The 142139-nt window shown below is 39.4% G+C and overlaps 10 protein-coding genes across 21 annotated transcripts in view; 4 read left to right on the top strand and 6 right to left on the bottom strand.

Moving 5' to 3' along the window:
* Positions 1-2978, bottom strand: part of LOC145489544 (uncharacterized) — an 8985-nt gene extending 6007 nt beyond the window's left edge. The window contains exon 1 of one of the 3 annotated variants that reach the window (XM_081468528.1): positions 2775-2978. The gene's annotated coding sequence lies outside the window, so the exon portion shown is untranslated. The other 2 variants (XM_081468541.1, XM_081468534.1) reach the window with 2 other exon arrangements.
* A 3418-nt stretch (positions 2979-6396) lies between these two features.
* On the bottom strand, positions 6397-23474 carry LOC145489532 (cdc42-interacting protein 4 homolog). The gene is made up of 13 exons (XM_081468518.1): positions 23309-23474; positions 23048-23163; positions 19942-19989; positions 18573-18720; positions 17309-17371; positions 16638-16742; positions 15736-15864; positions 15031-15177; positions 12234-12404; positions 11076-11194; positions 10070-10202; positions 9458-9725; positions 6397-8849 (listed from the first exon to the last, which is right to left on the bottom strand). The coding sequence occupies exons 1-13, from the start codon at positions 23330-23332 to the stop codon at positions 8704-8706; spliced, it is 1617 nt and encodes a 538-aa protein (XP_081324644.1). The 5' UTR covers positions 23333-23474; the 3' UTR covers positions 6397-8703.
* Positions 23475-28421: 4947 nt separating this feature from the next.
* On the bottom strand, positions 28422-31185 carry LOC145489485 (aspartate aminotransferase-like). Its single transcript, XM_081468470.1, has one exon. It carries the CDS (start codon positions 30928-30930, stop codon positions 29608-29610), a length of 1323 nt encoding a protein of 440 aa, XP_081324596.1. The 5' UTR covers positions 30931-31185; the 3' UTR covers positions 28422-29607.
* A 4-nt stretch (positions 31186-31189) lies between these two features.
* On the top strand, positions 31190-41092 carry LOC145489516 (uncharacterized). Of its 2 annotated transcripts, none has more exons than XM_081468501.1 (5): positions 31190-31324; positions 33955-34021; positions 36354-36428; positions 37687-37788; positions 40221-41092. In XM_081468501.1, exons 1-5 carry the CDS (start codon positions 31286-31288, stop codon positions 40292-40294), a joined length of 357 nt encoding a protein of 118 aa, XP_081324627.1. In that variant the 5' UTR covers positions 31190-31285; the 3' UTR covers positions 40295-41092. The 2 variants fall into 2 exon arrangements, with proteins under 2 accessions (XP_081324627.1, XP_081324635.1); XM_081468509.1 differs by lacking the exon at positions 40221-41092 and adding an exon at positions 38762-40209.
* A 65-nt stretch (positions 41093-41157) lies between these two features.
* LOC145489449 (discoidin domain-containing receptor 2-like) lies at positions 41158-56821 on the top strand. 3 transcript variants are annotated; one of them, XM_081468425.1, is made up of 9 exons: positions 41158-41808; positions 46997-47109; positions 48263-48615; positions 49000-49147; positions 50835-51335; positions 51826-51963; positions 52653-53081; positions 54172-55221; positions 55635-56821. In XM_081468425.1, exons 2-9 carry the CDS (start codon positions 47013-47015, stop codon positions 55934-55936), a joined length of 3018 nt encoding a protein of 1005 aa, XP_081324551.1. In that variant the 5' UTR covers positions 41158-41808; positions 46997-47012; the 3' UTR covers positions 55937-56821. The 3 variants fall into 3 exon arrangements, with proteins under 3 accessions (XP_081324551.1, XP_081324568.1, XP_081324559.1); XM_081468442.1 differs by lacking the exon at positions 41158-41808 and adding an exon at positions 45272-46820; XM_081468433.1 differs by lacking the exon at positions 41158-41808 and having other exon boundaries at positions 46829-47109.
* Positions 56822-57373: 552 nt separating this feature from the next.
* LOC145489439 (DNA (cytosine-5)-methyltransferase 1.S-like) lies at positions 57374-80379 on the bottom strand. Its single transcript, XM_081468415.1, has 46 exons — positions 80301-80379; positions 80101-80149; positions 78961-79022; positions 78575-78620; positions 78097-78454; positions 77439-77485; positions 77211-77275; positions 76288-76390; positions 75765-75844; positions 75260-75314; positions 74851-74931; positions 74488-74597; positions 74034-74152; positions 73499-73591; positions 72888-72973; positions 72727-72792; positions 72296-72373; positions 71841-71944; positions 71029-71092; positions 70695-70900; positions 70118-70193; positions 69571-69642; positions 69074-69160; positions 68842-68966; positions 68491-68596; positions 67968-68080; positions 67109-67226; positions 66825-66892; positions 66532-66606; positions 65789-65834; positions 65168-65258; positions 64512-64599; positions 64102-64175; positions 63718-63836; positions 63567-63638; positions 63031-63172; positions 62739-62890; positions 62138-62269; positions 61911-62057; positions 61293-61348; positions 60747-60858; positions 60476-60625; positions 60118-60284; positions 59227-59467; positions 58570-58686; positions 57374-57818 (listed from the first exon to the last, which is right to left on the bottom strand). Exons 1-46 carry the CDS (start codon positions 80345-80347, stop codon positions 57720-57722), a joined length of 4764 nt encoding a protein of 1587 aa, XP_081324541.1. The 5' UTR covers positions 80348-80379; the 3' UTR covers positions 57374-57719.
* A 187-nt stretch (positions 80380-80566) lies between these two features.
* Positions 80567-100212, top strand: LOC145489470 (FIGNL1-interacting regulator of recombination and mitosis-like). Of its 2 annotated transcripts, XM_081468453.1 has the most exons (33): positions 80567-80654; positions 81154-81193; positions 82260-82348; positions 82517-82633; positions 83101-83247; positions 83559-83645; positions 84092-84167; positions 84578-84662; positions 85309-85351; positions 85782-85886; positions 86790-86879; positions 87487-87551; positions 87799-87877; positions 88914-88983; positions 89364-89438; positions 89577-89620; positions 89969-90020; positions 90467-90530; positions 90851-90932; positions 91337-91419; positions 91655-91706; positions 92162-92251; positions 92575-92673; positions 93163-93252; positions 93844-93984; positions 94382-94465; positions 95042-95155; positions 95583-95687; positions 96144-96221; positions 96888-96926; positions 97182-97334; positions 98211-98261; positions 98809-100212. In XM_081468453.1, exons 1-33 carry the CDS (start codon positions 80607-80609, stop codon positions 98965-98967), a joined length of 2796 nt encoding a protein of 931 aa, XP_081324579.1. In that variant the 5' UTR covers positions 80567-80606; the 3' UTR covers positions 98968-100212. The 2 variants fall into 2 exon arrangements, with proteins under 2 accessions (XP_081324579.1, XP_081324588.1); XM_081468462.1 differs by lacking the exons at positions 96888-96926; positions 97182-97334; positions 98211-98261; positions 98809-100212 and adding an exon at positions 96587-96880.
* Positions 100213-101164: 952 nt separating this feature from the next.
* Positions 101165-123693, top strand: LOC145489392 (uncharacterized). Of its 5 annotated transcripts, XM_081468368.1 has the most exons (12): positions 101165-102717; positions 103149-103640; positions 106942-107240; positions 107526-107715; positions 108128-108342; positions 108738-109062; positions 109559-109604; positions 110092-110226; positions 113114-113373; positions 113640-121742; positions 121822-122343; positions 123247-123693. In XM_081468368.1, the coding sequence occupies exons 1-12, from the start codon at positions 102705-102707 to the stop codon at positions 123690-123692; spliced, it is 11046 nt and encodes a 3681-aa protein (XP_081324494.1). In that variant the 5' UTR covers positions 101165-102704; the 3' UTR covers position 123693. The 5 variants fall into 5 exon arrangements, with proteins under 5 accessions (XP_081324494.1, XP_081324501.1, XP_081324485.1 ...); XM_081468375.1 differs by having other exon boundaries at positions 101165-103640; positions 113156-113373; XM_081468359.1 differs by having other exon boundaries at positions 101165-103640.
* A 2217-nt stretch (positions 123694-125910) lies between these two features.
* On the bottom strand, positions 125911-140721 carry LOC145489426 (polycystin-1-like protein 2). 2 transcript variants are annotated; one of them, XM_081468400.1, is made up of 14 exons: positions 140258-140721; positions 140003-140143; positions 137330-137770; positions 136544-136772; positions 134560-135160; positions 133607-133813; positions 132874-132999; positions 132329-132670; positions 131892-132131; positions 130743-131435; positions 130228-130464; positions 128317-129660; positions 127825-127990; positions 125911-127373 (listed from the first exon to the last, which is right to left on the bottom strand). In XM_081468400.1, the coding sequence occupies exons 1-14, from the start codon at positions 140382-140384 to the stop codon at positions 125911-125913; spliced, it is 6357 nt and encodes a 2118-aa protein (XP_081324526.1). In that variant the 5' UTR covers positions 140385-140721. The 2 variants fall into 2 exon arrangements, with proteins under 2 accessions (XP_081324526.1, XP_081324534.1); XM_081468408.1 differs by having other exon boundaries at positions 132329-132667.
* A 1191-nt stretch (positions 140722-141912) lies between these two features.
* Positions 141913-142139, bottom strand: part of LOC145489382 (uncharacterized) — a 32629-nt gene continuing 32402 nt past the window's right edge. Inside the window, exon 31 of the mRNA XM_081468347.1 lies at positions 141913-142139. This exon is cut by the window's right edge and continues 3624 nt beyond it. The gene's annotated coding sequence lies outside the window, so the exon portion shown is untranslated.

The raw sequence follows: 142139 nt of genomic DNA, 5'->3' as shown, positions 1-142139 counted from the left end.
GACACTGCCAAAAATATTAGATCTTGTGACAAGGTCTATCAACATAAATAACTGTGCTTTCAAGACGTGGAATGGAAAGTAAAACAAACCGCAAGATACTCTTGTCTTCTAGAATCACCTAAGGCATCTACTTTTCGCTCCAATCAGCCTTCCCTTCTATTTTGTTTCTAAATCTCTTGAATGATTTTACTGAACAAAACATGATAATCTCCATGGTTTCTTTCGCCATATCATCGCGTGCACTTGCTAAACGTTAAGTGCACAACGGCAGAAAACTGCACTTGCTAATGCAAATCAGAAAATTTTTAAGCACTAACAAACTTCTCCGCGCATCATCGCAACACAGGTGATGATAATATTCATCGACTTACATCAGGAGAATATCGATACTTTATACTCTACTTTTTATACTGATAAGACTGGTTAAGTCTCGCAATTTCAATCGCTCACATTTTAAAGTATTAAAGCAGCTTAATATTGAATCTTGCCAATCTCCTGTGATATTTTTGCCATCAAATCTTTAAGACGAAAATCGCCGACAAGACGGCTTCGTTGTCAACGGGAGTGTTTAAATCCTGGAACTACAATGGGTTCGTTCCAAACAAAAAGAAAACAAAATAGAAGAAGTGTTGCATTCAACCCAATTCGTCGGCGATAGACAATGCTTTTAATTAATTTCTTTCTGTCCCAAGATTTACGTCCGTTTAGTAAAATAGAACGAAACACTTGTGTGAACAGCTTGCTTCCGTTGAAACTATTTCGTAGACCAAACCTTCCTTCGCTTTTTTCTCTATATTTTATCATTTTACATACATAAAACATAAATTACAGGACAGTGAAAATCGACCTTGAATTAGCACTGATTTCATGAAAACCAATACAGTCATCGCCGGTGGTTTCTGAATACGATATTTTCTGACGTAAGTATATATTCTGGTCGGTTCGTCAGTTTTTCCGCTATACAAACAATCTACAAGCCCTGGCCGGAATATAGTTGAGATATGAAACCACCCTGTCTCCTAAATGAGTCTCAATTAACCTATATGAAAGACAAGTGAAAAATACCTGTTTGAAATCACGACAGTACAGTACGAGATGCACGAGGTACAGCTGTGCTGACTACCAGAAAATAATTGATCACCCACACATTTTACATGTAAAAGCAAGGCGCGAAAGCATTTCACACCCTTCCGAATCCTCTCCTGCAGTCATGGATCACCAGTTGCGCGAAAAGCGAACGTGACATAAGGCTTTTTCCTCGTAATTCAGTCATCGTTAATCTCTTCACAAGCTAGGAAGTTAACACTTCAAATTACTAAGGTCGGATACCAACCAAAGTAAGAACTTTTTATTGCTCAGAAATCTCTGAAGATATTTTTATGCTCACTCGGCTGTTTCGATTCCGCTAAAGAGCGGTTCTCTTTCAAATCTCATGATTCTGAAAATCTTTGATTTTCGCTAATGAGCCGGCGTTTGTATGAAGCACTCGGAAGTTTGAACTCCACAGATATTTGAAGAACTTGCCCCGAGGTTATACTAAGAAACTTATTCAAACATTCCTGTCTAGACATCGCTTACAAAATCATAAACCTCTGCATCTGAATATTTTAGAACTTTTCATTTACTGCTACCGGAAGTGACGTACTTGAGCGGTTTTTCTGTTCTTTTGACTTGGTAGTAAACAGTAATGGCGAGAAGTCTTGACCGAATTGTTCATCAGCAAGGTCCGACGGCTAATACTCGTTCGCATACTTATTAAAGAATTCTGCAACTGTAAAAAAGCCAAGGATTCTGCCCTGCCCTTGTATCCTATTACTGGCTATTAGTCCTTATCACACAAAGAATTTCAACAGAGTCAAAACCAGTCAGTCAACTAATCATATATCAAGCGCTGACCAAAGTCGTCAGCGAATACACGACCTTGGTTTGTTTCTATTCAATGTAGTTTTTGACCCGAATCGGCCATGATTTATATGACTTCAATCTGACTATTATTGATGTTCTACGAGTAATTTGCATCTAAATTCTTCTTAATGAACCACACTAGTGCTAATTCAACATTATTTATAACCTGAAGTTAATAGCCTTACCAAGCCGAAGCTTCCCGTCTTTCCCGAACTCAAACACAAATCTGGTTTATAAAATTTCTTCCACGGTACAATTATAAGTTATTTAACCACTAAATGACGTACATTAGTTAATACCTTGAAAACAATGATTGCATACAGAATACGAAATGAAATCAATTAAAACAAAGCATATGGCAGCCTAAGTACACAATCGAAGGAGAGAGAACCCAGCTCATAACGGCTTCTGTGTAAACATATGAAGTATTTCAAACGATTGTAATCAAACCTGTGCTTCCAAATTCGACGGTTTAAGAGCGAATATAATTTTTTCGTCGTCAAACACGGAACGCCATTTTAAGTAGAATTTGGCAAACCACTCTTTGTTACAAAGATTTCACACGGGAGATTACAAAACGTTCGTTGTACCGCTGTGTTTCACATTAAACTTCCATGGACGAACATGCGTGTTCTTTACGAGTTCGAATTGTTGACAGATGATATGGAACATTCTGAAGCGATTAAAACGAACACTACAATGCGTATATGAACACAAGAAACGATCATTCAGTTCATGATCGACCACTCTTGAATTCCATCACACCACAGTGTCACGACAACACAGGCTAAATGTGAACTTCAAACCTTGCAAGAGATGCCATGGAGTCTTCCATCTCGAATATACAAAGGCTGTAGAACAGTTCTTACCTTGAATATCCGACATAATCATTCCTTTGCTAGCCGCAATACTAGTAACTAAGATTCAAGGCAACGCACGATTGATCACATAAAGAAGGCTCAACTCGGTTAATTATAGAACAATAGTGATTGGTGCAATTCAAGTCGGCTTTGTCACTCGTCACTGATTGGTGAAATACAATACCGCTTTGTCAGCGCTATGTCTGCCCACACGGCTACCGAGGTGCCGAAAGTTCTAGAGATGTCGTCATCCCGGTAGCAAGAGGGGAGATTCTCAGAAGACGTAAAAAGTTTCAAATTACTTTCCGAGTTGTAACTTCTCGAATTCACCTCTATCAACCGTGAGCGTGCTGTTGAATATAAACAATGCGCACAGACTGTTACCGCCTTAGGCTGTAATTTGAACTTTAAAAATAGTTACTCCACCTAAACACGTTTTCCGGCGTTTTCTTGCTCCGTTTATCCCACGTTGGCACAGTGATGAAGTACTTTTCCGAGTACTTTTCCCATTACATATGTGAAAATGTTTATGCGTGGACATTCAAGGCAGCTAGAAGGCAATAACGGTGATAAATATCGAGAAATGCTAAGTGACAGGTTCACTGCCCAAAGACCGAGACTCTTTCATCCAATAACCTCATTGTTGCACAGGAGGTCTTACATATAAAAGCCGGTGCAAATGAGCTACAGAATATTTTATTGTGGTCATTTTACGCTGTTGGGCTGATTCCTTGCAGTACAATGGTGAAGAGCTACAAACGCAAGCTTTCTCGAAGCCCGATTTAGGTAACCCAGGATTAGCGAGAATTTTGATTTGAGTTTTTGTGCTAGTAACTGCGATTAGGTTTACTATTTATATTGTTTGCTTTGGCCTTTGGTTTTGAGTTGAATAATCTCAAATTACACAAAAACATAAGCAGTGAAAAACACTTTTATACAAGTTTTATACTTCGGTTAACTTTTAATCCTGGCTTAGTGTTGACCAGCTATCGAACAACACGGCCCTTCTACGACAGGTGTGGATTGCTCAGCTTTCCCGGGAAGGGTGAAATTGACGCCTATGGACCTACGTAACTCACATCCCTCGATGGCTTGTGGTTTACAAACATGGATTAGTTGTCTCCAAAGTATGGACTGACTTGATAGTGCGGAAGACCACTGTTTGTGGTTTTTTATCGAATGCATGCAAAAGCAATAAACAAACAAAACAAACAAACAAAGCATAAAATAAACAAACAAAACAAACAAGCAAAGCATAAAATAAATAAACAAACCAAAGTAGGACCGGCTCCTGACAAAAGCCATGTGAACACACCTGTAATGATTGATGGGATTCGTCCGTCATTGGGCTTCCTGGTTCAACCAGTTTTCAATATGAAAGACAAAAATAAATCTTGGGTGCTAAACATCCGGCATGGCGAATAGAAATACGCTTTAATCGAAGCACATTATTTTGGAAAAGAGGGCGAGGTGGTCAAGAGGGTGTGTGGTTAGAAACCTGCTTTGAAATGGTCTAGACACACCACACCGCAACACTTAACCTCGTTTAATTCCCAGGGCCTATCTTGTTTCGAAGATTAATTAATTTCGATACTCCTCGATTTTTTGCTTTTAAAAGCATTATTTTTCTTTTGGGTACAACATTGCTTCTTCTTATTCAGCTGGTACTGAAATATGGCACTAAAATAAAATGAGTACAACATGATCCTGCCCTGCATAATGACTCTTTCATTTCCTTTGGAATATTTGGAATAAAACGAATTGTTGTAGCGCAATGTAATTTGTGTACGTGAGAGCGGGCTTGCCTCAAGAGATAGGATCACGAACTGCTTCAAACCTTTATCAACGAAAGAAATAGTTAAAACTGAGTGGCGCCTCATTGTGTGAAACTGAAGAGGCATAAAACTCAAACGGTTTAAGATTAACTCGGGCTACTTATTAAAAAAAGTAAAGTTTTTTGCGATTAAAAAAAGATTGCATTTCCTGATTTGCCACGCAATATTTGCTCTGGTTTCAAAAGGTCAATTGCCTTCTTTTGAAACCAAAGCGTGTTTTGCCATTCCATTGTTGTTGAAGACTTCAGGTGTTGTAGAAAACGTGGAGAAATAAACAATGATAAGTTTTCACTTTCGTTTATGTTTTGTTTTAGACCTTCCTTGCTATGCAGGTGGTGTTTATTTTTTGATTTCCTTCAAGCGTGAAGATATATAAAATACGTGCTGTGAAATTCCCCCACCTACCAAACCGCCCTTTTCCTTTTTTACAGTAACACCCTGCCCCAGTTTGGCCGAGTGGGGTACTGGTTTCCATTCTCACTCGATCAAACGGCACCGTATGTGCGTGCTGTTTGTTATGTCTGTGTTAAGCCGTCTCCATTCTTCCTTTTGTAAGTACGGTCAAACCTCTTAACAAGAGCCACCTTGGGACAGAGGAAAGTGGCCGTTGTAGAGAGGTGGCCGTCATGGGGAGGTAGGGGTGAAATACGACCCCACTTTTTCTCCGGGGGTGCAACATTTTTTGGCAAAAATGCTAACAAAATGGGGTTTTGCATACACCGTTCGTCAGACGTTGATTAACTGGCCGTTCTCGAGAGATTATTTTGGCAGTTAGGACGAGTTTTAATGGCCGTTGCAGTTGTGGAGAGGTGGCTGTTGTAGAGAGGTTAAATTAAGGGGGTATGGTACCCTAAAATATGGCGATGTTCATGAAGAATTCAATTTCTTGGAAATACAAGACTTAAGACCCTTGAGGACTTGTCAAAAACATTTTGAAACGATCTTGCCGAATTTCCTTCCAGATGAGTGTGAAATTTAAGGAAAGTGCACAGTGGTATAAGTTTTTTCACGTAGCAACGGCCATAGCAACGACTGTTTACTATAAGAATGTGACCAAAAATATAGATTATTTTTAACTTATATGAACGAAACTATTTAGATTAAAACTTTTAAGACATGCACAACTCGATTGGTATAATTATTTGTGAAAAGCTTAGCCTCAAATTGCCATCACAGGCTCATTCATTTCCCTTATGAAAAGGAATATTTCCCACAACTGCGGTAACTTTTTACAAAATAGAACAACCATTGCACCCCCTCCCCCGAGATCCAATCTGCACCCCCTTCTCCGCTATTTGTGGCTCGTTAAATGCTTAATACTTCGTGTAAGAAACTTAAAGTGCATTTTTCTCAAAAGTTTACTTTTGTACCGACTGACTTCGCGCCAACATTTCTACTTTGCAAGGTTTTTAAGTAGAATTCCCGAAACTTGGGCTGATCAAAGACCAATAGTGTCGCGATGATATAGACCCAAAAAATCGTAACATTTTAAGATCTGTCACGTGACATGAGATGATTTGTCCACTGGGTGTGGTAAAAAATAGGGTTATTTCCAAATAAAGCTGTAAAAAGCATTGAAAATAAGAGTTAACTGTCAAAACTTAGGTTCATTGCACAGAACAAAACAGAAACTTACATGATATGCTTATTTGACAGTCAATTCTTGTTTTGTAAAAGAGCAGAAGTGTTGGCGTCAATACTATAAAACACTACTTCAAAAGGCTATGGTTGGTTTCCATAGCAACCATTTTGAGTAAAACTCTAGAAATTTAATTTCTCTTCTTGAGTGCAATAGCACACAATTGATCTTTCTTCACCATATTCAAACAAACTTTTGGGTCCATTTGAGGTTACCATACCACCTTAAGAGTGAATGCAAGGAGTATCCGCCGGGACCAGAAAAAGTGGCCGTCGTAGAGAGGTGGTCGTTAGTGGAATTTTAACTGAATTATACGAGGCCGCCTCCACCAGCTAGCTCCATCCTCCGATTTCGCAGATTGAGGCTTTGTAATCGTACACCTACAATCACCTTCAAGCCGGTCCTCTCGTTCTTGAATGCAATGCATACAATCATTAGCCACTACGAGTCAAAGAAAGGGAAAAGCGGAATTTAATATTCTGGTCGATAACAACACACATCACATACTTTCTGTGTGAATTTTAATTACTTTTGCAATTAGATGGTCATCCTTCGACCATTACGCCTAGCTAACACTATATTCTCTAGTGTATTTCTATTCTCGCAGTGAAATATGCCGCCGTTCTTCGTTCTTCCTTGAAAGTCTTCTTTAAAAAAAATTCTCCTTTTTTCTCGGTAAAACAAATTTACCAAACAAAATCAAACACAAGAACCAAACTACAAAATAATTTGCTGTAACATAATTTCACTTATACTCAGGTTATCTGGTTACAAAACTGATATTTTTCAACTTTATTTTCATATTGACGCATACCTGGTGATAACCCGAGCGAGTAGGTTTCACCAGTGCGGAAAATAGCCTTGAATTTCGTGGTATTTTTTTCAAAACATGCGAAGTAGCCTTGGTGGGGATTCAGGCAATGAAATAAAATCTCTAGAAGTAATAGACTGTTTTCGATACATTAAAATTCAGCTTGGCAGTGAAACTTAGAGAACACAAACAAAGGGAACTGAATGACAAGTTTATTCATTTCTTTTGTTTGTGTCCTCTAGGCCTCACTAACAAGCTGAATTTTAATATGTCGAAAGTAACCTATTCCCTGAATACTAAACTAAGCGGTGGCCTGAAATGTCCTCTTCAACCCTACGGCCGGGGTCAGGATTTATTCCGGGCTATCCGGCTAACTGGGCAGACAAGACTAATACTGAACGTAAGATTAAACACAATGCCAATACTAGATTACTACACCAACTAAATTTAACAATATATCTAAAACTACTCATTGGTGACATGGAAATAAAATATTCTTGTTAATTATAGCCGCCGTCAAAGTCGTTTTTGAGGATCGTCATATAACAGAGGCTCGATTTCCGCCGCACACTCGAGTCTGGTCGACGTTCCTCCCCGGGAGGAGAGGAGCGAGGGCTCCTTTCCCGAACAGCGGTTGGTAATCGAGCCTATGCGTAAACCCTTCACAGAACGGGCGTCATCACACGACATGATAAAACTCTGCAACGTCGTTCTCTTTCGGAGTCACAGGGCGCGTGCGTGCGGCTCAAAATCACCGAAAAAAAAAACACTAGATTTTGTTCCTTTTCAATTGTCTTTTTTCAAGAAATTTAAATGTGAAATCCAACCAAGGGTTTTTCTTATTACTCCTGCAATTCAACATCATTCTCTCACACTCCCCGCCCCTAAATAGAGGATTTCAGTGAATAATTATATTGCACGCGTAACATTCCATTCAGGCCATTCCTTGAGTTAACAGCCTCTCTTTGAGCGCTCAAAAGTGACGACTCAGTGTTATTCCAAACTGAGGACACAGATATATATTTTCGCGAAAAAATTCAAACCAGGCAACAACCAATCATAGACTCCGTAAGGATCTCTGCAGAACACGTCATCATCAGTGCGGGATTTTTTCCGGTGGAATCTGATCTTGGATGGAAATATTCAGGGCGAAGCAAGAGTGAGCGCGCAAAGAGACACGTCTATATACAGTACGTCAAGAAACTCTCCAACACATCCTCAAATTAAACAGCCCAAAGTACTGTCTGTTAAAGCGGGTTCAACCGTCGCGCTATCGCCGTGTACAACTCGATTGTCATACTTTTATCTTTCTTCTAGAAAGCAATACATTCTGATCGTCAAAAATCCAAATTAGCAGGCAAATTAGCATTAGTGTGCCTTGACATTTGAATCTACATCACGCCGAAGTCGGCTGACTCCGCTCGAAGTTGATTGAAACCTTGACCTATAGTTGGGCTCAAGTAGAACTTAAATCCATTATTTCAATTTAAGTTGGACACGACAGTAGCAGCTAATAGCGCGACGGTTGAACCGAGCCTAATCAAGTAACGAGAGTACGGCCTCGTTCAACTTGGCTTTCTTCTGAACATACAGGAATTCCTTGATTGGACAGCATAGTTCAATTACATTTGATATTCGCGATACATAGGGTCTCTACATTATCAATTCAATATAAGCTGAAGGAACATAGCCTTCGTCATCGTCCTTTAAAACTTTCGTCCAGCCACTGTTATCGTAATCTTGCTCCAGAACTACAAGCTCTTCTCCTTCACTCACTGACAGTTCACCGTCGTTGGTTGCTGGGAAAATAACAGTGATACATGTTCAGCTTAGTTGCTGAATGTCACGCGTGCTCACATTGGTCATTTTCTTCGTCAATTAGCATTGCTATATCCCCGACTCAAATACGTTTTCCGATTGGAGGAGAACCTGTCACGTGTCATGGGTAAAACCTCACCAACTCCCTAGGGCGAACAAAACTCACTAACCCCCTAGGAAAACAACTACTTGAACTTTTGACTCGCACGTGATCAGGTCGTGCTCCTTGAAACCGCGGCAAATTGTGTGCCAGCCACGTCAAGCAAATTATTTTTCGCAGTTATTTCTGTTTTTTTAGTAAGAAAGTATAATAAAACACTAAATGATTGCTCGAACGGGAAACAGTGAGATTTGTTTCCTCTCGACCCTTCATGATCAAGGTCTCGGGAAACAAAACTCTCTGCTTCCCTTGGGACCAGACATTACGTGCTTAATGATCACATTTTAACGTAGCCTGTACAAGGAACACCACCCCGAATTAATTCTAGTGAGGGGAAATGCAAAATTCCACGAATTCCAAGAGATAAGGTCGTTACACAGTCCTTAAACAGAAAAAGTAAAAACAGAGAAAAATGAAGAAGGGTATTACCTTGGAAATCATAAATTACTTTACATTGAAGCTCTTCTTCTTCAAACTCCTCGTCATCAGGCTCCTCAGCAGGTGGCACTAGCAAAGCCGGCGGAGGGGCAGGTGCTGGTGGGACTGAACCTACAGCAGGGGCTGGGGCAGGAGCTGCGGCAGGGGTCTCATCAGAAAAGTCTCCAGTCGGCGCTGGGGGTGGTTGGACCTTGCTTGCCTTTGAGTACACTTCAGGAGCTGGAGGGGTGTCCCTGTTCTCCAAGGCTGCTAGGTAGCACTGTAAAGAAGACATGCAAAAGAGGTAAAAGGAATATCTTGTTACTAAGTGAATTTCACAAAAGTTGATTCTTATATCCTTAAGGAAAGTAGTGGTAAGAGCGTTCGCCTCCCACCAATGTGGCCCGGGTTCAATTCCGGCCCGGTGCCATATGTGGGTAGAGTTTGTTGTTGATTCTCGCCTTGCTCCGAGGGTTTTTCTGTGGGTTCTCTGGTTTTCCTCCCTCTGAAAAACCAACATTTCCAAATTCCAATTGGACCAGGATAGAGGACCTGCACGAAAACCACCTAGGGCTGGTGTGGCTTCCTCTCTAAAATGTATTAAGTCTATTCGCAGTATCTTACCTGGTATTTGTATAAGTCTACATTAAGAGTATCCAGTTCTTTAGCATTTTCACTCAGCTGTTGTTCAATGGTGTTTGGGTCACCAAGGGACGGGTTCTGCCTGTACACGTCCACCATTTTCTCCATACCTTCCCTGCAACACAATATGAACGTGAATACTGTGATAATGTGAATAATGATAATGTGAATGAATACGTAATATAATTATTATTATTACTACACATACAGTGAAACCCCGTTAATCCGGTCACCAAGGGGCCACAAAAATCTGGCGGTATTAACGGGGTGGCCGTATTAAAGGGGTTCTGTAAATAAGAAAATGACAGACTAAGTATTTTTTCGGGCCAGAATAAAGTGGTCGTAATAACAAGGTGGCCGTATTAACGGGGTGGCCGTAAGGCGGGATTCCACTGTACTTATGTTTTCTTAAAGTTTTAGCTAGATACACGATCCCACAAACAAACCTGCTGTTTTAAACAGAATCGTGTCTAAATAAAGGATTGTTGTTGTTGTTGTGACTTTGTCTCGTAATTAAAGCTCGTACCACGCAGATTTTTACCATGTGTTCTCAGCCTCGTTTTGAGCGGTTTTAACCGCTCAGTTCACAGAAATTCAACAACAGTGACAAGAGTTCACAGACAAGACGGACAACTCGACAAATAAGAGGAACACATTAAAAGGTGTAGACTGCAAAACAGTCGTTTTTTCTTCCCTATTCGGACGGCGCAAAGCGCCGTAAGCGTGATCCTCGCCCGTGAAGCGCGCGAGCCTCACACCCGGTGTGTCTCTCCCCAGCCTCCCGCGCCGTTTCTACACTCTCTCCAGACCTTTCGTTCGAATACCGCCCGCGTCGCTCACGTTCGCAAAAAGTAAGACTGTTTTGCAGTCTATAAAAGGTGGCGAAGATGAAGGAAACGAATTACAATATCGACAACCTTAATTGGCTTGGCTTCCTCTCAGCTATGAAAAAAAAATGACATTCTACAGAGTTTGCTCAACAAATTACCTGGAGTTCTTTAGCTGCGCCACTTGTGACTCTAACTGTTGTACTTTCTTTTTAGACGTTCGAATCTTCTGTCCTGGTGTTAACGTTTGATCATTGCCGTCTAACCCAGCTTCACCATGCTGAAGTGATAACGTGTTAAAATCAGCCGTATGTACGCAGTTAACCTTATATTTCCCACCACCACTCGAGTGATTAGTCAAGCAACGGTTCGTATTTTGATGAGAAGTAGTCGAGCCGAAATACCCATGGAAAGACCAAACGAGACTGGTATGCCACTGAGGCATGCCAAGGTATTTACTGTACCCAAAAATAGGCCAAATTTGGCCAAGTGACCTTGATACCCATCGTAACCATATCAGGTCAGTGACTTGGCTTCTGGTTTGCTAATTCTGAATTTGGGTACCATAATGAGTAAGAACAAACACGAAAGACCGTGTTTGATCACATTTCCAAACACCGAGAAGAGAGTTGAAAATACGGCGTGCAGCGCAGTATTTTTGACGAACTTCGAGACAAATTTTCTGAAACTTTCAGACCCTCTCTGGCTCTCATGTTCACATATAAAACAAATAAAGTAAATCATGTCGTACACAGGACTCTTCTGAGGTTAAATGTTTTTAAAACGCGATGTCTCGGGCAGTTTTACTGCTCTTCTTCAGTCACCGTAGTTCCAGCTCAATACATGCATGGAGGAATTTGGCGTTTGGCGTTTGGCGATCTCATCTGAACATTTCGGAGCGAAGAAGAAGGACTTGAGCTTTTTAAGGACTTGGGGACTGCATTGCCTCACCTTTATAACATTTATCACGCGCGCCAATTGCATCCCTTGAATAGCAACGCGGAGGCGAAGGCGGAGGCGGAGGCGGTGTAACCGAATGGTTTAGGGCGCTGGATTTGAAATCTGGAGGTCCCTGGTTCAAATCCTCCTCCCTACCGCTATTTCGATTTGTTCTCGGTAGTCCCGAGTTCAACTCCTCGACCGCGTCGTGAAAATATCCAATAGGTCAGCCTCCCACCAGTTGGGATTCTTAATAGTTTATGTTCTATTTGCAATATTTGTTCATTTATTTACAGTGTCCCTAATTAGCACAACAGTGCTAAGTACATTTGACACCTAATAGAACTTATTTATTTATTTTCACTTTATTTCATACTTACTTTTTTCGCTTTTTTACTGAAAAACCCACCACCACCTTTCTTCTTCTTGACTTTTTCCACGCTCACAGGTTGTCTTGTCAGTGTCTGCGCCTTACTGCCATACTCCTCAAATTGAATATCACTGGGCGGCTGGTAAGCTGTTTTATTCTGTTCACACAGAAGTTTACTGTCCTGTAATAGCAAATTTTGAGATTAAACTTCAGTTTCTGAGCATGGGACTGAATAACTTTTCTGGCCTTCATGTACAGAGGAAAGTAGAGCGCACTTATGTGGCACTACAGACTATAACTCATTCGTTTTTTTACCATTGGCGTTTTAAGAATCAAGTTTCTACAGCATGACGTGACATCAAATATTGTCAATTAAAAACCCCCTGTACTTTGTCAGGGTGCCACGACAACCTGCTGCTAGATATGTAGCTATCTAGATTTACTGGTTATTGATATTGGCTAAGATCTGTTCTTTTTCGCGCAAACTTATGGACCTCATTTGCATCTCACGCAAAAAAAAAAAAGAATATTGATGCCAATATCCAGTTTTCATAACCGAACAAGCTTGATCAAAAAAGGATTTCTCACTATGGCCTACAGTATGTCAAATTCTTGGGTGATGCAGATGGCCATGCCAGGCGGACAAGGTAGCCCCACCTTGCCTGCCTGAGTAGCCAATCACAGCACAGGATTTGGTCCGTCTTGCCCACTCGTGGAGCTGTAATAAACCTGGGTATCACTGGTCTCCTTCGCAGTCACTCAGGGCAGTCACACAATGCCCCCCATCCCTTTGCGCGACCTCGGCCTGAGTGGCTGCGAACGAGACTAGTTTATCACAGGCTGCATACTGTTTTCTTCCATTTTACCTTTTTGTGTCAAAATGAGTCTGTGAAGAACCATTCAAACGAAAACGTTTTTCTCCTTCACATTCATTTTCAACACATATCAACCGAACGTTAAATCAAAAGTTTTGCAAGGAGCCATAATCGGGGACGGAGACCGTAAGTCTTGGGATCCGCGCGCACCTATGATATGGGACAATTTTTCTATTTTTAGAACAAATTGCGCCATCCTGACGTCTTATATCCGCGCGGATCCACGCACATGTCGGGGGCTCTCGCGTGGATGTTGTCACGTTGCGTGATCAAATAGTGAGAGTTGAGAGACCTTGAGAGATTATCTTGCGTATTTTTCACAGCGATGGCAGGGAATAAGGCAGGGAATACGAACCAGGGCGCTTATATGTAGTTTTATGCTCTGAGCTAACGGAAAAGGTGGGTTTTCCAGGGTCGAAAACAAGACTTCAATCTCGCGCTGGAAATGAATAATAAGATCTGGTCGCGCTAGTTGTAAGCTTACGCGTATGTTTTAGCGTTTGTTCTGACTTAAGAATATAGCAAGAAAACTCTCTACTCTGGTATCGAGTTAATTTGTGAGTATCTCAGACAAGGTTAATCATAACCAAAAACCTGTTTTGATGGTTTCTTATTGTTTCTGCTTGTTTGGTGAGTTTGCAAAAGTTTTTGAAAGGAAAGTCTGACGCGTACAATTAATTAGCTCATCTGCATAGTGCAGCTCGTGCACTTTCAAGTCCGAGTCGGTGTTTTCAATTGTCAACAAATCTTGACAAAGATTTCTTTCGTTATCTTTTGTGCTGAGATGCTGCAACAAAATTCACGAACGCAAAAAATGCTACTAACATCATGTGTGTTTCTTCAACATAAGCATAGTGAAGTTTTACACTGCGGAAATGAAAATAAACAAGGAGTTTTGATAACTCGATCAACAAAATCGAAATCGTTTTTCGAAGTTGATTAAAGAAAGCGTCAACGTAACTTTGCTGATTATTTCTGCTTTATTCACATATTTTCAGCTAAGCTTTTAATATGTTCTCAAACATTTATCAATCTTAAACATATTTAAAACTATAGGGTTATTGTTTGAGTTCGATGTACGTTTTCACACGAAAGTGCGGCGCAAGTACAATTTGTCATGTTTACTGACTGTACAATACAAGCATCGGCGGGCGCTCTCATTCATCGACAACAGAGAATTTACTGGATTTTTACACGAATAAAACTGAGCAGTATCTACGGACATAAAGTTATTGGGCCTTGATGAAACAGCAAGCGTTGCTTACAATTCAGGCGAAACTCAAACTGACCAAACTAGCAATTATTTTGTTTTACTTTTCAGTCGCGATAGACTGGCAAATTGCTCGCAAGCGTGTGGCAAGAGGAGCTAGGAAACTATGAAGTCCTAAAGCTCCGCTATATCTAAATATATCCAGTTGGTTTTTTGCTGTGTAATGGAAAAGCTGTTAATCTTCAGCATATGTGAAATTTAAAGTGGAGTGATGTACAGCTCATGTAAAAGAAGCATCCGTCGGAACACAACTTGGTCAGCGATATATATAAGCTTGAAGTGGAACATACCTAAATTCGACACTGTCTTACTTCACTCAAACTGGAGCAGCTTACGACGAAAATACTTAAGAAAAATTCCAACAGACGTAAACGCATTGAGTTGTGGGCCAAAAACATGAAAAATTTCGGGAATTTCCGACGCCATTTCCCCCGCGCGACATCCGCAAAAATTCTCGCAGCATGTACGCGCGTGTGCCTTAGGCGATGGCGCAATTTGTTCTAAAAATAGGATTATTGTCCCATATCATGGGGACAACCCCAATACTAGAAATGGCGCGCGCTTACGGTCTCCGTCCCCGATTATGGCTCCTGGTTTTGCATGTGGTCTTGTTTTGAGACAGAGGCAAAAGGCAACTGGAAATTATGGCCTTTTCACAATACCTGTGGTGGATTGACGGACTTTCCATTGTCCTTAATGTTATCCAGGCATTTTTGTATTATAGGCATAACTTTGGTCTCTACGTTAGAATACTCCTCTAGAAGTTCGCCTGTTTTCTGTATTCTCCGTTCATCCATTTTCTGTAGTTCCTGGAGGTTTAGGAATTTAAACAAACAGAAAAATAAGCTAGGTAATAAAAGTAAGGCAGCAGGTGGATGAATGTTACAGAATTGAGAAGCCATCGTATTGCTTTTAAAAGTAGCTCACTTCTTGTGCCACCTTGGCACACTAGTAAAACTCTCAACTATTTATAAGCATATAAGCTGATAAAGGTATAGTAAGTCAACTACCGTCAGTAGTGAGTTAATGGAGCATACGTTTTCAGCGTTACTGTAGCTTGATGAAGGGCTGATGTCGACATTTTGCCTTCAAACTTACTACATGGCAGTTAACTTACCCTAATCACCCTCAAGTGTGTACCTACCATAGTTAGGTGTACTGCCAGCCCTTGGCAGAGATGCCATCCCATTACTAGTTACTCCAAAGCATTCTATCAGGCTAACCTATAAATTCTCTGGTACCCAGTTATCCTCCTGGGTAGAGAGAGAGGCACTGAGAAAGCAACTATGTTGCCCCACAACCCTATGCGACAACCCTAGTTAGATGTCTCTGTAGCTGACAAAAAAAAGTACTGGTTTGATACATACATTAAACACTGCTGGCATCTCATTGCTGTAATGCAAGGTTTGCTTGCTGTTTGTCTGCTCCAGTTGATTCCTGTATTCTTCCCTAGCTCTCTCCAATGCCTGGCCTTTCTCTACTGATATATTTTTGTACTAAAAGAACAACAGGTCGTTAGTTAAATTGGGATGGATATTCAGAGCTTTCCTTGCCAGTGAATTTTATTGCCTACATGGGAGCAACTGTTTACTGTGATTTTCAGGCACAAAAACAGACACCCAAACTATTCTGCCACATCATTACCCCATGATTACAATCAATTTCTCAAGTCAATGGGCATAAGAGCCAATGTATGAACAGTTTGGTAACTTTGCTAAAAACAAATTTTGGAGATTGAATATCACACTACAGCAAAGTCAGTGTTGTGGATTAAGCCAGTCTTAATACCTAATTTTATACCATGCCACAGAAAACACAGCCAATCAGAATACGGGAAAGTCATTGCATATTTGACAGTATTAAATCCAGCCTTCCTGTCATGTGCCGTGCATATGTTGCATCGACTGCGTTGGCACTGTTTTTCCTATGGCATGGTATAAAATATTTATGCAATGCTCTCTCTCATATTATACCATGGAATATCCCACTTGTCGCTTGTATTTTCTTGGTAAACACACTCAGCTTAAGGCTCATGTGTATACCAATAAAATACAAGTGACTTGTGGGGTATTCCATGGTACACCACTAAAAAGCATTGCATCTAAACTACTATTTACTTGAAATGGATTCATATTTAATTTTTTTGCCCAAACTAATTTTTGTGGTATCTTTTATCAAGTCATCAAACTTTTGAAGTTTTACAGATAACATGAAAATAATGATTGTTATGTTAACCCTAATATAGCATTGCCTTTATACAGCAGGTTACCTTTTCAATCTGTAATCTAGAGTTAGCCATGTCTTGATCTGCTTTCTGGAATGCTTGCAATGCTTGCTCAGCTTCTTCACTTGCCTTCATAAAAGATCTCTTACTCTAAGAGAAACAAAAGCACAATGTTTAGTGAATCTTTACTATATTAGTTCAAGTTAATTCAAAATATTTGGTGATGAGAATGTAATTTCCTGGTGCACTGTTCATCATTCATCAGTCTCTAGCAGAAACTAAATTGTGGATCTAGCTAAATAAACTCAGTAGTGCATAAGGGATAATAACATTTGACCTTTAATAAATACAAACAAAATCCTTGATAAAATGTTACCACTACTCCATCAATATACTTGTGAGAGTGGATGAATGCAAGTCAATTGGACCTGTTATGGATCTTGAACCACAGTTTTTGTTCAATAAAAGAGAACACAATGGTTAAAAAATCCAGACAATTTTTGTAGTCCTGGAAATATCCTCTTAAAAGAGTTCTGTATTTCTAAATTAACCAGACATTGGTTCAGTAAAAAATAACACTAGAAGACCAACAGACCTTATCATTTACAAGTGATACCACTAACTTCTAACTAACTTAATGTTTCTGTAATGTTTTGAGTTCATCATACTGCAACTTTAAATCTGTTGTGCTTAACCTAGTTTATCAATGTACTTACATTTTCTAAAGCTTTCATTGATTGTTCTAAGAGTTCTTGAACTCTCTTACCCTCAGACAGATGCTGAAATAATCATGAGAAGCAAATCATTATGCTTACATCTTATGTTTTATTACAGAGGGCCAAAATTCACAGTAAGACAGTCAGACTTTTCTACTGTCCTGATATCCTGCAATATCAAGTACTCATATGGCCAGATTTATGGCCACACTTGGATATGGTAAGTACCTAATCACCCCTTTCATGGTTCACTTCAGAGCTACATATCAGGTTTATTTGACTTTGCCATGTTTGGTCCAAGTTTGGCTCGACCAAACTCACCAAAATACAAACCATAATTCAACCAATTCCACTGATATGTCGCTAAAGTGTACTGAAAAGGTATGATCAGGTACATATGCTGGTGTTGCCAGTTATCTAATCAAAACTGTAAAGTCTGTACGTACTTTCAGCAAATGGTCTGCCATGAGAGTATGGCCTTAGGTAGTGTAAAACTACAGCAATGTGCAGATTATGATGTCTAACACTATCACAGATAATGGATCATATGTTTCTCACATGTAAACTATGCATCACAAAAACTAACTAGTTCAGACTGTCCGTAATCAAAGAAAAAGCGGAAAGCGGAAATTTAGGAAAGGCATCATTTGGTAACATCACAGGAACTAACAGATTCTACTGACAAAATCTCCTGTCATAACCATTATCCCATGGTCAATTTAAAATTAGCTTTAGGTGCTCACAGGATTGGTGACTATTTAACTAGCATAATAAAACTTTCTCTGGTGTTTCAAGTCTACAGAAGGGGTTCAGAGCTACCTTTACTTTTTCACAAATATGTATTATATAGAGGATATTACATGGCTGCACAGAGATATCAAATTTTTCTTCAAGTGTTGAAAAAAATTTCACAAGTTTGCTGCACTTACTTGTGAAATATTTTTCAACATAAGAAGAGAAATTTCCTATCTCCAAGCGACCATGTAATGTTCTATTTATTATATAAACACCAATAATAAAACCACTTCACAACAAAAGGCATGATTTATGACTAGCCATAACAAGGGTGATCTTTTCACTTGCAAAGACAACATGTCATTTTCAATTGTGGACTAGAATAACTATTGTCTTTTTGTGAGAAAGCTCACCTGGTATCTCACTGGTGTTTATATGATAAAGTGCAATGTCTTTAAGTATTATTACTACCTGGAGAGTTGTCGAATACTTTGGAAAGTTTTGCCATCCATATAAAACATACATGTACCTTTCGTCTGTCAGTCTTAAGTTCAGTGTGTAGTAAATGCAAATCCTTCCATATTTTTTCCATTAAACTCTCTGATATCAGCTCATGTTGACCAGCTAAATCATCTGTCTCTTTCACTACACCAATGAAAGCTTTTTGGAATGAAAATCTGGAAATTATAACATACATATATAATCATTCAGTAAATACCATCATTTTGCATTTATAAGACCTGCTACACTCTTTTGCATGCTTGACTTGAGTTTTTGGACCGTCCAATGGTCCAATCTTCAAAGTTGGCTTCAGTGAAGAAAATCCTCTTCATATGTCTTGCGACAACTGTGATGGTCATAGCACAGGTATTAATCAAGAAATGAGAAAACTGCAAATTATCTAGGGTGGCACATGCTACTGAACTGTACAATTCCTATACATGTAGGTTAAACAACTTTCAATATCAGTCAAAGTGCTTTATGTATTAGCACATTGTTGTGATAGAGGCCCTTTAGGCAAACACTACTCTTGAGGATAAATTGAGTTCTCTTATTGGCTATTTGCAATTATTGTGACTTTTCAGTACGGGCTATTACAACATTGTAAGCCACAGTTTTTGGTTTCTCTGGTGAGATTTTTCTAGCCTGTGAAGAGTCTCCTGATTGGGTTATGGGTGAAGAAAAAAAAGGTGGGCAAAGGTAACTGAGAGTGATCTGGGGAGGTAGAATTGGTGTGGGAGCATGTAGACATTCTTGTGATGCTGCCAATCCAATTTGATACCAGAATCTGGTATTGTGATATGATTGTTATATCACTGACTGTTGACAGCCTAGAGATGAACATTGAGAGATCTTGACGATGGCTTGCAAATTTTTTATAATAATTATTTTTGCCAAGACCCCACATGTAATGCTCTGTTTACATGTGTTGCACGGGGAATTCACTACAAGATTTATCTCATGTCCCTGGTTTGAAACATTGCAGAAGCTATACGTGGAAATTGTGGCTAGGAAGCAGTGTGTTTTTGGCATTCTCCCAACTGGTTTTGGAAGAGTTTGCGAATCAAATGAAAAACATACAGGCTTCAACCATGTGCAGCTTGCTTTGCTCACCTAAGTTTGTTCACACTTGTCGGCTTGCTTTGCTTGCCAAATTCTTTTTGCCTTGTGAGGAAACTTTTCATAGTCTATAATTTTCAGTATGGATCATTACTAATCATTTTTACACTTACAGGAAATGAAAGAGAAGTATGTTCTTGATAATTCAGAACTAAGAAACTCTTATCAAGAAAGCCTGTTCACAATCCATGATAAAAATGTTTGCAAATTTATTGATCAAAAGCCTTTGGATGATTATTTGAGAGTCTTCACTCTGGAATCATGAACAATTAACTTACACATGTTCTTCCTCCTTTCTCTTTGGGTTATATGTCTTGGCTAATTTTCTATGAAGTAACAAGAGAAAATTGATTTTAACAAGTGAACGCAAGCACAAGGTACAATATATCAATTGTTTTTGTGTGTACTCACCCAGTTCAAATGCTTATTAGGGGTGGACCATTTAACTTTTAAGGAGGGGAGGGGGATTTGAAAAAATATCCTGCAAGCATACTTGTACCAAAAAAAATTAATGCACACTACCACTGCCAAAAAATTTCATGCACCTCAGTGAACCAAAAATAAGCATGCTACACAGGAGTGAAGTGAAGTGAAGTGAAAGACTTTATTTAATGAGGGTGACCCGTGACAGTAACTTAAGCTACTGATAAACTTGGGGCCCTCAGCTTGAAATAATTAGAATGCTAAAAATATATTATTTACAATAAAATGCTAAAATACGATATTATTTACAATAAAATACTTAATTAAGTTACTATTAAAAATGGTTACAAATAATAAACTGGACTTACAATTTCAAACATACTACGAATAATAAGAGTTAAAAAATTCCATTAGTTTTCTGAGAGTTAAGAATAGGAATATAGATATCATGCACAAGCATGTCTCAAGTAAACAAAATACCAAATCCTCATAACCCCACCCTCAAAAGTCAATTGGTCCAGTCCTTATGTACAATGTACAAAACACAGTGGGTATCAATCACCAATAATTAAAATACTTGCTAAATCTGAGGTGTATGGTTGACCCAAGGTACATGTATGTCACATTGTTAGTTGGACAACAGATTTAGAAAATCAATAAACTTCAGTATTAGTCTTTCTCTCCTTTTCCTTAGTCATCAATGAGTTCATGAGAACAAGCACAGAGCACAGAATTGACTGCCAAACAGATGAAAAAAAAGGTGAACTTTTGTGGAAAAAGTGACACTCTCCTTCCTCCAAAAAGCAATTCTAGCAGTTACCATAAAGTGTCATGCAAGTATATGCTGTCTTATAATTACTTCAGCATCAAAAAAGAAAAAAAAATAGAAAAGAGGGAAAACAACTGACACCATTTGATTTTTGTTAGTTTAAGTCATAGATAAACATACACTATACATGTAGACGCTGGCAGGGCAAATACTCTTAGCGCAACCTGTGCTCAGCCCTGACTGAGAACCTGTCAGTGGAAATTAAATTAGCTATTGCATAATCAATTGTGCTTAAAAAATCATTTGTGCTAAAGAAGGATCTTATAGGGACATGAATTAATAAATAAACATATAAAATTAAAATCTTAATTGACCACTCCCCTAATGGAGCTTTTCAGGGCCAATGGAAACAAATAATGCAAATGAACATAACATGGCTAACTGGCACGAGGCAGACCAGTAGGCTATTTACAAGCATGGCCAAGAATTTGAACTCACAACTGCTGAGAACAACACCAGCTAGTGGTCAGAACAGCACCTGAACCCACTACTGATTGGTGCCTCAAAAAGAGTGAAAACTAATTAAAAATGAATTGCAATAGTTGAATGTGAAACATACAGTCTTTCAATTTCAAATGTTAATGATAATATTTTGTTTTCAAAATTGCACTGACTTTCTATTCAGTATAGTTAACTCAGGAAAAAACAGTCATTGTTGAGAGCTAACTATTCATTCGTAAAGGTTAAATATATGTCAACAGATACCTGCTAAGAGACCAAAACAAAGGATCTTTTGGTGTCCATTCTAATGCTGGAAAACCATCAGTCTTAAGAAAATTACTCGCAAGCCCTAGCTCTTTACAATGACTGCAACTGACTGTGCAATAGATCATTTCCAAGTTGGCTTTTGCCTCCGTGTGAAAACGAGTCTTCGTGTGAAACCATCCACATGAAAATATGTTCTGCCTAGAGGTTCATTTTCATGTAAATCAAACTCATTTTCATATGAAAGATTTTGCATGAGGGCCCGTTTTGAATCAGAGGCACAAAGTAACTCAGAAATGCCCTATTATAGCCAATAATTAGTCAGAGTGGTTTAGTAAAAGAGCACCAGACTTAGCAGAAACTCAATGTTTTTTTTTAATAATTTACCAGAAGTAATAACATTTCATTTTCTGATGCCTCAGATTACATTTCCAAGAGTTTGTTTGTTTGTTTGGCTTTAAAAAATGTTTCTGGAGGGATACACTGGAGGGAACATGTCCCTGGACCCTCCTTCACCAATCTTAAGCCTACTGATCTACCTTTTGGGGAAAAAATTGAATTTTATATGTAAGTAAGTGATGCAACAATCAAACAACAAGTGCTACATGAGGAAATAAACTTAACTTAAACTGGTAACTTACATGTATAAAATAATGAGGTTCACTGAGTCGACTGAATGACCATTCTTTTACAAAGTAGGAAAGAAAGACATGAGCTTATATTTGGAGTCTTTCTGGCATAGTTGTTTGTAATTACAAAATTCATATTCCAAACAATTTCACTTTACACTATGTTGTAAATTACGATTCACTTAAATCTGTCATGACAGTCTGTTTATTCACAAAAGTTTAGTTTTGTCAGATTGTAACATGATTTTCAAAGCAAGTCGATTTTGAATCACACCAGGCCAAGCTGAAGTCGAAAAGTGAAATCTGATGACTTTTAAACATTAATTTGTCATGCTAAACTATTAAAAAATACGCTCATGTCATGCTTTAAAATTAGTCTGTGTTTCAATCCGTTCTACTGACCACACATGGCTCCCTTGAGACTGCAGAGTAGTAAACATAACATAAAACCAAGCTAAACACTGAGGATAATATTTCTAAAGGGTAGTTACGTTAATTATTAGAGAAAAACTACGCATGTACGGAACGTAAACTAAGATTATAAATAGCACCAATCAGCTGTCTGGTGTAAAACATGCTCACCATCGAACAATAGTTGCAGTTCGAAAACCAGAATTCGAAAACCAGAATTCGAAAACACAGAACACGAAGTTGCCCTAAAAACTTCCACACTACATTAATGCTTCGCAAACATCACGAACAAATGGAATACTCCATAGACAATATACCAGCTGTTCGTATTACGGCATGGTTGATTTCGATTTCGCTATCTAAAATTCCACCAAAATCCTGCCTTACCGTAGCTCCTTCGCATATCGCGATTCGATCTCGCATCTTTCCTTCACGAACTTTGCTACCTTATCCACGAATTCGATTCCAGCATTCGTGTGGTTGGCTATGAGATCAAACTGGTCCTAAAAGCCAAAAGAAAACGTGAGAGAGATATTAAACTCTTCACTTCCAATAAGGAATATCGTGCACTTCCAGTGGTGTCGGATTAGAGTCAGGAAGGCAAGCTGCGACAGAGTCAAGCGAGCAGTCAAGCTTTTGACCGCTTACCCAAAGTTCTGTTCCCCAAGACATTTTAACAATCACAACAGCACCAATTCAGGAGGTGTACGAAAATAACAGGTCTAGAGATATGGCCAGATTCCCTCGCTCATCATTGAAAACGTAATTCTTCCAGAATGTCAGGCTGCAATGGCACTTCATTTGCATATGAAGAACCGGAGGTGCAAGAATGTGCGGGCTCATACAGCTAGACGTGGGTGGAGCTATCTTGTAAACGCACCCCGGAAAGAGGGCCAACTTGTGTGTGGAACGATCTTTTATGCCATGATTTGTTTATCTTTTTGCAAAATTCACACCAAAAACTGGGAGTTGCATTTATGTCAGGCTTATAACTTTAGCATGTAGAGCTGTTTTTTAATATCGCAGTTTCATAAACAGACATCGCACCTACTTCCTATTATTGTCTCCAGTCTTGACTCGGTGCCTGAGCCAGTGCACAAAGCTCCGCCATCTATTCGATTCGCACACTCCCGCAAATCAAATAGATAGCTGAAATTCAGGCTACCGCCTACCCGGACACTAGAGAAATCGAAGTAAACTTTACGTCCCCTGAATAAGGATCGTAGAGGGATGAAATGGGGTGCTGTTTGGTGTCTGATGCTAATACAAAATATTTGTTTTGAACGCAGCACAATGTATTCTCTCCAGCTGACCACTTTGCTACAATTTTCAAAAATTGACCTTCACCTTGGAAAAAGATACATGTAAAACCTTGATCTTTCTCGGCCCGACGGACAGGAAGACTTCTCACATCCGTTCTATATCTGCCCATCCAGAACTTGTGAACATCGCTCGGCAGAGTAGCCTTTGTCGGCGTCTAGAAGTAGAAAAATCTTCGGGCAATGATCGTCAAAATTTGTAACCTGTTCTGAGCTAGACGAAGAAACAATACAGTTTAACATCGCTATCTCGAAATCTCGGGGGAGAAAAATAGCTAACAATTATTCCACGGCCACGAGCGCGCGTTGAATATGAGTTGGCTATAATCATCTCATATCCAACAAGCGCGAGTGGAATAATTGTTTTATTAAAAACGCCCCCCAAAATATAGAAAACTTAACCAAAATATAAATGAAAACGCCCTAAAAAAATCGCACGTACGCTTACCATATTCGTAGAGCATGGTATAATGGCTCATAACCCATGATGGCCAAGCCAATGAAAACTTTCGAAAAGCATTATCCAATGATCCAGTTTGTAATAATTCGAAATAGCCGATAGTAATTGACTGAGGGGCAAACTGCCGTGGAAAATGGTTTTGAGTTCTGTTTGTTGTTGTTGTTGTTGTTGTTGTTGTTGTTGTTGTAAATACTATGAAGATGCTGATGATGATGGTTATGGCTATGGCGAAGGTCGCTGTGATAAAAATGGTGATGATGATGATGATGATGATGACGACGATTATGACGACAGCGAGGTCACCGTTAATGGAAGTTAACTCATGCTCGTCGTGCCCCGCAGGACAGCTAAGGCCAATCAGAACAGCCCTCCATCCATCTCGGTTCCTCGCAGGCACTGTTGCAGCTCCCCTGATTACTGCCATCCGGTCGCCTTCCACTCTCTCTCTACGCTCTTCCTCCAGGTCGTTCGTGGTCTGCCCGGTCTTCTTTTGCCTTCTGGTGCCCAGGAACATCCTGTTGTTCCGGCAGCCAACTCTGAGAGTTGACGTCGGAGTTTTCTGATATGTAGTTCGAGGCTTTAATTTTCAAATATCTTTTCAATCTTTGCTTCCAATGTTCTTATTCGATTTTGACCAAGAGTACCTTTTCGCCGGTTATTTTACTTCTCTAAAAACCAGCAACGACGTTATTTTTATTCATCGCAGAGTCCAATTAATTTTCCTTAGCCCATGTCAGAGTTCTACTAACAGGCGTCACTCTAGAGCGCCACCTCCCCATGGTACATTTTTGTCCCAAACCTACACCGATCCATGTTTTACTCTTATTGAAATCTCATTACAAAGGCTTACTCTGTACAACGACCAGTTAATTCTCTCCCATTATGATTCTTGTCAGATAGGTTCTGGTTGTTCTAAGCTGGCTGAGCTATGCATTCAGGTTTGAGTCAGGGGGGGGGGGTAACCCCTTGTATGGGCCATATAGGTATGTACGGCCCCAAAGGGCAGGGTTTTTCAGCCGTTTTGGTCATAAATAGGGTGTCGATTTTGGCCATTTTGGTCTTAAATAGGGTATGGGTTTTGTGCTCTAGTCTTGAATTGGGTATGTTGTTTAGAAGAAGCTACTTTTACATCATTATCGATAAGATCACAAGCAAAAGCCGTTCAAAACTTATGTTTAGGGGAACTGTGTGAGCGGCAACTGTAGCTAACTGTCATAAACAGGGTATCGAATTTTTAGTCAGGTCATAAATAGGGTAGGGAAAATTGCAGATTTTGGTCATAAATAGGGTAAGGATTTTGGGAAGCGGGCCGCACAACCCACAACCGGGGTTTGAGAGTAACTTTTCTACTGGAATGCTCTTTTTCGTCACATACACCATTCCATATTGTTTTGTCATAAATATTCTCTCCAATGAACGATGACTTTCGCTAAGTGAAAGCCTTGGCAGGTCCTCAGATACTGAAATTTTATTCAGAAATATCAGTTATTACTAATAGGGTAGGAAAGAAGTGACAGAACTGTGTCACGAGAGTTCACTAAAGCGTTGGGATGCTTGTACACAAAATAATATTTAATTAAAAGAGATCAGGGTCCGGTTTGTTCAAAAACCGATTAACACTAATCCAGGATGAATAGTTTTATTTTTTAAGTAACTTACGGTTAGCCAAACCTTCATGAACGAAAGCCAACAAATGAAATATATCATTTTTGACAACTTCAAAACTGAACTTTCGTAAGAGCTAAAACAAGATGCACGATAACTGATATGGAATCCCCTAGCTTGCTCTCTTGTTCAAGGCTGACGCTGCTGCATTTTGTCTCTCACCATGTCCATGTGCATGTGGTGCTTGATTTGCCAGAGGTGGCACACAACCAGCCCACAACTCCGTGCTCCTCGCGGTACTATAAACGCGCGACAGGGACGGTACATGCGGAATATCTCTTGGACCATATCCTCATCATGATGTCGGGCATTTCCTTTAATTAAGAAAAAAATACGGACATGGAAACTTTACGGTGACAGTTAATTAATTTGTTTGTTTTAATTTCTCGTATAGGTCGATCAACACGTTCTTTTCGATCAGCATTTTCTTTACAACATTTGATTAACCTGTGACATCAATCAGGGCGATTTTTCCGTGCTCGCGAAAAATTGTCTAGATCGCAGATGACATTAGGATAGGTCGCAATACCACCCTTTGCTTCTCACTGGTTGGGGTGGGGTGAGCAACTGACACTCTTCCTCTACCAGTGGCAAACTTGACGTTACGTAAGCTTCAAATCAAATCAAAAACTTTATTTAGGTGCAAGTCTATAACCCCTCTACAAATTGAAACACCTCTCTACAAATTAAATTGGACACACTTGACGATATTATTGAATGCCTACTATTACAGTGTAACTAATGAGAACCTGTTAAACCTAATAACCTAAATGATCTTTATTGATTACCTTCTCAGTCAAAAACCTAATAACCTAAACTATCTATGCAGAAGCCTTCATGTGTAACCATTCAAATCAGGGGTATTGAACAGCACTTTCAAATGGTGGAACTTGTTTGAACAGCAAGCAGTAATTTTTGAGATTTTTTTTTAACATGACCTACCATTTCTTCAGACTGAAAGGCTTGAGTTACAAATCACAAAGAACATAAAATACTGGCAAACCACAACTATTTAGCCTAATAATCTACTTTTATGAAGGGTTAGACCATTTGACTTTTGAGGGGCAAGGGTGATTGGTATAGACATGATTTTTTTAACCCTTTCAATGCACTAGGAATCCTTTTCTTAGGACTTGTTGGTGTGCATGCATGATATTTTTTTCTCAATTTAACATGCTTCTTTTTAGCTCACTGAAACATGTGGGTGATTTTTTTTTCCCGCCATAGTCATCATGCATAAATTCTTTTGGTCCAAGGATGTTTGCGAGATATATTTTTTTCAAAATCACCCACCCCTCCCCCTCAAAAGTCACATGGTCCATGCCTTAAAATATTTCAGCCTTGTCCCTACACTAAGTCAATTTCTTCACACCTTGAACAGACTATGTGTATGTAAGTGAAGATATCAGTTCTGGAAATCAGATGCTAGCAGAAATATTAATTAATTATTTTGTTAGACTACTATAGGCTCTACAGATAGACATAATATCAACATTATTTGACAATAATTACTACCAGTATTGATGAAGTATTATTTCAGCATAATGAGAGGAAAAAACTAAAAAATAATAAATACATTTCAATCTCTTTGGTGAATAAATACTCAATAGTTAAAAAAATTTCCAATCATTTCATACAGAGATCAATAAAAGACAAATCTCTTACTGATTATTTTTGAATATTTCATACTTTTTTGTGGCATGCCTGTAAATTAGAACTTTGTCTCAAAAGACAATCTGAAGAGGATGTTATTAATTCTGTTATGATGCAGAGCAGAGAGACCTGTGTACATGTATAATGTAGCCTATCTAATTAGCTTACAACCATCCAAGATAAATTGCAGCTGATTATGGTAGAAGATTGCATGCAAGAAAACACTTAGTGCAGAGTCAACCAAGTTTACTGAAGTATGTGACAAAAGAAACTGGAAATAGCCCACAAGGATGGAGGGAAAGAGATAAACCTAGCAGTGTTTGATTACTACATCACAAAAATTTGCCTCCAAGAGATGTTTAAAGGGACACAGTCAGCTGGAGCACATGCGCATTAGATGCCATTTCATAGCCAATTTGCATATCACAGAGACGCGATCCATACTGTTTTTAACCAAATATGATAAAAATAGTATCATAGAACGAGCAAAAGTACACTCAAAAACAGGCTATTCAGTAAACGATTGATAATCAAGCAAAACACTGTGAAGATTAAAGCGGATTTCTAGATGAACTTTGATTTCAGGTTGAGGTGAACTTTTTTCAAAATGAGAAAACTAGTGTCCAGGTCAGTGCGGTCCCAAAGCTGACTGTGTCCCTTTAATACACAGCCAAGAGCAACCCTAACTTTTTGAGTGCTCTCTGAACTCTGTAGTGCATCCATAACTAGATAAGAACACAGCTAAAAGCACATTCAAACCATCTCCTTTTCTAACATGGTGACAGGGATTGGGAAGTTAAGGTCGCCACACATGAGGGGACTAGTTCCTGTAATTGTTCCCTGCAACTAGTCGCGGGGACAAGTTGCATCATGCGAACTAGCCTTTTTTACCACAAAATTTAGTCCTGGGGACTAAAATTTGGTCCCTGCGACTAGTCTCACGAATTTAAACTGGTTTGAATTTTGGGACAAGTCCCTGCGACTTGTTCCTCAAAACGCTTCATGTGAACTGTTCTTGGGACAAGTCCCTACGACCAGTTCCTCGTGTAAACTCTTCAGGGGACTAGCTGCAGGGACTAATTGCAGGGACTAGTCCACCCCTCGTGTGTGCCGACCTTTACGGCTAAATATGTGTCCCCACATTAGAGAGGTTAAGCATGACATTTACGTGAAATGGCAAACTGCAAAAATGAAACTTTTGCCATCTGTCTTCAGCTGTCTGTACAGTAGAGCGAAAATATTTGTATTTGCAGTGAATAGTAGGAGACATTTTTCTATGTTTATGAGATTTATTTAAGGATTAGAAGAAAAGAATAAAAAATCAGAGGTAATATTTGCTGTTTGCCGTCTGCCATAAATGTCATGCTTAAACTCTCTAATTATTATAGAAACCTGTTTTGTTGCTTTAGAAAAGCAGCTATATTTGCCCTAAATGATGACTCTGTATTGAGTTCATTTTATCTAAGATTTCTGTTGCTTACAGCAAGTGAAAAAAATCTGCTTAGAGGAGATAGCTTTTTCACAGATTGATTTTGTATGGAGCATTGGTCTGCAGCCATCAAGCTCTGGAACATGCTTGCACTATTGATTTAGATTGCATGGATTTAACAGATTAATGATTTTAGCCAGCTTTTGGAAGAATTTCTTGTTCCCACAAAGCTGTAAACTCATCACTCATCTATTTTGCATATAGGAGTAAACTTTGGTTCTTAGTAGCTAACCAGAGTTTGTGAGCCAAACAGAAAGCTAGAAGTACAATCAAAGTTTGTGAGTGCCTCACAAGCCCCCACCTCCCAGTCTAAATAAGTTTGATAGAGTAACAAACTATTGCTCTCCACTGGAGAAGTCCATTAACTAAGAGAAACACTGGCCTTTTGATCAAGTGTCCACTGTTTCAAAGCCTGAATTCCACCTGCCGTCAATGAACAGTGTTTCTCAACAAAGCCATCAGGAAGTGGCTTCTCAAGACCAATCGCTTCACTGGCCTTCAAGGCAATGCTGCCATCAAAGTTGACAAAACACAATCGCACAGTGAGCTCTTGCACTGGTCTAAGAAATGCAGGACCCCCAGGCATGAGAGCAACTGATACCTCTTCAAAGATTGCATCACACATCTGCTGGGCAGTGGTTATACCACGATTAGCCAGAGCACACCTAATCACTTCAAAATCTGGGAACATGTAAAATCCTCCCTGTGGTTTCACAGCCTTCACCCCAACCTCTGTAAGGTGCCGATAACTGTAGTCCGCTACAGCTGCCAAGATGCGACGCAGGTGGGACATGTATGCTTTTGATTCTTCGGATAGACTCAGGTAGGTCAAAGCGGCATACTGCATGGGTGCAGCTGCGCATGAGTAGGTGTGGCTTGCAGCACTTTTGACAGCATCTAGCAAAGGCCTTAATTCTGACGGGTAGATATGGTAACCTAACCGCCACCCACCAGCACTAGCCCATTTGGATAAACCTGAACTGAGTATGGTGTTCTTGGGGTAAAACTTGGCCAATGAGCAGTGGTTTCCTGAGAACTGCAAGCGTCCGTAAATCTCATCCGACAATACAATGGCATTGTGTTTTCTGAGCATGTCGACCAGTTCTTTCCAATGTTCTTCAGTGTACACAGTACCAGTAGGATTGTCTGGGTTTACCAAGATGATCATCTTGTTTTTTGCAGACGATTGGCCAAGAACTCGATCCAGAATGTCAGGAGTTACTCGCCAATCATGCCGGTACTCGGTTGTTATAACGATGGCATCATGATGTGCAAGCCGAGCCTGTGGTTTGAAGGTGGTCCACGTGGGAGACAAAACAAACACGTCGCCATTGAACACGCTGAGAAGAAGAAAGATCAGCTCTTTGGAGCCTGGTCCAACAATAATGTTTTCTGATTTAACATCAACGCCATCAAACTCTCGGTGAAATTCAGAGATCGATTTTCTCAGCTCTGGAATTCCAGCCACAGGCAGGTAAGCATTTTTTCCGGCGTTCTGGACAAGGGCCGAAACAGCTGACTCCATGACCGGGAACGGAGATTGACCAAACGCAAGGTGATACACTATTTTGCCAGCAGCCATAAGTTCTTTCACCCTCTCGTTCAGTAGCAAGTTGGAGGCAGGAGAATATTCGTTAAGATCTTTACGGACTAAATCTTCATGTGTTTGAGTCATCTCGGTCATCTACCTGGCCAACCCTCGCGTGCTCGCACCAATAGTAGGATAGCCACAGACTGTCTGATCGTACGTGAGTTCTATGTTTCACAAAATGCCCTTTTAATTAAGAAAATCAATGCCTATACATTGACTCTACATCTATTACGTCTTTAACTCCAATCGTCCCAGGTCAGGATGCTCCAAATCTATCGCCGACAGACGAAGACAAGCCAATTTCAACCTTGTTCCCAGGCTCTCTCTCCTTCAGGGAGGCAGAGGTCCCAGGCTCATCTCGGCCGATTCTCAGCCGTTCCATGAAGTTCCATGAAGCCCTTCGGGCTGTGTATCAAAACATGGAGGACTGAAGGAGATAAACAGAGATATGGATTCGGTCAATCGAGAGACTGCACATCGACATCCGGTAAATTGTTTTTTTTTTCTTTTACGATGGACCAGACATGGTTTGACAAGATTACCACAGAACTATGACTTATATGTAAACATTATTTTTTTTAACGACTTTAATATCAATTAACTCAAGTTTATGTCGTTTAGTGCATGGTTAATTTTATTTTTAGAGTGTCCCATCTCTTCAGATTTTTCCTGAAGTTTCTTCTATCGTGATTATTATACCCTTTTTACGGTGCAGAAGGAATCCGGCAATAGTTAAGCTTACGTGATGACTACATGTACAAGTAAACAAGTATTAAATGTTGAAATTCAGTTTTATGGAAAGCTTTCCATAAAAGCTCATTCTCTTACCGCCGGCACACCCTGGACACCGTTCCGGCATTTGGGAACATTTATCACTGACATCACAAATCTTCCCTGGGTGTTGACTGCCAGCATGCCTGGCAAGATGAGCTGAGTTCAACTTTGTGGACAACGGCACTTTTCAGATTAACAAATAGATTCCATGTTGCTGTGCGTCTGTTCAGATGATGTCAAAATGTGGTAAGAACAAAAAAGTGGCACACGAGGCGATAGCTGAGTGTGTCACTGATGTTCTTACCACATTTTGACGTCTTCTGTGATCTATTACTGAACAGACGCAAGGCAACATGGAATCTATTTGTTTTATATAATAACAAACCAAACTACTACAGATAAAGCCTTTTTTATTTCAAAATCTTTCAACATAACTCGAAAGCCGCCCTTTGCTCACTTTGGCGAACACGAAAAAAGCCATTTGACGTAATCTATTATCTATACAAATTGAAGCAATCTCATTGGTTGCTGTGCGTAGCAACAAATTGTGATTGGTCCAGGAAAATCACGCCACTGTCAAAGTTGACTGAAGCGATGCTTCTCCTGGAATGAAAACTTACAGCGAAAGCAGTATTGAACTGCGAAATCTACAAATCTTATAGAAAATGCTGGATAAGTCAAGAGCCGGAAATCTTGGATGTTGCGTCGAATATTGCAGACGTTGAAAAACTACGCTCGGAAAACTTGCAGCTGCGGTCAACCTGGAGGCCATTCGATTCAAGTTTTGAACGAAAGGAACGTTAGTGATGGTGGAAATTTGTGTCCTCTGTGGTTGGTGATCCTCAAATCAGTTTGAAATAGTGTGGGAGACACCTTTTAGCTGCGATACAGTTGGCCGTGAGCTGTAGTGAGCTATGCTTTGCTCGCTGCTGTGCCCTGATATGGACTGGAACATTTGCATCGGAAAGCAAGGTTATGTTTTTTTTTTAAACTGATTTTAAGAAGTGGTTTTGATGTTTCATTCCAGACAATCACTGAGTCAACAATTATTTTGAGACTGAGAAAAGTTCAATGTTTTAAATAAATTAATCACGTAAACATTTTGTTTATTGGGTTTGTTAAATTCGAGATAAAGCAATGGTTCTCGGCTTACCAAGACTAATTCCGTGTTGGTTTAGTCTCCCCGACTGCTGACTGAGACTGCTCAAGTATTTTTTCCGAGTCATTTTCTAAAACAGAAACGGCTTTATCTTTCTTCTTCCTGCTAGACTATGCTTCTGGTACCTGTTCAATGCCTGGACAAGACTTTCTTTTACCTTATCTTTTGTCCCGTCATGTAAAATATTATCTAAATTCTCAAAACTGTCCGCCATTTTAAAACACAGAGGGAAAAACTTTGTAATGATGACGTCAATCGTACGTCTGTCCTCTGATAGATCATAGGCGAGAACCAATCAAAATGTGAGAATAACTTGGGTTATTATATAATATAAGAATAGTTCATGATCATGACATCATCATTAGTGGTGGTTGGCAATAGATTTATGACGTACCAACTTGATTGGTTGGGCCATGTGTACTAAAGGCGTCCACATTTGAGTGTTGAACAATACTCGCAATCGACCTGCGATGGGCACTCGATCAACATCTCAATTGACACTCTTTTGACATGTGATCAACAGTGGGTTGATAGTTGGCTGACTGTCGACCATCTCAAATACATCAATCAGAAATTAGTTGACTTAACTGATTGTCAGTAGTGACGTAAGTGATGTTAGTATTGTAAGTAATGTAAGTATTGTAGGTAATGTTAGTATTGTAAGTCTTAGTAGTGTAAGTAATGTTACTATTGTATGCAATAGTAAAACAAAAAACAAAAAAAAACTTAACTGATTGTTGAGCAAGATGTCAATGGAGTGTCAGTTGAGTGTCAACCGAGGCATTTATGGAGTGTCAGTCAAGTATTGATTGAGGGTTGGTCAAGGCTATCGATCAAGGATTTTGATCAAGAGTATCGATCAAGGGTATTGATCAACACTTGACCCTGGATGCCTTTAGTACACATGATCTGATCATTCTTATTATACCTTACAAACATATGAATTAATCTTTTCCACAATTTGCAGCTATAATGTCAGTAGCATACATGTATCACAGATGAGAAGGAGCCTTCCCTAGGATAGGTCACAATTACTACTGGTTGAAACCAGTGACCAGTGATGATATTTGAGAACAAGTCTTGAAATTGAATCCTGTGTTGGAAAAATGATGGCAATTGTACATTTTACTAATTATTTAAACATTTACAGTTTAGTTTGAACAGTTAAACCTTGATCTTGACAGGATTTAGCAGAATGGAGGAGATGTCAAGGAAAGGCTGGTTTCTATGGAATATTGTCAGTTGTCATAGGTAAGCACATGTTAGCACGAATGCAATGGAATTTGTATACCTAATTTTTTATTACCACACCTGTTACGTCATGAATTCCAGTATCAAAAAGCTGGTTACCTGGGGTAGTTAGCTATTGGAATAATAGGTGGATTTTTGAATAATAGGTGGTGTAGATAGACGCTGCAGATAACGAACGCCACAGTTCGAATGCATAAGTTTAATCATTGTACGCAAAAGCACATGAGAGTGAGTGAGTGCACGAGTACATGATTCAACTGAAAAGTAAACAAGACAAAATACCTAGTAAATACAAAAATGTAACCACAAAAACTGATAGCGGACTAAAATGAACTTACAAACTGTGGCGAGTCCAACAGGATTAAACTCTTCAGAGTAATAACTCAGAAGCTCACAACATGTGAAAGTATGCTAGCCAAAGCGCAGTAGATACTGGAGAAACTTAACTGCCAGCCACCAACAAGCACTGAGGAAAACTGAATACCAAACCATGCATAATGATGATAAATAAGGTACTAATGAGGAGATTACGTAATACCCAAAGGTAACGCAAATATGTAAAATAAAAACAAAGAAAATTCTAGTTACTACAGGTGGGCATGTACAGATAAATTAATTTCCTCCAAGTTCAAGTTTTTCTTGGCGTGTTTAACTTGGTATAGTTATTCATCTGAAATATACAAGACAGAATTAGATGTCACTCCAAGGAATCTGTCTTCATATCACAAACTAAATTTTCTAATTTTATGTGTTCAAACTGAATTTTTCTTGGTGGCTTTAATCCTTGTAAGACACTGTTGGTAGTTTTGTTCACATAATGATAATGATTTAGTGTTTATGATTTGTAAGAAAGAAACATCACACGCGTATATGTGACTGAAATACAATTTACGTAAAAAATACAATTTAGGATTCTCCTACTTCTGGCTTACCCTGGTTAAATCTGTTTATATTATTATTATTATTATTATTATTATTATTATTATTATTATTATTTATGAAATTTTAAGAGGTATTTTTCCATAAAAGTTGCTTTAATCATTCTGTTCCTACTTTTGGGTAGGGTGAACCATGAGGAAATCTCCCTCTTTTGAGGAGGGGGGGGGGGGGGGGTTGGGTACAGGGTTGTTACAGAGTTTTGAGGTAGATTGCTGTTCTGTTAGAGTTGGCTAATTCTGAACAATCACAATAAGCCAGCAGAGTTGCTAGGAGATGATGCTATTTTTGACAACCCTGTGATAATTAGTTATATAGAACCTCAGCAGTGCTGCTGGGTATGCTGTTGTTAAATGAGATCCTATCTCTTTCCTTGATAAAATATTAATGAAGAACAGCTTTACAAGGTACTTTCCTTGTAAGGCAGAGCCATAGGCATAAGGGCACCTTCGGACTTAGGAGGGCAGTGACCTTATCGCCTCCAAAAAATTACCCAATGCCTAAAAACGTGAGTGTTGTGCAAATGCACTCAAATTGCAGTAAAAAGAAAACGTTCACAATTCTCAGGTCTAATGAAACTATTATCATTCGGAAAACTCGGTATTTTCCGGGAAAGGAAAAGTGGTTTGAAAAATCGGGTAGTTTGAGAAATCGGGGATAAAATTACAGTGTTTGACTGCAGGGAGAAAAAGGACTTTTGGTTTGAGTTATCAGGAGGTTTGAAAAAATGAGGGTTTGAGAAATCGGGATTCCACTGTAGTTATTTTGAAACCTCACATACCCTATGACCTCAATTGACAGCTTGGTAAATCAGAAACTTATCAAAGAAATAGTTAATTCTTCCTCGCACGAGAAGTTCAAGAAAATTTTAAAACGGTACTTTGCAGAGCCATTCAAAATGACTGCTTTCAGAGCCACCACAAAAAACAGAAGTCTTGGTCTTCGTTTGCTTTGATTCTTTTGTCATTGTTTTGTTGATGGAAATAATATCCATCTCGTAGATTTCCATGAAACACATTTAAACGATATATGGCTTTTCCAAAACAGAATGCGTGGATCCTTAGATCATTTGACCTTAACTGCATTTTGACAAGGCAAACATCAGAGAAAGTAGCCTACAAGCCTGGCCTTGAACTACCTTTTAGAATGTTTTGTCCCCAGTACTTTTGCCTGAATCATCAGTGTTTTGCTCAAAAGTTTCAAAAATTTCTGAAACTGGGGGGGCTGCAGCCCCCCCCCCTTAGCCCCCCGGCCTGTATGCCTATGGGCAGAGCCTCAAACTTCCAATATCTATAAAGACACAGCGATATTATCAGTGAGTAACAGAGCTTGCGAAGCTGATCCAAAATTCATACACCTTGTAATTTACATGTTTTATGTTTGTTCCTTTCCATAGGAAGTGGTGTGACCTTTGTTGGACTTTCATTTTTTAATCAAGTACCCAAGAAGTACATTCCACTTCTCTCTCTTGGTATGTAACAATTAACATAGAATGGTGATGAGTCAGATACTTGACCCATGTCTGAGTATAGGGGTGCTCCCAAGGGTCTGAAACCCTGACCCTGGTTAGGACAAAAGCACTCTTACTAAAAACCCTACCCTGCATAGGACAACACCCTCTATTTTAAGACCCTGTTTAGGACAAGAGACAAAATACACACTCTCTTGTTTTACAGGTATTTAAACTGTTTTGTAAGCCATTCAAATCAGAGAAATCATGTTTGATGCATCAAAAATCCAGTTATTGCCTTTCTACACTTAAACTATACAAAAGGCTGTCAAGCATTAAGCTCTCGCTTTTCCTGCTTTTTGGCCAATGGCATTTCACTTTGCTCAGGTGAAATAGAAATAAAAACTTTACGGAGATCAAGGCATGCTCACTTTCTTAGCACATCTGCAACAGACTCCTCCGACCTAACTGCTTTGCTCGCATACTTACTCTGGCATGCAGGATTCAAAGGCAAGCCTGCTCACAGGCTTAACTCGTACAGATCATGTAATCATACCCTGTTTAGGACAGGTTCTGACCCTGTTTAGGAAAGAGGCCAGTAAAATTGTATACCCTTTTCAGGAGAGCAAGGTCAAAAAACCTTACCCTATTCAGCAGCACGTCCTTGTGTAGGCCAAATAAGGGAGTACCCCTCCCAGCGCCAGAAGTCACTTGATCGCATGCCTGGTGATTAAGTTATACATGCAATGGTCTTACAGCTGCATGTATTCTTTACTGATAGAATACTGACTAAATAAGCCAACAATAATGGAATTATAGAGATGTGGCCCCAGGGAGGGTATTCAGTCACAAGTAGGGGCAAGAGTGTTAGGTAAGATCAGATCCCCAAAATATCTGGCAGCCTAGAATGTGACCCAGTAAAAGTTCCTGTTTTCTCTGCATAAAAATTCACAAGCAAAAAACAGACATCAACAGAATTACAGACAGTTTTTGGATACACCTTTCTCTCTTCATCGTGCATCTGTCACAAACTATTTAAAATGTTTTCAGATGAATGAGATTGCAGCCATTCTTTGAAAGTAAAAGAGTCACCTTACCATCAACATCTAGCTTATGTTTTTAAATGAAACTGATGCAATTGCCTCACACGAAAATGAGAACCCTGGGTTGGTATGCTTTTTGTTGAAACCTTGAAAAGCCCTAACCAAAATCTTTCACCTTGGAAGTCACAACAAAATTTCAAAGTTCGTACATAAGGTACAAGCTTGCTCTTTTTCAGGTGCCGGAGCTAGCGGTGGCTGGGTGGTTTCAAACAGAATTGTGATGTCTTTCCGCAGAGCTCAGATAGATTCCACTATCACAAACCTCAATCAGTCATCAGGTTAGTGACAAGTGCTGAAGAGTTGATACACTTCCTGAAGAAAAAACTGATGGTAAAGTGTATCTCACCCAGAAATATAATTATATGAAGGGCTGACAAGATAGGCAACAAGTGGAGGGTGACAATAATTTTTTTGATAGTGTAAACCCAAAAGAATTACCATTTGCTATACCTCCCAACTCAAATACTCAACTCAAATTGGAGGAGAATATGTCATGTCTATTGTGTCCTGGGTCAAAACTCACTAACACCCAAGGGTGAACAAAACTTGTTAACTCCTTAGGGAAACAACAACTTAAGGTTACTGTAGGCCTTCAAGGGCCTATTTTGTCCAAAAATATTTTTTTACACCAAATTCAAGACTTTTACTTTATCTGAATTTTCCAAAAAAAAAATTATTTCAAAAACTTAAAACGTGAACGAGTTATCCACAAAAACGTAAATTCTTAAAATTAGTCAATGAACCGCAAACTGTGATAAGCCAATTAAAATGTGTCAACCTTTGAGTTGAGCAGTAACAATTTTCACAGCAAGTGATCTCATCCGCGGAGTCGTATTTCGCTTCTTTTGTTTATCCCTTAGGTCTTGCAATTTCTCGCAGAGAAATCTTCGCTTTTGTTGATTGTTTTCGTCTCTTAAGAGATAGACTAGGCGCTTCGCATTCCCACATTTGAACACAAGCGTAAATCGCAAGCGAATGTTTCGTTGATACCCTGCTCTAGCTTCTTCTGGCACAAGAGTTGATTGCCGTGGAATTACCGACAAATTTAATCGCTGATATCTGACATTCACAAAGCAGCTTCTCCAAACGCTCCTTTCCCCTGCTTTATAGAGTGTTTTTCCATATTCTACTAAAACAAACAGGCCGATGAATTGGGCATTTAGTTTTTGTTTTAAATGTTTAAGGCTATTCCGCTGGCATTCCTCTTTTTCCCTTTTCCTTCTTTACCATTTATCTGCTGATTCTTTTTAGATGCTGAATGTTTCATGGCAGACGATGTAAGATATAAAGATATACTGTAAATGTAAACATTGCATATTCATTCCCGGGGAGCGTTACTGTAGCTCATTGGGAAGTTTAAAGCTGCATTTCATTGGTTGGCGGCATGGCCACGTTGACAACTGCTTCAGTGAGGTGCAAAAACTGTGAATTTCTTTCGAGGCTGAAAACTCAAGGTTTATTTTTGTGTGAATTACCTCTATTCAAATGAATTAATAGGGTATGTAGGTTTATCAGATTTCAACGAAACGTGGCCAAAATGTTCATCAGATATTAGTGCACCACGGGTGTGTCAGGCTTTTGTGAAAATCAAAATATTTTTCCTGAGACGTCCCATTGAGTAACAACAGTCAGAAAATTTTCTATTGTCCAACTTTGAAAGAGATTTTCTAAGCAACCAATAGAAACATCGAAAAAGCCTCACACCCTTTGTTAGCCCATCATCTCCTGATTGATAATGTCCAGTCAGTTTGGATGTCTGCGGTAACACAAAGGCTGGTAATTCAGTTTAGTGAGTATGGTCATTTTTGCATTTTTAGGGTTGTGCGTGCCTATCAAAACAAAAATACAAAAATGTATTGTTATTTTTGGATTCTACAGTTTATTATCTTTTCCATGATATATAGTTTGCCGAGGTTTTCTTTAAAGCAGCACGTAAAGAGAGCATTTTCCGGAAGGCACCCCTGAAGGTCTACAGTAACCTTAAACTTCTGACTCGCATGTGATCAGGTTGTGCACCTTGAAACCATGGCAAATGTTTGCCAGTCAGCATCAAGCAACAAAACACTTAATGACTGGCCCTATGGGAAACTGTGAGTTTTGTTGCCCCTTGACCCTCAGTGTTTCCCTCGGCTTCACCTTAGGGAACATTGAGGGACTCAGGAAACAAAACTCACTGTTTCCTGAGTTCCTCAATGTTTCTCATCACCTTTTTCAGACATATACATTTTATCAAAATTAATACATTTACCTTCACGAATCAAATAAATGATTGAGATGCAACTGTTTGATCAGGAACTCTCCTTGTCAGGTCATGAATAAAATTACTCATTTGCACAAATCATTAAATCAAAAATTATTTTCCCCGATGGAATCTAGTGGACAGTACTGGACATGGATGTTTCAGACTGGACTTTCAGTTTTGATCATCTTTGCCTAGGGGTGGGCAGAACTGCCCCCCCCCCCCCCCATCCCCCTTGTAAGTTCAAAAACATAGTAAGTAAATATATTGAAACTTGGAGGGTATATAGTATGTCCAAAAAGGTTTCCTTTGCGTTAAATAAGAATCGAGGTCATTTTGATCATTGAGTTATTGGTTCCTGAAACTTTACACTGTCATGTTACTTTTAGATGTGAAACCATGTTAATTAAAGTGGCTTGATGACAATAATAAGACATTTTTGTCTAATTAATTTTTTCCTTTTCTTCACAGAAATGGAAGACAATAGTACACCCCCATCACTTCCAGAATCAAAGTTTGGGGACAAAAACTTTATCAAGGAATAATAATTATTACTACCTTATGGTTGTAATTCACGTTTATCTGAAATGGGTTGTTTCACATTCATCTTAAGACTCTGAGTGTCACTAAACTGAGTTACAGGAACACTGTCTGGCCAATATGGTACTTGATTGGACAGAGATATCAAGACTGGAGGATTTTAATGCTCACCATTGGCTTCTGTTCCCCAGACCACTTCTGCTCATATAATATTCAGTGTTTATAGGCACACCTCTAAAAGGCAGATAGAACATCCCAATCAAAGAAAAGAATTATTTGGACTTTGCCAGAGCTTATGTCTTCAGCTTCACTGAGAAGAGATCTGTGAATGAGTTTTTATCAGACTGAGCCAAGTCTGTACAAGATGGTTCCCATGCTTATGATGTGGCTGTGTGTAAAAACTGGGCTCCTTTATATGAGTATTAGTTTGTTTTCCCATCCAGCAGATTCAGAAAATTGGTGCTACCCCATGCACAATAATGATAGATTTTACTTCTTTCCTATAGCTAAGACATATCAGTGGTGTGAGTTTATGAGAACTGGAAATTGCTGTGGAATCATGAGCTACAGTGTTTGCTAGGCTGTCAGTTCAAGCCTTCTCCAACTGTTACAGTTCTTTTGTAAAATATTACATTGTAACAATGTCATATTTTGCAGAGTGATAGACACAGCTCTCAACCAATCAAAGTTTGCATAATTTTTATATTGGCTATTTTCTTGGATATTTAATTATGTGGACTTTTTGCCCTATTTACTGTATTTGTTTTCCTTCAGAATTTAATAAAAACAAGAGTACCAAAGCATGTGTTTGTTTTGAATGTCGTGTTATTGTGTTTCTTCCTGCTAGCCCCCGAATAGGTGGGAGTAGTGAGTGCTGCTTTTTTCTTTCTATAATTTATTATCTTAGTAGTCTAGTCATTATACTGTGATATAAAGAAAGAAATGGCTGTGGACAGGCTAGTATTTTATTGATAAAATTATTTAATCAACCAGTGTGGTATGTCTCCCTACCCCCACCCAACAATCTGTCTTTGCAAAATGTCCACTGTGGCTTATGCTGGGGATCTGATTCTCCCATCTCCTCTGCTTCTGGGATCCTACTTTTTCCTGCCCTACTTGATATCACAGTTAAAACTGGAACAGAGCATCAGACTTATTGTCTGGTGTATTGTTGTTAGATCTGGCTCGTGATAAAATCAAGGAAGTTGTGTATGGGCGCGACGAGGGTGCGAGCTCTTTAGAAATGACGTACTATATATATCAATAAATCTCACTTCCGGTATGTGTTCCGCTAAGGATCATGGGAAGGATTGAACTTGAAGCTCTGATCTAGGAAGTGCAAATGACGAGCTTGGCTGCCTTCGGGTTTCCGTCATCCAGCTGCATTGAAGACAAAATTCTGAGACATTTGGGGAGTCTGTTTATGCAAAGCTGGTCTCCTCTCCTTCCTGTTCGTATGTGACGCTGTTTTCGAGCGGGGGCGAAGGTTCAATTGAATTGAAGACAACTTGCAGTGAAGGTATGTGATGTGTAAACAAGTTGAGCTTGATTTGTGCCACGCTTACATTGAAGCTCATTGAGGACGATTTATTCTGCTCAGCTCAGAATGCTCACAATTCACGACGTCTTAATGCCTTGAGGGTTTCAATTAACTGGCAGAGAAATGAATGTCGAATTTATGTTTTTCGTGCGTTCTGAACTTAGATTTTTCACTCCTGCTGTGTTGTTGGTCGGCCAGCTTGTCTATTTGTCTGTTGTGAAGTATTTCAAAGTAAATAATGGGGATTATGTTCTCTCGAATTCGATGAGCTGCTGGACTTGAAAACAAAACAATGCCCCCTCTGATATTGTTGTAAAATTTTCGTTTCGCACAAAGGACTGCGAGTTCAAAGGCATGAATTGTTCTTTTGCAGGTTACCGGTATATTGCGCGCTTTTATTTTTAACACGACCGCATTCGATCGGAAATACTTTACGTGTATGTTGGCTGTGGAAGAATTTTCCTGTGTCGTATTTGCTTTGTAACTTTTTTGTTTCTCGAGCGAAAAAAGGAGATTAAAGAGTTAATTAAGACACCATAAAAAGCATACTGTACATACGTCTTTATTTGGAAAAACTCGTGCAAAAGTGAGTTGACGTTTGCGTGTTGCATGTGAAGAATGGGTCCAGTCTCGGCGGCCTCTTAACCGCGTAAAAAATGCCTTTTTCCTGTTAAGGACGTGTATATTTGCTGTAGCAGTTGTCACACTGGATTTATATTTGTCGATTTACTTTGAACGTAGCTTTATCCACGATTAAACAGATTTAATCTAGATTTTAAATCGAGAAGGGCAGCTTATTTCGCACGTAAATTAATAATCGCTACGGGAGAGCGAGAAACACGTAACAAAATTTGAGGTACAGCTGTAACTGGAAAGAAATTTCGTTGATCTGTGCCGCCAGCCTGTGTGGAAAAATGTTATTTTTTTTTTCCGTGTAAAACCAAAGAAGTCAGTGGTATTAAACTTATAGTTCTTTCAGTAATAAGACGAAGAGGTTAAGAAAGGTCGAATGGGATTTCATGGCGATTGATAAAATTACTTGGTTTACAATAGAATTTGCTTGTTCCCCGTTTCACCCACAACACAATGACAACGATCCACTTGATAACAATAGTAAGGTTTTTACTCCCGTAAAAGGAAAACATTGCAAAAGGAAAGCTTAGTAATTTTACACGTTGAGTTTACTCATGTTCATTATTTCAGCATTCAAATTGTGGTGACAACCGAGGGACATGACTTTCTCAGCTTACAGTCATTATTTGGCAAAGTCCAGCCCCCCATTGGTTATGTAGTCAGTTCTTCCCACCTGTCCAGCTCAGAAATGACAAAAAGTTTGTCAGAAATTAAGTTTTGCTATTATGGCAAGATCTCTTCATTGTGTAACTTGGGGATTGTCACAACCTTGATGACTTTATTTAGTTACTATTTTCTTAGGTTGTATCAAATTATTTTAAAGCTTAAAACAGTGACGCCATCTTTGTTATACAGTGGTCAAATGGCTTATTTGCAGTGTCCCGCCATCAAAAATAAAACTCATAACCATTCAATAAATTAAGTCAAGAAGCTGGGATATGAAAGATGATTGATATATAAACAACCTCACCAAGATTTAGTTTTGTGCAGTTTTTCATTCTGTTATTTGGAGAAGTGTTTTACTCAAATTTATAGAGCTTTGTATGAAGTTGCCATGTTTGTGCCCCACGGAGGGACACGAAGATGGTGGCTGTAAAGTAACAGAAACATCTGTCATCGAGTTTTGCCATTGAAACGAAAAGTTATTACTCTAGAGCTTCAAAACATTGAAATTAACACTTTTTATAGAGCAACAACTGTTTAGTTAGCAAAAACTTCAGCAGTAACTCATCTTTTTGACTACTCAAGAGCTTTATCGGGCCACCATTTTAATGTCGCACAACGCATAAACTTGGAAATTCAGACGTGCTCTATTTCAAAATGAGGAACCCTGTCGAGCTTAAACGCTGCAAAACATCAAGTTATTAGAGGGTCTTACATCTGATGAAACTAAAACTTCAGAAGGATTGGTAATTTCTTATTTTGGAAAATGATGATGTCACCTGAAAAGCGGCAATAGATCTATAAAATTGCAATAATTTAGGAAAAGTTAGTTATGAGCAAAAGAGTGTACTCTCAACGAGATCAAATGGTGAATTTCGATGAAACGTGAGTTTTGAGTCCCTTTTCTTCTATTACAACAAAAGTACTATATTTTATTGAGTTACATGTATTGAATCTTAATGTCATTGTGCACAATGCCCGATAGGGATGATATATATGTAGAATTTTGAAGTTCCTCTTTTTAGAAAGTGAAAAATTGATGATCAATGTTGTTTTGCAGACTTTTTCTGTTACACCTTGACTTATATCAGTGGCGGTAATAACTCTATAAAGTCACATGTACTGACCTAATAAGGCTATTTGAAACATGACTGAGGGTGAAATTTTTGTCCCTTGATTACTTCAAGCATCTTGCTATAAACATAGTTTATGGTTTGTCTTGGTTGCAAAAATGAAATTTAAGTGATGGACAGAAAAAAAATATACTAAATTGAAGGAATGTTCATTTGGCTCCACTGAGGGATTTGCTGTAGCTAAGAAAAAACCAAGCACAAGCCTAGCCATCTTATCAGGGCCTATATACCATCAAAATTACTCCAAATACATATTGGATTTTGCTGTTTCTTGTGGTAAGCTCTTTTTTAACTGATGAATTAAGTGGTTAGCTGGCATCTAGTTTCACCCCTAATGTACAATCAGTGTGCGGTTCCAGAAAAAAAAATGTACTCCCCTTATAGAAGGGATTGGAATTTCCTGGGAGTGGGAGGGGGATTCTGTAAGACCTAAAAATTTAAAGAAATGTATGAAGTTTACATTAATAACCGTTATGTGTGATGACGTGAGATAAGCAAATTTGGACACTAAGCCTTGCTTTGAAAATGCAAATTGTAAATTTTATGGTGTACAAATTCCCAAAGCAAGCACAACAGTTCCAGAGGTTTGAGAACATTTTGCCCAAGCAGGGCTTGGTAGTGAATTTTGAGCATGTGACATAAATAGAGGATATTACACGGTGGCGAGAAGATATGAATTTTATGTTCGTGTGGCAAGAACAATATCTCACGAGTGAGCAAAGCGAACGAGTGAGATATTGTTCTTGCCACGAGAACATAAAATTCATATCTTCGAGCCAACGTGTAATGTTCTTTTTATTATATGGAGAAACCAATTCAACAAAAGCAAAAGGCGGGAATCGTGCCGTCATTGAACGATACGACACTCACAAAGGTGACATACGGAAAATACGCCACTCGGGTCCCGGATGAAGTGGCGTATGGAATCTATGAGTGGTTTAGTTCCCAGTAAAACACTCTTCTCCATATAATAACTATGCATAAGAGCTATAATTCGAATTTCCAGAGGGGCTGGGGGGGGGGGGTGGTCTTAGAAAAAATCCCTTCCATGGGGGAGGTATGGGTATTTTTCGGAACTACATGTCCTACTGCCAGTTTAATGTAGAGAATTTACATATGTTTAGCTGTTTTTTTTGGATTTAAAAATTATTTGTCCGTTAATTAAGGACACCCCTTGGGAATTGGGGTCACTAAAACAATTCAGGCTAGCTGTCCTGAAAGTTCCCTACTGTATGCGTGGCGAAAGGTTTGTCAGAGGTCTCATAATTTCTACCTAATGATTAATGCCCCATACAATATCAATATTTAGTAGCAATTAGACAGGTTATGTAGGAAATTCACCAAGCTGATTGACTCTGTCACTTTTGACTTTTCACAAGTGGCAACTCTGCCAAGTTAGGCATGGTGTCTTAGTTCACAATTTAAAATAGTGGCTTCCCTTCCTGTTTGAATAATGTATAATTTATAATTTGTCTATTTTTTGTATTGTTGTAGCTGAAAAGTTTCAGCCAGAAAAAGTAGACATCTGCTGTTTATTTTTATGATTGCTTTTTAAAACTTTATTCACTACCAAGAACTTAAATTTGCTCATAGTCTTGGGTTATGACAAACAAGTGTAAAAGAAAAAAATTTGAACATGTTCATACATGTACCTATTTTAACAAGCCGGTAAACATTTATTTCTTTTAATTTTTCTTGACACAAAAATTTACCAGTTATCGGTAATGTAGTTTTATTGGCTGCCAAATTCTACAAAGATTACTCTTCAAATGCTGTGCTTGATCATGACTTTCTAGTTTAAATATGTATAAATTACTGTATATATAGCATAAATAAGTCTATAACTTAACTTGTATTATTTGCAAACATGGAAGTAATCATGGCTCTGACCAGTCATACACTTGCTCAGGCAGGCAAGGCTGTTTTGAATTTATTCTGGCTCTTCAAATGTCCATTCAAAACATTCCCTTCAGTCTGATAACAATCTTAGAGGTGTACAATCTAATTTCCATATTCTGAGTATATACATGTCACAGCTTCTTAGTTTTTGTGTTACCAGTTAAGTAAATTGATACATTATTAACTTGTACATGTATGTGGATAACATTGTATACCATCCTTTGGAATGTTACCTAGAGGGTCTAAAGTAGCTTTTGATTGACTAGTGGATTATACAAGTTGTAAGTGACAAAGGTGTTGATACTCGTGCGAAAAAATGAGTTGTTTTAATTCAATTAGCAAGACACTAATTAATTGATTGGCATTATCAACATGCATAAAGGTGGTTTTAACAGGAAATCTTTGAAACAGAACTGTCAACTTAAAACAAATTTCTTCCATGACTTGAGCAATTTGATTCCATTAAATGGAAATTGGTGTGTGTAACATTTTTAGACAATAGAGGACTGTTGTCTAAGAAATAATGTGTGCGGTTTTATTTAGTCATGGAATGTTAATTATTTTGGCTGCCATTCAAACTTTTGTTTTGTCAACAGAACTTTATACCCTAACCTTGTCTGGAGTACAGTGGACTAAAATGAAGCTTTCTTATTTAAGAGTCACGTAAGACAGATTTGTTACTGTCATTCACTGAGCATTTCATTCTGAATACAGTAGATGTTATCCAAAACATTTCCATGCAATTTAAGTAATTTGACTATAACATCATAAGGATTGATTACTTCATAGTGGCCAAAGATGACAGTAGTATTTTGAATCTCTTGTGTTCAATTATGCAGGATGTTTTGAGTTATCATGGCCAAGATTAATGTGGAAGGCACATTCCTCCATCTTGTGTGGGTGTCATTTCTTTTGGTGAGCACTTTGATTCAGCCTGGAGATTCCGATGAAGGTAAGCTTAGCTCTGTGACTTTTAATCCTGTAAGAATTTGTGAACAGCAACAGCAGTAACACCTGCTTTATTACTTATATTACTGATTCATGGATTAATCTCCTGATTTATGTTTTGACATGGTATTGAATTTTTTCTCTAGGAATTTACTTTGTACATGGCAATCTAGACGTTGCTATAATGACAAGATTGAGTTTTGTAGCTGTCTGCTAAAAAATCTTGTAATAAAACAAATTTTGTTCATAATATTATGAACTTAAATTAAAGGTAGCTGATAGCTCTCATCTGCAAGTATTTTACTGTATTGGTGAGGCTTAATTCAGAACAGACTTTAAGGTTTAAGATTAATTTTATGCCAAGTGTACTCAAATCTGCTTGACAAGCAGATATGTTTAATTAACACATTGAGTATAACTTTATGTGTATAGTATATCTAACTGTCTAGTGACAGCTTGTAGAATTGAAGCTGTAGATACTATTTTTTGGTATCGTTTCCCTCTTATTTACCCGCAACATCAGGTTTTTAAGTACGTTTACATCATCACTGAGATTCAATCAACAGTTGCATGTACAGCAAGGAAATACACACTAGGACTTGCAACATAAATTTAAAGTTATTTTAACCTCCCTTCTAATTCTTGTAAGCATTTCCCTTGTAATCAACTACTATAGATGCACATGTATGTGTAAGGTAGCAAATTCCTTTCAGTCATTTACTTAAGAAATAGAAAACATGTACTGTGTTTCTATTGAGTTATAGAAACACGAGAAAGAATGAAAAAAATGAAAACAGCTTGTTAACTTTGATTATCAAAGTGTAAATTCTCTTTGCTCGTTTCATCATTACGTCAACAGCTTGTGCTAGTTCTGTGTTTCCATCGAGTTATAGAAACACAATTTTTAACCAATCAGCGCCCGTATTTTCTTAGGACTGTTTTCTAAAACATTTTAAACCTCTTGTAGGAGTCTGACTATTATCATCTCCAGGAGTCATCTAAACCCATATTCATGTTGCAGATTTCCTATAATTTTATGATCTAGCTTTCTACCAGCAGTAGAGAGCAAGCCTTCCTGCCTCTTGTAAAAGACTGTCTTCCAACCACTTTTTGAATGTGCATAGAATGTACTAAATCCATCTCCATCTTGTCTACAGCTGTAAATTGTCTGTCTCCTCTGGGAATGGAGGATGGACGTATCAAGGATGATCAGCTTCGTCCTACGACTAGTTTAAATGGTCTAAGCCAGGCTGCTAATGGTAGATTGAATCACAAGGATGGATATGGTGGATGGTGCCCTAATCAGACACGCAGTGGAAATGAAACAGGACCATTTTATGACCAGTTTATTCAGGTCAAGTTAGATATGCCTGTAAGACTCAAAGGTATTGCTACACAAGGCCGTTATAACGGTGTGGAAAAAGTGGAGCGTTACTGGGTTAATTATACGCCAGACAAAAAGAATGAGGGTGTAAAGTGGATTTACAACCAAAAAACCAAAAATGTGAAGGTATGAAATTTCAGAAAGTTGTGATTGCCAGTAAGCAAGAAAGAGAAGGCCCCTTATAAATACATATAATTAATCTATTACCCCTTACCCTGTAAGAATGTAGCAAAGAAGAGAGCTTACCTTATAAGTGTTTGTTTTGTAGTAGAATTTCAGTGAGTAACAAGCTCTCTCTAAACTAAGTTTTCCCCCTCTAATTTAATGTTCATGTTGTTTTTATAAGAAAATTCTCAAATCTTTTGTCCACTGTTGACTACTTGAGACTTGGGCTCTGTGCTTCTATAAATGAACCTTGTTTTTTAAGGGACTGCTGGGATTGGTAAAAAATTCAAACAAAGTTGAAACTTTTTTGAACACCTGTTAACTGTTGCAAATTGTTTTGTTCAGTTCTTTGAAGGTAACATCAACAGGAAACTGTACAGAAGTAGACTAGAACCACCCATTGTTGTGGAGCAAATTAGAATTGTTCCAGAATTTTACAAAGGTAAACAGGTGTGTCTCAGGTTTGAGCTTCTTGGATGTCCATTGAAATATGGTGAGTGTTTCTTAAAATTATCACTTTCTACCCACATTCTGTCACACAGACAGGTCCTTTGTGCCTCAGGTGTGATGAAATTTTTTCAGTGACAGTGGTCAATACTTCGGTTGCATAACAAGTAAAAAAAATTTCAGCCTCTTTTGCCCAGTCCATGTGCACCAGGGTTGTCAAAAGTGGATAGCTGCTAGCAAAAGCCACCATCTGCATGTGACTTCAGCTGACTAGTCTGCTGGGTTACTCATCTGATTCCTCCAACAGTAGAGTTACTCATTTAAAAACTTTTTGGCAACTGTGGACTGCACATTTTTTTTATTGTTTATCATAAATTATAATAATTATAGATAGGACCCTGCACACGCTCTGATCGATCAAAAACCCTTGTCTTATCAGAGTATAAAACATAGAAAAAGCGTGTTTTTCTGTTTTTGCCACATTACCTCCAGTCAACATTTTTGTTAGAGATGGCAAAAAACATTTTCTTTGAAGAAATTTGTGATGGAATTCTCTGCAAAGCAGCAGAAAGTTTTGAAGACGAGGCATGTAGCACTTTACTGGTATTAAATTGTGTCAGTTTGTTGATCTGTGTGCTTTACTCTTTCTACTTGCGGCATGTAAAATCTATATAATAAAGCAAATGAAGAAGCCTAAGCCATGTATTACACTATGATAAAACACTCCAGACATTTGAGAACATTCGCGAAATGGAGAAACACTCGACTGCTGCTTGTGTTTTCTACATTTTCCTTGTGTTCTCAAATGCCCATTGTGTTTTATCACAGTTTAGAAAACAGTCCCAAGAAAAATATGCGTGCTGTTTAGTGACAAATTGTGCTTCTATAACGTGATAGAAACACAGAACTAGCATGAGCTGTTGACGTAATGATGGCATGAGCAAAGAGAATTTACATTTTGATAATCAAAGGTAACAAGTTGTTTTCCTTTTTTGTCGCAGTGTTTTCTAAAAGAAATTTGAAAACTTGTTCTCCATGTTTCTATCAAGTTATAGAAACACTTGTGGGAGAACTTGAAAAAAACTGTGGAAACACTCACCTGTGGCTTATGCTCCCACAGCATTTCTTGTTCTCCTAAACTTCCACTTGTGTTTCTATAACTTGGTAGAAACACGGTACAGTTTTTCTATTTCTTAAGTAATACACGGCTTAGGCTTCTTTATTTGTTACATGTAAATGATATAACATGTGAGAAGAGACCCTTTTGTTTTTTCTCTTTGTGTTTTCTTATATAATTATGTGAGAAGTGAACTTGAGTGAAACAAAAATACTACTGAACAATGGAAAGTACTGCAGCTGTGTTGATATACCAAAAGATACTTAAAATCTCCCTGTTATTAACTTGAAAATAACTCTCCTTACTGTGTACAGTGTAAATTTGCTTTTGGAAGTTTTGTGAGATACATCAACTGATTTGGTTGCACCACTTACACGTGTAAATATGCTGATTTTTTTGACTTTCATTTTTGTGACTTTATGAAAGAAAAGGTACTGTACTGTAAGCATTTCCCTTTCATACACCTCCAAGATGAGTGAGAGCCTGAGGGTATTTACAAGTGTCTTTGCTAGGGTCATAGTGCAGTGAACCCAGCTGGGGTGCCAGCAGTTTGCCAACCATAAGGCCACTGTTGGTAAACAAAGAGTTGACATGGTATTTTTGACTCACCACTCAGGTCTTGTCAAATACCAAATGCCTCAAGGTAATACAAGAGGAGGAAGGTACAACTTCACAGATTCAAGTTACGATGGTTTTACCAAAAACAACTTTCTATCTGCTGGCCTTGGAATGCTCACTGATGGAAAATTGGCCCCTGAAGATTATGCTGCCACTGATGGTTGGATTGGGTGGAATGAAAAATTCACACCTACACCTTACATCATATTTGAGTTTTTGAACATAAGAATCTTTCGTTCTATGACTCTCCATTGTAATGTAAGAGACAGAACAAAGATCAAGTTGTTCTCCAAAGTTGTAGTAAGTTTCAATGTGGATGGTGTTTCATTTAATGTGTCACGGACATATGAACCAGAGAATGTTTCCAGTGGATCACGTTGGATGAACTACAATGTTACGATTGACTTGTGCCAACACATAGGAAAGTTAATGAAGTTGAATTTTACCTATATGTATGCAGAGGGCTGGATATTAATCAGTGAAGTCACTTTTGACTCGGGTAAGTTCACAGTGTTTGTTTTAAAGAGGCTTGAAAAACTTTGACTTTGCTTTTGGCTTAAATAGAAGGTGGGCAAATTAATGCAATTCTTGCATTCTTTGAATTTCTAGGAAAAAGATAAGTATAACTCCTGAATCTGTATTGTATGCTCAATGTCTTCTGTATACAAATACAGGTCAGATAGGGGCAGATTGTAAAAGTTCTAAAAGGGGTAACTAGTTTTTGTGTACTTTCTGTAGCGCTACATTTGCATTGCACTTGTTTGTTTTACATGTAATAGTGGATGAAAGAAGGTCCAAGTTGGAATAATGTACGTCAGGGCATCATGGTGAATGGGCTATAGTTTTTTAAAGAAATTTTTTAAAAATAAATCATGCAGCACTTTACTTTCATCAGCTGTTATTATCAGGTTGCGGCCCTTATTGACAGCCCTTAACAGGCCTTTCAATTCTTTATGTGTTGTTAAGGCAATGTGTTGATTTGGTTTCAGAGCCACTTGGTACCAAGTCACCTCCTGAACCTGTCTGTGCTCCTACCCCGACCCCTCCTCTTTCCACAATGCCGCCAACTGACACAAGAAGTTTACTTACTAGCAGCAGCCCATCTGAGGGGGTCTTAGATGAAAAAGGTAATTTAACTCACATCCAATCATTTTTTGCTGGCTATACGCCTAACATAGTTAGAAAAGGAATTTCTGTTTGATTGAAGCATTTTAGACAAGAAATATGGTTTCTGTTACTTATCATTGAGGAACATTGTGATATCTTTGTACATACAGTATATTAGCTTGTGATATTTCATGCACAAATGCTTTGTTTTGGTGATGGAGCTGTGATCATGAGGAATGAAGAAGCAAGGAAATTTTTACGAAGGAAGTTTAAACTATGTTATTCCCCATCTTCCTCACAGCCTTACCGCTCTCATTAGATATTCTCATGTGTTGCTGAAACAAACCAGCCATACACAAAATACTGGTAGCTGTGCTGGTTATGAAATCCTTTGTGGCCAGACTTTTTTGGGAAAATTCCCAATTTTCCTTGAGTGTTTTTATAACTAAATAGAAACACAGAGAACATGTGTTCTATTTCTTTTAGAAAATTCCGCGGTGAAACAAAGAACACAGTGCGCGTGCTTTGATCATCAAAATGAAAATTCTCGCCGTCAGTACATCAACAGCCCGTGCTAGTTCTGTGTTTCTATTGAGTTAGAGAAACCAGATTTTAAACCAAGCAGTGCATGTATTTTTCGGGGGCTATTTTGCAAACTGAAATAATAATTAGCATGCTGTTTGTTGATCATGATTTACCTTCACATCAGATCCTGGAGCTAGTTCCAGTAGCGGGTCCATGGATGGTGGTGTCATAGCTGGTATCATCTGTGCTGTGATAGCTGTCCTGTTGGTGATTGCCTTGTTTATCTGCTGGAAGCGCTACCCTCACTTGTTGTTTCATCGTGAAAAACCATTCAACTCTTTCATCAAAGTTGAAGTGAAGCCTTATGCTCATTACCATGCTCCACAGCGTGTGTCTCGCCTGGACAGTACAGTGAGTGAAAATGAAGAGAAGAGATACAGCTTCAAGATCAATATGTGTAGCGAGGGAGGGGTTGGTGGAGCAGATGTGACTGTCTGCCCCATATATGCTAGTGTACAAGAAAACTTGAACAAGAGTGTTCCTGCAGATGGCAATCTTAACAATCTCTCAAAGTGCCAGAGGCATAATTCTGAGCAAAAGCCCCCAAAGAAAGGTATGTTTCAGAAGCTATATCTGACCTTTTAAGTCAGCTGTACATTGCAGAGCAAGAAATGTGTATCCTTAGTTACATGTAGTACACTTCCAGATTTAACTTGTGATGCAATCAGCTTTCTGTAAGTGGTCAGCTGTGGTAGAGGTGGTTTCCAGTGGAATGCCATTAATTTGTCCCCCAACGTCAATTAATAAATGAGACAATGACAGATTGAACTTATGTTTGGGGCTAAAAAAGAGAAATCAAACAAGGTGATCTTAATCAGTAGTCAGCTGGTATCAAGTCGGATTTCCCCATTAAATTTTAGATGCTTCAGCTACATCTAAAGATACAGTGGAACCCCGTTAATGCGACCACCTTCGGGCCATGAAAAATTGGTCGCATTAACGGCGTGGTCATATTAAAGGGGTTCTTTAAATAAGGAAATGACTGACTGAGCTGTTTTGGGGGGCCAGAATAAAGTGGCCGTAATAAGAGGTGGTCGTCAGGCGGGGTTCCACTGTTCAAGTATCTTAAAATGAAACCTGTATTAAGCGAACCCCATGTTAAGCGGACACCCTGTATTTAGTTGACACCAGCTTGAGTCCCAAAATTTTCCTCCTACATTTACTATAAAATGAACTTGCATTCAGCGGACACCTCTGTTAAGCGGACACGGATACCAATATTAAGCCATTTTGTGGCACAAAACCTGCAATAAGCGGACACTTCAAGGGCTTGCTACTTCTAAAAGCTCAGCTCAGACTCCTTTAACATTGTTCAGTGATATCGTTTCAAAGCCAAGTAGGTTATTCCAGATTGATGTATTGACTGACTGAATATTGTGCTGTGAGCAATCTTTGATCGTACACTGTGTTGCACTGAGTTACAAAAGGGTTAATAATGAACTATTATTGCACGATATGTTATAACCTGTTTTGAACGGACACCCTGTATTAAGCGGACACTAGTGAGGGTCCCAAGGGTGTCCGCTTATTACAGGTTCCACTGTGTAGAGATTGTTGGTCCTTATAAAGAGTTGCATGTCTTGTGTGTAATACCGTGGCCTGTTTTTGATTCTCTTGTTATTTGTTACGTTTTCATTTCTCAGTTAAGCCTTCTATACCGCCACCCCTCAAGCCATTTCAGCAAACGCCAGACAATGTTTATGCCGAGCCTAACGTCCCTTTGCTACCTCCGGCGTCACCAGGCACGGGTGGATCTCCTAAACCTCCAATACCGCCACGAGCTTCACAGATAAACTTTACGAATGCATCAAGCTTTCCCGATAATCATTATGCGGAGCCAGACTCTCCCTCGGAGAAAAGCCCCATGATCGAGGAACCAGCCAAGCCGAAAATTGTTAGCGGCTATGCTGAACCTATCGATGCTATTTCTCCTACAACAATTACTACTTTTCCTAATCCTATTTACGATGAGGTGTACTCAGAGCCTTATCAGGGCGTGTCTGGCACCAGTTTGTATTGCAACCCCGATGAGGACCTGAACTTCAGACCGAGACTGGACACGTTTAAGGACTTCCCTCGTCATAAGCTTCACTTCAGAGAGAAGATCGGTGATGGACAGTTTGGCGAGGTGCACATCGGAGAGGCGGAAGGCTTAGGAGACATTTTAGGCGAGGAGTTCAAACACAGTCCACGTGTGACTGTTGCTATCAAAACGCTCAAACTAGACGTGGACAAGAACATCAAGGATGATTTCTTCAAGGAGGTGAAAGTCATGGCAGGACTAAGGCACTCCAATGTCGTTCTTCTGTTAGGCGTTTGCCGTGATGATCCCATGTGCATGATCGTCGAGTACATGGCTAACGGTGATCTTAATCAGTTCCTTAAAGAAAAGGAACTAACGCCTAGTTTGTCTCTGAATGAGAGCGACGGATGGGAGGATACAGGACAGTATGTCTCTCCGCAGGCGCTTTTTTACATGGCAAAACAAGTGGCAGCTGGGATGAAGTACATCTCTTCGTTGAACTATGTCCATCGTGATCTTGCCACGCGGAACTGTCTTGTTGGACACGCCTACACAGTGAAGATCGCTGACTTTGGCATGTCAAGAAACTTGTACTGTAAACATTACTACCGCATAGAGGGACGCGTGATTTTACCAATACGATGGATGGCGCCTGAGTGTATTCTTCAAGGTAAGATAGCTGGTAGCAAAATTTAAATTAAGGGTTTATTCTAGGGATGGTTGCCCTTCATCCAGGCAGCTACTTTTGTCGACCACAAACCTGTCTTTTTGGGGGAAGTTCCTCCGAACACTTTCTTAGCTTTTCTGAGCTTAGTAATTCTTTTACGGGCCAAATCGAGCGCCTCGTTTCGTTAGGTTGTGTCTGAACCCCGTTCTTTACGTCCGAACTTAAGGAAATGGGAGGTTGTTTTGTAGTTAACTTCGTGAAAGCATCATTTTTAGTTTCGTGTGCTTGGTGACACAGCCCAACAAAGAACTAGGATCAGTTACTATTAAGAAAATTACCGAAGTGGCGTGGTTGTTTGGGGAAGGTACGACACTAATTGAAAAGAAGATTGAAAACGTCTCGTTTGATATTTGCAGGCCGCTTTACCACCGCTAGTGACGTGTGGGCGTATGGTGTGACCCTGTGGGAGATCCTCACCCTGGCGAAAGAGTACCCTTATTCAGAGCTCACTGATGAAGAGGTAATACAAAACGTGCAGAAGATGTTCCACGGGCAGGATAAACCCTTCACTATCCTACCTCAGCCAGAGACGTGTCCAGATGACTTGTATCGGCTCATGAAACAATGCTGGACCAAGGAGCTGGAGCGAAGACCCTCGTTCATGGAACTGCACAGCAATATAGCAGAGCGTGTACGACTCAGCGAAGTCACCATTTAGTTTTGCTCGAAGTAGTTGGTGGCCATCAAAAGAGTTGCCACGACAGGACTCGATAGTCGTGTGTTCAATAATGATGATGTGGGCGGGTATTTTTCCATTTCTAGAATGGCTGATTGCTTCTATGCTACATTGTTTTAATGCAGTCGTGAAACCTGACGCAGAGTATTTAGACCAAGATATGCAAACAAAAGCAAAGTTTTGATTGGCGTTGGCTTTGCTCGTTATTGTTTAAATATAACCGGTCCATCCACTGCAGTTTGTTTGCAGAATACAGGTGTTTCATTAACCAAACAGAGACCTTGCCAAGCGCAAGACTAGTACTTTTGTAAGTCAATCAAACAACGCTCTCTCGCATCCAAATCCCTTAGTTGTTTGGCTCGGTTTTTAGAATGCTACGAAGAGCTGGTACTACCACAATAGACATTTTAATCGAATCAATTTCTTGGGGCAGGGGTGCCTTAGAGGACCCAGTTACACTCGGAGTCGCATCATTACCTGGAAAACCTTTCAATCCTGAGTCACGTTGGTGATTCATTAGTCTTAGATATTTTAACGTTTTTGTAGTGTACTATTCAGAGATGAGTATTTAACTCCCAATTTCCTGAGAAAGTGTAAATTTGTAGAAGTTGAAAATTTGTTGTTATGATTGCGGTAATGTCACCCTTCCTCGAGGACCGGGGAACTGTCTGTGAAGTGTAAATGGTGAACTGCAGCTGTTTTTATAATAGGAAGTTGATTATTTATCTGCTAAAATTAGCTGGAACAGAGCATACTTTCTGTACAGGGTGGTATATTAGTAATTTGCATCAGTTTTGTAATATATTGTTTTGTAAAGCAGTTACCTGTAATTTGAATTGAAATTAAAGTAATTGCTATTTTATAGGATATTTTTTTGCGAGGTGTCGCGACTGGCGATTTGAGGGAACGTGTTCTTTCTGGACTTATTTATTGAATTTACTGTCTCCGTCGACACGCCAGAGGTGTTTTTCCGTCATAAGTAAACGTTTGGTATTATTTTAGGATCTATTTTGTTGTCGGGGGCGGCTGGTTGGAAATGACCCCTGAGTTCCAATATTTTACGCCAGTTTCTGATTTTCAAAGGTACTGAAGTGAACCTTAAACTAATAGATTCCTTAGGTAAAATAACACCAAATAAGTAATAAAAGCTGAAAACACGGATTGTTTTCACTGTGCGACTGGGGAAGAATAAGACGAATTACAAATGTCTTCCAAAAAAAAAACTGAAGAGGCCATTTTTTTTTTAAGATGGACGTTCCGACGTTTTTTTTTCATTACGAGGCGCAATCTTCCAGCGAGGGCTTCAACAATGCGAGGGTGGTCTTTGCTGGTGTCCACTGTAACATTGTGATCAAGAGAGAATTATCTAGATCATCCTCTCGTGTTGCGATGGAGGCAAAAAAGTAATAAGGCGATTGCATGACAATTGGCTTTTATTGAAAAATTGTGTACGCAGCAATGTCAATAAAGTTTAACCTTATGTAACCAGCCTAACATACAAAAGCGGATATAAATATAAGCTTTCAGGAAGTGAGCATAAATTAATTCATCTTGGATGTTTTCTTTCGGTCCTTTTATAACGTCACTATAAACAGCATCTGCCATCGAAAACACGTGACGTTGGCCTGTATTCGGGTTAACAAAGTTCAGAAACTTGCGAAAAAAAATTCAGTTGAAGTGTAAGCATTTGGTTGTTGTCTTCAAAGAAAAGTGATTCTTGAAAGATTAGAACAGTTACAAGCACGTCCGGCGTGTGTTGCGTGTTTTATTCCGGGTTAGGGTTAGATTTGGCTCCAGCCAGTAGAGATTTCCTGATCTCACGGCCAATGGCCGCTGCCAAAGGAGGCGGTACTGCATTTCCGACCTAAGAGATGAAGGACAACAACACAACGTTGAGTGTCTGAAAAAACGTGTTTGTCAAAAATTGACAAGGACCCTTTATAGTCTACCGTAAATTTACTACCAGATTGTGCAATTCTAAAAGGCAAAACGTTGAAATTTGTGCAATGAAAACTCCAAACATGTTGCTACTGGTTAGGAATCCTCTTAACTAGAAACGACCTTCGTTTGCAGGCTTCTTTTCTATTGGTTTACTAGCTGAAGACATTTGGTGTATTCAAGCTTTGAGCCTTTCAGTATTTTAAAATTTTAACCAAGCCATTTGGCTATGTTTCAGCATTCTCCGAATGACAGGAAATTAACAGGAGAAAGCTCATTAGTTGGGTCAGCCAGTTAACTGATAACTCACTGAAAGCTGCCACGCAAACGCTGAATTTTCACTTTTGCAAAATTACAGGCAAAATGGACTCTAATTAAGCTAATCCAGAGATTTTTTGAATTGGGCCCATTCTTGTGTTTAAAAGCACCACAGGCCGCCGGTTAAAATGACCGTAGTTAAGCATTGGACAGCAACGGATTTGTCGGGGAAATATTGAGTGACACTTCTTGGACCTACTTCAAAGTAGCCTTTCATTTACCGATGTGCAAGGACCAATCTTAAGACCCCACCTAGTTTTAGTGCCGTCATGATAAGTCTGATAAGCTGCCACGCACACCTGACTACTACGAGGTCTTTCAACGCTACACCTAAGATTTGACAAACATTGTACGCTTACCTGCCGATGTTTATCGAGAATATTTCCGTAGAACCGGTACGTGTCGGGGAAGCCCTGGGACCTGGCGCATTCTCTAACGCTGACAACTCTATGCTGCTCTGGATGGAGAACCCGTCCCTACGAAAAGGCACGTATAAAGTCAACGGCAGTAATTGCCAACCTCAATCGATAATAGTGAAACTGCCTTTAGGAAACCTTTGCTGTCAACGATGGGAAGCAAACGCACAGTTAAACGCGGGAGCGTAAAGGCCCGGGGGAACACTCCCAAATAAAAAGGGCGTGGCTGCTCGTCGGAAATTTTGAAAAGAACCTCCAAGAGGTACCAAGAGCCTGCTTTGAGCGCGTGGCTTGAAATTTACTTCACCCCTGTGAATCTTTTGAGGCTGAACACCCTAAGAGGTATCAACTGTTCTTTTAACCCCTAAAAGGTACGACAAGCAACCCCGTCCTTTTTAAAACGGAGTCTCCCCCCCCCCCCCTCTTCCCCGTGGGTTAAGATAATTTTTTTCAGAGCTGTTAAGTTTTAACACGCTGGTACTGGGTTGTTTTAAAATCCAAGCAAATACGAAGTGTCAAGCGCTTTCACTAAAGTACGAAACACATTCCATCATGTCGTTTCATGCCTACAAGGCAAATGCCGTAAAAGAGCCTGCTGACCTGCTTTCCCATGGGCTCAGGATTTGTTATGGTGGTACTAAAGTACCCGTCCCACTCCAGTCGGCCGTACAGCCCCGCCCAATGATTGTGTCTGTTTCCCGTATGAGGAAGGCACCACGGTACAAGGGTGTTAAACTGGCGGTCAGCGGGATCACATGGCTTGCCTTCTGCGCATGAGCACACTCCACGTAAGACACCGTTAGATGAGTGACCGTTTTTCGGGTCATTGTGCGTGTAGGTCCTGAAATGATACCAGAATAGAACTCATAAGTCGAGTTTGGTCCTTGATAGACAAGTATTCAGTACGACAGAACACGCTTTAAGACAAGGAACCTTTTCACCTCACAGCAGCTCGTGAGGGAAAGTCATATAAACGGAGAAATCAAAATAAGAGAAAGAGGGCTCGCAGGGAACGCCCTCCATGTGGCCTCCATGTACTATGCAATTCATTTTTTCCGTTTCCCTAATCTTGTATCTTCGCGCGCGCTTTAAAGTGCCTTCCGCGGAGGAAAGGGATAATTTTGCGATTATTTCAAGGACTAATGGAACTTGAGAGTCTTCGAGCATATGTAGCTACTGAAGCTGGCAAAAGTTCGCGTTTATATGACGTAATTGAACATTTTTGCGCAAGGGGAATTTGTTAGTTTGCACTTGTGACTAACGCTCAACGGTCACAAGTTGCAAAGGGTTACTTGTTGATTTGTCGTGCGAAAAGTTCTTCGAACACGTTTGAGGAAAATCACATTGATCACTTTTTAAAAGCCAGGATAGCTTATACTAACAAACAAACAAACAAACAAACAAACAAAAAATAAATAAACAAAAAGACAACGAAAATAACAAACAAACAAACAAGCAGACAAATAGACTTAAAAAAGACTTGGAACTTACAGTTTCTTGGTATAGGTACCGTCTGATAGACGTACAATGCTATTTGGCAAGTCTCTCCAGTCAGAGCCGGGAGCAGTCGGAATGTAACGCATGCGTACTGCAACAAGAGGATTCATCTCTTTGCAAATGTGGTCTCGAAGAACTGGTTGGTATTGACTGCCACGCATCTGTGGATTCAAACATAGTAAGATCGGACATTGCAGTTTACACGACTTGAAAATACCCGACAAAGTCATGTGAAGGACAAAGTTATTCCCAACCTGAATAAAACAACCATTCGTTTCGTTCCACTAGAAGGTGCTACAACTATAGAGAACACACAAAACAGAAAGAACACAGAATTGCTAAGATCTCTTACTTGTCGCTGGAAGTGTGAGATGGCATCCCCATTGTAGGAGATCTCGTCATTTGATGCGCCGTTCCTGATCTCTGGGAGGTCGGACATGGCGTCACGTACGGTGATCGTTCGGTATGGAGCCGACGATAGCCGAGTGATATTCGATTGGAACTGCGGAAACAACAGTCAGAAGTATAAGCCACCGATACCGATTTTGACTTTATTCCTTAATTGGTCCCTGGCATTTGACCAGTTTTATTCTTCAGAATCAAGCAATCCTTTACGTGTCTACCTTAGTATCGTCCACCATGACTGTAAGTTGAATGGCCCGGGGAGAGAAACAGTGCGTAGGCTCTGGGTACAGCGGTAACACCTCACCAGGAGCAGCCGCCATTATAATGGCCCTGAAACGAAATCGAGGCAAGTTAACTAAGTAACGTGCTGAAAAATCTTTGGGGGATTGGATTGTAAAAATCAAAAACTCCTCTATTGCAGCCCACTAGTGGTGTTTCAAAGATTTTTTTAGGACGTTATAGGAAGTCTTCGATTCTTAAAATATCATCCTCCAAACCGAAGGAGAAGAAGAAGAAGACCAACAACAACGGCAACAACAACAAAACAGTAAATAACAAGAACAATAACAAACGAAACGATAACGATAACGATGACGATAGAGACAACAACACAGGCAATCGTGAGCATTCCGAGCAATGCCAAGTCAGCTTACATAGTCGCGATCACAATACGTCACGGCCGCTTCCTTATCCAATTCTGTTTGACTATAAAGAAAATGAAACATTGCAAAAAAGAATCAGATGGAAGCAATTGATATGTCTACCTTCGCCTGGTCTGTGGAACGCCATAACAGCCAGCCTGAAGTACACCAAACGTACACTGCAGAGATAGTTAAAGAGGAATCGTTAGAAAACAGAAATTGAACCTGTCAGCATCCTCCATTCTCAAAGTCTAAGGCTCCGTCCACAATACGCCGGTGGAATTTGAAAACGCAACATTGCTTCTGCGGTTAGGCCATCCGTCCACACTAATCCGGCACGAAAACGGAGCTTTTCCAAAACTCTCCTGAAACTGGAGGAATTTGAAAACGCCGGCTTTGCGTTTTCGTGTGGGCGGAAAACGTTTTCAAAACGGAGCTTTTCGAAAACGATGGCTTAAGGATAATCATATGATTTCCCTGACCGAGTTTTCCTCAAACACAAATTCAGAATGACTGGTGATTGTTGCGTTTTTAAATTCTTCCGGCGAAGTGTGGATGGAAAACATCTGATGCGTTTTCATAGCAAAACGTCCGTTATCAAATTCCTCTGGCCTAGTGTGGACGGGGCCTAATAAACAAACTACCAGTGACAAAAATTGAAATGAAGTCACTTGTACTTTGAACTTTTAAAATTAACCTCGGTATTCGACGTTCATATACAAAACAAAACAGTGAATCTACCTGATATCCCATCTTCAGCAGACAGCGCAGAGTTAACTTCAGTACCATGCTTCGTTTGAAGGACACGAAGTTACGAACATTCTCGAGAATGAAAAATTTCGGCCGATAGTAATCACAGTAGCTGAGGTACGATACAACCAGAGAATTCTGCAAAGAATATTATAACAAATTGCAAAGATAAGCCAAGTTCTAAAGGAAAAGAAACTGATATAATATTTAATATTTACCTTGAACTGTGAGTAGTCCCTTGAACTGAACCTGTTCATTCCACTGAATCCTTGACAAGGGGGGCCACCACACAACAGCTCCACCTCTCCCTTCTGGGGCAGTGTTTGTCCTTTAGTGTTCTTCTTTTCTCCCTGAGGTTATGAAGCAAAAGGGCCGTCTGTTAGAATTGGTTTACTTCTCATTTAGTCCCATACCATACTCATAAAGATTCAGCCAATCACATACATGGCTGTAACGATGTATTCAGAGGTTATTTCCTTACGTTGCATGTGTGTATCTTGGAATGTTTTCACGCGGTATTAAATAACCAGTGAATATCTCATAAGTAGCTGTGTTTATTGCCCCACACTATCACTCACAAAAGGAAGCAACGTTTTGACTTTGTTTCTCCGACTATTTTAATCTGAAACAGCAGCCTCCTTCGTTCGTTGTCTTTTAGAATAATAATAACAACCATAATGAAAAAAACTAAACGTTCTTTTTTGTTTGAAGACAAATTTTAAACCTCATATATGGTTTGACTGAACTCGAAACCGCAAGAAATATTACACTACACATGATCATCATCACTTCACGTGATTATCACATGACATAGCTTACATCCATGACGAGTTTTAGCAGCAAGTTACAGTCGTCAGTGAACACAGTACATCCGGGATTGTTAAGACTGAACGCACTTGCTGCGGGCTCCTCTTTCTCAACAGCCCACCGGGACTCAGCCACGCCAGCCTGATGAAGACCCTCCGAGAGACCTGCGCCAGAAATCACAGGTTACAGGTGCTACAATACAATACCAAGACCTATTTGGGCCTAACAAATTACTCCATGTCTTAGAGTGAAAAGAAGCCTTGACAGGGCAGATCGAAAAAAACTTTTACATAAAATGACTTACCACCACATCCTGCAAAAACATCCAGACACCGCAGTTTGGTGAGTGTTTGACTGGCTTTATCACTGCCATCTTCCTTTAAGCACTGGCCCTCTGTTTCAGGAGATGCCTTCCCCTTGCCCTTGCCTTTCCCCTTTCCTTTGCCCTGAATGAGAAATCACAAGAAAACAGGAAGAAGGGAGTATAATCGAGTGCTTCTTAACGGAAGACTTTCGCACACCAGCTTGTTGGCAAACCTCGTTCCTGCATGAAGGTCTTCTTTGCCATTGAAATCTAACAGTGTTCTATTGAAATCTAAGTTAACAGCTGCAAATTGTGGCTACTACCGAATCGGATTAGCTGCCATTTTGGACTTGCACTCTCGCGAATACCCTGGAAACGAGCTGTCACCCAGACGCCGTTGCATTGGCTGCATGATAAAGGCTTTCGTCAAAGTTTAATTTCTTTCTGTTGGCTTCCTAAGCCTTTTAGCCAATCAAAATTTAAACTGAGTCCACAAGGTCACGTGCATTTGGACTTGTTCACCGACAGGTACTGACCTTTCCTTTCATTGCAGCGTTCCGCGCCTCCATCGGAGGTTCTTCGAACTCTTTTGTTTCACTGTTGTACGCCTAAAGGAAAGAAAAAAAAAATCGGTGTTAGTAAAAGCAGTAGCCGTCGGCTAAACAGCTAACTGGAGAAAATTCTCACCTCCAAGAAGTAAAAGTAGTTGATTCCTCTAGCTGTGTATTCTTCAACCGAGCAGTTAAGATCTTCTCCACAGGTCACAACACACCCACCTACCACATCGTCAACGGCGACGGTTGCCTCTGAAGAAAAACATGATAACGAAAGTATGGTTACGAAGACGGCATGTCTAAGTCAAAGTATGATTTGTTTCGTCTGTGATTTTCCATTCTTGTGATCGGTTAAAAGCTCCCTCATTTGTCAGTGCAATGCATAAAAAGCAGAAATCACTGTTGTAAAGTCCTTTTGAAGCCAGGTACAACCCTGAGAAGGAAGTTGCATTGCGATAGAGAAGTAAATGTGAACACTGTTTTAAAAGAAAGTTTTAGGGAAGCTTGACTCCTTTACCTTCTTTACTCCAGTATAGCAAATTCAAATTGGCTTGATGGCCAAAACTAGAGCCTTTGTGCGTATTCTCTGGCCTGGAAAGAAAAGTGCAACTTCGTTCAGAAAATTGCAAAAATAAAATTTCTCGGAATGGGAAGTATAACTTTCGACTTTAATCAATCTGTTCCACATTGGAAAAAAACACCCACAAAATTTGATCCTTAAGTATGAAGAATGACTACTATTGTCATTGTGTAGTACGTAACCTTCTTAGCCAACTTTGGTTTTCAATCTTGAAAGATATTTTTTTGAGACGATTTAGAACCTAAATTCTCACCACCTGTCTCCTTTAATGTGCTAAGAAGCACTAAGGAGAAACTCGTAACCAATCACATTTAATGCTGACACAACAAAAACTGTAATATTAATACCTATAAAATTTGGTGACAGTCAGCATAACTTCCAGTTCTTCCGTTAGTTTCCCTGAACTTGACTTTGTGAAGATGCTAACAATGCGACCTGAACAGAAAATAAAAGAAAACAGTGGGTAGATTGTAAAATAACAACAATAACAACAACAACAACAACAACAACAACAAAACAATTAACTGCTCGTGAAGGCCCATATTGAAGTTTTTCATTTATCAGCTCACAAAAGAATCCCTTTTGCCTGTTCATTTCCGATTCCATAGCCATAAGTCATCCACCCATGCATTTTTGCTGCGATAACTCATCTATTATCTTGCTCATATATGACTGAGAAGATTAGTTCATTGTGGTCGGCTGAAAGCAGGCCAATTTATCGCTAACTTTCAAATTGCACTGCAGTGCAAATTAACGAGCGCGCGTTCGCAATTTTCTCAGTCATATAATAAATGAGAAATCCGATGAAAGCTCGAGCAATCAAGGATTTACACTAAACGTAAAATTTGAAAATTCTTTCAAACTGCACTCACCTTAAGACTCGAGCAATTTTGAGAGAGTTTTCAAAAATCCCCCCTCGTGTGAATCCTAAATTGCACTCGCATTTACACGATTTCCTTTAAATAACGTTTTGCTGAAATAAAGAGCGCTTGGTGATGTTTACCTATTTTGAATGGTTCAGGCACGTCATAGTTGCTTCCCTTCACATACTCTGCCGGCTTTCTGTAATATTCTGGATACACTTCTTCATCCACCTGCCAAAGTAAAACAATACGAGAGGTTTTAAAATTCTACTGGAACGACGTCTAGGCTGCTTGTTGGTGATTCCAGTCACTGGTCTACTAGTCTCTTTTGTTCAAATCTCAAGCGAATGATTTGGAAACTAATGCATGTGAATTATCCAAACAATGGACAAAAGAAAGAGACAGACTCGAAGGTCGTGGGGGGGGGGGGGGGGGGACGACGCCCATATAAAAAGGACAGGGTTGCTTGTTGGAAATGTTAAAAAACCCTCTCAGTAAGAGGTACCAGGATCCTGTTTTGTGGGTGTGGCTTGAAGTTTTTTTCACCCCTAAGAGGTACCAATTCTTAAACAACACATTATCTCCTGTAATATTTTTTCAGCTCAGTACCCTAAAAGGTACCGTGAAAGCTCCCTTTGTGAACCTTTTGAGGCTGAACACCCTAAGAGCTACCAACCGCTTTTTAACTCCTAAAAAGTAAGACTAGCACCCCCCGTCCTTTTTACATGGGAGTCATCCTCCCGGGGATCGACGGTCTTTACCTTATCACTTTTCTTGAAACCTTTCTTTGTCTCTTTTGGTTTAACACTGAAAAACAGGATTCAAAATAGTATTACAGACAACAACCATGTACAAATACATTGGGAGGTCTTCAGTGACCTTTCAAAATTATCAAAGCTGTATATTTAGTTTACTTTTTGATCAGCAGTTACGTGTCTGCCGAGCTCTAAGATTGCTCAAATAAAGGCATAGTATGTTCTCTAACCAAGAACAGTAAACATATCGGTTCTTCAACCCGTTTAAATCTATCCTAATGTTTTCCCACGCTCAGCACTGGTTGCACGTTTCTGATTGGATAATTGAGACATTCTTGTTTGTTATATACCAGTTTTCAACCTATTTAAATCTATACCAATGTTTTCCCGCGCTCTGCACTGGTTGCACATTTTCGCTTCGAGTTCTGATTGGCTAATTGCTACATTCCTGTTTGTTGTAATTGGACATAGACTTAAGCTATAGTTTTGGCTTTGTGACAGTTGTCAGAAAACCGCTAACAATTTTTCAGTCGATAGGAGAGAAACTATTGTCCTCTTAGACAAACAGGTAGCTTGGTCCCCGTGACTTATGCGCGCGTTTAGTTTAGCGTCTGGTTTCACTTGAATCTTTGATTGGTGTATGACAGTTATTGAAACCTTAGTGTGGTCGGCTTTGTGGTTTTTAGTTTTCAGACAGCAGTTTCAAAGGTGTCTGTTATAAGAATTACTACGCAGCTTTCTTGTCTTACTTGAATGAAAATGCTTCTGGCCCGAGGAAAACACAATCTCCCACTTTGTACTGTATGCCACTTTTCGTGCAGGATCTGAGGAATAACGTGAACTTTGATTACCGAACAGATTAACATGAATGTGAACTTTGATTAACTGACGTATTAAGAACAATACAATAGGCCATTTCCGAATTACATCTAACCTCTTTCTCAAAGCGAGTCTTGGTGCCCATCCTTTCATATGAAAATGAGATTTCATTCACATGCACAAACCACAAAGAGTAAGAAGAGAAATAGGAAAATATGCCTACTTGTAATATGTCTTGGAGGAGGATTTTGTATCTGTTTCCAATGGTTCTCCCACAGATGTTGTCTCCATCTGCAAAGTGAATGCGACAATTGTTTTTTGTCAAACTTTTGCTTTTGTTTAACCTTTCCTGCAGCCAAAAAAAACTCTGCTCTAAATACAGTTACACTTCACGAGCACTTTTAATGGCAGTTAGAACTAAAACCAAATTACTACATGGGGAAATCAACAGCTTAAATCATAGAAATAGTGGTTAATGTATCAGTATTTAAAGTTGTTAGTTGTTACCTGTCCCTGTGTTGTTTTGCGTACACAGCTCTCACAGTATTTGAAATTTTCTGTCTTGACCACGGTAGCTGTGTACTCCGAAGGAGGATCTGTAAATCTACCACGCTTATGATCATACCTAAAAACAAAAAGACTCATTGTGTAACTCTTGGAGTGCATAGTTGTTTGAACTTGCATTGTTAGATATAAAACACACTGAAGTTACTACAAATGCGTACAGTCAAACCTCTAGCAAGCGGCCATCCTCAGGGAAATGGGAGGTGGCCACTTAATTGGTGTCAGTCAGGAATTAGCATGAGGCTTAGTAGAAAAATCAGTTTATTCAAATATAAACATACTTTAAGGCAACAGGGAATCATGTTAATACAACTCTAAACGTGTGTTAAAATCTTTTATCAGTAGTCAATTGCTATTTCAGACTCTTATCTATCATCGCCTTTTCACAAAGCAGAACTAAGTGTATTAAATTTTGGGTAGCAGCTTGATAATGGTCAGGACAATACAAAACCCTCATAAGAACAACCAAAGGGTGGCCCTGGCTGCTTAACAGAGGTGGCTAGTTAGGGGTGACCAGTTAGTAAGGGTTTTATTTACAGTATTTTACTGCCAACAAGTTCGAGACTTTGATAACTGGCTGCTTAACAGGTGGCCACTTAATAGAGGTTCAACTCTATCCACTCAGTTGTTATTAAGTTGATGTCACAGGAAACACAGAAATATGCATGTGTCTGTGACTGAGGGATCAAGTTGCTGGGTGGGAACCGCATGTCCTTTCTTCAACATTAAATCCTTTGAAAGAGTTGAAACATGACTGCTGGGAAATCAAAAACCAATTTCTACATAAATATTTCTTCCTCACCACTTTTGGTAAAAAAACGTGTTTCCATCGTCTTCCTCCATCATACTGTCAGTCTCTTGATCATCCAGTCCTCCCTTCATGAACCAATCAGAATCAGGCAGCTTAGGTGTGACCTGTTCAATCCAACGAGATACAAATTCAGAAAAAAGAGCAACTAATGTTGCCCCCCTCTCTCCTATCACCAACAGTTTAAAGAACTTTTAAGTCTTACAAGTTACTGGATGATGTATATGGCTTATGTGACAACAAAGTCATCATTAACTTTTATTTCCATATCCAATTGCTTTACAACATTCTATCAGGTTGCTCTAACAGTTTGCAGGGTCAAGTTACACTGCAGGGTGAAGATAGGCCCTATGAGAGTTAAGGCCCAAGAACATAACATCACAACCCTAAGAACTCAGGTAAGATCTCTGATACAGTGCCTTAGCCATTACCCCACTTTTTACATGTATGTCTCTTCTTTTTCAATCTAATTTGGAATTGGCTCAAGAGGACTACACACATGCTGTGAGGTACTTACCGTGCATTTCTGTAAAATGGAGCCAAGAGGATTGTCACCACATTCATCAACCAGGAACAACTCAGTTGGGTCGCTTGTTTCACCCAAAATAGTGTCTGAGCCACGACTATAAAGCAAACAGGAGAGTTGGAAGAGAAACGATTTAATCAATCAATCAATCAATCAATCAATCAATCAATCAATCAGTCAATATTAATCAATCAATCCATCAGTGGGACAGTCAGTCCACCAACCAACCAACCAACCAGCCAGCCAGTCTGTCCATTAGACTGTCCGTCTATCCATCTATCAGTGAGTCCATCAGTCAGTCATTGATAGCTTATTGTTAACAGTTATGATGCAGGTTTGTACCTCAACCATCTGCAGTGAAACATCTTGTCGCCACTTGGCCCTTCCCACATGTAACAAACACGGGAAATAAATAGAGGCACGTCAGGGTTGTCAGGACACACCTTCACAAAATCTCCAACATGTATCTGAAAACCACCAAATTTGCATAATTTGGTCAACACTGACAATCATTGTAACGAACAAAGCAGAAGAGAGACCAGCTGATTGCTAATTAAAGTATTAGATGGAGTACCTTGTCTTTGTTATTGAGAAGAACTGATGAGTAATACTTCTTCTTTCCACTGACTTTAACAGGATCTCCCAACCATTTAACCTTTGTCTAAAAAGGAACACACCATTAACTTTCTTGTCTTTAGAAACCCCTAACTGGAGGTTTCTGATGTGACACAGAAAACAACTTCCTACAACACTAACACTGTGAAGGATCTAAGGGAGAGTAGGAAAGGATCTCAATGGTCCTCAATGGCCAACAACTCACTTCCACTGTCACTATACATGTAAAAACTGTTTATTGCTAGTTCTACATGACCGATCTCTTGGACATTATCTGTTCCTCAAAGGTCAGAGTTTTCCTTGAGCTATGCTCTTGGAAAACTGTTCGCTTCTCGGAACAGATAATGTCCGTGGACAAACATCCAAGGCTATTTTCGCGCCAAATGGAGACTATTGTTTATATACATTCTAAACACAAACCATTCACTGTGTGATTAGTACTACTTGTCTCCTCACCTTAATCACTTTCTGTGACTTTGCTGTTATGTGTGTTGCCATGTTTTTCTTTTCTTTCTCTTTGTTAGGACTCTGCCAAAATAAAGAAACAAAGAATTACTTGTAAAACCTCTGAACTGAGACTGCAAAGAATCTTTGGATCATGTATACTAAAGGCATCTGCAGTTGACTGTCAATCAATACTCTCAATTGATACCCTTGATCGCAATTGATACCCTCAATTGACATCTCAGTCTCTACTTCATCAACATCCCGATTGATACTTGGTTGACACTTGATTGATACTTGATCAACAGTCACTCCATAGTCAGCCAAGCGTTGACCAACTCACATGCATCAATAGAAAATTGTTGACTGTCGACTGACTGTAGACCAAGATGTTGGTGGAGCGTTGATCAAGTGTCAACTGAGGTGTTGATCGAGTGTCAATTGAGTATCAATCAAGTGTCGATCAAGGGCATCAATTGACACTCAACCATGGATGCCTTTAAAACACACAATCAAAATCTTCTATGCTGTATCACTCTTTGCTTATAATATTTCATACCATATTTTCAATTTCTACATTTTCCTCAGTAACATCTTCATCCTCTTCTGCTTCTTTTACAGCCATGTAAGGACACCTTCATTAAAACAAAACAACAAAATCACCTTCCTATGATGTATGTCCACTTATGGGAGGTCACCTACTTAGTAGATCTATTCCTGGACTGGGACAATTGTACTAGACATGGATCATGTGTACTAAAGGTATCCGCGGTTGAGTGTCAATCAATACCCTCGATCAATACCCTCGATTGACACTGCATTGACACCTCAGTTGACACTTGATCAACACTCCATGGGCATCTCACTCATCAGCTGGTTGAGAGTTGACTAATTTTCAATTGGTGCATATGAGTCGGTTGACACTCAACCGATTATCAACTGACTATTGATCGCATGTCAATCAAGTGTCAATCAAGGTGTTGATCAAGCGTTGATTGAGCATCAATGGAGTATCGATCAAGACGTTGATCACCTGTCGATCGAGGGTATCGATCGACACTCGACCATGGATTCCTTTAGTACACATGATTCAGTGGATCTATTCCTGGACTGGCTTAATTGTATTTGACACAAACCTTCTTTCTACACAACACTGCTTCTTTCTCCCTGGTCCACCAAACTTGACCATATCTCTGCAGGATTTACACTTTCCACAGTCTGGCTGCTGGCACACCTCACACACACCACATCGCTTTCTGCGAGGGGCACTTGTTTCTTTTCCATCAATTTGATTCTCGAAGAAAATGTCAAATATGTGCCGAACAAGAGGGGTGGTGGTGGCCTGAAATAAATCAGATTCTAAATTTACATCTGGACAGCACGCAAAGCTAATACATGCTATCACAAATGCATGGATGATGAAACTCTTTAACAGAGTCACTGGGTCATAATTTCAAGTGTTACAATTACCTTTGATGGAGAAGCAACCTTCTTTTTCTTGTCCAGTCTGACTTTGACTCCCCTTGCAGCACGCCTTCATGAAAATGAAAAATTAAACAACTTATAAACTTGTTTATTAAACAACTTATAAAAACTTTGTTGAAAGGACTTGATATTTGTGAGGAGTGCTCATAGCTGGGAGCTTGTTGAGCCAGTAGAAAGCACATTTGCCAATACTGTAGTACATGTAATCCAGTTTAAGAGGTTGCTTTTAATTAACAACCTATTTTTTCCTGGTTCTGGATACATTAATATCCAAATTGCTGGCTGCAATATGTTCATGCCTGTTTTGTGGGCGTGGCTTAAAATTTTTTCACCACTATGAGGTACCAATTCTAAACTGACGCATTAACTGACACTTTTGTTATTGTAATTATAGCGATAGAGATAATTTTTTTGAATACCTTCTACTCATAAAGTTGACTGTCAAATATTTCCTGTCATATGGTATTCAGCTCAATACCCTAAAAGGTACTGTAAAAAGCTTCCACTGTGGACCCTTTGAGGCTGAACACCCCAAGAGGTACCAAAACTATATTTTTAGCCCCTAGCAGGTACAATGAGCACCCCCGTCCCTTTTACATGGGAGTCGCCCCGGGGCTTAATGATACTGGTCAGCATGTAGACCAAGGATTGGTGGTCATTTCAGCTAACGCTCAACATGACTCAACTGAGGCTTGCTTTGCATGTTACCATACAAAGCATGAAACATGTCAAGACCAATGCAATCAACTAATGGTGCTGTCCACTCTGTTTAGTACACAAGAAAATTGCAAGCAAACCTTTTGCCAAGCGTTACTCCAGCAAGTTTGATGAGATCTCTCATACATGGCGACACTAGTAGAGGAAGCTCATCATCATCAGCTGCCAGGTCATAGCTTTCCACCTGTAGACAAGTACATAAAACAATATGTGACTGCCCTGTTGAAACATCTGTTGATCCATATTGTAAAGGTAAATGTAAAGTCTGCATATGAGCCAAGTGACCCATCAGGCCAGAGCTTATCCTTGTTTCTTATGCATAAATTTGGGATCAATCAATGCCTGTATGAGCTCACCACCACGGCTGCCTGCCCCTCCCTCTTCCCCTCTCTACCAAGGACAAAGGCTGCCACAAGAGCTAAAGCATTATAATTATGTCACTTGATGGATGGGGTATTAAACAGAGTTGGCAGCATAAAGTGTGTTTAACACAAGGCAAAAAATATTTTTAACGCAGTTACATGAGAACTTTTACCTGTTCAACAAGAAATTGTGCATGTCGTAGCAGTGTATCTTCAGTAAAAGTGGAACAGTTTTCAGGGGGTACAGAAGTCTGACAATAAAGAATATCACAAAATAAGAACTTATGTTATATTTTCAGATTCATAGAAGTAAGAAGTACATTGCACAGCTGTTTGCTGTCTTTTACATGACATTTTCACAGAAAAATAACAAACATGTATATCTATGGCTCCATGGAATCAGTAGTCACTTATATGCAATACAGACCTAAATAGGTCTGCAATGCATACATGCATACTTACCACATTGTCCAAGAACTTTAGAGAAATAGCAGACCCAAAATTAAAGGATCCAAATTGACATTCAATACCAAAATGTCACAACAATTTATTAGTCTAACATTTAATTGCTCATTTAATTTTTAACATTATTGGAAATAATTACCTGGACTTTATTTAACAAATCCTCATATCTTGCCTCCGGGTTACCCTGCATGAACTCAATGACAATCTGAAGGACAGGAACAGTGCTGCAATTATTTTAAATTTTAACAAGATTTTTCTGAGACCAAGATTTATTTTGAGTAAATGGCAAATAAACAGTACCTTGCTCATTGCTGTCTTCTCTTTCATAAGGTTCATAAATGGCATATACTCTTCCGATGCCTGCATCAATATGTACTCTGCAAAAGCTGCCAGTAGTAACAAACCATAAGGAAATGTTGATCCTTTTCACAAATAATCTCTACTCAACATATAATCATAATATATATAATTATATATATGCCTGCATTTAAATGCAATTTAACGAAGTTAACAACAAGTAGCCCAAGTCTTGCCTAGTCATGGTCAGCGGCATTTAGATCTGCACATACACCTGGATTCCACGTGTTTTTGGACCACAAGGCATTGTCGTAGTTTTTGCATTGAGTCAGCATTTTCCATGAGTGTTAGAGTTTTAAGTGTAGGGACTCTTCTCAGAGGCTCTCTTTCGACTGTTTTTATCAGTGTGACAGGTACCTGTTTTTCTCCCTTCCGCTTGGGGAGCTCATGGCTGGGTTGCCAGGATTTGGCAGCCATGGGAAGCAGTCACCTTCTAGGAGCTGGCTGCCAATAGTGGAAGCTCCTGGATGTCCCAGCTACCCAACCTCCCCTTTGCGAAGCAATTGTTAATCAGAATTTAAAGAAAAACATCACAGACTATAGTAGCTGCAAACCTGTAGTGAAACCAATGAGAGCATTCTCTCCTCCATCAAATCCTGCAATCCACCATTCATTGATTGGTCCTATGGACTTTGTTGGAACACCACCTGGAAATAAATAAAGGTGTGTCAGATATAGGTCTACTTGGGGTTAAAGGGCCTTAAATATAATTTTATTTTACAACAGGTGACTCAAGGTTAGTGAAAATGGTTCAGTTGTAGGTATTGGAGGAGCCAGAAGACCCATTGGTGCTTCGTATTTACATTGCAACTCCAGTTTCTTAAACAATGTTACTGGGAGTACTGCTTCTTATTCACAACCCCCTCAGGTGGCATGGAAGCCCATCACAGGTAGTCTCTAATCCCTCACCCAGAACTGTAGTCAGTTTTCCCTGCAAATTTCTTAGTACTTCTAGATTCCGAAAAGTTGCATAAGAGTATAATTTCTAAGCTGTGAACAGAGCACAAAGACCCTGGTCTAGCTTGAGTCTAGACTTTTCAATCTGGAGCCAAACACACTATCTATTTATCACTAGGCCATTTGAGATACCTTCAGGACTTGGATTTTCATCATAAATTGGTTTGAGGTATCCACTGAAGAACAGTTCAATATTTTTCTCTATCAAGCCTGTGTCGAATGGACAGAGGTGAGTGTTCTTGTCGTAGATGCTATAAATAAATGAAAGTACAATAAACACAATTAGATAAACTACACTAGTGCCAAGAGAGATAACCATCTTTGTCCAAATCAAACAAAATGAAATGAAAAACAGGATTCAGAGAAATGAATTGAATAGGAAGTAAATGAGAATTACAGCTGATCACTTAATACATTAAACTACCATCACATTTTGTTCAGCCCCATAACTGCCCCCTAACTTTTGCTCTTATCAGTCCAATTTGATTTCCTCCTTCAGTGTCACAGTAAGGGTACACTAGCTTAGCTACTGACAGGATGGTGCTGTGTCCAGTACATACTATGTATATTATAACAAGCAAAATACCTGAAATTTGTGATTTTGTGTTGTGGCCTGTCATTATAACTATCAAACTGTTCCTCCTCCCCAGAGAAAAGTGATAAACGTGGATCAGTCAGAGCAACAAATTCTTCCACCTGGCAAACAAAACATAAACAATGCATATGTTATTAATTAAATAGCAACTTGTAAAAGAAAAGCTCCAGATAGCATTTCAGATTTACTTGTCTCAAAGCAGTTCAAGAACAACTATAAGATGACTGTAAGTATGTGTCAAACAGGCAGCTGACAGAATTTCTTCTGTGGTTTGCAACCAAACCATAGAGGGCAGTAGCTACAAGATACTTTCACAAAATCTTATCAAGAACATTTCAGTACTGCTGAACTTACTGCGTCATCACTGTCACCAAGGAAAAGTCTCAAGTCAGGACTGTCCAGCAGTTGTTTACACTCTTTACACTTGGCAGGTGGCTTGCAAGATAACATCAAATATAAGAAGCATTGATACAAGATGATAAACTATAGTTTATGAATTCTGTCTTTGTGCCACCTGACTGCTGGAAATTGTGTTGAAACATATAAGGAGATGTTAATGCTGGTAACTCCTTGAAGACAAATTTGACAGTCAGTAGACTAGATGGAAAATGTTTTATGTTTTGTCACATTTGTTTAGGATGAGGTTAAATTTGTGCCAGTATGGTGACGTTACGGCAGAACACATTTCAATAGGGAGGAAACATTTTTCATGAAAGGGACAGTAAATCCTCAACGTCATGTTATTCATAGATGATCACAGTACCTGTGTTTTTTTCACTGGAGATTTTGTTCCCTCAGAGGATTCTCTGAGATCATACCTGGTAAGAGAAATATATAATAGTATTAAATAGCTTCCATATCGATCCTGGGTTTTGGTAGATAAATATCATTAACTTTAATGCAATAACTATCAATGACTATAATGCAGCTCGTGAATCAAGATAGGTTTGCAATGAATACATGCACAGGTGCCTACATTTTTTCCTACATGCAGTGTGTATAATAGTGCGATTTATGGGCTTGTCTGACTCACTGAAAGAAACATTGTGTTTGGGGTTGAGAGTTAATGGATCTTGGAATTTTGGATTCTAACACTGATTTTCAAATGAGACATTCATAGAGACTTTTAAACTACATCCAGAATTGCATGTTTCATATTTGTATCAGATTCCATTATACTCTTCTTACACAATCTCTATAAATACATTTTAAAGTGACATTGATCGTTGATCTATTAAACTTATGCACTAAAGGCAGCTGTATCTTACCGTGCGGTTTCTGTATCCACTGATTCCTTTTCTCCGTCATCAGTATCATCGTCATCTGAAACCTTCTGACGTTTGCTATCCTGAAACAAAATTTTACAAATCTCAATATTAAAAGTGCTTCATACCTTCACTTGGAAGAACTGTTCTTCATTTTTTTAGGTTTAATTCTTTTTAAAGTTCAAAGCCAAGCTTCAGTCAAAATATCAGGTTCACTTATTTGTCTCTGGCCTTTCTTGGTTCTGATTCATGTTGATTTCTAGAGAATACTGTCATTTGAACCCTGGTAGCTTGCCCTCTGAGCTCAGATTCAAGTGCAGCAGAAAGAAAGGGTCAACACAAGTCGACAATTTGGAAAATATAAATGATTTTTTTCCAAAATGTAGAATTTTGACTTCCTTCTCACTTTTTTCCAATTTCTCTATAGATTAACTCAATTTTGACCCACAAATTATTGGTGGGATTTTCAAAATTAGAGAAATTCAGCCACCAAAAGATGCCTAGACACAAATCTAGGGTCACATACTTTACTGGTGCCCAAGTCTTTTTCACCACTATGCAATGAGGACTCTCCACCACTCTCACTGGACTCTTCTTTCCCATCTTCTGGGTTCTTTCTTTTCACAGAGCTGTAAAGAAAACTTTTTCAAAATACCACTTTGGTGCATGAATTCACTATTCGCTATTAGCGTTTATAATTTGCTACTCAGATTTTCCAGAAACCCCTAAAGATAGCTTAACTCAAATTGCTGCAATAAGAGTCTCCAACAACTACATGTATACAAACTTTTGAGTCAACTTGAACATGTTCTGATGTCATGAAAGTTGCTAGCTGTCATTATTGAAATGATCAGGCAAAAATAAAATATGAAAGGTATTGATGCAAGTAGCCCACATGCTTCAAAACAACTCCTTCTTTAGCCTTTGTACATGATGCTCAAGCTAACAGGGTATGATCTAGGACAGTGTGCACAAGCAAGAAAACCTGCATGAAGAGGAGGAAGGGGGGAAGGGCTATTCCCATAAAAATAGTATGGGGATACTAGTCGTACCTTTTAGGAGTTGAAAAAGTGGTTTTGGTACCTCTCAGGGTGTTCAGTCTCTAAAGGTCCACAGTGGGAGCTTTTGCAGTACCTTTTAGGATATTGAGCCAAAACTATATGACAAGAGATATTTGAAAATCAACTGACTTTTAATTTTGGCGCAGAATTGATACCTCTCAGGGGTGAAAGAATTTCAACCCACACCCACAAAACAGGATCTTAGTACCTCTTAGGGGTTCTTTTCAAAATTTTTGACAAGCTACCCCATCATTTTTACATGGGAGTTCCCCCTCCCCCCCCCCCAGAGAGCTGCTAATCCAGTTTCCAGAGAGTGAACTGTCAAGGATCATTATTAATAGCTATTCCTGCTGTTTGACATATTGCTTGAGTCTCAACCATTACTTACCCTTTGGAAAACATCTCCTTAATTCCAGGTTGTCTTTTACCATCTTTTCCTAATTTAGATTTATTCTGCAAAGACAAAAGCCATTCTTAGTCAAACCACAATGGCTGAGACAAACTTATTAATGAACGTAAAAGCTATGGCAGTAACAACAAAATATAAATAATAGTCAGGAACAATGGTGCTCTGTTTATAGCATTTTCTCTACACAAGCTAGACATCTCCAAATACCTTATCTTTAGTGGCAGGAGATTCTTTCTTTATTTGCAAGGGAGATTCTGAAAGGTAAAACAAAATCAAGTTGCCAATGCTGTTTTTAAACTAACTACACATAAAGCTAAACAAGAGAATTGAAAGATACATGTTTGCATATACTTAACTGAAGAAAGGAACAGTAATTATCATTAATTATTGGGATTGATTTTATTCCATTGGTCACGCTTTATTTCAAACTGCAACATGCAGTAAAATAATTATTATACTTGATATTGTTCAGGTAGATTAATATTCATTGTTTTTCCTGGTACTTTCTGGAGTTCTTTTTGGTGAGTTGTGTTCTTAAAGATATTTTCTGTAGCAAATACATTTTGAGTTTACGATGAACATCTCTATTTTTGCAATGAGGAGACATTTTTTTCTTCTTTTAGTAGGATGGAATTTGAAGGGGGGATACTAGATTGACAAAGTTGAAGTACTTCAGGAGTGTTACAGAATATTTACTGCTATCATTTAATAGTTGATGAACTCCACCCATTGCCAAATGGGCAAATAAATATTTTGTCCTCTCCCATGAAACATAATATATACACTGTACATGTATTAATATTATATAGATTTTGTTTTCCTTGGATCTTAGAGTACTCTTAGTTGTTTTTTGAAAAATAATCACCTCCTTCATTGGTTGAAGAAGATGCTGGGGTATCTCCTTTGTCATGGGCAGCAGGTGAATTACTGCATGATGGCCCAGAAGTAGAGTCAATACTTGGCTTATCATCTGGACTGTCAGTCTCCATGCTACTTCTTGATCCTGAGGGACCAACATCATAATCCTGCTTGTCACTTGTACTGCTGCTAGGTTCCATTTTAACATCCCCTTGTAATTCCATAGGCTCTTCATTCACGACAGATATTAAGCCATTCTGATTTTCTTTAGCAGAAGACGGAGATAAGGGAGTTGTGCCGCAACCATTGCTTACTTTGTGACCAACTTCAGAGAGAAGTTCTTTCAGCTGGCTAATTAACTGTTCCTGTGACAAAAAAGTATTTTCGCTACTGAACTACATGTACACTTTTTCATAATTTTGGATGACACATATTTAAGCTTATATAATTTATGATCAAAAATCAGCCATTACATAAAAACTTACTTCAGTTGATTTGCCATCTTTGAAATCATCTTCCACCTTTTGAATTCTGTTATAAAGGAAACAATGCAACATAAAGTTTTAGGCCCATTTTCTAAGAGAACTTGGCATTTAAACACTTAACCATGGTTGTCAGGAAACACAAAAATGTCTGAATATACTTTTGAGTATTCAACTGGTTATACACAGGCAATGATTTCTAGTGGCCCCCTCCCTGATTCAATAAAAAGGGGAGACAAAAATAAATGGCTGTACTTATTCCATGAACTGTATTTCACAACAAAATCAACAAACTTTTTTACAAAAATTACAACGCATAATAATTAACTCAAGTCCTCTCTGATCAAGAAGTCCATGTAAGTTTAAGTTTTGTTGTTAGTACAACTCACTTGTCTTGTACTGTCTTCACCAACAGTGATTTTACAAGCTTGCATTTTTTCCTTACATAGCCCTGCCAAAAAAGAATCAACACCATTTAACTGTTATTGAATTTTACAATATTCAGCCAGTGCAACTGTGTCGCATAAAACCATGGAAATGGAGTAGTATTGATCTCAGTGATGGCCTCCCAGAAGGGGCGGGTAGCATGTTCCCTTGATTCCTTCAAAATTTCCCATTTTCTCCCTTGTTCCCATTCTCTTCCCAACACCGGAAGTCTATTCTCGTCCCCAGAGGCTGTCCTCCTTTTGGTCAGCACCAAGAATTGCGAAGGTCCGACACCGGAAGTCTGTGATTCACGGACTTCCTGTCACTCTGCGCATGCTCAGAGTCAAGTCTGACAAATCTGATTGGCTGAGAGTACGAAACAAATTCTTTGCACATGCTCAGAAAATTGGACCCCGCCAGAGGTCGCAATTCTTGGTGCTGACCAAAAGGAGTGCAGCCTCTGGGGATGAGAATGTGGAAGTCTGCGATTCACTGACTTTTTGTCATTCTGCGCATGCTCAGAGTCAAGTCTGACAAATCTAACTGGCTGAGAATACAAAATGAATTCTCTGCACATGCTCAGAAAATTGGACCTTCTCGGAGGTTGCGATTCTTGGTGCTGACCAAAAGGAGCATGGCCTCTGGGGATGAGAATGCCTTGTTCCCTATTAATAAATTCCATTGTTCCCTAAAGTGTTTTGTCAGGGTTCCCTTTAATGGTAGAAATATCCCTTGTTCCCTCGGGTTAATCCCAAAAATATCCCTTGTTCTTTTGAAATAAACGATAATGGTCCTTTGTCCAAAATCACTCGGAGGCCCTCCTTAATGGAACCTAATAGGCTTTATATAATAAGTACAAATATTAATAATTGTCTCCTTTGATATGTACATCAATAAACTACATGTACAACCATAAATTCAGTCCACACAATGATCCGCAAAATGTTGACACATTCCCAGTCACAAGTTGCTTCGATGAAACAATTTCATACCGGGACTTCGATATCTTCGACCTCAAGGCTTATTAGATCTTATTATAATTTATTCAGCTCAGTTCATCGTAGTTGGCGCAGTTGCAAGATAAAACCTAGCGCATGACTTACCTTCTCGGTGATATCGCCGTCCTTGTATTCCTCTTCAAGCTCTAACAATCTGCACACATAAAGGAGTAAGTTTGGTTAAAATCGATCCATGCACGGGTTACTTATCACAAGCATGATACCTGTGCATAATCTGAAGCAAAGCATATCCGCTCAGATTTAGGAAATATTCTGCCGATCTTACTTAGATGACCAAATCTCACCTCTCAGAGATATCCGGTGGAAATTCAACGTCAGTCAAATGCACCATTTTCTTTGTAGATGGACGAAATCGGAGAAAACAGCGACAATTTTCTCCCTTGAACTGAAAACGATCTACTCGACACGATCTCGTGGAATGTTGTCTTCGGCACTGATGTTGATTTCCCGCCAAAAATCACTTGCGCAGGCGTTTCGCGCTAACTCGGTACCAGTCTGCTAAACAAACGCGGTGTGTTATGAGGTATGGTTTATGAAGTCAAAATGAATCCAAAAATTCACGGATTCACATAAACTGAGATCTTTCTGGAATGGGTTCACAGAGCCAGTCAGATTCCAGTCTACTAGCATCTCTTATTGTATCCTTTGTTTGATGATGAGTAGTATAATGGAGTCATTGTAAGGCGCATGAAGCAAGCTTACATGATCGGAGGAGAACCGTTCACCAGCGTTCACGCATCGACCGATCGGTTCCCTGATAGGCATTTTCTAGTTTGCTGCAGTTGAAGAGTAAAATCGTTTATTATTTACTGTTTCGGATGTTCGGATGTAAGGTTAGACTTTGCTTCTGCCTTCTGAGCTCTTTGCCTTCAGCAGCGCTCTAAGGTTACCATTGTTGCTCCCTAAATTGAGCTCATACTTGTAAGTTTAAACTTACTGCAAGATGATAACTTGGAGCTTGTGGTACATAAGCTTATGTTATGCCCAACATGTATTTTTCTTTCAATATCAAAACACTCAGACAGGCAGTGGACTAGCGGACTAATGCTACTTTTGTAGAGTCAAGACTTTTGATACAACAGTGAATTCTCACGACTAGTTTTGAATAAACTTTTCCTTAACTGGTCATTTGTTCAGAAATCATTTAGTGAGACCACGGATAGAAATGAAAAGCTAGGTACTGTTTTATGAAGTCAGTGTCAATGGGAAGGCTCTAATACCAGCTAGACATGTTTCTGATTCTGTTGCACATGCATTGTCACTGTGTTGCCAGGGTTGGAAATAACAACCACATGGTTGCCGGTTGCCAAATATTACCAGTTGACATGACTGGCGTGACAAAAGTTTGACTGGTCTAATCCTCAATCAGGCCGAACACTGTGCAATGACTGGCCATCATTTCCAGCCCTGATCATAGGCCTGCAATGCATACAGAGAGCTCACTTGTTTGTGTGCATGCTTCATACACCTGTGATGCATACTCTGAATTCAATGCCAAGTTGTTGTAGCACTGTTTCTTGTATTGACAAGTCCCTTTGCTTACAAGTTAACTCTCACAGTTTAGCCTGTCCACAGTGGAATACAACATAAACCTATACTAAATTTTATAAGGGATGGCGATAAATAGGTTTGAACACTCTTGTAAAACTCTGTTGTATCAAAGGTAACAGGAAACATGAGTGCTCCTTGTTGTAAAAACAATTTTTGTGGTGGCAAGTTGACTTCACTGTGGGGAAGTTAACTTATCAGTAAAGCAACCGACTCATTCTGCTCTTGTCACATAAGTGAAGAAAACAAAAAATAGTAAAACTATCTCCATCAAAACATCCATCATCCAAAATTTGATATTTCAGTCTTTTATATAAGCTTCAAAAATGATTTGATTGTGGCTACTATTGTATTTGTAAATAAGCTTGGTTAATCTGTCTTGTATAAATCAACCCATGTATATGTAATAAAAGGGGCTAAAAAAGTTTGGACTCAAGAGTTTATTGAACAGTCTGAATGACAGAGGATCATACTTTACAATATACCAGAATGGAGAGTGGAGGGTGGGTAGCGCTTACATGTATGTCTCCTTTTTGGATCACTAAAACAATAACTGAAATAATAGCGTCAACTGATTTAATACATAAATCTCCCACTGGTTAATTAACTATTGTCAACTAGTTAAAGATTTCTTGATTTTTCATCGTGGTTAACAAGACAGATCTAGAAACTGAAAATGCTTTTTGTATCTTTAGGGTATTTAACAAGCCTAACAACTCAAGTTCTTCCAAGTTTGTCCCTAGTTGAAGTGGAAGCAAAACTTTTCTCAAGAATACTACCAAAGGTGCTATGTCTATAGAAACTGTATATAAAATTTTGCTGCGCTGTTATTTATTTCCAAGTGCTATCAGTAAATAAATGTCATTCACTGGCCATTCCAGTGATTTAACTGGACATGATCTAAATGCAAGTACATGTACCTTGATTACATAACTGTTACATCACTCTTCAGGTATATGATGCTGTATCAGAAGCCACTTCCAGTATCGGAGAGATTATAAAGTCACTGTGTACTAGTAACAAAGAGAGACACCATGATAGTTTGTCAACCATCCAGTCACTTCTGCAGGTTTGTACATACATTGTATGCAATGGTAAAAATAAAAGTTTACTTAAAAAAGGAACTGTAAGTATACAATACATATGCTGATGTTCACTTGTTCAAGATTATTTCCCCTGTTTACTCATTTATAACAGCAGCAGTATTGGACGTATTAATTACCGGCATATTAAACACATCATACTCCATATACATGTATGACATCGTTATCCACAACTGAACTGCTTCTGGTATATCAAGGCTTCATACATAAAGCTTCCTAGCTGATTTAGCTGGTAGAATAACACACTGGTCATTTGCAAGGTCATGGTTTCACATGATGTATATCCTGTTGTAGTCTTGCCTTTTTTCCGGGTGGGAAAAATGTGCTTAAATTGTTTTCATATACATGTATGTATGCATTATATAATATTATTAATGCATTTGTATTAATTTTATTTGATTTCAATGATATGATTTGATTTTGCATGCTACAGGGAGTCATGTCGTTTATGGAGTGTCTAGAGAGGTGTGTGGGGCACATGACTCAACTGTCGCTCACAGATGAACTTTCTATTAGTCATATGCACTCTTTGCCATCTGCCGTTATTCAGACTGTCAAGGAAGCCTTCAAACACTGCAAGGTACATCTAAATTGGCATTGAAATGCTAGAGTTACAAAATAATATTATGGTGTTCAGTAATTAAGAGTAGAGTGTGTCTATATTGTGCGATTCTTAATCGTTTATCAGGCAGGTACCCAAAGGAGCTAGGTCATGGTATTTGAGATAATTCTGTAGGTCAGGCCAATGTTTTTCAAGTTTACCAGAATGCAATCCATTTTAATCTTATCCAGTTTTGTCCACCCATGCCTCTTTTTGGCTTTTCTGTGTTTCTTTTCGGTTCTTCTACAGTTTTATGCCATTTTAAATTGTGGTATTTTTTATCTTTGCAGGACAGCGAGCAGGTGTATGGTGACTTCTTCCATCTTGTGTCTCAGGACCTGGCCATGTTGTTCAAGAGGACATACCAGTTACAAAAGGTAAGCAGAGTTTGTATTGACAGTAAGTTGGCACAGACATCTGAACCAACTGAACTGCCAAGATTCTTATCTAGAATAATATTATTATGCAAGGCAAGACTTTTACTCAAGAAACTTTTATTTGAGGTTTCTCAGGAGATCAAAGTCAACTCACTCAATGTATACTTGCAATTGAAAGTTCATTATCCCTTGTTCTAAACTGAATGTTCCACATCGTGAAATTTCAAGGTGTATTGCAACTCCATCAGGTTAATCCATGATTTGAAGTTGCTCTAACAGTTTGCTGACAGTGTAATCACCTGGGTGGAGAGAAGCACTCAGTGATCATCGCAGCATATGGACACTGATTGACCTTACATACACAACCTAAATATCTCATTATATGTACAATGTACTTCTGCTGTAACATAATTAAATCTGATGTCAACTTGTTGTATTTTTATGAGGCACTGATGGAATTGCTTGACAAGGTCCAATTCAGTTATGATACATCTGATCAGGATGTCAACGACATCACAGATGGTGAGTGGCAGCATAAAACTTGAGATTTAATATTCTTGAGGTAAAATGAGCTGTGATTTTTTAAGAATGATATTAAATAAAAGTATTAGACATTTAGCATTCCCAGAACCAAACTGAAATTTAGCTCAATTTGATGTTTGTAGAAAGTTGCAAATGTGCCAGTATATGAACATCGCCATTCCATAATAATATTATAATATTTTTAAAACAATTTTAATTTCATGCTCGTCCACGTTGTTTAAATTGTTAACATTGTCTGAAGAGAAGCTGCAGAGTTTCAGCAATTGACATTAACTCTGTTAATGATCATAAAGGTTCTAATTTTGTACCATATACCCTTTTAGCATCTAATGCCTTCATTATTACAAGTGTTAATTTAAGCATATGGTGCCTCTCTTTTCATTTTAAAGTTTGTCACCAGTTCCTGGAAGTGTGTATTCTCATTGGTGATTTAGACACAAGTATACTGGTAAACACATGGAAGGTGCTAAAGAGGTAAGTGATCAGATGAATGTTTCTTAGACTGTTTAACTGTTAAACTAGGATGCTGGAAATCTGAGACTTGGTGGCTTCTTGTTCAGTGTTTGTTTGTATTAACAGGAATTGTGATTTCATTTGTTTCAGTAATAAATTTATTCTTAATAATGGTTGCAGTTCATTATTACCGGTATCAATACTACAGCAGTACTTTTTATAAAAAATAGTCTGTTTGTTTAAGACAAACTGCCATTAGTGTTTTCATTTGAAACCCTTTAGTGAACAATATTTAATTTAGAATTTATATAACTGAGTCAATCCTTTCCACCTTACTTAACATAATACACCACAGTTTGTGAAACACCAAGTCATAGTGTTATTACGTTTATCATATGACTGAGAAAATTACTTCATTGTGATTGGCTGACAACAGGCCAATTTATCGTTAATTCTTAATTTGCACTGCAGTGGAAATTAAGGCACCAGGTTCGCAATTTTCGCAGTCATAACTGTAAATGAATAGTTGTATGAAAGCTTGAACAATATTATTAAAGGCTCATGTATTTTTTAAGAGAGTTTTCAAACATCACTCGTAGTGTAGATCCTTAATAATATTGCACTCGTATTCATACAATTATGTATACTTTAATTTTTTGTTTAATAGACTAGTGACCAAGCACAAAGATCACATCAAGAATTATTTGGAGGTAGGCCTGTGGTGTTTTTATTGTATTAAATTTAGAAGTTACTTCTTTACTTTGGATTAAACCAGGCTCCATGTGATACAGTGTATTTCAGTGAAAAACCTCCTTCTGGTGGTATCACTGACTTGAAATAACAATTTACACAGTTCAAATAGTCAGTTATTGGGTTCTCTTTTATCCCTCTTATCACTTGTCTCAAGCACAATTAAAATATGTCTTTGAGATCACTCAATCAGTAATGATTATTACAAGAAGTGCAAAAAGTACATGCTCATATATTCTGAGATAACATGTCAGGCAAGTGAAACAAAGTGAAAATCCATGTCTTATGATGCTGGCCTGACTTGATATAGTTCTGAGTTCTTGAAGTCATTCTTCCTCTGAAAGTTACATGTTTGCACTTGCAGCATCAAATTTTGCAATCATTTTACAGGTGGAGAGGTTGATTTGCCATCTGTGTGCTTCAATTGAGTCCAAGCTAATGCAATGTATCCAACTTGCCCCATACAAAGGGGAGGAAAGCTCTGATGCTCAGAAGGTTGGTGAGACAGCAGTGCAGAAAAAATGACTACCATAATGGTGTTGTTCCAGAAAACATCAATATCCCTCCTAAGGATGGCTTTTTGGTTTCAAACCCAACAACCCAATCTTGCTGGAAATTCTAGTTTTGGTTCAGGCTTTCCTTTAAAAGTTTTGGCCTTTGAGACACCCTCTCCCTTGAAGTTTTCATAACCTACCTCTTTGGGGTTTGTTTCTTTTTGAACCACACATTATTACCTGGCACCCATAGGCATGTAATGCGTGCAAAAAGAAGTTTATTTTTACAGTGCTACTGCAGTTGGACATTTCATTCCTAATGACTCTATAGTAATGAAATTCATGCGAATTAAATATAGTTAAATGAAATTTAACATAGTTAACGACTAGGAGCTAGTCTGGTCAGTAGCATTTTTTTGTAGGCGTTTGATAGTGTCTTGGCCATCTGTTAGCGTTTGTTAAGCATTTGGTGCATTCTGTAGCATTTGCAGCAGTCATATGGTCGTGAGAGCCCTGGGGCTGACATTGTCCAACGGTATTCTTGGTTAGTATGTGTGTTGTCATCCCATGTGCTTGAAGTGTGTTCGTTGCTCTGTTAGTGTGGCGTTGTGGATTGAATTATAGTTTAGCAGTTCTCGGTGTTTTCTCCCTATCCCCCCCTCTCTTTGCAGCATTTTTTTTCCCACTGAGCCATCTGGCTTGAGTGTGACGGGTGCCTGTAGGGGGCCTGGCATGGGGGGGGGGGGGGGTGGGGAGCTCGTGGCTTGGTTGCGGGTTGGGCAGGCCAGTCGGGTGTTCTAGTGCATTGGGGATGTGACTGTGGTTGCAGCCCCCAGGCTTTGTAGGCACCTTCCCTCTATTAGTGACTTGGGCGTTAACCTGTGATTGATGTAATCGTTGTCAGGTTTCTGGTTCCACTGGTGATGAAGTAGCTCTTGGGAAGATTCTCAAAGTTATACGCTTTCTGGTTGGTCACCTTGCTCATCTTGTTAAGGTATGAAGTTTACGTGCTTCAAATACATAAGTTTAAAAACTCCCTTACAGTGTACATGTTTACTGTAGCAATTGCACCCCCCACCCCCAGCACTTTGTAAACATCCTTTTTTGGTTTTTTGTTTCTTTTAATTTGTTTTCTGGTTGGGACCCCCATTTAGTTATTATTTTGCTTTAAGCTTGGTGCACTGATTATATATATATGTTAGAAGTTGATCTTGCTTCCATTCAGCTGGTAATTAACAGGGTTGTCAAGAGTATTACTAATAATGTTAGCTACAGCGGGAAATAACCATCTACTTGATGATCTTTGGTCAGCTACTCTGCTGGGGTACATGTAGTATTCTGCTTAGCTCATCAATAAAGCTGCCTACTTCAGACCTTTGCAGCAACCCTCAAATTATTCTCACTATTTCCTGTAAACCCAAGTGATACCTCTGTTTGCTGTTTGGATGATATTTTACTCCCACTAAAATTTCTCCACTTATCTTGCCTCCTTTTGGTTCAATTCACATGTGTTGGGGTTGAAAAGCACAGTACAGAGCAGATTAGTTTTATACTACTTGAACCTCTTCCCATTTACTCTGTATCTTCTATTATTTTTACAGGAATATGATGGTTATTATGACAAGTGCTTAGAAACTGTATTTCACTTTTTACTCACAATACAAAGGTAAATGATTGTTGTTAGTTCACCTACGTTTTCTTTACAATATCCTCATGCATAATCAACTATACACAAATTACTATTTTACAAAATTAGATCACTCTCTCTTGCCCTCAATGTGTATCTGCTGAGTAGTTTTCATGCTTGATGAAGTGTGCTCTTTATTTTCATATTTGTTTTTGTTACTACATGTATTTTCACTGGCTACAGGACATGTGCCAATAAATATTTTACACCTTTATTTGTCTTTAAGCCAATTGCCCCCAAGCTTGAGTGCACCCAAGATTGCCTCTTCTGCTGTTCAAGGTGTTAAGTCTGCATTGCTAGTTGTGGTAAGTGAATTAACATGATTTTCTATATACATGTATCTTACTGATAGGTATTGTGATAAGGTAAGCAGGGCTGCCATTAAGTTTTGATTCCTTAACAAACTTAATTGTTACCTTGTGACCGTCGGTAAGTTCCAAGAGATCATACTCACAGCTTGTAAACGAACTGCCATATCTTTAATTTCGCTACATCTGATACACAAGTCTTCCATACCTTCTTTGCCTTAAGACTTCCGGTGTGTAGTTCAGAATTATCACAATCTTTGACAAAAGAACCGAGGCGAAAATAGTACATTTACAAACTGCCGAGGTTCGACCTTTTTCGGAACAGCAAAACTCGTGTGCTTTTTTGTCACGTGACTCTACATTGAGGGAAAACTGGCGCCTAGTGCGCAATACCGCTGTTCAACTCAATGCAGTAGCATTTACATACCTTATGGGTGAATCATTCATTTAAAGGTAAGTTCAACTGCAATATCAAGGGCCCATCAAATGTACCCAGCGTAACAGGTGTTACTGGTTACAGCCCTTATTGACAGCCCTGGTAAAGATAAGATAATCAAAGTGCTGTAAGGGAAGAAATATTTTAACGTGGTTGGTTGGATGTATATCAACCAGTCACAATGTTTTCTAGAGCATTACTGAATAGCATCATACAGAAGGTATTATTTAATGGGTACAGTTATATTCTTTACATGCATTGCATAGCTACTATGCCAAATGGTTCTTGTTTGTTCTTCGCAATAGTGAGACCTTAGAATTTAAAGTTATTCACCTTTGAGAAAGAAAGAAGGCTTTTTCATCTTAGTTTGAAATTTTTAGTTCTAAGAAAGAGTGAGGACATTTTTTGTACAGATAATACTTTAGGTAATTCCCAGGCCCCTCTATATTTCTCAACAGGCTACAGTTACATTGTTAACTACCTTGCAGCTGTTTTATGTGATATCACTAGGAACTGTCAGGATTCCCTAAATGTTCAAAGTCCAATGTAATTAACTTCCCTATGATTCTTTGCTTTGTTTCTTCTCTTTTTCATTAGGTGGATCCACTGCTGTCTGTGCTTGTGAAGAACAAGAATTTTGCCAATTTAATATCTAGAAAAGCATTGGGTAAATTTGACTTAAATTAATATACTCATATATACTGTGCACATTTAATTCAAATTGATCCCTTATTTAAATAATAAGAATAGACACAGGCAATCAGCAAGGAAAAAAAGCAGCTTTTAAGCTTATTTCCAAATGCAGGGGAACTCCTATATGCAGCACAATACATGTAGCTTTGCCAACAAAATTTACCATTTGACAAAGGAGAATGGAAATTACTTTAGCTTGAAGAACTTCAAACTAAAGCCAAATTTGTACCTCAGCATAAGCATTCAACATAAACCCTAGGTTCTCATTGGAGATTTGTTCTTAACTTGCATTCTGTGATAACATATTTTATAAGTTACATTGTAGATTAAGTTTATTCCTGGTTTTTATTTTAGAAGTGGATAAGAAGCATCATTTTGCACAATGCTGTTTGTTAGTTTCAATTCTTGGTATTTTACCAGAGGCACCAGGTATGGTACATGTATACATGTAACTAATAGTGACTGTGATGTTATAAAGCCTTTTGAATGTTTTTGCTGTGATTTGCATATAGTTTCTTTGCTTGGTTCCACACTCTCTAATGAGCGTCCCTCTATTTTTTCTCGTAGAGGATGTGTTTACATATTGGGTGATGCCCACTAATTATCCTGAGGTAAAGTATGCTTACATTCATATATGTTTGAAAGATTTACCACAAACAAAAAGAACTTTTTATATGATGCAATAATGCAGGAGTCATAAAAATCAATTGCATAGCATCAGCTGTTGTACATAGCAGAAATTACTCTTAGATTTAAATGATTTCAAACTATAGTTTAGGATTTGGTAATAAATTGGGAACATTTCAAAATACAAATCAGTCTAGTTTAAATTTGTTAATTTTGACCTAAAATATATTTTTGTCTACATCATAGCCATACAAGAGCTAGGAAATTTGTTGTGCAAGTTGTTACCGTATTCATGGTAATATTAAAGAATGATCTTGGCTTTTTGCTTTTAGGAGGAATGTCGTCATTCTGTCATGGAAGCTGTATTTCAGTCCTTTAAACTTTGTAAGTTTCAGTATTTATCACAGTTATGTTTCTACATGAGGAAGGTGACATCATCCACCCAAGTACAGCAGGGCGGGCACTTAATGCAATCTGAAGTACATGTGTAAGAAAGCATTTACCTATCACTCAGTATCATGGCACAGCTGTGTTATTAAGGTGTTGTGCCATCATTCACACAGTAACCTTTTATGGTCAATTTATTGCTAGCTATATTATGCTGAAACCTAGAATGGCAGAACACCATACAGCTGTCTAGAACACCTCAGAAAGAGCTACCCACTAAGTACTCCTAACCCTAAACTAACCTCTGATTAGGGCATTCTTGCTTGTTCTGTATTCCAGCATTTCAGGACCATTTTGCGTAGGACAGTCATGTAACTTCCAAGTACATATATAAGAACAAATTACTGATTGAAACTTACACTGTTGATGTTTTTTGCTTGTAGGTGTTCTAGAAATTTGTCTGCCTGTATTTGTTGATGGAGTCATGAGCAAAGGAAAACCTCTGAGGTGTGGTAATGTTTTCCTTATCAAAAGTCAAATGTTGGTTTAATGATACCCTTGTGACTGTTTTCCAAACAAGAGAATCCAAACACTGCACAAGAAGAAAGTGTTGGAAATGTGGTGAAACACTGTCTTGAGTGTTTGATATGTCTGCTCAATGGAAACTAAGATCAAATATGTAAACTCTGCCATGATTAAGGTTTCCCTTGCTTAAACTTGACGAATTATTAATGAATTGGAGAAACCTGTGTTTACTAATAGTAACCTGCACATGAGTAAATTTGAATAGGATAAAGTAACATCCTTTACGTTTTCTTTGCTGACAGGGAAGTAACTTTCTATGAGCATGTCTGTACCAGAATGTGTTCACTTGTAGCCTCTACACCGGCAACATGTTTCTCTGTTGTGGTGAGTACCATTGATTAGGACTGTGATTAGATGAAGGAAGAAGGTGGAGGGGCAGGGAGGGGGGGGGGGTGGGCGATGAGGTTGGGAATTTGTGTGTCTGTCAAGGGGTAAGACATGTAGTTTTTGTCTCAGTTGGAGGTAGTAAGACTTTCACTGATGTCACACCCAGGTTTGATGGGTTTCATTAAGGGCCAGACCCCTGGCAAATTGACTGGCTGTGAGGATGATTTTGCCCACCTGGTTTGACTATCTATAGGAAAGTTTTTGTTTTTCTTGAAAAGATGTTCAGTTGGAAAAAGTTTTGCCCGCTTGTGAAAACCAGCTGCCCTCCTGCTGGTTGAATGACCCTACTACATGTAGCTGCTGTTGTGTGGATATCGTCTGTAAATTTCCTCTTCTTTCAGGAAAGGTGTCTACTGGAGCATGTCCTTCAAGATGATCTACTGTGTGCATTGCTTGCTAATGATGTTTGGTGCTTCATGGCCAGGTAATAAGTGGATGTGTTTAATGTGTTATATCAATCCTGCTGGGGCTACTTTCTATAACACACTGCGTGAATATTGCTTCTTGTCTTACTCTGCGCAAGGGTAACGCTCAGGCATTCAGTCACTGATCATTTGACTATTTCAAGACGTAAGTCACTGTAGTCACAATTATTGTCATATATGTGACCTCAGGAGGCGCATTTAACATAATTAGAACTCTGCTGTCTCGATCACCAGGTGGGGCTCTGCTGAACTGTGTGCTGGACACGTGTCAGTTCTTACTCAACTGGTAAGGCTTAAAATCTCTGAATTAACATCATGCCATTAAAAAAATTGAAAGGAAAACAAGCACGAGGAGTTCCCTGTTGCATGTGGTCAAGGGTAAAAGGCTCACCCAATTCCTAGTCTTAGTCAAATTCACATTACTTGTCCGATCTAAGAGTATTGTTTCACGTGCATCTGTTTTAATTTGACACACCCATCACCTGATTTTAGCTCAGCTGAAATTTGCAAAGTAAGTCTGTGCCTTGAATTGTGTGAAATCATCCCCTTCATGAAGCAACTTTAAGGTGTCGTCATGCTAAAACCTCAGACCTCCAGTAGTTCAGCTCAATAGGGAAGATGATTGTCAACAGGGAAAGCAGTGAGACACTCTTGCCTTTTATACCTCACTCTTTTAAACCTCACCATGAACACTTCATCGGACAAACGTCTTTCAACATTAACGCCAGGTTTATTTTACAGCTGTTAAAGTTACCTACAGCGGAAGCTGCTTATCTCCACTTGTCAATGCTCATTCAGCGTCTGGCTCGTCTTATGGCTGTTGAACATCAAGTATGTACAGTGTAATAATAAAGCGTTCGTAAATCGCACCACATGATGCTGAATACGTACTTATGCCTAGCTATAGTGCTATAAATAAACGTAATTTGGTAATTTTAGTGAACTGCAGTTTGCTCAACTGTTTCTCTGAATTCACATTAGATATACATTTGTAGACTAGACGTGGATGTGATACAAATTACATTTAATTTTCGCGGTTGGTTGATGGTTAGTTCTTAAACAGTTTCTCACTTTCCTTTCTGTCATGAGCAGGATATTTAAGTTTTGTATTCGTAGCATTTCCGTTATGCTTAAAAAACATTTCAATTTTCTAGGAAACTCTTGTTACCTCTTTTCCACCATCAAAGGAAGAAAACGTCTCCGCATGGTGCGTTTTTCCTTTGCAAGACATGCCTGAGAGCGTCAAGAAAAAGGTAAAAAAAAACAACAACAACAACAACAGAAATGCCCAGGGGAGACTCCCATTTGGAGAGCTCCTGCATCGCAGATTTTGGTCTTATGCACTGGAAGAAATAATGTTAAAAAACGCTGCCTGACCGTTTTGAAAGTGGTATCTTTTGTTAAGAGTCAAATAAAGCCACGGTCAGATTTGTGTCTTTTAGGGGTTTTATTCCAATTTTCCGACGAACAGCCTAGACCTTTTCATGTGGGATTTCCCCCGGACAGAAACTGAAAGAGAGAGAGAGCACAGCAAAGACAGAATACGAGTGGGGTTGGGTGAGAAATCAAAACATCGGAATAGTAAAGCAAAAGTATTCTAATTGATGTCAAGAGCCTCGTCTATCCGCAGATTGGCATAGCAAAGGCTAGCTGAAGTGGAATTAGCTTTAGCAGATTAAGTTAGATTCCACTGGAAGGTTATAACTGTGAAAAATTGTTAACGAAATTTCCTTGACTTTTAGGCTTGCCGTGCTCTTGTTCCTCTGTGCGTTAAAGTTTGTCACTCGGCAGGGACTACGACGAGTAAACCACCTAAAGACGACGACCTCCAGGTATGAAACACCGTAGCTTTAACACAAGTGTGAATGATTTGTGTATTGAGTGAGTTGAGATGAGGACTGGGGGGAGAGACGCCTCTTTCTCTCAGTCTGCCGTCTATCCCCTAGAACACACACGATTTCAGTCTGCAGCATTTAGATCAGTAAAAAAAAATCTTTCATATTTTTTCGGTTTGTCTTGACGTTTCTTAGAACTTTCATCAATCAGTCGATCTGCCTGTAGCAGCTTCTTCGATCTTAGAATTTGTGATGAGGTTACAATACATGTAGGGGTTCCTGTTATAAGAAATGATGCTGGTCAGGTCGGTCATTAGAGGAGTGTTTTATTCGACACAAAGCGCTGAGTGAGTATCAATAATAGTAAGTCATTTTTTTTTTCAGAATTTTTCAGTACAGAATGTTTGCCTTATTCATGCAATCTACCTAACCTCGCCTTATTCATTCTTATTTCCATCCAAGTTTGCTCCGCATATCTTCTGATCTCATCTCGTTACCTTATTTTGGTCGTCGTTGTAGTTTAAATCAAGTCGTTACTGTGTAGTCTTCTCTACTGATTGTGTCTATTGTATTTGATTGCTTCCTAAGTCCCGCTACTTGTGTTGCCTCTGCCGTGTGTACAGCCTTCCTCAGGCAGTAGGTTATGTCCCTCCTGTTCACCACTCGGCCGTGATGGGGCTCATCAACAACTTGTGGTCTCGCTGCAGCCAAGGGAAAGAGCATGTAAAAGTAAGTGTACTCTTACAAAACAGCGTTGGACCCAAAATCACAGATAGCGTTAGCTCTTTTGAGTTTTCAGAACGTGTTTTCACCGGTGACCGTTGATACGTCACTGCTTGTCTAGTCAGTCAACCTAATTGACTAAAAACAACTTTGTCTCCAACGTAGCGGCAAGCCTCGAAGACGTTTGTTGAAATGTTCGCGGAAATTTCAGCTTACGATCAAGATGTGTCAGCTGCTTCTTCTTTCCTTGCAAAGTGCACTCGTATACCAAGTTTTTTTAGTTTGCTGACTACATATAAATGTCTTGAAACTAAATGCCCGTAAAGGTACAAGAGTGGAAAGTACCTGATTAAAAGTTGCCGATATTTGAATTTAGAGGTGCGACTTGTTTTTTCTTTTTCAGCGACTTGGTATCAAGACCTGGTGTGAGTTAATGGACTTATCGTCTACTCTGCTTCCTCAGATCCAACCCGAAGACTACGCAAAGGTACAACATACTTTTATAAAGTACGTCGTTGTCGACATTAATTGTGTTTGCAGAGCTCTCTAGTCCATTTAATTTGTGATAAAAGATAACAACAGCCCTTTTCACGGTTTATTTTTTTACAGTAAAATTCAAGGTGGATGCGATGCAAATTCTTTCAGAAACTACAACGTTGCTGGAAATTTCCCTACATACGTTCGATCATATTGTAATGGAAAATAGAAATATTATAGGAGCTATATCAAAGATGACTCATCTTGAAAAAAAAAAATTATTTTTTTACTATCACTCCTTTAGTGGTTTTTGCTTTTTAAAAAACGTATATTCTAAGGCGGGTTTCTTCGAGTTTCTAGGTAACTTTGTACATAGCCACTTTTACCGTAAAAAGGGTGCATAATGTTTTTCATTGTTGCTAATCAGCTGGCAAACTAAGCACATGGAGAAAAGAATTCAGGTTCGTATGGGGATTTCCCTCAGCCCAGTCTTGCTATAATTATGCACTCGTATACGAACAGCCTCTGCAGAGAGAAGAAAGTGAAAATGTATTTTTACATTTGTAGCTTTCTGATTTGAACTCAGATAATAAGTGGTGTAAGAAGTCTTCTTGGTAACTGGCCCAGTCTGGAACTTCGCGAAGCGGCCGCACAGTTTCTTGGGAAATGCGGCAATAAGGATATCCCAGAACACCTTCAGGTGGGAGGTTGACCCAAAATGTCTGTCAACGAGTGAGTTAATATCATATCGCTGACCTAAAATATATAATAAAAGGCTAAAAATGTTTCTAAAACTGTACAGACTCTTACTGAAGAAAGACTGCAATCTCTTTCAGAAATTCCATGTTTTAACATACATTATTTTTGACTTACATTATTTTTCGGTAAAATTTCCAGAGAATTTACAGTTGCACAAAATCAAAGTATAATTACTGTGTTTGTTGCGATCTACTGTTGGTAGAAGCTGGTGTCATATTGTGATTTGTTACTGTTAGTCGAGGCATTTTCAAATTCCAACTCGTCCTGGATAGAGGATCCCCGTGAAAACCAGCTAGGGCTGATACGGCTTCCACTCTAAATATAACTAATTTATTTTTTGTCTGATTATCATGTTTTTCCATATTTAGCCTGCAGTGCTTGGTGACATTTCGGCCATGTTTTCCTCGCTGGTCAGCGACAGACACTGGTTAGTTCATCAGCGAGCATTTCAAAGCGTCAAGGCTTTCGCGGAGGTATGCTGAAGGAAGAACTGTTATGGATGAAACTTCTCTTTCCCTTATAAAGTGTCCCATTTCGCATCCACAAGCTGCGAGCAGATTCACCTGCGAACGAGAGGAACGAGCTAGCGGGGTTGGGGAAGGGGAGGGGGGGGGGGGGTGGGGCTCGACTTCTAACTCTCCTTTCTTCCCAGCGCTCTCGTTTGTGACCTATTAAAAGTCACTTTTTGACCGCTTTCTCTTTACGACTGCATTTTCAGAGGAACTGCAATCCTTGTTTAAGTACTGAAAGAGCTGCTGTTTGCTTTTGAGCAACTTAGAAAAAGAGAAATATCAGCTTGTAAAACCCTTGAGGTTAACCTACCTTTTCTGATGATAGCTGTAGACTCGGTGAAATTTGGGACGGTAACTAACCTGTAAACAATTTTTTGTGTGACGATCTTCATTTGATGGGCATGTGTTTGTCACTAGGTCACTCGGTATACTCACGTGATGGGGGACTGTGTTCCTGCGAGCTTGCTTCCGAGTCTCTCGGACTTTTTAAATCAGGTTGGTTTTCTTGTTTCGTTTTTTGCCGGCTAAGTTAAGATCACCAAAATCTAATGTAGTTTCGTTGTATTTACAACCAAAGCATCAATCTCAATCATTTTCAAATGTCGTATCTATTACCGTGTGAATGGTGCTGACAAAAGTCCAATATAATCTTGTAACAGAAATATCCTAGTTGTACCCTAGTACCCTTGTTTGCTTCCATCCCAGCGATAAGCCTTTCCCCTGCCTCGCCAACCTTCTTCTCTTTACAGATAGTTGTACGCAGACGAATGTAAGGGATGGGGCGAAGAGAACTTTCCTCTTTTGCTGAAATAATTTAACGTCAAAGGGCCTGAAAACAATTGTTGTTCTCTCCTTCTCAGGGAAGACAAAATTCACTGTACATTGCTGCACTCCTCAAGTTGATAGGGAAAATCCTTAGGGAAATATAAAGCTCGAAACGTCATCAGCTGATGATCTAAAACAGCGGTTAATTCATCTGTGATCTAGCTAGTGCAAGTTGATTTGAGTCTTTTTCTCACCAACTAATGCAGTGTCCTTTCACTGGTTAAGGAAGAAAGACGTTATTTAAAAAGTCTCAGTGGCGTGTTGACGTGAAACCTAGCAGATGGCAACGAATAGACTCTAGGAGATCTCATGGAGTTGGCCTTTGTTATTTTTCAGCTTCCCTTTAAGCACACGGAGTTCACTGGAAATATGACTGTATCCTTAATCCAATGAATAAATGCAGTAAGCAAATGTTGTAGATGGGCATGAAGGTGCTCTCTCCCAGTCGTTATTGGAGTAGTCACGCAGAATGTAGCGTTGCGTGACAACTTAACCCAAACAACTGTAGTGAGGGAAACATCCCAACGTGACAGGTTGAGAGGTTGATATAGTCAGAGGTGGATTTCTCAAACAACCACTCCGATCAAAAATGTCTTTCCTTTGGTGATTTTCTTTAACAGAGGTAATTAGGAACAGGATAAAGAGTTCCTTAAACGCCAGTTGGAGGCAGAGGTAGAAAGGAAAAGCAAGCGCTTAGATCCCAGCGACTTAGTAAAGAAAGAGATTCCACGTACGGGCACAAGTGGTCGGCCACGTGATGCAAGTGCAGGCCAAAGCGTAGAGGTTAGGAAATTGGGCCAAAACTGAAGATATTTAATTTATTTAATTTGTAATCCAGGGCTCGTACGGGTCATGGAAAACCTGGAAAGTCATGGGATTTTATAATTCCCCTGATTTTCCAGGCCTGGAAAGTCATGAAGTTGAAGTGTGGGTCATGGAAAGTCATCGAAAAGCAATATACTTCCCGAGAAAAAAGGTAAAAAGATCAAAAGTTGAAAAAATAACAGAGGAGTCAGAAACCCGGTTTTAATTCCAGTAAAAAATAATTACTAGCATGCATTCTATGCGTCATAATGTGGGAAAATACCTTAAATAATAGATTGTTTTGACAATACTTTGAAAACAACTGCTAAACATAGGTCTTGGAAAATTACATTACAACTCAGAAACGTCGTGGAAAAGGTCTAGGAAAGTCATGGAATTTTAATAGCTCAAAAGAGTACGAGCCATGTAATCGTATTAGTTCGTACGTATTATCAATATTTTAGCTTATTTTAGCCAAATTTTGTCACTCCATATTCACTTTATTTAAATATTTCTTTTCTTGTGATATACCTGTAAACTAGCTGGTGAACTATTGTAGTACACCACCATACTTGAGCGTATATTCACATTAAATCAGTATTGTATTGTATTCTGTTCGTTTCCCCCGCAAGTTTGCTTCTACCTCGCGTCACCTTGCGAACTACGATTGCGCGTTATGTTTTGCGTTGTGTGCGTGAACTAGATAGGAGCTTGGCTATAAGATCGTGTTGCGTTGTTTGGTATTTCACGATCAAGAAACACTTTCAAAAGACGAGGCACTTACGTCATCGGATCCTGAACTTGTGATTGGTCGTTTCCCTGATGTGGCGACTGATGGAACTTTCTCTATTGCAGCCTGAACCAAAGCGCTTAAAACGACATCCGGATTTGTCATGTGAAGGCCAGGTAAGAGCTGAGATATTCCCCCGGGATACTTCGAACTATTTCAGTGTCCCTTCGGGTTCACATTTGTGTTACAAGTATCTTTTTGGGCTCAGATAACTGATATTTGGAAGAGATTATCTGGTTTCACTAGCTCTATAATTACCTCCAAACCACGTTTACAAATCTTAATACCGTTAAATCAGGTCTCTTCAACAACCTTGCTTGGTTGGTCAGGTTTTCCAGGGAAACAAGCCGTAATTTTTAGGATATACAGTTCAATTTGTTTCAAGAGCTGTGTGAGTCACAGTTGTAGCATGATTTTTTTTTTTACTGCACTAACCCTCTATCCTACTCTATATCGAAAGATTGCAAAATTCCAGTGAGACAAATACATAGAATTTTCCGGTGGGAAAAATCGAAAGTCGAACACCCCCTGAAAATTACATCCAGATAGCTTTTGCTGGGATTCCACACTTAGGAATTTCTTCGGCAGCCTCAAAAGGCTTAATTCCCTATGATGGAGGGGATTGACGTGACTAACTTGTCTTGTTACTTATTTTTCTCTCAGGGAGACGAACTTTACACGGAAGCCATAACAAATATGAGGATTCCTCTTTCAACAATCCTTGATCTCAGAAAGCAGTTCGTACCTTCGACAAAGATCGTGAAACAAGTGGAAGAAATACAAACATCACTACAACATTTCCTCTCTAAAAGCACTGGGTGATAAAAAATGGCCCTGTATATTTGTACACCAGGAATCAAATGTATATTATGTTTCACTTTAATAAGGCGTTACTGCGTATTTTCATTATACTTATACATAAGTGTTGACCCACTTGCACTCTCTGCTTTTGGTGTGAACTTTTGTTGTCCATTTGCAATAGTGTATGGTGTATTTGTAACTTGCTGAAATACTGTCTTGAATTTTTAACGTGTATAGTGTAGAAAACCCAGTTGTGTTTTGTTTTTATTTTAGACGACAAATTGTCAACAAAAATTGTTTCTCCTCAAGGTCTCAAAGGTCGCAGTTGAGGTGCTTTCTTTTGTATAATCATTGTAGTCATCAGCACGTCCAGAAACGCCGTACAAGCATAAATTTGAAATTGAAATTGAAAATTAAAGTAATGCGAGTTGTATTACTCTTCTTGAAACTGAGTGGACTTTAAGATTTCCTGCACAACCCAAAGGGCTTCTTTGCTTTCACATTGGAAAACAGGCAATAATAGGAGCCCCAGAAGTGGTAAATATCTAACTTCTCCCTACCTTTTACAAGCAAATTAGGTAGAAGGGAGGCAAATTAGGTCTTGGGAATTTATGTCCTGATCATCTGGGGAAAAGTCGATTTAAAATTTGGTCTTGCCAAGTAAAATGTGTGGAAACAAGTTAAGAGAATTTATCTTCTGAACATGTTACTTCTACGTTGTTAAGGGCCTTTGAATCAGAACGTATCGCGTACTGTTCAGCGTTAGCGCTCTCTGTTTTGCCTCGTGCATGCTAGGGGTTCCTCTGATCGGTTGCGTTTTGGTCGTGTGCGCTGTTAAGGGTTTTACACATTATGCCGGCATTATTTTGAGCATAATAGTGAGGCAAAAGAAGCGAGAACTATGCCGGAACATTTAGAGAAACTGGTCGATTCTAGGCCTTGGGTAGGCCAACAGCAATCTGTCACGACCTTGTAGCTTTGTGCTTCACCATGCAAGAAGGTTTTGCTAATTCAATTCCCTTCTGCCGCACCTGAAAGAGTTTTTTCATTAGAAAATTATTTACGTAAGTCTACTGTAGAGCAAGGTAGAGCAATGGAAAATTACATTGAGTCGCTCACGTTTATATTTATGTGAGCACAATGGTGCATAACAGTGGCGCTTTTTGAGCATAATAATGATACTCTTTGAGCATCGAGCATTAGCATAATAGTGAAAAATGTCAGCATAATGTGTAAAACCCTAGCGGTGTTCTATGCTGGCTGTTTTCTGGCACCCGGAAGGCACTCGCAGCAGAGTCTTGAACAGCCCCCTCCCTTCTCCCCTCTTCTAAACAACTTGGAATCTCGTTCCCATGGTCCTGCTGTGACGTCAGTCTGCTATCATGAATTACGTGATGAACTGAACTCCTGCACGTACATTCCTGGTTTGTCGGCTTGTTTTAAGTTTAACTCTTTCTCGAAATTTACCTCCTTTAGAGACTCCTGCAATGATGATGATACTTTTATTACTAGTCTGCCCAAGATAGGGCCTGTTTTGAATTTAAATAATTGTTCCTCGACGTTAATAACAGACAAAATATTTTATCGTGGATATTATAAAAAAAAAAAAATGTCTGTTTGTACCCCTGGGCGAGACACCCTCTAGCTTAAAAAAATCCGCCAGCGTTACGGTTTTCACCGCTTAAGAAATCATTCAAACCATCCAGTTAGTTACTCTCCTTACTTTGTACATCTTCCCAATAGAACAAATGTTTCCAAATGTGAATTCATAGAAAAATGCAAAACCTGTAAAAGCTTTGTAATCGATGTCAGCTTATTAATTTCTCTTTTTAAGAGTGCATAATGAACGGCACTTTTTGAAATCTGACTATGATATGTAAACAGTGTCTAAAAATATTTAATAGATTCTTGTTCATATATCTGTATACCGTATCTCGCTTGCATGGCGTATTTTAGCACTTTAATCTGGACATCTACTGCTCAATAAATCCTTTATTATTGCTTGTATTTATGGTATGGATGTGTATAAATGAAACTACCCTTAGCTATTATTAACACCACGAGAGCCTTGCTTTCTAATACTACATTCTTCAAATAAAATGTTTGTACGGAAAGGAAATAAAAACATTTTGACACTTTGCTCGGATAAATAAGCCCTTAACAGCTGGGAATTTCATATATTTATTTCAAGTTATCTTCTTATCATTCATACCTTGTATTTTTTCTTGCCAGCTTCTACTGATTACAAAATTAATCTCGCTTTGAAGATTTTTCGTAATTATTCCTGGAGTCACTTCAGCGTAAAATTCTTATGGGACGTAAGATTCGTCATTCGTTTTATCTTGAGGTCTTTTCAAAGCGTCGTCTTTGCGGTGTTAAGGTGCAGTTGTCAAGGACATCCACTGAAACCTTGACAACTGCTAATATGACTTTCAAAATAAGAATGCCAAGTGGCAGGTTTGATGGTTGTGAAAGTTTTTTGCGAACTGAAAGTCATTTCAGGTTTTGAATAATTGATGGTACGCCCCACGGATTGTTTGTCATTTTGTTTTTCAGTTTAGTGCTGAAAGCATTGTTTGCCACTTACAAAAACACGATTCCTGAGTTAAGAACACTCGGCGCGGACCGTATGAGTGCTTTCTCAGTTTCGTGCTTAGCTGATCGCGAGTTTGTCACCTCGCAATACCTCGTTTTAATATTTTCAAGTCCAGTTCTTAATGATTACAATTGGCTGGATGCTGACAAAGGATTAGAAATTATCCGCTCACTTTCGCATAAATCAGATAAGTTATACACAATAGCCTTTCCAACAAAAACTTTAAAAACTCGATCTGTTTTGCATACAAAACAGTCTTACTATTCTCGGCAAAATGCTTTTCCTCTTGAACTAATGTTGTGTCATCATCTCGACTTTTCGTTTATGATACGTCTGGCTAAAACCGCTACGGCATTTATCGCTGCCAACTGATTGCCAAATATTAATTTTTCAGTAACTCGGGTGTGACTCTGTTGCGGTTGTCGATCGGCATCGCCACACGAAAATATTTTAAAAAAGGATTTTAATCGAAAAACTTCTTTACCCCTACTGGTTGGAAGGCCATGTTTTATCAAAATAAAGCGTTTGTTGTCGCCGTCGTAATTTGCTGTTTTCACAAAACTGTCGTAACTGCGCCTCGTTATGTAAAAATGTGAAAAGTGGCCATGTACAATGCTAAATCGAGCATGTGTTCTTCGATATTAGCATCAACAACTCCTATTTACATGTATTTTCAGTCAAATGACATATTGTTGGAGTTAAGTTTCAGGAACTTCCCTAATGAACACAGTACTCGAGTGCACGCTTCCTTTCAACGCATTTCACCCATTTCGCTTTTAAATTTCTTGAGACGAAATCGTACACAAATAAATCCGTGATGTTTTTAAAAGCGGATTTTTACGTTGAAGTTTCATGAAGAAAAATGGCGCGGGTTTCCTTTTGTACACAGTGAGGGCGTTAGATGGGATTTTCATCGGTACGTCTTCCGCGCTAAGAGATATTTCCCGACTCCATAAATTATATCTTTAGGTTTTTGTTTTGGGAGCTGAAGAAGCAGATAGGACGCGGCGTAATGACCGCTTTGTTGTCACGTGACTCCACACCACCTGCTTATCGACCGCGGCAGAATTTCATGAATTGAATATGTTGAATTTCGAGTGAGACAGTCTGAAATTTCTCAATTCGGATCGAGTAATTTTCGCCGTCCATATGCCGGTCCGAAATGGAAAAAAGCGGTGAGTTGGGCTATGATGGAAGTATTCTTATTGTAATTGTTCTCCCTTCGCTCTGTGATCGGTGTCAGTTCTGGTTTGGCTGGCTCACGCGCGAGTCTGGAAAATCGAATTGAAGACTACAGAAGCTTAATAACACTTCATAGGGAACTATGTTGGCATTTGACACGGATTCGGAGTCAAACACTCAGTTTACGAGTGAGATTTTTGTCGTTTGAAAGCTCTGTTCGAAGGATCGTCGAGGAGGCTTTCAATTTTTAGTCAGGGTCAGCTTTAGTCGAGCAAATTTGACTGAGCGGTGAATGAGGAAAGTAACCGCCATGGGAGTTCACGATTTTTCTGTAGTTTGTCATTCTGTCAGTTTTCAGGCGTTCCGTAGATCGCTGGTCAATAACTTCGCATGAGCTAACGCCCCATGTTCGTTTTATTCTCAGACTTGCAGCGCTTTCGCAATGAATGCGTAGCTGCCCACAACTTCTATCGCGCAGCCCATGGAACACCGCCTCTGTGCTGGTCATCTAGACTCGCGGAGAGCGCGCAGAGTTGGGCACAGCATCTCGCAAGTACCGGCTCACCCAGATACAGCTCCGAGAAGGACATCGGCGAGAACTTCGTCTGCTTGTGGGGCTCAGAACTAAACGGACAGAAGGTGACTCGAATATGGTACGAAGAGGGAAAGTATTTTGGTCATAACAAGCCGCGTGTTAGCTCGCGAACGCGCTCTTTCTGTCAGGTGGTATGGGAGGGTACGCGCGAGGTTGGCGCGGGAGCGGCTGTCACCAAATACGGAAAACAGATCGTGGTGGCACGGTATTTTCCCCCAATGAACAAAAAAGATGTGGCGAGAAACGTGAAGAAAGCAAGAAGCACGCAAGATAACGAACAGCCACTGGCGTATGATACACGCTGGAGCAGACTCTATCTTGGTAAGAAAATGGCATTATTTTTTCGCTCTCGTATGGCGACCGCTGTGCTTTAGATTTTTCATTTGCATTTTGTTCACAAGTTAGCCTGCCTGAAATAAATAAAACAATTCGAGAACGTTAATTCATTCGATTGATGTAGAAGTGAAAAATTGAAACACGTTTAATATCTTTATAATATTGAATTTTCTCGATTTTCCTTGTCATTACGGTCTCCAAGCCATTAGACATGAGCGCAATATTTAGGGAATATATTTTCTATCGACGTTCGCATGCTATTAACATGTACGACACTGAAATTCATTGTCGACAAGAGGGGAAAAAAATCATGCGATTTTCGTTGTTTGCTCGGGTACTCAGACGTCAATTTAAAAGCGCGTCTCGGATACAGATTGTCGCAGCAAACTATTTCTACGTATATTCAATCAAAACTCAGCCTCTGGGAGGATCTTTATGTTATTAAAATGAATGAAAACTGCACACACCGTTGATCAATTCGTTAATTTTAACAACAACAACGTGGTCGGTCGACGTTCTCGAGAAATAGGCAATCGACGAACATTCTAAAGCAACGATTGAGCACGCGACTCCGCCGATGTAATAACTCTTCAGTCAGTTTGTAGAGTGTTGCAAATATTTGACTTTGCTTGGGCATTGCGCCGGATTCAGCGGAAGTTGTCTCGCTTTGTTTTGGTTTACTAGGTTTGTCCGCTAAGATTTTGAATCGATTTGCATTAAAACAAAAATATGTCACTTTCATGGTCTTTAAAGTACTGATGCTTTATTCAAAGCGGTTTAGCGAAAAACTTTACTCGATGGATTCTCCTTTTATTGGATAAAGATTTGCACCGGTTTAGTTAACAATGAATGAGGGAAAAACGAATCTTTATTATCGATCGAGTTGTTTTGACCAATTTTTTAATAGGTTCTTAAAGTGGTGAAATTTGCATTTAATTCTAGAATTCCTCTTTAGGTCAGTAACTTGTAATTCTTCAACTATATTGTGGAAACGTTAGGACTTTCCGATTATATCTTCGTTGTTGTTGTTGGTTTTTTTTGTCATTTTGAATCTCCTCTTTAGCTTTTTCTTTTCTGTTCTTTGTTTTCGTTTTTGTTGTACGGGAGGTTGATTAAGGGAACTGAGGTAAACCTATTGTCGTTATTGATCACCTGTTGCATCTAGAAAAGAAAAAGCTGGTTTTCGTCTTCTTCGGAATGAGTCGATGGATCAAATAATAAGAAACCAACTAAGAGATTCCTTGTGAGCCTTTGCGAATGCTTCAGACAATTTTTCGAACTTCCTCGAATTGAAATTTATTTGTTTTGCATATGTTATGAACGAATTATTTTCCATCCACCAGTTGAAACGATTGTTGACCGTCAAAACAACTCAAGCTAATTTATTTGAGTTTTGTGGAAATTTGGTTGGTTTCGCAACGATTAGAACTCTGGTTAATTTCCACAGAGTGGCAGTGACGCTTTCATCTCACTGAAAATTGTCTGTGAATTTTAAAAATGTTCGTTTTATAATACAGATTTTAAGTGTTTGAGGGTCCATTTTTTTTTTTTTTTGAGGAAAGGAACATGTTGCAAAACTAACGACACGTTTCTGTAGTCTTTTCCCTTATTTTCGCGAAAAATTATTCCTAATCAGAAACATGGCGCCATAGATATTTCATCTCTACAGCGGTTAAAAACAAAGGCTGGATTCGGGCTCAATTCTTTATACCACCTGTACCTGCTGTAAGTGGAACTGAATATGCAATTATACGACAGAGCAGCTTAGTGCTGTTACATCTTGAGCTTTATTTTTATCGAAACTTCTATTCAATCGGTGCAGTCGTTTTGAAGTTTAACTGCCGCAGCTTATCCCGAACGTAAACACTGTGAAACGGAAATTCTCCCACTTTGAGTCTAAAAAATTAAAAATAAAAACCCCACGCACACAATTGATTTGGAAACGAGCCACTACACTGGCGTCATTGTTTCTGTTAAAACCATTCATTATTAAAAATTTTTGTGTGGTATTTGCGCGAATAAAATTATATTAGCAAGTTTTGGGAAATGTTGATTGTTTTTGATACTGTGTATGCGGTGATATAGGGAAGAGAGTGAATTTGCGGCTTCACAGATAAGTTATAAGAGAAAACGGGTATAAAAAAATGACTATACTGAATTCTTTTTAAGCATTACCCTTCCATTAAATACTACAGTGTTGATCAATTCATCAAATGTTTATGTCAGTCAAGTTAAATATAACTTACCCTAACGAGGAAATAAACAAAGATCCGCTGACACATTGCTTACAGCACGTACGCGAAAGCATGTTTCTATTTTTTGCCGTTAAAAAATGACATGGCAACTAACTTTTAATGACAACAGACGTCTCTCATTGTGTGCTCAATTTTCAACCGCTCGCTAAGAAATGTTTGTGGTAGTTCGAGTTGCTTGTGATAATGACTTTACTTGAACCACGAAATAGATTCTCGAATGATAGTATATGTACATCTCATTATTTTTCTTATTGAGTTTAAGGTGTCTCCATAGGATAATCATTTATGGCGTTGCGCGCGCAAGTGTTATGTTTTGAATGCTGTTTCGCATTCGCTTTTCACACCTAGTCCTCTCAAACTTAATACATATAATAAACAATGATTAAATAGTATTTTGCTATCATCTCTGTTAAAATTTTGGGATTTAGTCTTGAATTTTAAATGCTCAAACAAATGTATTTTTTACTGTTTTATGGCTTTATTTGTGATTTTCATGAATTTCCTACGGTGAAATCTTCCAAAATGTTTACATCACATCGCTTCCAGCGGGATACGAATTTTAAACACGAATAAAGTAGGGTTTGTAGAGGCAGTTTTTTCGATATTTTCAAATTTATGTCTTTTACCGCTGCAAAAAATCTGGTCTTATAGATTTCCCTGAAAAACGAGCTCCGACTAAAATAAAATATTTACTACCAATCTGCCAAATTTAACGGAATTTCACCGAAGGAAACGCGAGAAAACTCACTGTCAGTTTTGCTTTTTTGTGCTCATGTTGACGTAATAAAATATCGAAAAACACTGACGTTTCCTTTGAGCGCGCGCAGATTACTTCCTCAGCGCTCGTGCGATCGTAAAACTATAGGGAGCCACCTTAATCGGTACTGACTAGTACACTTTGTTTCAAGGTTTACCGAGAGAAAACATGTATTTAGTTCAATGTTTATCGGGTGACATCTTGTAAATAAACATCCTACCAAACTATTTTCTAACCAGCTTTCGCAACAAATTAATTTCACTCGTTGACCCAGGACTTAAAGAGTTTCACGAGGAATGTCTCTCGGTGCACAACGAGTACAGGCTCAGACATGGAGCGGCTCCTTTGCACTGGTCAGCGGAGCTCGCATGGGAAGCACAGCAGTGGGCCGAGAACTTGGCGCGAAGTGGCGAGCTCCGGCACAACGATGACGACACAGTGGGTGAGAATTTGGCGGGAATGATGGGCGGCGAGCTTTCTGGCCGGGAGACGACGGACATGTGGTATGATGAAATAGAAGATTATGACTTTGACAGCGCAGGGTATAGCGAAGATACGTCAAATTTCACGCAGGTAATGTCACATTCTCTAAATCTTTCCTTAGGGAATATAATGTGCTGCAAGTGGAACTTCCGTAAATTGGCATGAAGGCTCACTGTGTTCTTCAGCAGTGATCTGAAAGCGTTTCTGGAGTGTTTCCGCAACTGTTTATTCATTTATTTATTTTTTACTCTACCCTTCTTTTTGTCATAAAATAAAGTAAGATCACCACTCCTACATTTGAGTAAAGATACCTTCTTACAGCACGTATATTTGCCGCATTGAATTCTAACAAATTTTGTTTTTTTTTTTTGGCAGGTCGTTTGGGTCGCTTCAGAGTCCCTCGGAGTCGGTAGGGCCATTGATGGAGATCTCTGCGTGGTGGTAGCATTTTATGAGCCTCCTGGGAACATGGAGGGGTCATTTGCTGATAACGTTCTTCGTATGGGGTCGGCTGTTAGAGAGAGAAAGAGTAAAGAACTAAAGGGCTTTGTACCGCCCGCTCCTGGTGAGTGGTAACTTCCAATCCCTTTCAGTTTCAACCCCTTCAATCATAAGCTCAAAATACAAATTCTCATTTCTGACGACCACACATTTCGTTTGAGGTTACTTCTGAGAATTTGTCGGTACAACAATAGAATAAGTCTCACTGAATACAGTGGTATACAGTAAAAGAAAAACTGGTCTCATTTTGGACGAGAGTCCCTTCTCTGACGAGAACCCTTTTCTCTTTTACCAGAGAGGTTGCTAAGCAGCATGATCTTTCCAAAGGACTAGAAGATGGCGTGGAACGTGGCATTCGTACTGATAAAATCAATACGAATCCGAAAATTTACAATTATGTCGATCCAAATCTCAATGAAACGTTAGATTTCGACGGCCTGTGTGGGTCTAGGATCTGATTCTGTATTTTCCGTTAGATTTAGAAAGTTTTCGCCTGGAATGCCTTGTGACACACAACTACTTCAGAGCCCGCCATGGCTCTCCACCGCTAGTTCTCAGCAGTGCCCTAACAGATGAGGCGCAGTACTGGGCCGAGCGGCTGCTTGTGACGGGCGCCATGGAGGGACTGGATAACTCGCGGATAGGGATCAGTGTGGCGGTGCTAGACAAGGCGCACATCAGTGGGATTAAGGTAATAGAATACTGTAGAACACGGGTCTTAGGGAATTGTTCGTCACTGTTGCACTGGCTGACTATTGGCGAACGTGCAATCGTATTAGCTGCACAGCACTTGCTGTCGATGGAAATTCAGCGCAAAAACAAAACAGCATAAATGAAATGTGTTTAACGGCTTGTAATTGAGAGCTTATCATTAGACACGTCTCAAAACATTGTAGCTCCTTATGGAGGAAAAAACTATTAAACTGCATTAGAAAATAACAGCTTGAACATCATTCTGACCTAAGCGACGCCGTTGCCTCGGTTTGGAGATGCACGATCTGACCACTTGTTAAACCTGATCCCGTGATCAGGTCGTGCGTATATATTAAGATAACGAAAACCATTTTTTTCCCTTACTCTTCCCAGGTCTCTGAGCTCTGGTACAAAGAAATCTTGAACTACGATTTCGACAGTCCCGGATTCAGTAACGAGACACTTGACTTTAGCCAGCTGGTGTGGCTGAGCAGTCGTAAGTTTGGCGTGGGTAAAGCGACCGGGGCGGAAGGCGTGACTGTAGTGGTGGCACGGTACGAGCCTGTAGGTAACATAGACGGGCTGTTTGTACAGAATGTCAAGCGAAGAGGACACGAGAGAGGCAGCTGTGAACCAATGATATTCCATGTTGAATACAGATACCGAGTGCGAACCGACAGCAAGTCCACCAACAGCTTTCTGAGCTGGGAAAACGAAGGTGTGGATTATATTTTTGATTTAGAAATGACATGTTTTTCGCGATCTCTCATGGTTCGGCCACGACGCGAGACCCCATCAATTGTTAGCTTCAAGATGCGTTTGCTCTGCTACCTTTAGCCTTATTGGCTCTTGATTTGGTAATGCGAAAGGTACTAATGGTCCCGCAAAATACACGAAAGTCTCTTCAGGGGAGGGGATTTTTCTATTCGTTTAGGTATTTATACGCATACAGTAATTACTTAAGGGCTTGGATTCATCAAGCGTCATCGATCGACTTGTTCGGTAGCCTTCGGCAAACTTCGAAACTTTTCGAAGGATCTTGTATTTCGGCAATCTTGAATTACCTCTAGGTTTATTATTTAGGCCGACTTTGGAAATGATCCTGCATCCTTTGTACGACTTTCCACCAATTTTTCTCCAACCAAAATCGACTACATTTTCCAGTACGTTATTCGTGCACGAAATATGAATTATCACTTCTCTTGTTTCTCCAGATACGCAGACGTTTGGTGAGTTAGCGGGCGACACTACAAAGAGGAGGTAACAAATATTAATGCACATACATAGCGTCTAGGCTAGTATGCATGTGCCTTTAAACCACCCAATCACAACACTCATGCAGCCGCGTACAACATGCCAGTGGTTTGATTTCACACACGCTTTTGAGTTTGAAGTCACAGTGTTTTATTTTGTTTAACACTGAACATTCGTTGCTTACTGCGTATAAATGGAGGACAAAACGACAATATTTCCACCACAACTTTTAAGTAGGGTTGAAGGCCGATGGATAAGTATTTCACTTTCCTGCGGATGCGACAGAGTAGTTTCTTTGCAAACTTATCGCTTTGCACGGGACGTAGACAATCTTTGCTTCCCCAAAACCGTTTAACAGGCTTTAACCTCGGAAACAGTATTTTATCATCACGTGAACGCGGAATAACAATGACGAAGGTTTCTTTTAGCAGAGACGAATATTGGCCGTTGATCAAACAGCTGGTTAACATGTTGATTTGTGTCGCCACTTTAGTTGTCAAGCACCTCAGGGGAGTGGACTTACCCGCGCAAAGTTTCTGTTAAACCGTTTATTAGAAGACTTGGACCAGTGTCGAAACAGCTGTCACCTTTCCCCTCCCCTCAGTATGGCCGCCAGTTTAAGTTGGAGGTATGAACTCTCGTTTGTCCGCCTTGCTCAGATCCCTCACGGAGTACGTTGACACGAGAGCAAAAGTCGCGCGGTATTCGGATGTCCTTAGTAAAATCATTAAATTGTTCCCTCTCTTGTCCGTTCCGTCTCGCAAGTTAACGCGCGCCAAGGCGTCAACCGTACGGATCCGTTTGTGAAATTTTGCTGCTAACCTTTCTCTTTTTGTGCGGTAGTTACATAACGCGTAGGTATAGCCAAGAGAATTCGTTTGGTTGCGTGCAGGGAAGAACTTCCCCTGAAAAAGAATGAAAATTCAAGTTCTCTAATTTATAGGGCTCGATCCCCAGAGGTAGAGAGTTGAACTATGGTCATTATTTTAGCTTGCGCAAACCAGCTTCCATGTGTGATTGCCTGTCCTCTCAGGAGTATGATATAAATGAATTTGAATGAGCACTGGCTCATGCCTCGGCAGACAAAACGAATGTGGTGAGGGTGGGTAACATACGTTTCTTGGGACTGTAATATTCCCGTCTCCTTCCTGTTATCTCTTATAGCCCAGTTTGTGTACTTCGCGGTAAGCATTAAAATTATTGTTGGCACAATTTCTTTTCTTCGCCATTGCCATGGTAAGGTTCCCCCAATTCATGCATACATGGTTAAAAGAGTCTGTACCGATAAACTTCCAAGTTATAAGACCAAACATACCAGAATGACAGCAAATGGTAGTGTTACTTGTCATCATTGTTTTATACTGCTCAAGAAAGGCCAGTCTGAATAGGCCGATGAAATGAAAATTTGATTTTATAATAGTTTCATATTCGCGAGAAAAGTTCCCTGTCAGAAGATGAAATCAGAATTGAGAAAAAAAAAAAAAAAAACAGCCTTTTTGTTGCCCCACCTTTATGCGGTTATACTACAAGACACAGTACGATGCCGACGAATTAAGATAACTCTTTATTATTCTTTTTGTAGTTGTACGTATACCGTTTAACACGGAACCTACTACATTGGAGCGGACTGATAAAGTAATTGATAGATCTGAGACAAGTAATTCCTGGATTTGAGTAGTCCCTTATTTCGTCTTATGTTATGATCACCATTGTCCTATTTTTTTTTTTTTTTACAATGCCATAAAGGTTTCGGGAGACAAGTTTGGTGAATTTCATAAAGTTAGCGATTGAAGGGTAATCACGTGCTGTTATTGTTAACTATATTTGATACGCGACCGCATTTATTACAAAGCTGGTTACCACAAACATTTCAGCGTAAAATTTTCTTTTGATTCCCGAATTTCAATATGACAAATAAAAGCACCCATCTGAAAAAACAAACAATCACTGAAACAAAACCAAGAAAATAAAGAAAAACCCGGCGAATCCGAGGCCAGGATTTTCCAGATACCTGAAGAATTCGCTAACTTTTGCTCTCTTGTAAACGTAGTCTGAAGTTGCTCACGCCAATCATGATAAGATGTTTTAAACACTCGCGTTATAAGCCAAAAGTAAACACTCCTTAACTCTTTTACTCGGAAATTCTAATCATCGAACTTGACTAAACCCTTTAAAACAGTGACATTATTAAATCACTCTGACATCTTCAATCTGATAACGCCTTTCGCTGCACACGACCAAAAGACTTGGCGGCGTTCGAGGTGATGGGAAAGGCTACCTAACCTAACCTTTAAACTCTTCTTTGTAATTTTGATTTAAGCTTTGGGTGAATGATCTTGTCTAATATTCCATTCGTCCTTTTTGCTCGTTTATACTCTCGTTACTTTCTGACTCTGAAAACAATTTCGACGTCCCTTGACTTCGGACAGTTTCACTGATGACCGATTAACGTTTCTTTTGCCTTTTGAACATTCACTAACCCCCTCCGTTGACCTTCTCAACTACGTTTTAGTCACTGACGACTCATTTGCCTCCACTGACTGGACTCATATTTTCATACTTATTTTGTTCTTTTTCTTTCGTTCGCTGTTTCATCATTCTTTGCTAAGTAATATCTTACTACTTGTGGTAGGTGGCGATTTTATCTAAACAAATTCAAACTGAATTAAATTTGTTTTCCCTGTTAAAACAAAATGAACGTTAAAAAATATTAACGCGAAGTAACGCTTGGGAAACTAAATACATAACAAATAAGTATCTAACTTGAACAGCTAGCTGAAACTTATATAATAGTCTTCAAAAACGTTATAACCAATAAGTTTTAAAAAAGCATAATTCTTCCTAACATTTACTTAACGTCTTTTTCTTACAAAAATATAGAAAATAACTTAATACAATAATCCAATAATATTATTTATACAAACGACAAGTGAATCAAATTAATGAAGTCGTTTGTTTCCCTATAATACTCTTAACATAATATTTAAGATGTGACGAATATAACTACACGAAGTTAAACAACTTTCAAATTTCTTTAATTCTCTAACAAGCTAATCACTAACTTAGCGCGGTTATTAAAAAAAAAAAAATTCAGAAATGATTGGTTTCAATCTTGTAGCAGAAGTATTTACATTTAGTTTAATTCCCAGTAGTGATTAATCTTAAATTCTCCTCATCTTGCCTATTCATAACCCATGACCTCCCCCAGAAAAAAATATTGACATTTTCCCAAGATGAGAAATACAGATACATGAAAAGGAGAACAGCTGTGTTGTTATATCTGTTTCCGTTGTTTTTATACTAATGACTGTTCTCTAACGGAGCCTTGATCTAACACGAATATACCAGTTCCTATATCTGTTTGAAGGGAACAATGGTCTTTAAAACAGGAAGAGGAGAAGAGGGTTTAAGAATTTAGGAGCCTATATTTCCATGCGCTTGATGGATGATATCAGATTTCATCCCTTAGTTTGCCGATATGCTGATTTAGTGTCATTGACACTTTCCCCCCTCAGTGACTTGGACCAGTTTGATGAGAACGAGAATATCCTCCACAGGGCCGACGAGCAAGATTCTGCAAACACACTGTCTGTAAGCGATCACTTCACCCGCCTGGTGTGGATAGATCCTAACAGTCCCACTCTTCAGAGGAAAGGAGTTGCAGAGGAGACCGCCCAGGAAGAGAATGATCACGAACCAGAAGATGAAAGAGAGCAGGAAGAAGAAGAAGATGCTAGGACAGCGTATGAAATGGATAACGCGACAGAAGAAGACGGTAAGAAAACAAGCATTCCTGAAGCGGATTCCGAGAGGCATTATAATAGCTTCCAAATCTAAATTAAAGGAGAGGCCATTCTGTATTGCATGAAAAGTAAATTCCAGTTTTGCAGCTTATGTACATCATTAGAGATCTCATTGCCTTTATTATTTTGTAATGGCTTCTGACCTCTTCAAAACGCAACTTACCGCAAGCATACTTTTTTCTCTTGAATGTGACAATCTTTACCTGTTAGCTTGTAACATCGTGCCTTTTCTCTTCAGATCTTACTTGCGTGACTGAGGAACCATTGGTACATACGGAGAAGGCCGAATTGGAAGAGGCTGATTTGTTTTCTGATCCCGAGGACGATCTTTACCAACATTTCTGTGAAATTCGACGTTCTCTCTCATTAGACTCGGATGGTACCGAACCAGAAATGCATAAAGGAAACGTCCTCTCCAAAATAGCTTTCTTTGAAACGTATCAACATGGAAGGCAATCGCCCTCCAATTCAGAATCGTCACTTAGGCGAAGTCTCATTCAAGAAGAACTGGAAGAACTGGCTTCTCTAAAGAAAAGGCAATCGCTTCACAAAGAAGAAGAAAGGAAGGAAGAAGAAGAAATAATGGAAGAAGAGCACGAATGCCAGTTGGAATTTGATGACGTATTTCCTGCTCACAGAGAAGGAGACGAAGCAGAGTCACACGTAGAAATATTCGACGACGAGGGCGAAGACGAAAATGAAAGTCTGGTAAGTGTATCGGACGCAGAGGACGTGCTGGATTACACAAATTGTGAAACGAGGCATGAGGGCCTTCAAGATTATGAGTTCGAAGACAGCGTCTGCGTAACTCACGAATTTATGGAAGAAGAGCCATCTGCTATGGAGATCTTTGATTTTTCTGACGAGGATGCGTCACACCAGTATGCTGATATTACGGAGGAGGAAGAGCAACCACGATCTTCAACAAAAACTGTTTACGCGTCAACGAAATTGAGCACCGCTACGAAATTTCAAAAAACTGAAACTTTCAAATTGTGCGAAGATGAACCACCGAATTTCATGGAAGATGTGCCAGATGAGTACAGTGAAGAACGTTTTGAAACTAGCGAGGCGCTAATTGAGGTGCCACAAGCATCTTTTCAAAGAACGTCAGATCCTGAGTTTTGTTACTTGGCGGTAAAACAAGATCACGTAAATATTCGAATGGAAGACCTTATTTCTAGAATGGGAATTTCGTCGACTTTCGAAAGTGAAGGGGCCAGTGACGAAATTTCCGATTTTCACGAAACAACGGAAGGAAAGTTTGTGGAAAATCTTATGAACAACAGAAATGATCGTGAGCAACAACAGGAAAGAACACCAGTTGAAGAGATCTGCGAGGCCTTTCTTAAAGACAGCGTAGAATCGGAAATAGATTTTGAAGCCTTGTTTAAAAAACTCGAAAATGGCGAGACAGAAAATGAAAAAGCGAAAAAAATACACGAAACTAGTATGGAACGTCTTGAGACAACCGAGTCTCTGGACACCGTTCAGGTTGTATTGAGAGATCATGAAAGCGAACGTACAGCGGATATAGAAAAAGTAGGTGTTGACATTGGACTTGTATTAACGAGCGCGTTGGAAGAAGAACAGGAATCTCAGCCAGACATATCTCTACACTACGAGTGCAAAACCTCGAAACCTGTAGATTTAGTTGAACTTGTTCGCGAGACCATTATTGAATCAGGTAGACGAGATCGTCCGCCTGAAAACGCAATGGACCTGAAAGAGTTAGAGGTCCGGTTGGAGAGTTCAATTGAAAAAGAAGAGTCACAGGACGAAATCACTCAGGACAGGACTGATACTTCCATGGAAGAACAGTCTTGTGAAGCCGCTCTTCGTGATTACGATCAAGAGCGCGCGAAGGTTCTTGAGGAAACTGGTTTAGAATTCGGTTTAGTTACCGTCTCATCTGACATAACGCACTCTTTTGACGAGTCAGTGGAGCCGTTACATTATAATCATACACCTAAATCATCAAGAGTGATTGAGTTACCAGAGATTGCAGAGCATATCGAGGCCGACGTCCGTCGAGATGTTCAATCTGAGATTAACTTTGAAGAGATGTTTCGTCGCCTGGAAGAAGACGACACAACATTTGCAGATGAAGCTGCTGAAACTCGACGCCTCGAGGAGGCTGTGACAGAAACAAGTCCAAACGAAGAAACTCCGCAAGCTTCATTTTACGTTGAGGAAAATGGAACAGTTGATGAGGCAGTGTATTTTATTCCTTCTTCCTCTGAATATATTTCTCATGAAAGTAGACAAAGTGAACGCACAGAGGAAATCATTGAGGTGAAACAAGCTGAACAACGCAGGCCAGCATCATTATATATGGACGAGAACGCAGTAGCAGAAGACAGAGCGACTGAAACTCCCTCTTCTCCAAGATGTACTGCTGTACAAGGTGCAACCCTCGAACAAACAGAGGTTGCTTCAGAAGAAAACGAAACCCTAGAAGAACAGTGTGCTTCCTTATTTGAGGAAGAGGACTCCATTGTAAATGAGGTAGTGCGAGACACTCCGTCGCAAAAACACATTGCAGGAGAAAGCCGAAATGTTGAAACCTTTGAGGATATTCATGAGGAAGCGACGGAAGAAAGCCATGGCGCATCGGTGTTTTTAGAAGTAGACACACTAGTAGATGAAGTTGGAACTGATACTCCCTCCTCGCCAAAACACATCGCGGGCGAAAGTCTACAAGCTGAATTCTTTGACGAAATTGACGAAGAACCCATCGAAGAAAGCAAAAAGCCATCGCTGTTTTTTGAAGTAGAACCTCTTGTAGATGAAGTGACAACTTACACTCCTTCTTCGCCAAAACACATTGCAGGCGTAAGTCGTCAAGCTGAATCCTTTGACGAAATTAATGAAGAACCCATCGAAGAAAGCAAAAGAGCATCGCTGTTTTTTGAAGTACAACCACTTGTAGATGAAGTCACAACTGACACTCCTTCCTCGCCCAAACATATTGCAGGCGTAAGTCGTCAAGCTGAATCCTTTAAAGAAATTAATGAAAAACCCATCGAAGAAAGCAAAAGAGCATCAGTGTTTTTTGAAGTAGAACCACTTGTGGATGAAGTGGTAACTGATACGCCCTCCTCACCTAAACATATTGCGGGCGAAAGTCGACAAGCTGAATCCTTTGACGAAGTTAATGAAGAAACCATCGAAGAAAGCAAAAGAGCATCAGTGTTTTTTGAAGTAAAACCATTTGTAGATGAGGTGGCAACTGGTACACCCTCCTCACCCAAACATATTGCGGACGAAAGTCGACAAGCGGAATCCTTTGACGAAGTTAATGAAGAGCCCATCAATGAAAGCAAAAGAGGAGAAGTAGAATCAATTGTAGATGAGGTCACAACTGACACTCATTCCTCGCCCAAACACATTGCAGGCGAAAGTCGACAAGCTGAACCCTTCGACGAAATTAAGGAAGAACACATTGAAGAAAGCAAAAGAGCATCGGTTTGTTTTGAAGTAGAACCACTTGTTGATGAAGTGACAACTGATACACCCTCTTCGCTGAAACACGTCGCAGGCGAAACTTGTAATTATGCCGAGTCCTTTGAAGAAATTTGCGAAGAACCCGTTGAAGAAAGTGGACGAGGATTGATATTTTTACAAGAGGATACAGATGTTGAAGTTGAAACTGGTGCTCCCTCTTCGCCAAAGCACATTGCAGGAGAAAGTAATGTTGAATCATTTGAAGACGTCGATGAAGAACCTTCTGAAGAAAGCATGCGAGCATCACTGTATGTAGAAGGAGGTACAGATGTTATTGAAGTTGAAACTGACACTCCTTCCTCACCAAAACAAATTGACGGAGAAAGCCAAAATATTGAGTGCTTTGAAGAAGTCGAGGAAGCACTCTTTGAAGAAAGTAAACGAGCATCAATGTTTGCAGAAGAGGAAACACTAGTAGACGAATTGATAAGTGATATACCGTCATCTCCAACGCACCTTGCTGGCGAGAGTGTAAGCATGGAAAGTTTTGAAGAGATTGCAGAGGTGACAAGTGATGAAAACAAACGGGCGTCTCTTTTTGTGGAGGAAGACTCGTCTGTGGATGAAGTGACGATCACCACACCTTCCGTTCCCATGGACATTGCTGGTGAAGCATTCGACATTTTAACAGTTGAAGAAGTACATGAAGAGGCAACACTAGATGCAGAGCACGCTCGAGAGTTGGAAGAAACTTATGATGAGGCCAGTTACGATTATGTTTCCCTGGAGATTGTAGATCAAAACGATTATGTCACTGGCGAGTTTACCAGCTCAGAGCTCTTAGAAGTAAGAGCTGACGATGAATCCCCCAAGTCCGATTTTGGCGAACAGTTTGAAGAATTTGAGAGCATCTGTGGTACTCAAATATTGATTGATCCATCACAAAGCGCACACATTGCCGGAGAAATAAAAAACATTGACACCCACGATCAGGCTTTGGAACAGGTTTTGCAAGTGGAAGAAAGTTTGGCGTATGAGGAGAGCCAAGAATTGATAACCACAACCCAAATTCTCAAAACAACCCAGCCTTCATTTCATGTAGCTGGAGAATTGTCAAATATTGAACCACCAGAGGAATCGTCTGAGGAGGAGAAACCAGACGAAGGAGCGTGCGCTGAAGAGATTGAGGAAACGGAGGTGCAAGCTATCACTGTAGTTCTGAAGTCTCCACAATCTTTATTGAGCATTGCTGCCGCTGCATTGGAACTTAAAATCGATGCCGCACAGCAGGAATCCACAGAAGTGGTCGAAACAAGAACCGAGATAGCGCAACAGTACGACGAACGGGAAAAAACAGAGGTGCCCGTTATTTTTGTAAACCTTTCTGGTGAATTATCAGAAAATGAAGAAGATGATGCCTATTATGTAGAAGAAGAGCCAGAAGACGACTATGATATAGAGAAGGAAAGATACGAAGACAACGGAGAAACAGTCGTCTCATATCCGACGGAAGACCAAGAAGTTTCTCACTCCCATGTGACAGCAGACTCCTGCGAATCGGAGTTTACACTAGAGATAGAAGATGTAGAAGAACGAAGGGAATTTGCTGAGCCTTTTGAAGAAAACGAAGAGGGTTCCGCGTCAGAATTGATATCTGAGTGTTCGTCGTCACCTTTGCACGTCTCCAGTGAACTCAGAGATTTCCAAGATTATGAAACAATCAACGAAGAATACGGTACCGAAACTTACCATGCTATACCATACGAGGAAAGTGACTACATCTCGGAGAAGTCAGTATCCAAAGGGTTACGATCCCTGTACATAACAGAAGAACTGTCACCACAGGGAATCTACGAAGAAAATGTCTTGAACGAGAAATCAGTTGTGATTGAAACAGCTCAGACGTACCACGAAGTCGAGGAACCTTTAGAAACAGAGACTAGTTTCGTCATCTCTGAGCCCCCACTACAGACGGCTGCGGAGTTCTCCGACTCTGACTACCATGCTGGTGCAGAAGAGGATGACGACTTAAGTGAAAGAGACTTTTTGGAAGAATATGAAGAAATGGAGGGGGTCTTTGGACGTGAAACTTCTTTGGCCAGTTCAAAGGAGCCTGCACCCGTTGTTTCGGAAAAAGTCAGGTGTGGTCCGCAGATTGCAGAACAACAAGACAAACTTTGGGACGAGACTGACAACGCACAATTAGTCGCCGCACAAGAGCCTCTCGTTGGCGTTGAACATTACACAAGAACCGTTGAACAAGAACGTAGTGTGCGTGGAGAAGAAAAAATCCAAGAAAAGGTTTGGGAAATTGAAGTTAAGGACGAAAGCCGAGTTTCTGAGCCTAATGAAGAAAAAGGATTCGCAAGTGAGATCCAGACGTTCACGGTTGTAAGCGAGACAGAAAAAAGATCAGTTGAAATCAAGTCTACAGGCTACCAGGTTGTAGAAAGTAAAGAGACAAAACACGGGGAACAAATCTTTATGGGAGAAAAAGCAAGGAAAATGGAAACATCTTACGAAGTCGAGGTTCTTGCAACGAAAACAACGCGTCAGGTATCCTCTACCAACTCCTACGTTGCGACTGGATTTGCAAGCGAGGAAATCTGCTACAAAGCAGAGAAAAATGGAGGCGAAGGTATACTTCACGAGGAAGTCAAGAAATTTCAGGAAGTATCTTTTACTCCAATTCATCAAACAAGTAACCAAACTTCTTGGGAAAAGAGCGACAACGTACGTCAATTTAAAACAACTGATGAACTGAGTGAGGGTATTTTGGAGAAAGAAGCTAAAGATCAAGAATCTGCGAAGTTCGAAAAACAACTCTCGGAGGACGAAACGGAAGTTCGCCTTCTTAAAACCGAAGTGATGGAATACAAGGCAGTAGAGCAGCAGACTCCCTTGATGAACCCACGTGTAACCGTGGAAAGAGAGACCACATTTGTGAAGAGTTTCATTGTCCACTCTGAAGTTAAGGACGCTCAGGAAATTCAACAGGTTGTAACACAGGATGACGTGTTGGTTATTTTGAAAGATGACGAGGCCTCTCTTGAGGAAGAGTCGGCGGGGGAACAGTTTGAAGAGGAAATTGACATCATGCGTATGGATGAAGCGTTGTCAGAGGAAGAATTCCGTGGGGAGGGTGTGGAAAGTATAGATCGTAGCCAGTCGAGATCTTCCAAGGCAGAATCAGTGGACGGAATGGACAAAAGTGACCGTGAGGAGGAGAGCGATATCTACGAAGGCGATCAACAGGAACCTATCTACGAGGAAGAGGTAGAGATCAGTGAAGGACGACCAATTCACGAGCAAGCACAGAAGGAAGGCTCATTAGAAGAAGTAAACCAACCTGACCGAGAGGAGGAGAGCGATGTCCCTGAAGGTTATCAACAGGAACCACTCTTTGAGGAAGAAGTGGAGATCAGCGAAGTGCAACCTATTTATGAGGAAGAACTGGAAATGCAAAAAGTACAGGAACAAGTACAGACGTCTCCTAAAACCAACGACAGCACAATGCAAGCGTCTACGTTTGAAGAGGAAGTTGAAGTTTCAGCTTATGAACGTAGTGATGAGCCGGTCAAGGAAAACCTTGAACGTGAGCCAGTTGAAACTACTGAACTTAGAACACATTCACCCGAGTTGGAAGAGGAATTGGAAGTATCAGCGTTTCAAGAAGTTCGGGAGCCTGCCGAGAAAGTTGAACCAAGCGCGGTTTATGCAGTGTTTGAAGAAGAAGTAGATATCTCAGCTTCTAGAGAAACAGACGGACAAGGCGTGTCGAGTAAAGACGAAGAGCATGAAACAACGGACGACACAGGAATTTCCGAAAGATGGGTCGATGAAGAAAACCCCGAACGAGCGCAAACAAAACCGCGAAGGCAACCGCTCGACTTGAGCCAAGTTGATCTGTACGAGGATGATGAGAGTGCTACCACACGCTATTATGTAGAGCTGTCATCGACAGAGAGCTTAGAACCAGCTTATGAGGAAGTCGAAAGCGAAGCCTCGTACACTGAAACTTACGTGCGACAGGGAGATCCCTTAGAAGAAAACCTTGAAGAATTCATACTGGTGCGATATAGTGATGAGTTTGAATCTTCTGGTGAAGAAGATATACCGGACCACCGAGAGATCTATGTCATTCCTGAAGAGGAAAATGATGTTGAGAACAACGTTGTAGAATCCGTCAAGGATGACCTTAAAGCCGAAAAGGAGCCCGTTCCAGAAGGTTTCTTCGAAGAAGGATTTGAAAACATGGCCTTGGAGGAAATCCGGGAATCTCCAGAATTTGAAATCGATGATTCCCCGGAAGACGAGCTGGATGAAGAGGAACAGCGTCAATTGGAAGAATACGAGCGGCTGGAGTCATTTGTTATCTTAGAGGAGAAGTTGAGCCAAGTCGAGTCTGATGAAGACTGTGATGACGAAAATGCTGGTTTCCAAGGAGAAGAAGGAGATGAGGATGTATTCCATTCTGATGTGCATTCTAGTAGTGAAGAAACTTTACACGAAGATGAATTAGGCGAGACCATGACGTCATCTTCGATTCGACAAGCAGCCGAGTCTATTGAAGTTCAAGCTAAGGAGGAAGAAAAGGCGGATTACCAAATTAGCAGCGAATGCCAAGAACACTCTGGAAGCCTTTCAAGAGAACAAGAAGAAATAACAACTCAGGAAAGTTTTGCAGAGACTACGGTAGAAGACACTTCTGGCGAAAGAGGAGACAAAGAGGACGTGAGTTTATCTAAAGAACCTGCTAAAGAGAAAGACGTCTCTGAGTCTAGTAAAACGAAAGACGAAAAAACGGAGCAGAATTTAAGTAGTGACTCTTCCGGTGAACAAAATATATCAAGTGAAGGATCGCTGTCCTCGACCCCATCTGCTGATTTGGAAGGTTAGATTTCTTTTCTTTTCAACTGAAGTTTTAAATGTTAAGCACTTGATATGTAACACAGTTTCTGTTTTTTTTACAGAATTAGACGACTTTGAGCAAAACTGTCTCCTAGAACACAACTTGTACCGCCGACAACACAGAGTTAAACCGCTGACATGGTCTGACGAGCTGGCCGCTGACGCAAAAGAGTGGGCGGAACATATGGCATCGGTGAATTGTCTCGAACGTTGCGACGGAAAAGCAGTAGGCCAAAACCTTTTGAGCGTACACGGGAAAGATTTAAATGGCTCTGAAGTCGTCGAAATGTGGTATAAAGAAACCACGGATTACAATTTTGAAGTCCCAGCTTACAATGCCAAGTGCGGTAATTTTACGCAAGTCGTTTGGGCCTCCTCGCGCGAGTTGGGTGTAGCGAAGTGTGTCGCTGACGATGGAACGCAATATGTTGCAGCACTGTATAAACCGGCGGGAAACATCGTTGGAGAGTTTAAAGACAATATTAAAGCCCCCAGAGATTCGTCAGGTCGACTGAAAAGACGAAGATCAAGTGCAAGGAGACGTTCAAGATCGGGTCTTCCGCCAGTAACACCAGCGGAAAGAGGTAGTGACAATGAATAACTTAGAGTTTGCACACTAATGCGCATTTCGGTCTTTGATTTGCTGGCTGCCGGTAGCAAATAGACTTGATGATTTGCAAAACTTCAAGCTTGAAGGCATTGAATGTCCGCCATTCAATACAATTTGTTACATTTGTGCTGTACACTGTGCGTAAAGTAACAGTGTAATCTGACTTTGTTGGTGAAAGCCGTATTAATTTCAGACCACTGGTTAAAGATCAAGAGCGATATGCAATAAGTAATTTTTATTAAAATCTAAATCAAGTAGAATAAGCGTTTTAAATGCTAATTCGATATTTGGGCACAGCTACAATACTACAGCTAAATCCACCGGGACTGGCTAATGACGGAGCAAAACAGTTACGCTCAGGTTTTGGAGGCAATTTGCTGTGATGTCCGCGTCTAACAAATAACTGCAGAGCAAGACCACCTCTATATAAACCAAAGTAAAAACACTAGTTGCTTTCTGAAGTCTCCGAAAAAACCCCTACTACCTAAGTGGGTCTCTTCTACTTTCGCACACTTGCGCTTCATATTTCATCACTGTGGAGGCAGTGTGGCCGAGTGGTCAGCACGTCGGACTCGCAATCAAGCGGTCCCGGGTTCGAGTTCTTCTCTCGACACTACCTGGATTTGTTTCAGAGTAGCCCCAAGTTCAAATCCTCGGCCACGCTTGCAAATAGCCAAATGGTTTACATCCGGCCAGTTGGGATGCTTAACGATTTTATGTTCAATTTGAATTATTTGTGTCTGTTGTTTCCTCGGCCCTACTAGCTTTTATGCTTTAAACACTGCCGAGGGTAAAAAGGTTATTTTTTTATTATTTTATTTTATCACTCACATTCTCATTTGTGTAAACTCATCTCATAATCTTCTTACATCATCAGAAAAATTTAAAACTGAGTGCGTCATCTCACATAATTACTACCGTACATTTCACAACGCCCCACCGTTGCGCTGGTCTCCACTGCTGGCTGCAGAAGCGCAGAATTACGCAGAGCGCCTGGTTAAGACCAATTCGCTGACGCACAGCGGACAAAAAGACCGCGGGGAGAACTTGGCATACACATGGGATAGCTCGCTCTCCGCCCGTGGGGCGGTTGACATGTGGTACGATGAGGTGCAAGATTACGACTTCGACTGCCCTGGCTACACTTCTGATACGAGCCATTTCACCCAGTTAGTTTGGGTAGGGACAGAGGAGTTTGGCATGGGAATGGCTGTTGCCCCCGATGGGAGAAATGTTGTCGTCGGGCGGTACTTTCCTCCGGGAAACATCGTAGGGCAGTTTAAAGAAAATGTGAGACCGCGGGAAATTGCGGGGATTCCATAATAAGCTTGACGCAGGCAGACGAACTAAGAAAACACGGCCACCAATCCTGAGTGAGTGAAAATAAAAAACAGAAATATATGAAAATGAACGAAGGTTATGGATTAATCACAAAACGTAACATTCACAATGTCCATTTAACATGTCGTTTTACAGTAATAGGCTATTACAGAGGATTAAGCCCATTGTAGCAAGTTTAAATGTTGTGTTGTCATTTACAAAATACTGAATGACGGGTCGGAAACAATGATATTTTGACCACTTTAAGATTCATTGTATTTGAAATTAATTCGATAAGCAGTTTCTAAGCCAGCTCTTACATTTTGCAGCTAATTACTTAGAGATATTTTAAACTTGTGTTGAGCACAAGAGAGCTAACTCTTCAGTCCATAGAAGAAAAAAAAAACTGAAAATTGTAGAGCAATCTCAGAGAGCAAACAAAATTGTCTAAGTGACGAGATGATAGAAAGTAATGTAAGGGTGAAGTATGTTATTAATGCCTTTCATTTTTGCGAGCAAAGCTAGCGAAACGCAGTCTGTTTTCTTACTTGACATAAAACGCAATAAAATATTTTTCATGAGGTGACTTAGAACTGCTATATTCGCGAAAATAAAAGGCATTATGGTACAGTGGTAGGTATCCCAAATTAATTTTATTCGAGGGAGAAGTTGCTGTTTTAGGGCAAATCCTCGTGAAAGATCCAAAACTTTTCCAAATATTAAAAACAAGAAGACAGTTGCATTAGCGTTTCTTTGCGCGTCTCAATGGAGATTAACCAGTTTTTATGTTTTAATTATTTTTATATGTTATTTTTCATGGCCTTTGTTGCTGGTAATTCTTTTTAATGCTTTTTGTACGCCTTTTTTTGTGTGGTATCTGTTTACCACGAAATTGATGGAAAGCGGCGAAAGGATGGAAGAAATATGACATTTTCAAATTTGGCCCGATACTAAAGCACTGTTATCACAATTTAGATATACGTTTAGCTAACAAATTGAATTGTACAATGCACATTTAAATTGGGAAATCTTGATCACAAACCAAACCAAAAACATATCTTACTTATAGGTTATCGTATCTGTTACCAAGTATTAAACAGCTGACGCTCGCCGTTTGGGGAAAAATGTAAATTGTAATATTCTTAATTTTATTCGACCTCTCGAGGTCTTAATTCTTGAAGGATGCATATCTGATTCCATATTTATTTTAAGTTAAATCCTTTCGAAAACATTTCTTTGTTAAAGAGAAATTATATATTTATTGTTAGATAGGTTATTTAAATTGAGTGTTAAGAAAGAATTTATGAAAGTAAATAAATTACAAAGCTGCAGGAAGAGGTTACCTGTTCTTATGTGTGGATAACTACAAAGCTAGAAACTAGTCAGGCTCTAGTTCTGCCGCTCTTTCTCACGTGCAGTAGGGGTTGTCAAGTATAACAGTACAGGGGGTGGGGGGGGGGGATTATCGAGCATAATCTTCGTATAGTACAGTAGCACTATTTTGCCAACGTAATAGCGCCATTTTGCGATATTTTTATATTTTTATGGGAGTGTTATATAATAACACTCACGACTTACAATATCTGATTATGTTAGTCATTTTTTGGACTTTTGTGTTACCAATATGCTATTAGTTTAGGAAAGCAAACCTTTCAAGCGGTGTGTGATCTCCCAAAGCCAGAGATGGACAACACATAAGTTTATCTGCAGCCACAAGCTAACACAGACATTTACTGATAAAACCGCTTCCAACTTTAACCAGTCTTCCGGAGATCAGTTTTCACAACTGTCTAGATAGGTTGCTTGGAATTATCTGGGCTAAATTCTACATCTACATAGGTTGAGTCCGTAAAATCTCAAGACAACACACCAACTGTAAAAACCGTTAGAACTGAATGAAAACACTAAATGAATCTAAAAGAATTAATTAAACAAGAAACGGTCGAATGTTTTGCATGACGAAGAAAACGTCCTCACAAATCATAAAACAGAAACGATTTCATCCCGTCATTTGAAAAAGATCTCAATACCGTACTTCATTCATATCACCAATTGGTAAGTAAGTAGCTGACCAAAGCTCGTTTTCCTGGAGGAGATTTGAAGACTAAAAAACTCCATAATTATGTCCACTTGAGGAAAATATTCGTGTTCCACTAACTTGCTTTCTTTACAGAAGTGATGCCTAAAATCCAACTCACAGGCCATCATTTAACTGTGTTAGTTACGCAAGCGCGCAGTATCCTGCATCCTCAGATGATTCCTTGACATTCGTGTGAATTTCTAGCCACAAAGAAAACAAGTCGGAGTCCTCGCCAAAGTCGTCGGCATACAGTTCATTGAGGCTTTGTCTGATCCGTCTCGTCTGTCTCGCTAAATCATCCACCAGCTCAGATGCATCGTCCGTGATCTTAATGTCAGGAACCTCGATTTTAGGGATTCGCCTTTTTGTGCGTTTCTTCTTCTTGCGTGGTTTTGATTGATCTCCAATACAACCAAGTATCTCTTTCATCTTTATAATCATGAAATTTCCAAGACTAAATTTACCTTTGGAAAGTCGTTTAACAATTCCATAATTCTGTATAAGAACAGCAATGAAGAGATTAATGCAGACAACATTAACACCCAGATTTAAAGCTAAAATGTATACAGGACCAATAATTGCACAGCAGTCGTGGAAATGGTCAACCTCGCCATTGATGACTCCCTGGACGAGGAAAGATTGTAACGCGTTGAAGGGAGAAGAATATCCGTAAAGGTGCGTCCCGAACACAAGGTATCCTACATGAATACATGTAAACATAAACACTGCGAATCCAAGCGAGCAGTGAATGAGTTCCAGAACAGACCTCTTCATTACATGGAACAAATGTTGCACATGGCGATTAAACTTGAGTAAATACAGTAACTTAAAAGTGTTGAAGAACATCAGTAAGGCCAGGAACACTGATTCCATGTTATAAAGAAAAACGCTTCTATCGAAGTTGAGGAACTGGAAAATGTTCTTACTGAGTTTCGCCGTGTTTGCAAAGAGCTCTGTTTCTTTTAAAATGTGAGTAACAACAAAAGCAATGACTGTTACAGTCTGCGCAAGTTCCAGCCAGTTGATTAACTGAGAGAAGTGAAGCCGAATGTTTTGAATCATCTGCTTCGTTTGCACGACGATAAAGTACATAATAAAAATAACCAGTAATAATTGACAGAGTATAGTAACAGCGCTGTAGCCACCACCAAGGTCGTACACGTGCATGGTACGAATCACGTGATTAGAAGCCACATAACCACTTGGTGAGAACTCGATAGGTATCCATGTAGTGCTGAACAAACCCACAAGAGGGTTGAAAACTGTAAATTCAACTATTACAGCACTAGTAAACTTGTCAATCCAGTTAAACATGCTTAGTTCGGATATCACTTTCAGCGCAGTGTTTTTGTCGTAGCCCAGCTCTGCCAGGTAACCTCCTGGACCATAACTACGAAAAGGAAGAATCTGTGTTTCCGTGGGGGATGAATAACGCCACGCGCTGGGACAGATCTGGTCAAGCAGGGCAACTGACATGTTTTCCGACGAAGAGAATGGGCGCCATTTTGGTTGATAGACGGCGGTCTTGTCTTCATTACTGTATGTATACGAAGCAACGCACGAGTTGAACAGGCCTCGTACTTCATCTACAACGTAGCAGCAATCTTCAATGAAAAGAAGCATCATTAATAAAAAGAAGTATGCGTCTAACAGGTGGAATTTATTCACTGAATTTCTACACTGAACTCGCACGAGGACAGACTGAAGACTGTTAAAAATAAGTCAGTAGCTGTTTTATCCTCAACTCGACTGCTCGTATTGGTTACATCCGCCTCTAATACAAAGCAAGGGTATATAACTTCTAGTTATTTGTACAAATAGGCATGGTGGTATAGTGTTATACCTGACTGGTTTACGGAGCCAAAAACTCGACCGAGAGACTACCTTTTCTCTACGTATTCCAAATATTTATAAACGGTACTGCTCCTTTTTCGGAAAAAGGTAAATATTCCAAACCGAGTAAACCAACTCATACATCCGCGTTGTCTAGCAAATATCTATGGAGAAAATATCTAGATCTCCTCGAATTTGTGAGCAAAAACAACTATTACATACCTTTTTTGACCCTTAGCTGTCGGAGGCGTGGCATACCAACGAGAACCGCGTCACCATCGCCGACGTATGGACCGGAACTAACTGATGAAAGGTCTTTTCCGTCATCATAGAGCCCCGGTACTAGAACGTTTCGTACCCAGTCCCACGTGTTCATGTGACTGGAAATCTAGAAAACGGTTAAACATGAAAACAGAAAGGAAATAATGCTAGCTTTATAAAATGCTGATATAAAACAATGACTAGAAAATTATCTACCTAAACTTGCAAAAGATAGGTTTCATTTACTTTAAAAAATAATGCAGGTGTAGATGCTGGTTACAAGAATGTCAGTCTAAATGATAAGAGTTTTCGTTTCACATGAACAATGACATAAGGTGTTGCGCGATATACGGTCACAGGAAAAGGGATGACGTACTCTTTTGAGCTGCCATGTTTTCCCATAAAATTAAGAGACCGTAATTACAAAGACGTTTATCTGTAGCGTACACGTACATTGCTAAGCTCTCCAAACGTCTTCTTCATGGACGAGGTCATCAGGTACCCGTGTTCATTACGTCCCCTGTAACAGACAACCATCAGAATCCAAAAATACACAATGTAAGACACCATATTCCTTAGAGCTGTATACATATAACGCTCTCTCATTCGAGTGGTCCTCGCATGACGTAGTCGTCTCTTGCTCGGCGGCTTCGGTATGCCAACATCTTCCTCTTCATTGTCTATCCCACTTAGTTTGATATCGTCGATATCAGTAACCGTATCGACTAGGTACTTCGTCTGAGAGGACTGATCAGCCCGCCCTGCCGCGCAAATATGCGACAGCATGAAGGCAACGAAAATGATCTTTAGAGGCTCTGATACAAATATGTCGATAAAAAGTGACATCCCCACTGAAATCAGCCAACTCTCGCTAGTGTCTGCACCCCATTGTAAACTATACATGACAACAAAAGCAGCCGAGCAAACCGATAACAAAATACAAAGTAGCCAGGGAACAAAAATAAACCAGTGTGGAAGAGAAAATTGACATCTCTTCCTCACGGGTATCCATGAGTTATCAGTTCTCTTTTGCAACCGTTTCTTCTCAATGGGTGACCTTGTGTAGGTAAAAATTCCCACGATCAGCAAATTAACTGGTATAATAATAAGATGGCTCTCCAACCCAATGATAAACTCTTGCAGGTTTATGACAAAACGGCCCAACTTAAGAAAGCCCTGGGTACTGTCCGCCCCGCTGTCAAATTCGTAAAACATGGCACTAGCCAGCATGGTGCTCAGCATTAGCGACAGGCAGCATGACAACCGCTGTACTCGAGTAAACCGGTATCTCGGAGGTCTTGTTGCGACAGAAAACCACAGATGCTCGTCGCTGAATTCTTCAGCTATCCTATTCTGCACAAAAAGTGTAAAATCCCTTCCTTTATCGGCTGTTGAAGAGTAACTAAGGGATCGATCGACTAAACCGTCACCTTTGTCCACAGCCAGCCACATGAAGCACGGAAAGTTCCAGTGCTCCTGAGTGGTTACGTTACAGACCTTGATGTGGTTCAAAAACCACGAGGGACTGGTGCCTGAGTTATCGTGCCACACGCGCACACTCCGAACAGGACCAATGTTGATTTGGGTGGAAAGGACAAACGAGATTATGCTCCCTCTTGCGAACACAATGCACGAGTCATCTTTCATATGGCAAGGTCGACTAGAACCGAGCTCGCCCTCCAACATAATAAATACTTTTGCAGTAGTACCGGAGTTACGCCAAATGCCAGTAGATATCTGTATCTCGTAGACGTTGGACGAAGCTGAACGAACACCTAAGAATGTTCTCCCACCCACCTGCGGTAGGAAACAGAAAGAAAATGAAGCAAGACCAAGTGTAATTATTCTATACATTCCTGCCCTGAAATAAAATTTCGGTCAATACTCCAAGAGGCGTAACAGTGATCTCACGCAATATATCAAACACGAAAGACTGTGACCACATTTCCAAACACCAAGAAGAGTTGAAAATACGAATATTTTTCACCACCTTCGAGGTGTTCGGAAATGTGTTCAAACACAGAGAATCATAATAGTAAAAAAGTGAAAAAACTCTAATTAAGATCAGATATCCAAACACCGTCTCCGTCAGGATTTCCTTTGTTTAAACTTGATGAATTATTAATGAGTTTGAGAATGCAACAACTATGATAAAAATAAATAGCCCCTCAAAATGGATACTAGAATAGTCTGAATGGAGACATGCCTACGTTATGATATTTGTAGTTAAGATATCTACGATTTTGTTTCCCCTAACTGTTCGCAGTTAATTGCTATCTATTGACTATTACATACCTTCTAAATATTGCATTATGACTTCGAATAGTGTTGTAAAAAAGTAAAAAAAAAAAAAAATCCGCTTACCTTAAGAAGATCGCGCTTATCAACCTTCCGAGCCCAGAGCAGGAGCAGCAGATAGAGTCCAAATACACAGCTTACCGCTATTATAACAGCTACGTTTCCAGTCTCTGAAAGGCGAGTCAGCTCAGTAAATACTTGATCAAAATCTATGGGATTCGGCGCCACAAGCAACTGACCTCCAAAAGAACTCAGGTGATTACAATAGCAGTGAATGGAGTCTTGGGTTGTTGTCTCAGCTGCCTGAAAGTACACAATCCACTGAAGGTAAGTGCAGACGTAGATGCGTGTGTGAAGGGAAAGGAGGGTGAGAGGAGAAGGCTTGCAATGCTAAAAGTTGCTTAATTCAAGCAAATCAGCGCAAAAAGGTCTTAAACTATGCATCACTGTTTAAACAGAAAAAATCGCGACATTCTATAGTATATTTACTATAGTTAAGGGCACGACAGGACCTACTCGACCGACTTGGGGTGATGACCAATTTCTACTTCTACACAGTTATAATAATGTCCCTTTCTCACTTCACATCCTTCTGTTGTCCACTCAGACGCTTCGTTGTTCCAGTACAGACAAGCAGCTGGTATCACTTGTATGGTGTAGTTTTCATCTCCAGTGAGGTACTGAGGTTCGTGATAGGTGGCACCTGCAGTGGGCGGCTCCTTGTACTGCACACAAGACTTCTTTGACCGTCCCGGGCCTGGGCAGCGCTTGACTCGAGATGTTCCAGAAATCTTTGCCTTAGCTGTTATCCCAATGAAATAGTATCCTATTTTCCCAGCGATAACATTATTTACCAACACTGTATACGGATCGCTTGAGCAGTTCACGTACCCAGATGAAATAGACACGCACGATGAAAAATCAGGTATTGTCTTATTGAGGTCACTGTCGCTAGGAGACGGCCGTTCCCCGTATTTAACCGACATCAAGAACTCTGCTGCGTTGTTTTCTGGACGCACCTTTAGCACCAGAGTCATACCTGACTGCGTTACATTGATCTTGTGGAAAACAGTTCTGTTTGTTTTAACGTAATGGGATCGGGAACTGTTTGTCAAATCATGAGTGTTAGGAAGCTTGATAGATATCGGAGATTCCAGTTCTGTCATATTTAATACATGTCCAGTGCTGTTCTTTAGTACAAGGCTTGACACTCCTGTAGTCACTCGTGCACCAGAGGAGTCCCAGGAGAAAGGCATGAAGTTCGTTGTAGTCATCTGTCAGGTGCCGAGAGAAAACACATCTTTAATTCGTTGAACGTAATCTAACCGGTTTCATCGATTTTGCGTGATATAACATAGATATGGGAAAACAATCACCACTGGTGCAAAACAAGCAAGGCATTTTTTTTCCCAAAAACATTTCCCAAAATCACTCTTACTCTCAGTATCTCAGTATGCAACAGATAACTATTCACTAAGGCATATCATTTTTACATAGATACACAGTTAATCTTAACTGCCCTTTACCTTTAGAGCAACTGAGAAAACCGAAAATAATCAAATAGATGTTGCGCGTTACATTTAACATCACGGTAAAACACTGATTTGGGGAAACTGATCACAATTTCAAAAGCAAGATATCAGAATATACAAAGAGCTAACAATAATAAATAGTGCTCGAGGGTACCATGACATCATTTGTATATATTACCAGTACTAGTTCGTGCCTACCTGGCTATCGACAAACTGCGTGTCACTACCAAACAAGTTTGGAATTGAAGGTAAAGTGAAACTACTCCCTTTGCTGGACAAAACAGAACCAGCTAGCAAGCCAGGATCCTCTCGGGAAACAAGCAGAGACATCGACTGCGTTGAAAATTCACTCGGCGATTCTCCGACGAGAGTTCGGGACAAAATCGTGCCTCCGACTTCCTCCAGAGCGTAGAAGATACTCCCTACTTGGTTTTTAGCCTAGAAAATGCATGTAATATAAGAAAACCTTATTCGACTAAACGACTTAGTCACACAACATTGTCATAAATAGGGTTTGGATATGGGAGTGCTTGGAATTGTCCTATCCACCTTGCTTTTTCGTCGTTTCGTTTCTTTTATTTCATTATTCCCATGATTACTATCATATCGCTGTCCTATTCAATAAAAAACCATACCTGCGGCTGTGCTTCAGACTCTCCATAATCTGCATTTCTTTTCATCCTTTTTAATAAGAGATATGATAACAATGAAGTCTTAATTTTTCCATAATTTCGTTCAGTCTGGTATTTGCGTAAGTTTTGCGCATCTGGCGCGGCTATGAAGCTGTCCCTGGTGGGAGACTCATTGAGCGACTCAGAATCGTATACTCTTGCCTCATGTGATGACACTCGTAGAATGCTTGCGAGACCAGTCACTAGACTCTTGGCACCATCAAATAGCGTCTCGTAACTTTCCCCGGCAGTAGATTCCTTTTTAAACACTACAGTCATCTTTTGAAGAGCGTCTGTTGCAAGCTTCTGAAAAGTAGACAAGAAAAAGGAAAAACGATAGGCTATTAAATCATTGCTTTTGAAGTGATCAGCAGCAGTAGAAATGTCAACAGGTGGACGAAACACAGCTGTTAGTTGCAAAGAAGACTACCTCCGAGATGTGTTGTCTCGTTATCATCAATAAACCGATGCAATGTGATTATGATACCGTTCCAGTGTCATTTAATTACCTGAGCTTCGACCGTAACCTCACTGATGACCGAAGTTGCCTGAGCAATCACATTTGACACCTGCTGGACTCTAGCCACAGTCTCTACTTGAACAGCTGATAACTGCTGCACGATGTTGGATTTCATCTGCCAAGAAAAAAATATACGAGAAAAGATGCGCTACGCTATTGCACCGGAGATCATTTAGTGCTGGGTATAAGATATCTTAATACCGTTGTTTCGAGATGAGAGACCTGGTGCAAAAAAATAGGGTTGATAGTACACCAGGTTTCATTTTAGAATAGACAGAATGAGCAAGTTGGGTTTGTCGTTATTTCCGATGTGTGATGCACTCTTAACCTGTATTATTATATCCTAATAAAGCTCTTTATATGTACGGGTTGCTGGCCGCACATATAGCAATTTTGTCACCAAGTTTGAGATAGTATTAACATAACATTATCCCAAAATCCCAAAGCAGGAACAGATGCCTGGCGTATTGAAAACGTGCCTCTAGTTGTTTGAATGTTCGTTTTCACGGGGCAAATTTGTACTTGACTCTTGACCTATACCTCGTTCAAAAACCTTTCGTGTTAGTTTCTAAAACGATTCATTCGTCATGGTCTGTCATTGCCTGAGTAACTGCTAGACAACAATCAAGTGCCATTGTAATACTGGTCAGAAGCAGTTACAACACCACAGTCCCCGTTCCCTGCAGTTTATAAAAAGGTCGAGTTTCCTCAACGAGAATTACCGCAATCCTTTTCTCAGTCTGATCATCCTGATTCTCTGTCTGAGTTTGTGCAGCAACATCAACGGCCGCAATGGCTGCTGTAGCCAATTGAACAGCACTTGACAGGTCACCTGACTGGATTAAAGAAGTCAGTTCACTTCCGTCTCCAGTTGTCAGGTTCGAGACAACGTCCATCAGATTTGCCGCCTCGAGCCTGGGTTCCGTCACCTGTTATTCAACCGAAAACAACGCCAGGTCAGTATTACAGTGCGGCTACTTGAACCAAGCCATTCGGAAGAAAACTGATCATGACTAATCAAAACGTATTTTGAGAACAATGATGTTGAATCATCCAGACAACACTTTTATAACATAGTCTTGAACAAAGGTGTTTTTCGCTTGAAATTGTATCCTGTCAACTTCTCTTTCCTGTATACACTCTACAGATCCCATCCTTGGAAGGGAATCATAATGAATTTCATTCGAAAAAAATAGCTTGAACACTTATTATGCGACAGCCAAACCAAAACCGTTGAAACGAAACACTCAAAACGTAGCATTGAGCATTGTCAAAAATTGTCAAACCTCCTTATAGGTATGCACTTTTCTGTAAACGTTGGCCCCAACCAGATTAATTCGTTTTCGATCGTTTGAAAAAGCCAACTTCTTAAAGTTCTGCCGTTCACACAAAAAAACTGGTAGGCGCCTATCGCATATAAAGCATAATTTTGAAAACGCTGTACAGAAAGGAGACATTCTGAAATCAGAAATGCGGCAAACTTCGCTCTCGCGTCAATCTGTAACATGCGTCAATGACGGTTGAATTGTTTTCTCACAGCGTATCAGAAGGAAAAACGCTGCGAATACGGTAGTGATCTGGAGACGAGGTTGTGGTAGCGTTAGTGTGCACAGGGCCTTTGAAGAGTTTCAAATTGTGTTGTAAAGTTTCTTATTCAGTGGTAAGTCTTTCCTACCTGAACAGGAATCGTCACTTCAGTAAAGGCTCCAAACATGTCAACCACTCGCACTCGAAAGTCAATAGTAAAGTTATTTGCCTTTTCCCCAAGAGGAAGGTTCGTCTGTTTACTCGTTTGCACCCCTTGGTAGACCACATTCAGAAGGTCGTTATTTGTGAAGTAAACAAATTCGTATTGCAACGGAAGATCAGGGTCCTGCCAGTCAGTACACGTAAAAGTAAACTTTGTTGTAAGAGTGACCCCGGATGCTGGACTGACTTCACACGTTCCCCCGACAGGGGGACTGTTGACAGTCACCTTGTACTCGGAATATCCCGGATATCCACCTTGCCGTTGGGCAGTCAACACAAACTTGTACCGGACATCTGGCGCCAATATTCGAGGGTAAGTGACCAGGGTTGTTGATGACAATCTGGTACTTAACAATTGCTGTATTTCCGAGATCTCAGCCCAGTGGGTCTTGTTGGAGGTGTTGCTTGTGTCTTGGAAAAGGGACCATTTGTAAGTAAGAGTGCCTCCACACGAAGCGCCCGCACAGATTCCTTGTAGAGCAATTCTACCGGATGGGTTCATTTTAACATCACAGTTATCCACGCAGCTGTTAAATTACAAGGTAATACAGAATGAGACTCTGATTGGCTGAATTTTTAGCCCGGTGGAACTCCCATATTAAAAGTCGAGGATGCTTGTCAGAAAATTTGAATTAAACCCGTAAAGGAGAACAATTCTGGGCGTGGCTCGAGCTTTATTTGACACCTAAAAGATAGGATTGATTTCCAGCCGCTATTCGGGAAGGTAGCCCGAGCTAGTAGACCGGACTACAGAGAGTGGTGAAAATCTTGCCTAAAAACGGAAAAAATGTTTTTTAATTGTCATCTCTTCGAGTGCACCCTAAAAGATGCTTTGACAGTTTACAATAGTGGCGTTTCATCCTGAACACCCTTAAATTGAGACCAAAATCCTTGATTTACACTCTAAGCGAGACTTTGAGATACCCAACCTTTTCATAGGGGGGTCCCACGGGGGGGATATTAAGTCTTTTTAGCTGATGTTTCTAAGTGTTTTTTTCCAAGGTTGACCCATTTTTCCAAGTGATTACCACTCAAAGAAGGAAACAATAAAGATAACATTCAATGGGCTAATAAGATGTTTCAAAAAGGTATTATTTGACCTCAAGCTCTCCATGATTAAACCACTGTCGCAGTAATTCATAACCGCCTTCAAACTGTCAGTAAAGAATTTTTTTTCTGTCAGTAAACAATGGTACAGGCAGCTTAAGGCATCCCTTGTCTTTTAAAATTACTGGGTTTTTTTATGAGGAACTTAGAACCAGGTAATTTTTTCTATAGTTTTACTTCCACAATTGTCTGGCCTCAGGCCTATCAGTATCAATCCCTTTTCCCACCCCATGCCAGAGGGGGCTTCAATATTAAAAGACTTAAATTCCTACAAAGTACCAGAATACATTTTTTGAGGGGCATGGATGCTGTTCAGTTTCACTCCTAACAAAGGTAACACTGCACAGCAGTCAATACAGTTAACTCTGTTAACGATCACTCTTACAAGTAATGTTACCCAGTTAAGAGCCACACCTAAGACAAAGGAATTATTAAAACTTCAGTTTCCTTTCCCTGATGGCACGTTCCTGTTTATAGTGGCTTACTTTGAAAACATACTCTGCATATGCCTGCATCACCACAAGGACATTTTGAAGTACAATATTGCAGTATGCGATAATTTTTTATCTCCTAAATGGTATTGCAAGTAACCCAGTTACCTTGACAATGCTGTGCAGATGATTCCCCAGAAAATATAATTTAGCAAAATTTTATACTTTTATTTCTAAATTTCAATTTTTTAATTTTATAATTTTATGTGATGTCTTCTTTAGGTAATTTAGATCAAAACAAGAATAATGAGTTAGCCTTATTACAATTTAATTTAATGCAATGTAATTAACTATTACGTACATGTAACAAACCTTATCTGTACTTCTGGTGGATCACCTGGAACAATAAACACTTCCTGAGTGTATTCAACTTGCCTCACATCCTTCTTAACAAAAACTGTCAAAAAGTATGAACTGTTCTCCATCATCAGGCTGCTGTTTAATTTCAGTAAAGGTTCACTGGATTCTACCTTAATGTCACCAGTCTTGTAGCAGCCTCCTTGACCTGACTCTTGTCTGCACAACCATGTAAAATTGAGAGCTGTGAAAGATTCAAAAGTAAAATTAGTGGTGGTGGTGATGATGATGATGATGATAATCTTTTAATTATTGATGAATTCACCAATAATTAATTAATATAATGTGTCACTCCTTTTCCCTTTCATTCATTCATTCATTCATTCATTCATTCATTCATTCATTCATTCATTCAGTCAGTCAGTCATATATTCATTCATTCAGTCATTCATTCATTTAGTCCAGGTCTCATCAGTTAGTCAGTCAGTCAGTCAGTCAGTCAGTCAGTTTATTCCAGTAGTCTGTCTTGATCATCCTGTCAGTCTGTCATCGATAGTGCATTCTTTCATTTATAAGTGCAAGTAGTCCAAAGTGCTAATTCCGTAAGTTATCATTAATTCTACGTACAAGTCCAAATATGTTAAATCGTGAAAGTCAAGCATTAATATTGTGAATTCACCAAAACTACAGAGATTGTCTGATCAATCAATCAATCAGACAACTTTTTTTTGCACGTTATTTACAGAATTAATTACATCAGTATTATAAAATGGCAACCATTTAATAAATTAAATTACTTACTTAATAAATGCTGATTCCCCTCATCAGGATCATATGACATGGAAGCATTAAAAACAAGAGTCCTATTGAATCCTCTTGCCACCTTGCTTCCCCCAGCAATGATTGCAACCAGAGGACTACTGATTACCTTGAAATAACCTTGACCGACCCCAAACACCGGTGTTTCCAGCATGTTAACAGTGAGTCGCACCAAATAAACACCTATTGGTAATAAACGTGGGGTGATTCGCAGCTCAGGGGAGCTGTTTCTTGAAAGTACTGGTATCTCTTCTACGTTAAGTTGGTAAACATTCCATATGAATGTGGTTCTAGGAGACAACTCACAATCGAGACCTACATCAGACTGGATTATAAACTGGCTTGAACGGTAAATGTCCAAGGCTGAAGAAACATCTGGAGATAAACTAGGGAGACTCACATTTGGGCTGTTGCATGGAAGGTCTAATTGAAGTAAATATATATAAATAAATCAGTAAATATATAATGAATAAATTATACATAGATTTAGCCAAGCCTAAAGCGGAGCTCCTGACTGCAATAACTAATTAACCATAAAGAAACAAGAGTATTTGTTTTTCTTGGAACAGAAACTCAAAAAATGATCAATTGTGAGCATTTAATTGGTCAGCTAGTGGTTTTGTCATTTTTTCCAGTTAAATTTTAAAAACTGACAAGACGATTGTGCAAGGAACATGTTGGAAGAAAAGTCAACAATGTGCCAGGGGTTAATTTGCATCAAAATTTTGCCTTGCACATATTCCCTCCTTCTCCCCCAGGGTAATAACCTGAATTGAGCCCGCAATCCAATCAAAAAAAAACTAGTCTCTGGTCAGCGGTCAACTTCAAAAAAACATGTGACCTTGATGAGCTCTAAACCTGAGCCTATGATATGGTCACGTGATACTAGTCAACAGATAGCTTATTTTGACAGCTGTCAGTTAACCATAACATGGATGCCCAAAATCAAAGATGTAGCTATGGTATATTATGGTGCTACTCTCTTATTTCTTCAAGGTATTGGCATACAGATGGATGTATGTACGCACATACAGACAGTCACGTGACAAATTTTGTAAGGCATGGGGCTCTGCTCACGTCCCTTTGGTGCACAGGAGCTCCACCACAATTACTTACAAAAGTAAATGAAAGGAGACTAGGAGTCATCTTAACCCCATTATTTTCTCCACGTGATAATTGAGTCAAGATGACTTTGAAATGCCATAAATAGTAATAAATAAAAAAGCGAAGTTTCAAAAATTATAAAATATGAATTATGAATTAATGCACACATGAATGATTAATTAATTAAATATATATAAATAAGTTCTACAAATTAATAAATAAATAAATAAAAAGGGATGGATGGATGGAATCTTTTATTTAAACAAGGAGCTTTATCAAATTAAAATGTACAAGTTAAAATTTGGTTTCCATAAAATCTGTACAATTCCCAATTACATACATCACTAGTTTATTACAGCAAGTAGCTTGAAATATAAGCAACTTATGGAAGCAAATATTACGAGGTGAAGCTAACTATTTAGTTGTCTAAACTGATGCCAGTAGTAAACCTTTTTTTAACTCACTTTTAAACTTATTCAAAGATGTTTCCTCTTTGAGATGGTGAGGGAGAGCATTCCAGACCTTAGCGCCACTAAATGCAAAGCTATTCTTGTAACAATTGGTTCTACATTTAGGCAGTTCAAGGTCGAAATTGGAAGATCTCAGACCTTAATTATTTAGGGTATGTGTAATTAAAAGTAAACATTTGGGTAAGGTATGGAGGTGCCAGGCCTTTAACAATTTTAAACATCATTAAATAGCCTTGTGAAATCGCCTCATGGAATTTAATTGGGTCCAGCCCAATTCATTAAAAATTTCCCTAGAGGGTTTAGAACATGAAGCACCAGTGATAATATGAGCTGCTCTGTTTTGAAGCCTTTAGAGACTGTTGCTTTAAGTGTCACCTACTGAATCCCACACTATACAACAGTAACTGAAATAAGGTTCAATAATTGACCTTTATAAAACAAGGTTCTCACTTTTTAGAAATGGCTTAACCTTTTTCAGAATTCTTAAATTAGAGGTCACTTTATGCTTTGCAAGTGGCCATACTTCGTCAGGTTCTTATCAATACTAACACCTAAGCATTTAGTGGATTCCACTTGCCCTATATCCTTACTGGACAAGGAAAGTTCTATATTACCATCAAGAGCAGCAATTCTCTGTCTAGACCCGATCTCTTAAAATGAAATCTGTCTTCAGCAGAGTAAGGGTAAGATTGTTCACATTAGGCCAGATGGCAATTTCTTTAAGATCCTTACTCATTTTATCTTGCAAAACTGGCAGACTGAAACTTGAGAATGTTAGGTTTGTGTCGTCTAAACATTTAAGGATGGATAGATGGACAGATAGATAAATGGAAGAATGGAATGATGGAAGGAAGGAAGGAAGGAAGGAAGGAAGGAGTGACAGACTCTGGGGATTGAAGAACGAAGAAACAGAATTAAGGAACAAAGGAAGGAGTACAGAAATATTGAACTGGTATGGACCTAAGAAACTGACCCTGACTAGACTGAAAAGTAATAAACTTTACCACTTGGATTGAGGTGTGTTTCCATCAGCAATGGTTATTCCAACCATATCTTGCCATAAGTAATAAATTTCACTTACCACTCTTGAAGTCTGAGCAAAGTTCACCAGTGAAATTCACAGCACATGCACAGTGGAACAAATTACTGGAGGAGTCACTTAATTGGTCAATTATGCATGTGCCTCCATTAAGACACAGACCAGAGGTACAAGGATCATCATCTGCAAAATAAAACAAGCACATTGATTTGAAACAGGAAGGAAACGTTGGCATGAATGTCTTTACGATTTCAAGTACTTCCATTCAATTTTAAAATTAAACAGTTTTGAGCTTACGTGTCCGAGCTGTGACTGGCTCTGAATAAACCCCAGTGCCTGCTAACGTAACCCCAGCTACTTCAATTTTGTATACAGAAGCCTTCTCGAGTTCAGTTAAAGTGGCTTTAGTGACAACCCACATCATGAATAGAGTTTTGATTTCACCGTCAGTTCCATTGCTGAAAGTCTGTCGATATCTCACTCGGTATCCTCTCAAGAAACCATTTCTTGAACCTTTAGGAACAGGTTCCCACTTCACAGTGATTGATGACAAACCCACTAACTGCAGATGGACATTAGCTGGAGGAGCACTGGGTACTGGGTATAAAACAAGTTAAATATCAATGTCAAATCTGTTACTTGTATCAGGGCTGTGCCCTAGAAGTGCCTGGGTGCCACAGGTGACTAACTTTTGTCTTTGAGTGACTGAAAAAACTTACCTTTTTCATACAAATGTAAGTGCTGAGCGCCCAGGATTTCATAGTTAGGAATCTTTTGGGTTCCTTGTAACTTTCCTTAGACCACAGCTTTGTGTATATATTAAATACAGTTACATTCCGCCACTCGAGTAAAAAGTTTTCTCAAGTAACTCTACTCTAAATTATTTTAAAAGTATTAAAAACTATAACTAAGAGGTTCATAAAATAATGAGTAAATAAATCAAATAATTTATACTAACAAATCCTTATACAAAATGAAAATGAATTCACCCCTCTGCACTTTTTGCAAAATTCCAGATGAATCTCTTGAGCACCTTTTTTGCAGGTGTGATTTCATTGTAGCATTTTGGATGTCTGTTGTTCTTTGGCTTAAATCCTCGCACATTACTATTGATTCTCTAAACAACTGTGACATAATTTTTGGATTGTCGCAAAAAAGGTCTCATTGGTTGCTTTTAAATCATACCATCGCTGGAAAACTAGTTATCTACAACAGCTGTCTGAACAATAATTTACCATCATTACGTTATCTCATGATAAAATTAGATCACATAGAATCCATTGAACGATCTATGGCCACAAAGAACAACTGACTTAAAATCCAGGAAGGAAAGTGAAAGCCCCTCTCATTTATTAGAGACACTTATTTGTATATTTTTTATTGTATATTTATCGTATAGACACTTTTTTCTGTATTGTTAGAAAGCTTATGTAGTATTGTAAGCCTTGTAAACCTTATTTGTTTATTCATTTATTTATTTATTTATTTATTTCCTTTTTGGGTGTTAAGTATAAGTAGTGTATTAGTGTGTAGTGGTGTAGTATGCAATGTGGATGTAAAGTGGTGTCAAGTAGTATGTAAAGTAATTAAGTAACTTACTTGGTAGTAAGTAGTAGTGTGTGGTAGTGTAATCTACAATGTAGGTGTAGAGTCAAGTAGTATGTAATGTAAGTAAGTACTTTACAGTATGCGTGTAAAAGTTCCTGTTTTTTAAATGTAATGAAATGAATGTAATGTAATTATAAAAAAATGGGTTCATATAAGATGGCTCTTTCTCAATCAGCTATCATAAATATCATTTGAGTATGTAAATTGTGGCCACAAAATAAATAATTGGGAATCCAGTGTTTTTCAGACGAAAGTTGAATAAAGCCAGCCAATGGGGGATATTTATTGACTTTCCGTTTATTCATTTGTTGTTGCTCTTTTATTTCAATAATAACTAGAAATGTCAACTAAGTTCCAACAGAATGCAATAAACTACACAACTGTTCTTTGTCCAAATTTTCTAGTTTTGCTGACAGTGAAATAAGTAAATCAAGAGTAAGGATGAAATATATTCAAGTATCCAAACATCAGCTCAGCTTTTTAAAACTAACAGTCAAAATGGATAGAAACGGTAGCAACATTTTAATATGAACAGATTTGTGAAGTCTAAAGGCTGAAAATTTAAATTGTA

The sequence above is a fragment of the Orbicella franksi genome, chromosome 1 (genome assembly GCF_964199315.1).
Source record: "Orbicella franksi chromosome 1, jaOrbFran1.1, whole genome shotgun sequence".
Lineage (NCBI taxonomy): Eukaryota > Metazoa > Cnidaria > Anthozoa > Scleractinia > Merulinidae > Orbicella > Orbicella franksi.
Note: the sequence above shows the minus strand (reverse complement) of the source record. Positions and strands in the feature narration are given on the sequence as shown.

Bases quoted from the DNA above. Each gene is read 5' to 3' on its own strand.
- LOC145489532 (XM_081468518.1), bottom strand. From the start codon at position 23,332: ATGTCTTGGGGAACAGAACTTTGG. The intron at 15,865-16,637 runs GTAACCTGCTGT...TTGTTCTTTTAG, and splicing joins CTAGATTACAGATTGAAAAG to TACAAAAATATATCAGTAGA. The intron at 10,203-11,075 runs GTAATTTGTTGA...ATTGTGTTGCAG, and splicing joins GCGCAGCTAAAGAACTCCAG to GGAAGGTATGGAGAAAATGG.
- LOC145489485 (XM_081468470.1), bottom strand. From the start codon at position 30,930: ATGACCGAGATGACTCAAACACATGAAGATTTAGTCCGTAAAGATCTT.
- LOC145489516 (XM_081468501.1), top strand. From the start codon at position 31,286: ATGGATTCGGTCAATCGAGAGACTGCACATCGACATCCG. The intron at 34,022-36,353 runs GTAAGCACATGT...TCCTTTCCATAG, and splicing joins AATATTGTCAGTTGTCATAG to GAAGTGGTGTGACCTTTGTT. The intron at 37,789-40,220 runs GTTAGTGACAAG...TTTTCTTCACAG, and splicing joins AAACCTCAATCAGTCATCAG to AAATGGAAGACAATAGTACA.
- LOC145489449 (XM_081468425.1), top strand. From the start codon at position 47,013: ATGGCCAAGATTAATGTGGAAGGCACATTCCTCCATCTTGTGTGGGTG. The intron at 47,110-48,262 runs GTAAGCTTAGCT...TCTTGTCTACAG, and splicing joins GCCTGGAGATTCCGATGAAG to CTGTAAATTGTCTGTCTCCT. The intron at 51,336-51,825 runs GTAAGTTCACAG...ATTTGGTTTCAG, and splicing joins TGAAGTCACTTTTGACTCGG to AGCCACTTGGTACCAAGTCA.
- LOC145489439 (XM_081468415.1), bottom strand. From the start codon at position 80,347: ATGGTGCATTTGACTGACGTTGAATTTCCACCGGATATCTCTGAGAG. The intron at 74,153-74,487 runs GTATTTTGCTTG...ATTTATTTATAG, and splicing joins CACAAAATCACAAATTTCAG to CATCTACGACAAGAACACTC. The intron at 66,893-67,108 runs GTAACAACTAAC...TTCACTTTGCAG, and splicing joins GCAAAACAACACAGGGACAG to ATGGAGACAACATCTGTGGG.
- LOC145489470 (XM_081468453.1), top strand. From the start codon at position 80,607: ATGGGTTCACAGAGCCAGTCAGATTCCAGTCTACTAGCATCTCTTATT. The intron at 92,674-93,162 runs GTAAAAAAAAAC...CTTGACTTTTAG, and splicing joins CTGAGAGCGTCAAGAAAAAG to GCTTGCCGTGCTCTTGTTCC. The intron at 97,335-98,210 runs GTTAGGAAATTG...TCTCTATTGCAG, and splicing joins GTGCAGGCCAAAGCGTAGAG to CCTGAACCAAAGCGCTTAAA.
- LOC145489392 (XM_081468359.1), top strand. From the start codon at position 103,130: ATGTTCGTTTTATTCTCAGACTTGCAGCGCTTTCGCAATGAATGCGTA. The intron at 107,716-108,127 runs GTGAGTGGTAAC...ATTTTCCGTTAG, and splicing joins CTTTGTACCGCCCGCTCCTG to ATTTAGAAAGTTTTCGCCTG. The intron at 109,063-109,558 runs GTGTGGATTATA...TTGTTTCTCCAG, and splicing joins TCTGAGCTGGGAAAACGAAG to ATACGCAGACGTTTGGTGAG.
- LOC145489426 (XM_081468400.1), bottom strand. From the start codon at position 140,384: ATGATGTGGGTTGTCACTAAAGCCACTTTAACTGAACTCGAGAAGGCT. The intron at 133,814-134,559 runs GTAGGAAAGACT...GTTGAATAACAG, and splicing joins AAGTGACGATTCCTGTTCAG to GTGACGGAACCCAGGCTCGA. The intron at 127,374-127,824 runs GTATGTAATAGT...TTTTCATTGAAG, and splicing joins ACAGCTAAGGGTCAAAAAAG to ATTGCTGCTACGTTGTAGAT.